Source organism: Strigops habroptila, chromosome 1, assembly GCF_004027225.2.
Source record: "Strigops habroptila isolate Jane chromosome 1, bStrHab1.2.pri, whole genome shotgun sequence".
NCBI classification, from domain to species: Eukaryota; Metazoa; Chordata; class Aves; order Psittaciformes; family Psittacidae; genus Strigops; species Strigops habroptila.
In genome coordinates, this window is record NC_044277.2 from 58645987 (window position 1) to 58790165 (window position 144179).

Consider the following 144179-nt stretch of genomic DNA (forward strand, 5'->3'; position numbering starts at 1 on the left):
AAGCATATTCCTTCTCTACACACCATGCTTTTTTTTTCCTTTCAGAAGTATAACCTTTCCTGATATTTATAGTAGTACACTGTTTAAGACATTAAAGACATTTCAGGCATGAAAGACATTATAGCTTACCTGTATTAGCTTTAATTAATAGCTGGAAAATGTATTAAAATAATCAGTTCTTGTGATTCAGTATTGAAACACATCTGTACCCTTTAGTCTGGATACTCAGAAATCAGCAGTTCTTCCTTCCCAATGACAAGTAAATTAAATCAAACAAAATCTGTGCAAAGGGATAAAAGGAAAGTATCAAGTTAAGCTGAAAAAAAATTAGTAGGTAAGAGAACCATCCCCCAGCAACCCTGACCTCCAGTCTCCTGCTGTACATGAGTGGAGAAGTAGATAGCTAGGGTTCCCTCCCACTGCAAAGTTTTTACCCACCTCAAAAGTTATTGTCCATACTCTGAGAGACCAGTTGCGGGGAACTTACTATAATTGGCTTCTCCTTGAAGGCATTATAGTTTCAAAGAATTTTGCTGCCAACCTGAATAGGTTAAAAGAAAGCTCTACACAGGAGATTTTAACCTGGATGGCCATTCAGGATGGTTCACATATGCACAGATTGGCAGATTGTCATTCCTCTCTCTGCCATGGATTATGACTTCATGTTGGCCACCCTTTTGGCTTTCTGGCTATTTGCTGTGGGTTTTACTCTATAGCAGAAAAAAAAAAACCAGACCCCAAAACCATCACCACCACCAAAAAGCCGTCCCCAAACAAAATCCAAACAAATAAACAAAAAACACCACCTATTTTAGAATTGGTTGGGGAAGGGAGGGCGGGGGGGAACAACAGAATCGTAGTGCGTATTTTCTTGTTGACTTTGGTCCCCAGGAGTATTTTCTGTTTCTGAAAGAGTCCATCTCTTTCTAGGGGTGGGAAACCTTTGTATATCTTTCCATTGAAGATTTTTTCATTTATTTTTGTTTTTTCAGTAAGTAATGAGAAATCTCCTCTTTCCAAAAGGGGAAATCTTCTTTTACAGAAGAAAAGTCAAACATCTAGGCATTTAACTTTCTCTGCTTTGGAGCTATTTTCTCTGTGGGAGGATCTGGTACTCCATCTCTATACAATAGATGAGATTTGCAAAACGTGTCCCTTTAATATCTTGGATGGCCCTGAGACTGTTATACAGACAATTAAACAGCAGATCATACTCACCAAACACAGAACCACTGCATCAATTAAGCTAATTAAAGCGGTGCATTTTCTAGAATTTATTTTCATTATTATCACTTCTATTTGGAGAGTAGTTTGAGAAGGCTACTTTAATTTACTAAAGGCATCTTTTTGTTTTCTTTTTTTTTTTCCCTGAAAATGCTAAGTACAGGGTAAACCAAAGGGAAAGATAGAATACCTGTTCTAAGTGGGGACTTACCATCATAGCGACAGACTGTCAAATGGAAAGAAATCTAGGAACAGCTATTTACTCAGGAAGATCTTTTTCTATTCCTTTTTGTTTTTTCCTTCTGAAAAAGTTGGGTTTTTCCCCACAATGAAATATGATAGAGAGTAAAACCAAAAAACCAAAACCCACCTACAAGCTAAAGCTATATTGCCTATTAATTTAATTCAAACTTCAGAATCTTGTAGCCTACAATAAAGTGATACAGTTTAAACAAAATTAGATTGGTGTCTAAACACTGAATCATTTATGAGCACATTACATAAATATATTTACATTTTGTGCTACATTTTCTGCATTTGGCCTAAAATGCAGCTCTGGATTTTTACACTAAATTATCCTGTCTTAAATTCAAGTCCTTTGGATAATTGAAGCTACTTTAACATAAAATGAAAGAACTCTGCAACATTTCTAATCTCGAGGTGTAATTTTGTGGGGTTTATTGCTTTATTTTGAAATAAATACTAAAAATATTTGTTAAACAATAACATTTAATCTTTATACCTGTTTTTTTCCATGAAAACTTTTGATTAAGTATCTTACGATAGATTTAATTCTGTAAATTAGAATGAATGTTTTATTCAGAACTACCTAAATACCTGGAGAAGGATATGAATAAAATATGATAGTAGCTATCCACTTGTCACTTGTGTCTGAGATCATATGGATTTGAGAATAGAGTTGAAATATCTTATCATTCAGGTTCCTGGAAAATGATTTCTGGATTGCACAGTAGGATCACTGTGGCTTCCCAAACTTTCCATTTAATGTAGAATTTTTTACAAAGGAGTATCTTAAGTACAAAGAAGTAAATGTAACTGTGTACAGAACATTGTCTTCTTGAGTTTTCAGACAAGTCAGCAGATAATTCAGAAACACAAATAAGATTCCACTAGAATATTTTGCAACTTGCCATAAATTGAAGTTACTAAGTTTCAAGTACTGATGAACATATAAAAAAAAAAAGAAAACATCTCACTGTAGCCCACTGGTATCAACTGGATGTATGCTGACAATGTAATTGATGGTTGTGCTGTAACATCAGCACAATTTTATGGCTATTGTAATGAAAAGAAGGAAGCTGGATTGAAAGCCACATAGACAAAACATAGGCAGAGGTAAATACACAGAGAGAAAGATCATAAACAGCAATTGTCCTAAGCACCTGTGATGGATTCCTGAACTGGTGAGAGCTCTGCGATGTTCATGTGTTCAGACCTATTTCTATATAGGACTTCCTGTAAGGACCAAGACTTTCAAGTTCTGAAAGCACAATTTTATTTGACTATAAACCAAGACAGAGAACATCAACAGAGAAAATTCAAAGTGATTTGGGCAAGCATAATAGGGATAACAGGGTTCATACCCAACTCACCTCTCGCCTCATATTTCTTTGTCTCTTGCTTCCAGGCTTAGTCTGAGTTACTCAGTAACTTTCTGAGCTACAGCAAACTCTGCACAGTTTAGAAAAGGAGTTTAGAGAAGCCCTTTTTTCTCTACTAAAACTGGCCTCCCTCTGCTCCTTTCAGAAGCCTCACAGTCTTGCTGTTTGAACTGCTGACAGCCTTTCCTCTAGTTCTTCCCAACACCCCTTGCAGTTTCTTATTTCTCCTGTATTTGACCAGGATCAGTAGTCACGCAAGGCAAGGGACAATCACTTTTTTAAGTGGCTCTACCTGACCCAGTGTTTAAGGAATTAACATAATCTAATTATGTATAAAGAAGGAAAAGTCCAAGTATCATCTCTCCTAACACCCATCTTCCTACTAAATTGTTGTATTTATAGCAAAAGGCATCAGAAATAACAAATGAGATAACAAATTACGGTCAGATACTACCAATATCCACATTTTCCATGAACACCAAAGGAATTTCATTAACACTGGAGGGTGGCATGCTTTTCCATGTGTAATCCCACCCACGACCAAACTGACAATCACTTGAAATCAATCTGCAACTCCTCCATATGACATTTCACTCTTGTCAGGTCAGAAATCATGGGTGATCTACTTAAAGTCATTTTCCATCCCCCAAAATATCTTCACGAACTCTGTTAAGACCCACTATCATCAAGAACCATTTTGGCGTTTCCCTTAAGTCCCTCAGATAGCCTTCTTGCCTCCAAGACTCTGAAAACAAAGACATAGCTTTGTGTGATGTGAATGAACCTGCAGTCAGTGCCTCTGGAATGCCATGCAAATCCACACAAGCAATTTCCTGCCAAAATCTGTCTAATTCATGATGTCACATTCTTACTAGTCTAAACAATTGTACATCATACTAAAGACAACAACAACAAAAAAAAAGTAGAAAATTAGTAATTTTCATATGCAAAAGATATAGCCTGAAACTGATGAAAAATAGCCACCTTTTTAGTCACCAAATATGCAGATTTTCTGGAGGTAATCCTGTGCCTACTTAACATGGAGATCAAGGACAAACAAGTGTGTCATTTGCAGATCTGGTCCCCTATGTTTTTCCTGATGACATTCTTGATCACACAAGCACCAGATCTGACAAGGGTTGGTAAGGGAATGGGTCACATTACAAAGTCAGTGCCTGCAATACAAGCACTTCAGTGAATGCTGATATATCCCTCCTGAGAACAACTGACTCCTTGACTTCCTCACTAATGGGCACTTACAATGCTTTAAAGAGGTATAAGAGTTAACATTTCCTCACATACAGACAATTCTTTTCTAATGTATTTCCTCTGTCTGCTTGGTCAGCTCTGTGGAAACTCCCTAACATCTTTTGTGAAGCTGGAGGCAGAGGAGAATGTGGTACAAACACGTTAGTTATGCAAGCTGCTTCCTATCATCATTTTGACCTAGATTCAGCAGAGGACTGTGGCTTAACTTTAAGACTGTAAGAAGTCCTACCACATTCAAAATAGGACAAATTTCACAGTTAAAATAGTCATATCTTAGATACTTTACTGCAGCAGACAACTGTGAATATCCTTCCCTGCTGTGTTTTGGTTATGGTCAAACTATTTACTGACAGTCCTTGCAGCCAAGAATGAGATTTCCTACTTATCACAGACACATTTGGTTATCAGAAGTTCTTAACATTTCTAAACTAAATCACCAGACAATTAATTGATTTACCATTATTGTCTGGGAAGAAACTTATTTGCTGGAAAGTGAAGACGATGTCAACAACATTACCTTGGGTCGGACAGTGGCTTGGCATGGATGTGAGTGGACACATAAATTAATTCATGAGCATCCAGGTAAAACACAAAAGTATCCCATGGTGAAACTGTAAAGCTAAAAACCAAATTTCTGCAAGGGTGGTATGCCACAGGGCATGGAGATGTCTTGAGTTTAATTCATGGAGAAGTCTTGAGTTTAATTTACATCCACTTCCTTCTTGCTCCATCTTCCTCTTAAACTGATACTGTTAGTTCTTTGGGGAAAATAATCCCTCAGAGAAAATTGAATAATCAGGTTATTATTTGTTATTCTGCTTATAAAGTGCTTTCTTTTGTTGGTCATCTCTCTCTCCATTAGAAAACTCTTCCAGAGCTCTGGCTACAGCAAAACCTGTTTGGTGTCCTGTAGGACCCAAGTGCCCTGCTGTACAGCCTGCAGTTCCCTCTTTCAACCAGGAAACTTCAGCCTCTTATTGAACTCAACACATGTCCCTTCCTCCTTCAGTCTTTTCTCCATTTCTCCTTGAGCCTTGGTATTTAAATGCTGTAGTTTTTCCCAGCCTCTGTGAGGAGAGGCTAGGGTCCCCCAAACTGAACACAGCCAGGGCGCAGTTGAGCCCCTCAGTCATGGGTGGAGTGCCTCTGAGAATGTGTTTAAGAAAGGTAAATTTTGCTGCACAGGAGTTGAGAGGAGTGATAAAAATGTGTGAGAAACAGCCCTGAGAACACCAAAGTGAGAGAAGGAGGGGAGAAGGTGCTCCAGGCATCTGAGCAGAGAACCCCCTGCAATCCCCAGAGAGGACTATAGTGAAGCAGATAGCCACACTGAGGAGGACCCCATACTGGATCAGTTGGACATGACCTGAACAAAGCTACAGCCTGTGGGAAGGACTCATACTGGAGCAGGGGAACAGCATGGGGAGGAAGAAGCAGCAAAGATGACCTGTTATGGACTGACCACGACCCCCTTTCTCTATTGCCCTTTACCACTGTGGGGGAGGAGGTTCAGGAGGCAGGAGTGAACAAGTGAGGTTGAGGCTGGGAGGAGGGAGGGGTGGGGGAAGGTGTTTTATTGTTTTATTTTGTTTCTCATTGTTCTATGCTATTCTTCATTGGCAACAAAGTAAATTAATCTTCCACAAGGTGAGTCTGTTTTACCCATCACAGTAATCGGTAAGCAGTGTCCCTGTTTTTATGTCAGCCCATGAGCTTTTCCATCCTATTTTCTACCTATCTTGTTGAGTAGGTGGAGCGAGATTGAAGCTAGGTGAGCATCTGGCAGTCAGCCACGGTCAACTCACAGCCTAAAAAAATAGAAAACAACTAAAATAGGACTACCACTGTATTTTTCACTCTGCTTGAGTATTACAGATTTTTTTTAGCCAAAGTGGATCTTTTCTCTATGTTACCTATTAATGGCTTCTTTGGACATTCAGGGAATCGCTAAGGCTGTATATAATGGAAGCATTTGCAGAAGGGAACAGCTGCAATAGAAGACAGGAAAGACCAAGGGAAGATCCTTATCAAGTGCATTGCTCTGTAACAAGAAACCTCCTTGCCATCTCACTATTTTAAATTTCACCCATGCAGAGAGCAGCATATGCAAAGACGGCCAAATTCTCTGCACATATCACAGTTATAATGCTACACTTGGAGTTTGCTGCCTGCTCAGCAAGGAAGGCATTCCTAACACATCTCTGTGCTCTCACACCTTGTTAGTCACCTGTTTTCCTGCAGATTTCTCAGCTGTGGAATATCATATGCTTTAAAGTAGCTCTTGCAGGCACTTATTCAATTCATACACCTGATTCTGTCTCTGCAACCGAGCTCAGAGGCCTTTGTCACATAGCCCTTGATCACAGGGCTGTGTGCTCATGTTTTGGCTCACATGACTTTATGCTCACGAGAGATGCCATGCAGAGGCCTTTGGTGGTCAGTATAATGCCCAGCACAACCTTCTGAACATGTCTACTTAGTAAATAATGTAGCATTTATCCGACAAGATTATTTCAGAGATTATAAAAGTAATTGGCACCCTCTGGTGGTGTGTGGCTCCTCCTGCTTGAGAGCTCTGTCCCTACATGTCGTGCAGTGCCAAAAGTACAGTACCAGTTTCTGACTTGATGACAAAATTACCTACAAGCCCTGGGAAAAATGCCAGAGCTGCTCAAATCTGAAATCAGGCTCTATTACATTAAACTGCTTAGATTTCAATCCACCATGCTCTCCAGAATCAGCAACAATTAAGAAAAAGCCCTTCCTCTTCTCAGTTCTTAGACATTTAAAAAAACAAAACAATGCAAAATAAAAAACCAACCAAACAAACAAAACTGAAAAAAGTCAACAGCCTAAATTTTTACCTTTTCTTTGGGTTTAAGGTGCTGAAAGTTTATGAAAACACCATAGGCAATTAAAATGAAGTCAAGAAGGAAGATAACAGAACTATGAAATTTGCAGTTGCTTTCCTACCCGTGTGTCTCTTCCTACAAGAAATGTTATGGTAGAATTAAGATCTGGTTTTAACTTTTTTTTTTTTTTAAGGTTTTACAATAGCAAATCATAATTTAAATGCCAGACTTAATCTAATTCAAATTTCAGATTGGTTTGATTGACATGTAGGAACAATTAAGGTGGCTCTACTGGTGCCTACTCAGTCATGCAGAAGATTATGTAAGCTCCCCCAGAGCATTTCTTCATAGAAAGGGCAACACACAGAACCATACACATCACATGTCATGTTATGAAGAGCAAAAGGGCAAATATTATCAGACCTGGGGCTGCAGATGCCCTCATTCTTTTCTTTTTGTCAATGGAGCATTATTGCTGACAATACTGAGAATGTCATGGCCATTACTCTGACAGCACATGAACTAGTGGAGTAGAGATGTCTGATTTTGCAAAATCATGTCATTTGCAGACAGCACATGACATCTATAAAGTACAGGTGGGAGCTGCAGTTTACTCGGTGCTGCCCCAACAGCCATTTCAGCTGCCTAGTAATAATTGTGGCGATGTACTGAGCAGTTTGATAAAAAAAACAAACAAACAAAAACTAAAAAAAAATTGCCTGTGTACTAGATAGCTTTTGTCTTAATTACCTGTTCCTCCTGAAAGAAGTATTTCCCCTAGTATCAACCCAGTCTTGACACTGTTTTCATGGAAATGCATTAGATCATGCTTTGCCTTTCCTCTAAAGAAAGGGAACAATTGGAGAGATCCAGTATCAGGGAGATCCACCATATTTTGGCCCCAGCTTGCTTATTTCCAAGTAGGCTGGTATTTACTACTCTCTTGAGTACTTCCATCATCACTGTCATTGTTTAAGCCCAGCAGGCAACTAAGTACCATGCAGCTTCTTGCTCACTCTCCCTCATTTTGGGATGGGGAGGAGAATAGGAAAACAGGAAAAAAACCATGGGTTGAGATTGAAACAGTTTAATAATTGAAATAAAAGTAATAAGAGTAGTAATAATAATAATAGTAGGAAATAAAGAGAGAGAGAAAGGAATAAATCCCACCCCACCAGAAAAAAACCAACAGAAGATGCACCATACAATTGCTCACCACCCGCTGACTGATGTCCAGCTCATCACCAAGCAGTGATCAGTCCCTTCCGGATAACAACTCCCAGTTTATATACCGGGCATGACACGCTGTGGTATGGAATACCCCTTTGGCTAGTTTGGGTCAGCTGGCCTGGGTGTGCTCTCACCCGGCTTCTTGTGCCCCTCCTCATTGGCAGAGCATGAGAGACTGAGAAGTCCTTGATCAGTGTAGTGCGACTGAGCAGCAACTAAAATATCATTGCATTGTCAGCATTATTCCCAGACTAAAGCCACAACACAGCACTGTATTAGCTACTAGGGAGAAAATTAACTCTGTCTCAGCTGAAACCAGGACAACCATGCTGGATGATCACCATTATGAAGAGGAGATGACTGCTGTGTCTACCTCACAGACAGCAAAACTGAAATGAAAATTTACAAGACGACTTATGCAATGTCACACAGGTGGTCTACATCAAGTTCCTACAGCAAATTTATTGCCCTACCAACACAAGCATCTTCCACTAAGTTCTGGAGTCTATTGTGGTAACTAAAAGACTTAGACAGAAACACTAAAAGTAATGTTTGCCACTTGGTTTTCCTAAACCCACTATCACAGAACAAATAGAAAGTATCTTTGAAAGTCACATAATCAAATTTCCTGTTCAAAGCAGCGCTAACTTCAAAGGTATTTGAGGCCTCTGGTTGATCAAGATTCATCTAATTCAGCAATAAATTGCAATATATTTGTAAAAGAAATTCAGTGATTCGTAGAAAAGTATTCTTTCCTCATCATCAAAGCTCTTCCCTTCAGACAGTTTTTTGTGAGACTCATCTCTGAAAATAAGCTATATTCAAGCATCATTTAACACCTTTTGGGGCTGGGGAGAATTCCTCAGTTTCCCCTTCTTCCTTTTTTCCAGTGGTGACACCCAATCAGACACAAAATAGGCTGAAACTGGAAGTTCCAACAAAGCAGCAGCTACAGGGTGAACAGAAATACAAGTCCTGGTGAAGTCTAATGAGATGCCAGCACTACTTCCATACGGATCTGATACATTTGATAAACACTTCATGAAGAATATTTAGTGGTGGGGAAGAAAGAATACTCTCTTTTTTACTTTATGGGAGGGTGTGAATATCCTTATTTTCACTAAACCCTCTCTGTCATCAGCTAAGCTCTCCACATTTCATTTTCAAAGATTATGTGAGCCCCCCTGGTGGTTAGAAGTACAGAATTTAAAGCTGAGAGAGGTTTAATCTTGTTGCCTTCCATGTTGGGACAAGGAGGAAATGGAAAATAGCCTATTTATTTAACAAGGTAATAATTCGGTTATTGATTGCAACAGTTTAAGGAAGGTCATACTTCCACCACAATTCTAAAAAACCCTAATTCTAATTAAAACTAATTCTAAAAACCAAATCAGTCTTCATTTAAATATCTATGATATAATTTAATCTCTGGTAGCATAAAATACTGTTGCAATATTAGTTTTATATTTACACCACCGTTCTTTAGTCTGGAAAGCTTTCGTCTGTTCTGCACTGCTGCTTACTATGTCAGTGGTCTGAAATTGCCTCAGAAAATTAGTTTTCAGGTCTCTTCATTAAGTATGTGGTCTTTACAGTCAATTAAGTTGAGGACGACAATTCTGGAAATGTCAACTAAGACTTTCAGTTTAGATGTAGGTAATATTGTTTGCCAATGTCTGTCACCTGTCCTCAAGTCTTCCCCCGTCCATGAATATGGATGTTTATTTTGCTTCAACTGGTAAGGAAAAATGTAATATAACAGTCATCATGTTTTCTTTTCTATTTCACATTTTCTGTTTGTGCTGAATGCAGATCTCGGCTGCAGTTGCCACAGTCATTTAGAAATGAAACTCTGGTCTCTTATGTCATAATTTAGCTACCAAATTTAGTTTTGAGCATACAAAATATAAGGACTGAAAATATAACAGCCCATACATACAAGACATACAAGAGACAACACTTGCTTTTCTCTTGTATAAATAATATGTAACAAAGAAGGTTAAACTTGTCATTTATTTTTGCAGACCTCTGAATAAAGTGACCTTTTATCAAGCTGACAGATCTAGAAAAAAACCAATGCTAATGCAAATATTTGAACATAGGACATAAATGTCATGTATGACACTTGTTCAGTCTCTTTCCCCTGCAGATCTCTAGATGTGGGAATCATTTGCCATGTTTGAGGTTTTGTCTGCATCTGCTTCTAAAGAATAGATACGCAAAAGCCAGGAAGTACCTTCTTCCAGGAAGATCCTCCAGAATTCACAATCAGTCCACCTATTTTACCTTGCCCTCAAAACCTATCAAAAGCACTCATTTTAGTTCCACGGCAAGACACAAAAAGCCCAGTCTGGATCAAGTTTTCCCCAAATGTTACATGTGGAGAAGAAGTTCCGGAGATTGTCAAGGCTAGATTTTAGATGTGTGTTAAGTCTGTGGTTAGGGATGAATGTTGAAACAAATAAACTATGTTATGGCTGGGTCATGTCCAGTTGGGATAACAAAAAACAAATAAACCAGGCTATGGCTGAGCCAGAAAGGGCTGTTTGGCTTTGTTCGTTGTGAGACTGGTGCTTACCAGGAAAAGCCTAAAATTAAGTCTGAGTTCAACAAAAACTACCAGAGCAGATTCTGCTTCAGATTACAGAAGGGTATGCTTGCATGTTTTAAAGGTCACCATTGTAGTACTAATGAATATGTCAGCAGAGATCTACTTACTTTGTGTTGCTCTGGAACTGCTAATGACTCCTGGGGGTATTTAAAGCTAAGATTAGGGTTGAGAGCATTGTTCAGGCTAGCAAAGAACTGTAAACTAAGTTAAGGGTTGTGTCTAGAGAGATTGACCAGTTCAGAATTAGTGCTGCAACCATCAAGGGTTGGAAAGCCTGGTCCAGTGGTGGTGTCTGGGGCTACCAAGGGTGGCCAGCTTTGAATACACTCCCACAGCTGACACTTCTCCTAATTTGTTCTGATTCTGACAAGGATGGCTCGTTTGTTCAGACTGTCAGAGCCTGGTGAGCCACAGCTTTGGCTGCTGCCTCCAAGAGAAATAAAACAGGCTATTGTTTAATTTTGTTTTGCTTTCTGGAATTGGCATTGGGTATATAGGAAGACTGTTCCAGCCATCTGAAAATATAGAGCTGTAGATGTTTATAGGGTGGGCACTCATATAAATTTGATGCAAGTATCTGTAGGGCCAGCTAGCTTTGTGTTGGCCTGGCAGGGGCTGCATGTCTGTGATTAAAGCTAGAGATGAGGTTAGGATTAAGTCAATAGACTTATAACAAACCCACCTCTGGGCTCAGGTGGGTTTACTGAATACGGATTACTGAGTCTGAAACCTAGTAATTTCTAGGATTTGTGCAGGCAAGGTTCTCTGTTTAATTTTTTATTCGAAACACTTGTTGCATCTTGGCACAAGTGTTTCCACATGATGACACCATAGGACTTGATAACTTTGTATGACTGACTTAGAATTAAAATTTATCTTGGCAAACCAGAGATTTGAAGCTTGTTGTAAGGAGGAAGCATTTTAAGACTGGGGAAAGCTCCTGGTCAGACCAAGCACAGAGCTTTAGACAGGGGTAGATTTGTCTATTGATATATATTTTCTAAGGAGAGAGGTATAAAAAGCACATCAACACATGAGTTGCCTCACTATGAATGTATTTTTCACTAGTAAATTTCATGATAAAGAAAATTATCTTTAAAAGACTATGGCATTTAAAAATTGAAACATATTTTCTATGTTAAGCCCCTCTGCTTTTATAAATATGTGTTGGGCGAAGAGCTCACTTTTATCTATGTCAGTCAAAACAGGTTTGTATCTGCTGATACTAAAATTAAAAAGGAAGTAAAAAGGCATTTGCATGACATTTACAGAGTGTTTATGTAAAAACATAATACAGGGATTAGTATGGATGAGAAAACCCATGAAAAGGTTAGAAATACCATTTTTGAACAAAAGTTGTTGAAAGAGGAAGAAAATTGATTTTTAATTTCCATATATCATTTTGACGTGTGTGGGAGCAAGGCCTTTTTGACTTTTACTATCAAGAGAGCAGAAAAGGGAAGTGTGATCCTTTATTTTTCCTTAGACTTTCTCCTCTCTCTTTTTATGTGGCTAGGATAGAGCAGAAAAACATGGCCAGTTAACACTGAATATTTTTAAGTAGAAGATTGTCTATAGAAAAGTGACTAAAAAAAAAGAGAAAGATTCTGAAGCCTTTTGAAATGAACAATCTTTTAAACACTTCCTTAAATGAATCACAAAACCTGACCATTGTTCAAACCAGTCTAATAGGCGTGGTCAGTAGTGTACTACAGCAATTAGTCTAGCAAAGAAATCTAGCAAAGAATTATAGCAAAACTACACAGTTTTATGGATGTTTTAGAAGACTTTTTAACTGGGGCTGGCATTTTCACGTCAGGCTTTATCATAACCCTACAATCCAGCCTAATTAAGGAATGTCCAGACATTCCCAGGGGCAAAGAGGTGACCAGAAAAGAGTCCCACTTTTCTCTCATTGCTGGTATGAGTACTTTGCAATAATCTGTTAATTTCTGATGCTTTGCTCTCGCTGATGCTTGAGCACAGAGGATGAGACCTCACACTCACCCTTGTTCCTTTCTTGATCAATAGGAGAAACAGCAGCAGCCAATCGTGTTTTTCTTCTCTTGTGCAACCTAGCATCTTAAGCACATTGAAGACTGTCCATGAACTTCTTTCTCTTATAGAGTTCAGCATGTTTTATGCAAGTCTGTAACTCCGTGGGATTTTTATAAAGGTTGTAGGCTAGTCTTTGGCCTTTTCCATTCTCCCTGTTGTACCCAGGAACCATATTATTTCAACATTTCACCTCCATGTATCACTGCGATTTTGGTGAGCTCTCTGTTGATTGAGCAGAGTAACATTTGCTTAGAGAGGCAGCTATTCCAAATGCACTGAGTTTCACGTACTGTCTATGTCTGGTTTATATGTGAATTTGATGTGCTTTTTTGAAGTTGGTCTTTGCTTGCTAATGAACAAGTGGAACCTGGTTGTCAGTTGTCATGTGATTTGCACTTCCATCACAGTTTTAGGAAGAAGAAAGAGGAGCCAGGCGGTGCCTTTTCAAATGTTTATTTTTCTTTTTAAGAAAATCCTCTGAACAAGTCCTTTCATATCTTCCTAACTATTTGAGCTTGTATCAAGAATCTGATTCAATGCAGTTGTAGCTTTGACAAAGCACTATATTTTGATTGAACAGCATTTTTAAATAAATTAAAAATATTTTCCTTTCACCAGTAACTGAGCATTTTTGCAATAATATTTGTATAGAAGACAAGAAAATAATTTTAAATAAGAATTAATTATTTGGAGGTTAGAACATTGAACCAAAGAAACAACCAGTTAAAAGCCATCACCGTTTTCAAATACATAAATTCATATCCTTTCTGTATCCATCTATATTACAACCAGACTAGAATATCAAAAGGAAAATTTCCTTTGCCACATATCTCACGTTACCAAGAATTTCCCTGAAAGGAATGTTTTGTTCTCTTTCTCTGCCATTAGGTGTCTCTGTTATCCTTTGTAAATACCAAATGCTGCATGACTTTTTCAGGTTCCTGAACCATGCTCAGAGAAATCTCTTTATTCCTCTCTCTTACGCTGTTATTTGGAAAGGAGAACATGTGTACTGGTTGTTTTAAAGATGATAGACTGCATCTCTCCCTATGTCTTTAAAGTTTACACAGGACAACTAACTAGGAAAATTTTTGCAGTGTTGCATCCCAACAGAGAAAAAAGAATTTCTTAATACTGGTTTGTCAGAGTACAAATAAAATTATAAGCATCAATTAAAAAAGCATATGAACAAGTATTTTTTTCAGCAATTTTCTACATATCTTTGCTCAGTGTACCTCTTTCACAAGTGGAGCAAACCAGGGAAATGGATAGGTTCTTACAACAGTAAGGTATCCATTGCCTCTTGAATCTCTGTGCCTTCACTGCTTCTATACTGTCATTTAAGTGAAGCAACTCCTATTACTTTACATGAAAAGATTAACCAAAGCTGCACAATCAAAACAAAAACCTTAGAAAATAGCCCTGACACAGGTGGCAATGAGAGACCAGAGTTTTTCATAATAATCTGTACTGTCTGGGCAGCAAGGAAACGTCATCTGTCAGACCAGCCAAAGACACATGATCTGCTTAAGTATTAGATGCTTCCTAAGCAAACGCTAGCTGCGGGCTGGTGTGAATTCCATTAAGCTCACAGAAATAATTCAAGAGTTTATCTGGCTGGTCTAAGAGAAGGTTTAGTCATATTCTGGTTTACATATTTTTATTTTGGTCCCCCTTTTTGGTAAGGCTAGTAGATCTGGGGACTGAGCTAGAATTTGTACCTGACTGTATTACATGAATAAAACTGGTACCTAAATCAAAGACTCATAGAAACAACTAGGTTGGAAAAGATCTTTAAGATCAAATCATCATTTCAAAGCCTTTTTCCCTTGTGGATTATAGTAGCATTAAAATCAGCTTTATTTTCACAAACCACCCAAACTTGTAAGCAGTTGGAAAACCCAATTTCTAACTTCTAAAGAACAGATTATTTCATCCAAGAATCATTGAGAAACAATAAATGTGGAAACCACAAAGTGTGTTTCACAGAAATCGCTTTTCAGAGCAGAAACAAATTTGAATGACAACTGAGTGCGTGCTTTATGTTGAAGAAGAAACAACTTAGTGTACCATCTGTTGCTTTTAATAGCAAATGAATAACATAAGTTGTAGTTAATACTGTTGATGTAAAATATAAGAGGGATGTTATAAAACAGCTCACTATCAGATATAAATATGTTCTGAAATATGAGTGAGCTCAAGCAATTCAATATGCAACATTTACAAGCCAGCTGTTCTCCAAAGATAAGGCAACACCTGAGTTTTAACAAACCTATTGCCAGGCAAATGCAAGCGCACTTCACTGGCCCACAGGAGGATGGGAGAAGGCATTTCATATCTAAAGCACACACAGAGTGACAGATTCGTTCCATTAAACCGCTCCAATCTTAGGGGAAATAATTATGTCTTGTACAGAAGTGTCACACTTCTCACAAACTGAGAGGTGGTATGAAAATGTCATCATGAGTATACATACATACCTTTAGAAGAGACTCTTGTTACAAATTAAAGATTTTTTTGCAGAGGTGTCCAGAAAAGTCCAAATAGCAGTTCTTCATTTTTTGCTTGACATATGATGCTGCAATGAGATTAGCTATGTAGATCTTGGTCCTGTATGTGCTCATGTACTAGGACATGCCACATAACTAACAGCCTAGCCAATCTACATTACAGCTCCCTTTGACAAACAGTATTAAATTACAAAGGAGTGGATCTGTATTACTTCTCACATTTTAAAATTTTACATTATACTCCTATATAATAAGCATTTTAGAATATTTGGATGATTAACACTATGATTTAAGAAGTTTGTTTAGCATATTTTCATTAATAATTGTTGGTTTCCTTCTTCTAGATCTTATATCATTGCTTTTATTTTCTGTGAAATGTTCTTTTTAAGAAAACAAAAAGAAATGTTTCTTGACAGAGAACAAGTTGCTGAAACCTTTTTAATATTGTCTATTAATGTCTGACCTTTTGGGGGAGGAACATTTGATGGTTTTGTTGGTCCACCTAGGACACAAGCTAGATGTTTTTTGTCTTCATTGATTTTAAATAATAAAACAGTAAAAACGCTAAGGTGAGTTATTTTTCAAAGACTCTTCAGATTTCATTGAAAACATGCAAGTTATGAATCATCACAGGCTTTAATTCAGTGTCCTGTTGTACTTCTCACCAATGATGAATTATATTCTAGTTAACTAGAACTACAATAACTTCTGGCCCAGGTACTGGCCTGTACATTCTATGATTCTATGATACTTCTCAATACCTACACTGAACATTGGTCAATAATAGGTGTAAACTGCCTGTTTGAGTCAATTTAGATCAAAATTACTATCAAAATTGTCAGAAAAAAATGGTGAGATCCTCACAGAATTTTAGTCATCCAGAATGTGTGTTGTCTAAGCTGGTCCCTTTGATTCCTCATATAATATTTGCCTTGGGTTTGGTTTTTTGTTTTGGTTTTGTTTTGTTTTTCTTTTTGTTTGTTTGTTTGTTTGGGTTTTTTTGGTTTTTGTGGGGTTTTTTTGTTGTTTTTTTTTAAACTTGATTCAGTGTGTGAGTGTAAATTAATAAATTGGGTCAATGATGGTAGTAGTAGATTTGGTGCTTGAATTTATTCATCTTGGATAAGGTGTTAGGAGGTTTATGAGAGTCTAAGTGGACGTAAATTTATCTAATTTATTCTATCTATCATCTCACACATTTTCTGCATTTAACTTGTAAAGTTACACATATGAAGATCTACGTCTCTAGAGACCTGTTCTTGAAACTTCAGCTTTTTCTGTTTCATGTCATGTGTGCTTTGTCCTGCTTTGCCTTACTTTCGTAGAGCTCTGAACTCCCTCAGTATTGATCAAATTGACATTTCCTTGAAAGCATTCCAGGGAGGCCTGTAATGTCCTTGGCAGTTCTGCCACTAAAAAATTGTTTCTTTTCAGATGGCAAGGGTTATCTTAAAATCCTTGGTGGGAGGCATAACAAGACAAATATTAAAATGTGTTTTAATAACGTAGCTCAGTATTGCATGTTACAGTCATGGGGACGATAGCTTCAAATTATTAACAACAGGTAGGCTTATTGATGCATAGATGTCTCAGAAAATCTTTCCATCAAAATGATAATAAACACACTGTATTAACTCCTTGCAGTTTTTGATTACTTTAGCATGACCACATGATATAGAAAGGAAAACAAACAAACAAAACCAAGCTGCCCAGGATTCTATTACCTGGGTTCCATGTTTGTTTAAATTCAAGTATGTGGATTCCTTTCAGGAATTGTTGCTTTAGATTACAAAAAGTCTACTCATGATGTTTCAGATCTCAAGCCATTTCTTTCATCTCAAGCTGATAATTGTGGATGATTTTTTAAATTCCAGTTTTACACAGATACAATTTGTTACATGTAAGTGAATTCAGAATAGTACTTCTGGTGTGTTCACTGTGTTCAATAAGCTTTTTAAAATTATACTGAAAGGACTTTCCATAAATTCACAGTTACCAGATATGCACAGGGTGTTCTTGGTCTTCTCTCTAGACCACAGTGCTGTACCTAGACATGTAGCTTACTGAAGCAGTAACTATGACAATGACAACAAAGAAATTCTGTAACTATGCACATACATACATATTAAATTCTACTGGGAAGTGACTCCTTAAAACAAGTGAAATCATTCTTCAGCTTTGAAAGAGGTTTTGGATTTAGTGAATAATGTTATAAAGCAAAAAGATTTATTCTTTTAATTATGTAAGACAGTAGCAATTGCTTTTGATGCAAAACAAGTCCAGAAGAAAATGGTACTTGAATGAATAAATGGATTAGCCTGTGGTCTGCTGTTGGTTAATTTACACACCAGCCATACACTTTTATACTTCATATAGTGACACAGTTCTTTCTTCGTTATAGAAAAACATGTGATATTGTTCCACTGGTTAGCAGAAATTGCCAAAACTTAGAAAAGATTGGCTGATGGGGAGAAAAAACCAGTAATGAAAAAAACCAGGTTTGAGTAGGCTGACATAATAAAAATTTAATTAATAGATCCAGCTGATAACACTGTTCTACTAGCTTCATTCAAAACAGAAAAATATATCTAGTAGACATACTTTTTCTTTTTTTTTTGAATATGGTTGAGATTAAAGGATTAAAGAATGACAGACATTTTATTAGCAAAGAAATGTACAAGAATGGCATATCAGGCTAATACATTAAAAAAAAAAAACCAACAACCTGATTTATAGAGAGCAGACATAGCAGGAAGCTTGCTAATTAGTAAATTTTTACAAATGCTCCATGGATTTAGCTATCCCAAAATACCTTTGTTGCTCTCGCAATTTGCGCCTGTCTCTCTCTAGGAAAGAAAGTGGCAATGAAGATTATAAAAGCAGAACTGAATTTTCCTGCCTTGAAAGTGAGAGGCTGAGCATGAAAGGGGCTGAAGAGTAGTAAAGGCCCTGTAGATCCAAGTTTGCTGCTCAGAATGGGTATGGGACAAGAGCCAAGATGTACTGCTGCTGCTCTCAACCCCAGCAGTAATTCCCCAACTCCTGATATTTCTCTCATCTTCAACAAAGTAGTTGCTTTGCTATACAGTACTGTGACCCAGGTGACAGGGTCACAGCCCCAGAAATCACTTACTTCACTCATGGTGCACACTTGGTACAGTCTTGTACCAAGGACATATTTTTTCCTTCCTTGATTGTAATTCATGTCATTCATAGGTCTTCCCTAACCGGGAAATAGCTTTCTCTGCTTATCCCGCTTTGCCCAGAGTATCGTTAAATTTGGTATATTTCGTTCTTCAAGTATATTACTCTTGCCCTGCTGATATACAAACTCTTGACTCTTTGTTATTTCTGTGTACATCAACTAAAACATAAACCTGGCCAAAAACTTTTTCAAACACCTCAAATTTAGTCCAGTTTGAGAATTTTCATAGTGAATGTGCCACTTCTTCAACAGTCATATTCAGAAGTACTGACTGTAATGCATTTCCTTGGTTTAATTTAATATCAATGCCAAGTAGTGCCAAGGATGCCTTTTTTTACTGTTTTTTAAAATGCGAATCAGCTGTTTACCCCGTTACTTTATCAGGATTTTCAGTTCCTTACGTTTTCTGCTATGGATCAGAAGCAAAATATCCCACAAAACTGTCTTAGTGATCTATAAATCTGTGCCTGCTCCAGTCACATTATTTCAAAAACATTCGACATCTCAAAAATGTTTGGTACGTATTGGTTCTTTTCATCTCAATCTGTGCTACTATTTTGTAATATTTTTTCTGTGGAAAGATAAATTTATATAAAATTATCAAAAGCATGCTTTTGTAGACCATAATGAGGAAGATATGAGCTTTAGCTTTCATTTTGTCAGTCATTAATAAAAGTTGAAATTAAAGCTGAGATAACAACCATTCTCTTCCATTAATTTGATATTTCTTTTAACCTTTAAAGGTAAAATTGTTTTTTATATTCCTTGGCTTAAGGAGGGTTGGAAATAGATGATCTTTAAGGTCACTTCCAACTCTAACCATTCTATGATTCTATGATAATTAAGCTAACCATGGAGGTTCTGTTAACATTTAGTGTGTTGCTGTTCTTATCAGGTAGCTTTCAAAACTCTCCAAAATTTATAAATATTAAATTAATGGCTCAGGTAGTGCGGAATGGACTAATTGTCTGGGAAAAAACCAAACAAACCAGCCCCACAAAAACAGTAAACAAAATCAACCAATCAACCAACTAACCCTCCTCAAATGGTAGATTTCTGTTCTTATATAGGCAATTCCAGGTGAAGAAGGTCAAGGCTTACTTTTGGTAAAGATTTCTCAGGAGAAGTTTGGGGGTTTTCCCAAGTATGCTTTACAGCCTTCAAAATACAGAACCAAACATTCCTCTACAAATTTTCAGATAATATCTCCATTGCCTTCAGCAGGAAGTGAGTCTAATGTGTGGAAAGGATTGTTTCATTCCAGTTCTTTTTCAGCAGAACAACTCCAGTGAATACTTTTCTTTGTTTGAATTTCCCAAGAGATGAGCTGCTTTGCTGCCCTGAATGCCCCCTAAGTACTCAGACCTGCCAAAGGTGCATGCAGATGAAAGGCAGACACTAAACTTGCGTTGCTGGACAGAAATATTTTCCTGAGGTGAAACCTGGATCTGGGGTCTGACAGTTTTCTTCCTTTTCTCTATTTACTCACTATATATTTTTCGTACCTACTAGATCGTCTTCTCCTTTCCCTGGGCAGGGCACTTTGCAATAGCAATAGCACTTGAAATTAGATGTGGCATTTACAGATTCTGACATTATTTATTCAAGTCAGGATCAATTTAAATGTTTTCTACTGCAGCGTTGCTGCAAAAGTATATATCCCTAAAGGCAGCCATCACAATACTGATTTCAAAATTAGTTTTTTATTAGAACCAAGCGAGTCATACCAATATGTTGGGTAAGCAATGTCTTTATGTAGGTTCTTAGATCTGTTCGCTTCCCAGACAGCAGGGAGAGATCATGCCTGCTTTTATATCCCTCCAGCAACATAGAGCATATGCCTGCCCAGTTTGGCTGTCAGACATCAATGGAGTTCTGCCCTTAATATTTCCTGTTTATACAGATGGTTTTAAAAATGCTACTGGAAAAGCAAACAACTTGCACTGTAGGAATCACTTCATATAGGATTCAAGAATTAACAAGGAAAACTGTTTTCATCCTTCTCTCCTGCTCAGTTAGAAAACTTGAGCATAATTTGGCTGTGGGTCTTGAAACTAAATTTAAACTTATTTTTGCCTGTTATATTTAGTCATGTCAAGATTTTCAACTTGGTATTTTGAAGATCCCATTTAAAAGATTCATTACAGATTTGGATATTTGACTTCCCTGTGTTAGTCATGTTTTTCATTCCCCTCCAAGTGGATGGAAGGAAATAATTCAGGTGAATCACCCATCACATATTTCTTCACACTTGACTTTACATGGAATGAATCACTCTCTAGAGAGGCCTATGCCTTCCTGCTGACTGCAAGGGAAACCGAGCAAAAGAAGATGTAGATAAACTATAGATAGAGCCAGCGTTTCATTCCAGAATCATACTGAAGTCAGAGAAAAAATTCCCATCACTCTCAGCTGTCATCAGGCCTCCATCCTTTTTCGTGTGAACTGCCATCTGTAGGACTACTGCTACCAGTTATACAATAATAATGTGCCTCAGCAAAGTTATGTATTTCTTTTAAAGGTGTGGGTGGTAGAAGTTCTAGCAGCTGGTTTTCCTAATCCAGAATATGATTAATGCTCATTTAGTCATAAAACCAGTCTCATCCTAACTGCCTGCAGTCATGTCTGGCATATTTTGCCCCCCTCACTTTCAAACAAACAGAGCAATGCAGGAGAGCTGTCACTAACTTTTAGTTTAGTCGCTAACTTGGTTTACAATGAGTGTAAATATCAGAGGTAAAATGTGGCCTGTTCTGCTCAGTAAGCCTTTTAACATTGACTTCAGTGGGACTAAGGTTTTATCACAGAAAAGCTCCTCTTTTTGAGGGCTAAAGCCCTGACCTACAAAAAAGTACAAAAAGTAACACAATACATTATGTGCAAAAAATTAACAGCCCATCTTACATTTCTTTTAACATCAGTACATGCTCACCTCATCTGACAGTTCACAAAATCCATCTATAATACCTGTGTCTGCATTAGATTTGAGACGATGACAGTATGACACTGCTGTTTGCTGACATTACAATTGTTCTACAGCAACAATATGTAAGCTTGCTGTAACAATATAGATAGATACTTTGGTCTATTACAGAAACAGAAATTAAAAAGAAAGAGCTTGCAGAAATTGATAATGCATGCCATTAGTTGGGATAATGGAACTATAAGGAGTTAGTGATTTTCTTATTTTTATGAATTCTAAGGATAAAATTAAATACTTAAAAAAAACCTTCTGGTAAATTTGTAAACAAATGAAATTGCAGTATATGGAAAAATTCTAAGGATTGTCTTTGAATGAATATGATGGAGATAGAGTCACATGATAGCTTAATAGACACTGTATCACCTTCATTAAATTAGAGAAATCAGAGAAAATTCTCTTTGGTCATTTGATCTTAGAATAGTCAAATCCAGAAGCATATTCTTTAAAAAATATTCAAAGAAAAGTTTCTGTATGTCAGTGATCAGCAGTGTACAAGTTTGGGAATTACACAGTTGTTGCCTAAACTTTCAAATATCTGTATTTTTATGTAACACACATTCTCCAAACAAATTTTTACCAACACAGGATTCACAAGCAACACAGCAAAGCTGTTGCCTTTGAAGCAAAGTTCAGTTTTGTGCAATCTATTCTATGAATTTAGTCTGCACTAAATAAAATTTATTTTTGAACCAAAGTTCAGTCAATTTTAGATGAAATGCAAAAATGACTCTGCATTGGCAGTGCCATGATGAAAGCTTTACATAAATAAATGGATTTTTTTTCCTTTGTTCTAAGTAGAATGAGGTTTTTTGTCACAGTACCTGTAGTACTTGGAAGCAATTCATTTTAATTCATTACATTCAATACTGTATTAGCCCTGGGAAAATTATAATGAAAGAGCTGAAAGAGGCTGTCATGTTAAAGATAGAGGGGTTTTTATAGTGTGTATTGTGTGTGTGTGAGGAACCTGTTCTGAAGAATGAAGTAAAAGGTAGCTAGTCATTACACAACAGCCACATACACTTACCCCAATCCTAAATGTTCATTTTCTAGACTGGCAGCAGGCTAGTGGCGGCTTCAGTGAAGCTACTGTTTAGAATTGGAGTGTACAATTGTGTCCTTATTAACAGCAGATTGTGAAGTTATTAGGTACATCTGAGAGCCATTTAAATGCAAATAAGATGTGAGTTTGTCAGTGACTAAAACAGTCTTCCAGGCAACGGCTTTAGTAATTAGAAACCATCTGGTAACATGAAAGCATACAATATTTTCAATATTTCCACAAGCCAAAAGGATGCATTTTTATCTCCTAAAACAATAAAAACACCTATGCTTTATTGTTAGCGATCTGACAATTAATATGCAAAATCAGATCCATCTTGCTATTTTTTCTCTGGGTCACTCCTGGAAAATAAATAAATCAGAAACCTGGAAGAGATAGTGCCATAAAGTACAAAAAGGAAATTTAAGAAAAACACACACACAAACAGATGAGTACCTGACAAAATAAAGGAACCTTGGTGAAACCTTTATGTCCTTTTTACCTGATAAGATTATGAAAGACATAAAGCAAAAGATAAGTTTGATAGTTCACCTGTCAGATCTCCTTACAAAATTATGTTATGTTCCGTATTTTCAGTGTGGTATGTAGAAGTGGATTCAAAATAAAACAATTTATCTAAAACCTATCTCTTCTCTAGACATTAGAAGCTCAGGGTTTAGGATTTTAATGCTGCACAGACTGAAATGAAAATATTCTAGTCTGTCAGTCTAAAGCTAAACTACTCTACATAATTTTTGTTTCCAAGCCAATATACTCTAAAGAATATAAGGACAGGTTATTCTCTATCAAAAAAACCCAATCAAAAACAAAACCAAAAAAATGTCACCACATGGTCTGGGAGATGAAGTGATAGCCAAATACTGACAACAGATACTTTGAAATTTAAATTAATCGTTGCAATAATTGTCTTCAACATCATATTTATATGACATTTACAATTTTCAACTTCATTTGGCAGTTTGTAGCAGTTGACAACAATCCAGAATTCAGGTCCAGAATTTATAAGTGATAACAATTTATAAAAGATATGGAAGAAAGTAATTTTAAAATATTTCATTTGTAGACTTTCAATAGTTAGAGGAGTAATAGGAGAGGCTCACCACAGTCATGCAAAGGATGCGGGTTTTACGCACAGTGAAACCGTTGAAACATACAGGTCTGAGTGCCTATCAAAATAGAGGTAGTGGTTGATCCACTGTAGTTCTTATCAGCTTGCATGGGTAAGATTCAACAGAGCCAACAGTGCATGTTGCCAGGCTGAATAAACATCTTCCACAGATCATCTTAGAGCCTGTGTCATCACAGAGGTGTTTTTGGGACTACATGCTATAGAACTGAAGCTATTTCTACACCTCATTTTTACACGTGCCAAAATCAGATCGCTATTTGTTATTCATATAATTTATGGAACATCTTCTAAAAACTTTTCTCAAAAATAAAACACACCAGAAGTGCTGAAACTGAGTCGTCAAAACAGTGAATAACAAATATTTCAAATGCATGTGAAAGAAGATGTCTGAGTGTGTGTCTGTGTGTAGCACATTTCCACAGCTCAGCTAAGAAACAGTACTTTTTTTCCTTGCATAGGTGAGTATGGCAACTAAGACTTTCTTTCAAGCTCTCAAGTCTCAAGATTCCCTACATGCTAGTACTCTGGGATACACCAACTCTCAGCAATGAAACTAATTTCCAGTGACATAAATCTATTATTTGAGACTATCAGCTGTGAATCAAAATGTTATTTTGCTTTCTGTGTGTAAAATCTTAGGTTAAGAGGCCTTGATATGGTTTCTCTCTTGACATGCATTGTTTCTGTACAAAATCAACATTGTTACTCTCCAGTACTCATAAACGATGTCTCTCCGCAGTAATGGATAGTTTTATAGCCTTATTTCAATCATTACATGCAGTATAAAGAAATCAATACTGTTTGCCAACAATGTTTAATTCAATATTCCTGTGTGTAATACCTATTTAAGTAATTAATTTTCATATCAGCACCCACTTGTTCTCTTTTTGTATATGAGAGGATGAATTATTTTTCTGTATGCTTTTGAGTTATTATCATAAATAAACCTTAATCAATGAGAAAACAAACCCTTATAGACAGTCAATTCCCCATAATTTTTGGTTAATTTTCTTAATTGACTAGCAATAAGAAACTAGCAATAAAATCCTCCTGATGTATTTGAGACAGTGATAATTTCATAGATATCTACACAGCTAACATAACATAAAAGATTTTAAAGATAAGACTGCAGCAACTCTTGGTTGGTCTGTAGAAAACATGAAGTTCTAGAGGTAACATATAAAGTTTCTGCAGAACACTCTGTCTGAGCTGGGACAACATGCAATTTATCACACCACAGTGGCATACTTGATTGAATTCTTGCATTTAATATTTCTGTGTTATTTCAAAGAAGAAGAAAAGGAAAGAAAAAATTAGGTAGACAAAAGGAAGTTTATTGACATCCCTGTAATTTGGTCAATTTGAATTATCACACTCTGAAAAGCATACTCAGATTCTTTTTCAAGCTGAAGATGTAAATCATCGTCTTAATACGAAATACAGTCCTTCTTTTGTAACATCAGTCATTCACACTGCTGATCCTCCAAATCCCATTCATCCTTGCACACATATTTTCCTTGAATGACTTTTCTTGCCAAAGCTGTTGAAAGGTTTACAGTGTGTGCCTTTCACAGTTTGTTAGCTCATCTTTACTGAATTAAAATTTAATAACACAGATGACAGAAGTAATTTACACAATATGAAGGAAAAAATTCCAAAAGTTTTCAGCAGTGTTATCGTAGTATTTTTTCAAGAATACAAAGAGGCATACCACCAACATTCTCTTGCAAGTGAGGAAAAAAGATTCATTAGAGCAGGCAATCTATGAACAATTTTAATTAGTGTTCTTGCATGAAGTCTAAGAACTAGTAATAAGAAAATAATAAACTGAAGAAACTCTATAAAATAAAAGAACAAGTGAGTGTAACAATTGTTGGGAAACTATACAATATAAGTGCAACCTTCAGAAACTGGTAGCCCAAAGTCAACCTCAAGACCATATTTCCAATTTACATATACAGATTTACAGTTTGGTTGCATTACAAACTATAGTCATACCAATCTGTCTCACAGAATATAACTTTTCAAAACTTAATAGTGCACCTTTCCAGTGTTGAAAGAGAATTTTTGAGCTATACAACACTGTAAACTGCACAAATGGTGTCAAAAAAGGTCACACCAATCAAGCAAGATATGAACTATGACAAGAGTCATCTAGAAAGAAATGTAGCATTTTCCTAAGAAAACAAATCATCAGGTGAAACAATGATCCAAATTGCAATATATTAACTATAAATTTTCCTGTAAAATTTGTCTTAACTAAGAAGATTAATGCATTCAATTTGTAATGGGAAAAGAAATTTGGATTAGATGTAAAAGCAAGAACTCTTGAGAAGTTCCACTATATCATTCTATTTCCAGAACAGTTTTTTTCAAGCAGCTCCATTTCCGTTTAAGCTCAGTTGCTGTCAGACAGAGGACTCTACCTTTATGGAATTATTGTAGAGGATGGAACAGCCTCAGAAGCACCAACAATCTGCCCCATACTATTTTTTCATTAGAAATTATTAATTTTGTCAAATATTATGCACATACTACAGGTAAGTCTCTGCACAGGTTCCAAGTAAAACAAAATTTTCAGAGACATTTCATTTCTCTCTATGCATCTCATTATGCCTAGGAAAGGAGAACAGAACTATCTGTTAAAAATATGACAATTTTTGACTGAAGCTTTAGGCTGCCAGCCAGAAATGGAAGATATGAACACCCTCACATGGAAAGAGGAAAAATAGAAGGTATCAGGAGTGTCTGGACTTGAGATATCTCTGAACATCTGGTAGAAATTTTTCAGGCTCCCTCTTCTTTCCTTTGCAAATCATTTGTTTTAGAGCTGTGGAATTTGCAATTGGCTGTGTCCAGGTCATCTCAATGTTACAATAAGGATTTCTTGAAGTCAGAAGGCTTTCTCAGCCACTTCACTCTTGAACTTCTAGCCTTGACTACAGGCTTTTTGTTAGTCCTGATCACAAGGTTTTAAGGTTCTCAGTTTGCATCTGGAGGGAGGCAGAAGCAAATCATACACGCGAATGTATGCTTGTGTCTGGAGTTGTCATATTCTTTTCATAATAACTGGAGAGATAGAGGTAGTTTTGAGGCATAGTTCATCAGATAGATAGACTTTAAACAACTGCATGAGCATGATAAGATTTCTGCTACAAAATTGCTATCTGTAACAGAAATCTTGAGCAAGCAGCTCAGACACAGAGACAGTCCTGCAGATGTCTATGCACATACATCAAGTAACTAAACAAGCCTATGAAGCCAAAAGCCTTGAAACCATTGCTCAGACTATGCTCTCAGGCCTTCAGGATTTCAGACATTTACATGACTTGAAACACAACTTTTCCTTGGAAAGTACATGGGTTCAAGAGGTAGGGGAGGATTTAAATTTCTTCTACTTGCTCTTTAATTTAGAAAAAAATATTGAAACTTTTTCAGGAAAAACAATAACAACAACAAAAAAACAGGAACTTTGTAATCCCTTACTATTTCTTCTTTTTAAAGAAATCCTTTACTTTCTTTCCATTTTGTAGCATACTTAGATCCCTTTTATAGAAATAGAAATTTTGAAAATGGTCACTCCTAATAGAAAAAGCAATGACTTCGTGTTGGTACTATTAGTTTTCATTACAGTCATTGTCACATAAAATGAAGTCTTTAGTGATATTGTTTTTTATTTCTGAATTTTAAAGATTCACGTACTAGACTTCTGGGAGTTTTAAACTTAAATTCTCCCTTTCCCTTTGGGAACTAAGAAATACTAAGAAATTTATCTGCGTTGTTTCTCTTAATTTATCAGTTTATGATATGAATGTGAATCCCTGCTTTCTAGACAAAGTCTTTTGAATGTGACTGGCAATGCTTAAACTTTCAGGGTTTTCTTTAAAGATACACTGGGGATTCCCCGTGAGAAGTGAGCCATACACATAGCCATACTCATGAGCAAAGTATGAGTATGCTATTGTCTTCAGCATCTTCTAAGATCTCAGGAAAGAATAACACTTGCTTATAGCAGACTTCCGCTGGGACTCAATTCATTTTAGGAAGTAAAGGCCTGATCCAAACCCCGGTGAAGTCAATGGAAAAAGACTCCCATTGACTACAATGGGCTCTGGATCATGCCCTAAGTCCAATTTCTTCATTAATGCAGGATTAATAATAAGATGTCCTTCCAGTAGCCTGGAGTACCTAAGGTCCCGTCAATTTCAGCAGAACAATTTCACTTTAGATTGCTGTCCACTGGGTTTTGAAAGGTGAAGCCAAGGTCTTTTTCAGTGACAAGAAAACCTTGAATAGGGACATTTCCAGTTCCGAGTTATATTCAACCCCACCAGTTCAGTCAAAAATCCTTAGACATCCTAACAAGAAAACAGCAAGAACAAAAGAAACCAAAGAAATACATGTTGTTCAGTGCACGCTTCAGAAACACAGTGTAGGCTCTGATTTGATCAACCGGAAGATTACAGTGCAGTTAACTATATATTTTTTTGGCTGTATTTTTAAACTAACAGACAAAATGAGATACAAGGTTTCTCATAGTGTTTTTTCAGTTTGCACAACAAAGCACATTCAGTTCATAAACAATGAAAAGTGGCAGATAGATATTAACATTACAAATAATAACAGCCTTAAGTTCTCAGAACTTGCAGATGTGAAGTATGAATGTTATATTAGTACAAGATTTGACAGAGAGATAGAAAATGGATAGAATTACTGCAGTGTTATTAAAATCAGATAAAAAATATATCTTTATTGTGATCAGATTTATATATAATAAAAATCTGAAACAAATATAGTTTGTGGTTTTACTGTTTAAAATTTGTATTTCTGGTAAACCACTGGACAGAGCAGCCATTCCAAAAGAGCTCTAGTGTTATTCTTTTTTCACCTTTCATTAAATTGCTATTAGTAGTACTTACTATTTTAGCTTTGTTATTCTTACTGACAAGAATGGCTCAAAAGTAGAAACAATTTCTTTTTGTAATTGATTCCTATTTGTTCCACTAAAAAATAGTAGGTTGGCATGCACTTTATTATAAATATCTTTGTAAAGTATACTCTGGAGTTTAATAAATAATCAGTCTAAGTTTACCGTAATTTCAATAGGATTTACTAGTAACAGATCAACACATTCACTGATCTGTAAATGCTTGCAGACATGTCACTACCTTACCACTAAGCCAGTGAAATATACCCATTTAAGCTAAGTTTTGAGCTGAAGAAGAACTGAGTTCGCCTTCACTTTTACTTCAGATATTATATCAGAGCCATTCCTGCAACACTGATCACTGACATTTAGCTTCATGCAACTCCAAAACCTGCTGCTAACGTTGAGAATAATTAATTTAGAGATAAAGGAAGCAAATCTTAAATCTCTACAGAAAAATGTGCCAGTTTTCCAAAGGAATGGATTTATTTTGAGTATGCATAAGTATAAAGTTGGTCATCCAAAGACTCTCCCAAAATACAGAAAAACCAGTTTGGATACATAGTGTGAATCACCTTAGGCTCATGTGCTTCTCTCCAAAATATCTGAATATTATAATAAAATGGGGGGTTTTGGATCTCTTTCTTTCTTTATTGAATTAAAAAAACCAAAACCAACCAACCAAAAAAAAAAAAAACCAAAACCAAAAAACCCAAAAAACATCCGCATGATTATTTTTGCTATAAAATAAACATATAATTTTACAAATTTTTCCTGTTTCTGGCAAAGGAAAATTTGCCTTGATCTACAGCATCTTTAATAACATGTAAAACTCACATAGTCATGAGTGACATCAAGGAACATCTGATTTGAGATAAATGTCTGTGACATCTATTTCTTTTTCTTCTTCATCTAACAAGTTCTATGATTCTAAGTTCTGGCCAGATACGCTACTTCAGCTTACAATTTAGTATTTAGTTACACAAAAGCTAATCCAATTGCAAGCCTGTTGAACAGATGAAGTACAAGGCCTGTTTTCAGTTTAACTCAGTATCTTTTCCCATCCCTTCATTTTTTATTAAATTGAAATCCAATCAGTATTTTTTCATTCAAATCACAGTCTTTTAAATTTGAAGGAAAAAATTAAAGCCGCCCATCACCTGGATCGTTTGAGAAAAGAAGAAAATTCATGCAGGTTGTATGCTGTTTGCTGAAGCCAACATAGACAAAAAAAAAGTTTCACATCTATTTTTTTAAATAAAAATCACTAATTTGCTTTGATGTGGTTTTCAATTTATCCAAGGATGTTCATTTGCCACTTTCTAGATGAAAGGCATAGTTATGATCAGCAAGATCGATAAGCGAGGTTCAGCAACTTCTTGCTCTAGTCATATATTGTTGGGCTACTAAAATTATCCAGGGTCACTGGATTGTAAATAATATCTTGATCTATGATTCCCATTTCATTTAACTAAACAAATGTTACATTCTTGCACTTAGAGTGACACTGGCCAAGATGCAAACCCTGAAACTTGTCCAAGAGGTACAGTGCATAGAAAATGTTTCCTGATGATTTTCAGACAGAAGAGGAAAAGTATTAGTTATGATAAAATGCTTTGCTGGAGAGGATTTCACAGAACAATGCTGTATTGAGAAATATTCTTTTTTGCCCTTCATCTACAGCAAGGAAAAAGGAAGATGCTCAAACACCTCTATCAGAGGGAAAAGTTAATGCTATGATGGCATCCAATATATTGTTTAAGCTAGTTTTTAAGTCAACAATTAGACAAAGGTATTTGTACATTAAATAGATTGGTTTTGCCAGTTCTAAACCTTTCCATATTCATTTCAGACAGAAATTTCAGATCAGTCTGTAATATTGCGTAGAGACCTAGAGAAATCGATAAACAAGACCATAATGAATTCACGGGACAGATTTGTCATTGGAAAAACTTGCAAGCAGACAACAGTTTAATTCTTACAAGGAGCAGGAATCACTGTCATGCATCTAACACCCTAGACAGTGTAATTTAGGTTTTTACAATAAAAAAAAGTTAGTAGGCTTAATTACATTACACATCATTAGAAGTTACTCATTGACTTAGCAAGTCAGTAGATTGAGTGGGATTTTTTTTTCTCCCTTCTATCCCCCACAGTTATTAACTCCAAGAAAAATCTTATTTTTATTTATTTTCAGATGCCTAACAAAGATCTCCAACTATCATCTTGCTGCGTGTACCTGCACAGAAGAGAGATAACTAGTACCTTTTCAGCCTTGAACTTATAGCTTAAGTCAGTAATTGTAGTGCAAAATCTTTGCTTAGACCAAAGTTACGATTTTCATATATCTGCCTGAAAAGAAAAAAATACACATTTGTTCAAGTAGCAGCCAGACTGTACTACTGGTACATACAATGCAACCCAACAAGTACATGGTCTAGTGAGCAAATCTGAATGAAAATCAAGCCAAATCATTCCCTTTCTCTTTCCTATCTTCTCTCCATCACTCAAGTAAATATCCTCTTTCTATATATAAGAACATACTAGCATCCTATTCTGTTTCTAGAGGTGTTGCTTTGCCCACATCTCTTCCTTCACACTCTTATGTGAATCTATAGGCCCTGGTATCACTTTCTTTTCACCTGCATTGTCAAGCACACAACCAATGCCACAAACTGGATCAAAAGGCATTACTTTTAGTTGTCACTGATATAAAATAATTAGCACTGGCCTGACAGCTTTAAAAAGAATGAATGGATATGAACTCAATGAGGCTTCGGAAATGAAACTAACTATCAGTAGTATTACTCTTGTTTTCACAATGGACGTTCTGTGAAATAGAAAGGAGGTTCATTTTCTCTGAAGAGCCTTGATGAGAACCAAATTCTTATTAATCAAATGATTTTTTTTATTTTTTTTTTATTAAAAGAGGAGAGTGCATGCTTGCTGTCATATCCCTTATTTGTCATTTCATTTCCCAATTCATCCTCAGGCAAGCACATTTGGTAGATTAAGCCTCCGCTAGAAAAACAAAGATGTTCATATTGTTTCTCTTTTCAGAAACCATCAAAAACTGAATCTTTTCTGAAAAGTTTTAAAATAAAACAGCCCCCATTTACCTACACACAAAAGAACTCTTAATTAAAACTTAATGAAAGGCAGAAGAAAAAGTGATAACACAATATCAAGGGACAGGTAGATGAGATGGAAGCATTCACCCTGAGATATTTAATATTTTAATTGGTTATCTGGAAGAAATAAGAAACTGTGGGTTATAATTCTGATTCTAACCTTATTAAAGTCCGTGGCAAAAAGCCCAGTAAGTTCATTTGGGCCTAGATGAATCTCTAATTGAATTAAGAACTGACTTCAGATAAAATATCTTACATTCTTCACTTCATCTTCCCATTTTAGAAGAAAGAAATAAGAAAGATTTATTGATATCTGTCACAGACTGAGGTAGTTGAGCTTGTTTTGACCTGGATCAAAAAGAAGTAAGTACTCATGAGGAAAGCAACTTTGACTATGAATTCATTGAAATAACAGTGCTGGACACTGAGACTTCTCATAGAAACAGACTGTCCTACTGAAGCATCTAAACCCTGTCCTACACAAGACCTGAGGTACCAAAACACCTTGCTGATAAGGTGGCTCTATTTAATAAATATTGAACCATAATAATACTGAACCTTTCTGGGGGGAAAAAAAAAAAAAAAGCAGAATTAGTTGAGGAAAAAAGATACATGCCCTTGTGCTTGCAGTCCCCTCTGCCAGTCAGTGCCTGCTGTAAGTTCACAGAAGGTGCAAGTTCATATGAGGAGGAGCTACTCAAAGAAACCTTCACTCCCTTTCACTGGATGCAAGATGACTTATCAGTTGTTAAGATAATAGATGAGGAAAAGACCTCCATTTACCCTTGCCAACAATGGGACCTCAGGGGGTCTCCTTCCTCCAGCTGCTACTGGTTGCTGCCACTTCATTGACTTTGGTCATCTGTGACAGTGACTGAGCTGGGACCAAGGAGATCGGTTTCAGAAGTACAGATCAATCCTATTTCAATAAACCCAATGCAGATGAACAGTCACCTAGTAATAAGTTAGAAGACTATCAGACAGCTCGAATCTTCCTCTCATATTCTTTTTGATGGCAGCAAAAGAAGTACTTACACAGAAGAGGGACTTTATTTACAGTGTTTTGGTTTCTGATATACAATAGGGTTAAGGAAAACAACAAATCTCTAGAAGTTTTTCAGACTTCTATTTCCTTCCCATCTCTTTCTGCAGTGGCACATGCTTGGGGAAATATCAAGTACGCATGGTTCCCTTTGGCTCCTTCTGTATTTATCCCAGTAAGGGTCAAACCCACCTAAGATATTCTGAAAGAAAATTTGGTTTTGAGACACTAAGTTCCTCTGACTAACACGTTTTAACATTCATTAAGAGTGATGGGAAGACATAAAAACCAATTACAAAACAAAAATAAAGTGTGGAGTTTCTTTAGTCATAATCTGTTAGAACAGATGTTTTCTAAACATCATGACATTTTAGCTGCATGTTTTTTTTCCCCCGAATAAAACACTACCAACAAACTGATAAATCTTTATAATTTATGTTCATCATCATAACAATTTAAATACATTTTGTAATGCCAAGCATGAAATAATTTGGAAATGAATGAAAGCCTTCCTGTGTATTTCTCTGTCCAACTTCTTTATGCAATATCAGTCCAAATACTTGCAGCATTATCTTGGGCACATTTGCAGTTTTTAGCAATCTGATGACTGGTTATTGCTGTCTGGGGACATATAAGCTCTTGTGTTCATACTGGAGTATCCACGTACCTGGTAGATATGCATATTAAGTGATGGAAAGCATGCCATGTTAGAAAATTGTATGCATATGTCAGCATTTTTACAAATTAGTCTGCGTTAAACTCCACTATATTCATGATTGGGGGGAGAGGAGAGATTCATGGCTGCTGTTCAAACTTGAGCTTCCTGTAAATTTTTAATCTAGAATATATTTCCTGTTGAAACCAGCAAAGGCAGAATGCTGTAATATTCTCATATCATGTTTATTGGATTTATGAATTTTATGAAACTTCAATAACAAGCTTGGGGAAGGCTTGCATAAGCATCAGCGTTTCATATTATGACTGAAATCCTGTATCAGCACAGAATTGTCCCCGAACAATACATACCCAAGCAGTAGATGTAGAGATAAGCATTACTATTAACATGAAAGAAAAAAATCTAGATTATGCTTTTGTTCTCCCTTTCTCCTTCACAATGCTTATCATTTTAGACATCAGCATATGAAAAAAGGCAAACTCAAGCTCCTCAGAAATAACTCTGCACTGCCTTTTCTCTAGAAGGTCCTTTTTCAGGGTTTTGTGGATTTGGAACTTGAATGTAACCTCATATTACACCATTGCATTTTTTTTTTTCCATATTTTTCAAACAATGCTAGGTTCAACAGGACTTCCGTAGCACAGTTCCTGTTTTTAAATAATCTATAAAATATGTAGAGCGCAGGAAGGTGTTGGAACTGTCTGGCTAACAGCTTTCTAAAGTATTTAGGCATGTAGAGAGTTCATAATTCATAGAACTAGATGAAGCAACCATAAATAACATTTTAGCAGACAATACATGATCCATGTCTAAAACCTCCCAAAACTTAAACTTATTAGAGGATTTAAAAATTGTCCAAAAAGAACAGAAGTGGCTGCACTCCATTGTATGCTGTACATTAAATTTATGCACAAGTGTACAGTGATTTATTTACTTACCACTGTTTGGGTTTTGGATGTTTTTTTTCTCAGCAGCCTCCTTTGTATTCCACTTTCTCTTGTATGCACTTTGAAGCTGAGGATAATAAGGACTGTTTTCACATGCTGAAAATAAATACAACTATGGCATAAACTTAGCTAGTTGAAACTTTAGGGTTTTTTTTCTACCCTAGCAGTAGAAGGATCCATGTGGCTACAGTACTCAGATTGTTCTTCACATTGACAAAATATATTAGCAATCTTCAGATGCAAAGATTTTCTGCTTCCTTCTGAACCAGCTGGTACTCATCACTGACAAAAGTCAGCTCCCAACTGAATAACAGTTCCTGAAGGGTTTGGAGGGCTTTAAAATGTTAAATAAATGTTGGGGGGTGGTGAGATACAAAAATTTAGATCTTCAGAGCTTCATGCTCAACCTAAATGTCGTTTGAGCCATGTTCAACAAGAAATACTCAGATAGATTTTTATCAGTGAAGAATGCTAAAGAAAATCCAGAGTGATTTAAAATTACATTAGCTATCCTGTTATTTCTACTTTGACTGCTAAAGTGTAGAGACAGATACAGATAATACAGACATATAGTTAAAACTTAACTAGACCGAGTTCTCCATCACCCACTAACCTGTTACTACTGTCATAGCCAGAGGTGGGATTTGCAGTGCTAGCAAAACTTACAACAGGTCTGTCACAAAGAGCATTGCCTCTGAAGAATCAGCCCATTTAGTGTTATCAGCAACAAGGGATGGTGAACTCACCCTCACAGATTGGATGACAAGATCCCAATTCAGGAACTAGACTGGAGCCTCAGTAAGAAAAGAAGTTTCCTTGTGACTTCATTGGATATTACCCTTTTGTATGTATCAGCTTGAGACCTTACAATATGGAAACCAGAGGGAGATGCTAAGTTTTTCAGAATTTCAGGCTGCTATTTACTAGGTTCAGAATCACACACCATACTTATAAGCTTTTTCACTACCATGATCTACTTCTGTTGCTTCTCAAAGATTGTATTTTTTTACCTCATGTTTAAATGCCTGCTTCATCATGATTAAGATTCTACAGAAAGGAGCCTGTGCCAAAAGAATTTAATTCTGAGATAAAGAACCACTCATTTTCTCAAACCATTAAAAAGTTTCTAAATGTTCCCTTTCTATTCTCTGTATACTCCAAAGAGATGTGTGTTTAAACCTTTATACTGTATAAACATTATGTTCTTGTTGAGATTTCCATAAAAGTTCATGCTTGTTGAGATTTCTGTCTTTTGATCAAAGCCAGTTGAATAATAAAATCTTAGAGAACTAAAATCATGCAGAGCTTCCAGAGTACTTTCCTCATTTTATTTTTACTCATCTTGGATCTAATAATTTTCCAGCAGCACATTAAGTGATTCAGCTAAACTCTAATGACATCTGATAGCCTTTTGTAAAAAAAGCTGTATATTATATCTTCTCACAGCAAATATTTTTTTCTTTTTGAGTCCCCATCAAGATAAGCTACTGAATTGCAAAAGATATGTTAATCCAATAGATGTATAAAGAGTACAAAATTTGCATTACAAAAGGAGGAGAAGTAAAACTAAGAATTCTAGATGATTTTAAGGAGAAGAATCACAGATCTGAAAATTTTAGCATACTTAATAGTAATGTCACATTATCTCTGCTCCCTTCTGCTATGAACTGAAAGTTTTCAATATTAATATCACGCTTTTTCAATTACCAATATGATGGCAATAATAAAAAATGGAGATGACATTCATATTATTTCTAATAATTTAAGTTATTACTAGCTGACTAATGCTCAATGCCTAAATTGGTGTAGACTTTCCACCAACACACTGAAAGTTAACAAGCTTCTTTATGTCACTAAAGTGACTCTCAAATGACAGCACAAGTCTCTGGGCCTGAATCTTTGCCATGCAACTTAGATAACAGTTGAAGAAATTCCTCCTGCTGGCAGAGCTGTAATGTACTGTTTCATTGCTAGAGCTGCCAGACTCAGAATATCAAACAAAATCACCCCATGGGTGTTTTCTACACAAAACAGTCAGTAGAATGTGTGAATGAAAAAGTTGGAAAGGAATTAAAAATTTCTTCTATTTGGGAAGGAAAACTCAAAATACAGAGACTCAACTCCAAAAAAAAAAAGGGTAATTATTTTGGGCCAGCAAAATCATTTATACTTAAAATGTCTGTCCCAAAATAAAGGGTATCGGCTCTTTGTTACAGATTTTTAAATGTTAGATTTATAATTGTAAACTGGTATACAAATACAAAATAATTTGTATTCCTCAGCTGAACTCAATTTTATGATAATACAAAATTAGTTACAAAAATGGGGTTAGGATTTGGTTTGCATAGTAACCAAATATTCAGCTGATGGTCTTGTAACTAAAAAATATTATTGATGCATTGATCACTGGGAAAATATGATTACTTTAGATTTCTGTCATTCTCTTTTATTGTTTTACTTCATTTTCTCACTTACATGGGTCAGTTAAGTATAGAGCATTGAATCAGTGATTTATCAAAGGGAAAGAACAGCTCACCTGTATTTTCATTGATGCTGAAAGGTCCTCTAGCACTAAGCAAGAAATGAGGACTGAAGTTTTCCTTCCCCAAAGTAAATTGTGTTCTCTACTTCACTAATGATGGTGAAAGCCATTTGCTTTCAACAAACTGATTTTTCCTAATTAAAATTTTTGTTCAACCCAAAAAAAAAACCAGGATCTAGAAGGATAATGTAAGCAGAGCATGAATCATGCCCTGCTGTTTAATTAGAGAAATCTCAGATGGAAGCTGTCTTCATTTACAGGTGAAGTTGATGAAGCTGAATGGTTCATTCAACCAGATACATGTATCTAGGACCTGTGCAAAAACGCTCATTATTATTATTATTTTTACAGTACTTGCAGCAAGTACCATGGATGCCTTTCACATCACTTGTCATAAATTATATGACAAGTAATCACTTTCCAATGAAACCACCATTTTAGAAAGAGTAGAGTGCTTTTACTATGTCCTTCAGTGGAGCTGAAAAGGACAGACTGAAGAATGGCAAACTTAAAAGGTCTGAGTAACTAGATAGTGCAGACCTGTCCACTGCATGTGGCAGCACAGGCCTGCTACTGTAGGCCCTGTAAGCCCTTGTGTGCCTACATTTATGCAAACAGCTGTAAGTTCTTCCAGAGCCCTGAATAGAATCAGTACTCACAGTTGTGGTATCCTGCTTCCTGGGATAAAGGAGTATTGCACTTCAGTCTTCACTTATCTGAGAATTAAGAGGTGCAATGCCGCTGCAGGATGTTGGTCAGGCCTGTTACTTTGGTAATGAAATCTGAGCAATTTTGTTCTTTCAGTTTTTCATCATGGGCTGCTTAGATTGTCTTTTTACTTCTAGTTACAGTTTGTTGCTTGAAGGTGATGGCAGCTTCCCTTTTTTCCCATAGTGACTTTGTTGGGAGATTGCAGATCAACACGACTCCTTTTTCTGGGGAAAAAATTGGAGGGAAGCAGCAACTCCTGCTTCTCCTGTTAGCTGATGTTCTTACCTTGCTGATGATAGCTCTGCCACACTACTGGCAGATGTTGCCCAGGCTGTGCAGCTTAAATGTGTTTTATTAGGCATGTGAAGAAGGCTAGGAGAGTGATTTATATTGTGTGGAGGGATGTACTAATATAAATAAAGCATAGGAGGGAAAATAAAAGTGCTTGAAAAAACTTGGTTTGACAAGTTTTGGTTTGACAAATCTATCACTGGTAGAAAAAAAGGAGTGAAGGTGAGTTTCTCTTTGTGGCACATTGAGGTACAATTATAGCAGGAGCAGGCATGCCATCCCAGAGACAGATGGCCCAGACAACAATGAGGTACAGTCATTAAAATACAAATCCAGTGTCCCTAATAAGCCCATATTCCAGTCTGTTTCCATACATCTTCATAGCTTTTATTGTCCTGCATAAATTAAAGGTAATTAAGATATGCTGCAATCACATGTTTTCATTTTGCTGTTTATAGGTAAAGTAAGGTTAAGATGGCTCTGAAGTGATGGCTGGGAATGAACCAGGTGGATGTGAAGATAACACAGGGTCAATGAGCTAGTAAAATTTCAGCATTTTCAGTGAATTTGGAGGGAACAGAGCTAAATTCACTGTGGACAGAAATGAAATTCAGCAGTGACAAGGATGTAAAGTGATCATCAAAGAGAAAAGAGAGATGATGCTAAGGTAATGATGAGGAAGAGCAATGGGGCCATGAGTCCAGGACTTCACATCAAATGTTGAGTCAGGAAAGAGGAGAAAAGAGACTTCTAGATCAGATATGGACTTCTGTGCTAAAGAATTTTGAATGGTTCAGTTTTCATCCTTTGTATCACTTGGTTCTTCAGCTGTGCTCCCTCCGCTGGCTCAGCTGGAATATCTTTGTGGTAGCAGGGAGATTGCACATAAAGTGGAAGACAAAAAAACACAAAAGGCCAACTTCTTGTTTGCAGGACAGTGTTCTGTAAAGTACAGGTATTACAACTATCTTTTGGAGTTAGGCATGGACAGTTGGACATTTTTATTTTGAGGCTAAGGAATCTGTCCTAAATGAATCTGCCAATTTATGAGTGAGTAGGAGCAACAATTTTTCCTTCTTCTAATTACCAGACCTTTCTCTGTTTCTCTGTTTCTCTGTTTCTTTTCTTTGTCTGCCCATTTTTTATTTTTTTTTTTTTTTTTAGCAGGAAACATTTCTACTTTCTCTTATTCTTTCCCATTGGTTACATCAGTGCTAGGTTCAGGAGAATAATTCCATCATAAAAATGGAGAAAAATAGAAGGATAAGGTACTAACATTACTCAGAGCTTTTTTTTTTTTTTTCAAAGCAGTTTTTTAGGATTAGGAAAATAATAAAGGTTTACACTGGAATACTTTACAAAATGGACTTCCTGAGATTTCTAAATGATTGTGCAGAAAATACATCACAAACTGAAAAATCCTTATTTCCTAGAGCAGAGAAAAATGGTTGAGGGTGGTTGTTCACACTATCATCTAAAAAGAAAAATACATACATAACCCTACACCCAAGGGCAAAAGAAAAAGAAACAAACCAACCCAACAAACAAACCAAACAAGCAAACCAAAACAAACAAACAAACCAACCCCAAAACAAAACACAAAACCCCCTAAAAACTATGAAAATATGGTAATGCACTGTGATAACAAAAACCTCATCTTTAACAAAATATATAAGAAGTAAGCATGCTGTCAACATAGCTATACATCACACACATCGCACCAGTCAAAACAAAATAATCTAGTAACTATCATTCTTAGTTTTAGCTTAAGGCAAATAGGAGGTAAAATGCATGAACACTACCAGCTCAGCTAATCCACAGTCATTTACTAAATCGTTATACAGACTACATGTAGCTGTGTTAAGCAGCCAAACTTTCTTCCCATAAAATAAAAAAGGTGTAATAGAAAAGGTTAAACCTCTTTTACAATATGTGGTCAAATACCAGGTTTTAGTATTCTCTTTATAGCCAATTGAACTTGCATAAACTTGAAGTTGCTTAAACTAGCTTGTCTGTTTGAACTAGCTTGCTTGAACTGCTTTCTGCTTTTAAGAGAGGCTTTAAAGTAATAAAAAATACTCATAGGAAAGGCAAAATATTTACTTTAAGAAACAACCCCTTTTATTTTAATATTTTGAATTTTATAGCTCACATCGAGATAGTCTACTATTGTGTGATACCCAATAAAAGTTATCTTTACTGTTTGCAGTGTAGTGGACTTGGCTAATATTTACTACATACAGAATAAAATTACTTAAAATGAAATATTTCAATTATAATGTTTTAATTGGGTTTGAAGTCATTATTTATTTTTTAATAGAAAACTTTATAATTTGACCCTGTTCCCCTAGTGTATGCATCTTTTGTCACTTACTTAGAATAATGTTTTTGTTTAAGGTTATACCTAGCTATTAGACAACTTGTTTATAAAGGAGTTTCCAAAATCAAGTAAGCATTACCATTCTCACTCTGTTTGACCTGCTCTGTTTATACAGGTCAACACTCCACTGGAAAAATCATTGTATTTCATTGTGTGCTTCTCTAGGAGGAACTAGACCAACTCTCTGTTTCAGTGGGATTTAGGCACTTACATATAGCAACTTTAAAATCCAAGGCTTCAGTATTTCCCTAGGTGACTAATATAATTAATTTAAATCTGAATTCACATATTCAGATTTCTCCTTATATATTTATTTATACACCATCTCTATTAGCAAATATTTATAAATATACATAAATGTGTGTGCATGTTTAGGTATTTCTTTCAGGAAGTCTTTCATTCTTCCTTGGTTTTATAATGGATGCATGGATGTGGCAAGTAATATACTTAAGAAAGGATCGTAAGATAGGTCTTGGAAAGATTAAAGAAAAAAACCCAGTTATAAAGTATATGAACTTGGTAAGGGATACTGATCTGCAAATAAACTACTAATACATGTTAAAAATCCATATAACTGAGAGGTGACTCGATGACTCTCAATGACTGCAGTGGAGGGAGGACTGCTTTTTGCAGCTAATGTGATAACAAACAAACTCATCAGGCTAAAATCAAATTACATAAAATACATTATAAATATAGTATACAAAAAGAAGGTAAATACCTGAAACCCTTCTTCTTCTCAAGTCATTTCTCAGTCACATTTGTAGAAAATATTTTGTATAAATCAGATTTCCTGTATTTTTAATTACGTAAATTATGTGTCATATGTTTAAATAGGTGTTATAGATCACCTTATTTTTTTGTGTCAATCTTTCGATCTCTTCCCATCTACTTCTGCTTTGGAAAATCCATGGAATTCTTCCTACTTTTTCAATAAAACTGACAAAATTTTTATGTAGGAAGACCCAGCAACCATGAATGACACAATATGTTTAAGAAGGAACTTGACTTTGCTTTGAAACAGAATTTGGAAGATAACACTTTAAATAGATACTAAAACTATGATATTATGCATGGCTATTGAGCTCTTAAATGTGGGGGTTTTCAACTTTACATAATTGTGGCTTTTCAATTTACAACATTCCATTAATAATGTAACCTCTTAAGTTTGATTTTGGTGTTGGTTACTAATGTTTATAGGATGAATTATGAATTTGAGTTTATCTTGCATAAGGAAATGTTTTCTATCTGTAGCACTAAAATTGTAGCCCAGCCATAACATTTGTATGAATGACTGAAAAAATCTTTTACTCTGCTACACTGAAGCAAACCTCCTAATAATTGCCATGGAAAAACATTGGTTAAGAGTACAGAATTGAACACAAAGGTTATCAAAAACCTTTTAGCTGAAATTAGGCAATCAATCAACTTTACGTATTATGAATTCATTTAAATAATTAAAAAAATAATGTATTTTGCTTTTCGGTAAATGAGGGATGAGAGACAGCTGATTCTCTGATGTACTGTGTTTCAAGTTCCTAGAAGCTACATTTTGAACTTAATCTTCTGAATTGTACAAGATTTATATATTTGATAAAAGAAAACATTGCCATTAAACTCAAGGTAAGAAATTATTATACATTGTTTTATGTATTTTTATATAAAAAGTTACAAGTAGCAAGCATATGACAGAAATGGAACAGTAACAGCAATAATTGTGAATGCATGCTTTTTACAATGTATCTAATAAAGGGTTTTTTGCCAACTCAAATATTCAGTAACATACATGCAGATTGTTTTCTCAATGTCAAATTCAGTCATATTGCTAGATGCTTATCCAACAAACATTTCTATTGAAGAGATTACGAATGGCTAAATACCTGATTTCAATAAATTGTTCCTGAAATTGGGAATTTAACTTGCAATAAAAAGAAGAGTGAAAAAGAAAAAGAGAAATGACCGATAAGCATAATAACCAAAGTCTTATTGCCTTCTAGTAATTTTACTCAACACTGTTTGCTGAATTTTGTCATGATATGAGAATAGCTGGTCAGAGAGTCCATAAAACCTCTAGCTGGTGTTTCCAAGGATGATAGTTTCACATTTCATTGTAGCATGTTCAAAATCACCCAGGAGCGCACTATTCTCAAGCAGTCTATATAATGAAAACAACGTACATATAACAGAAGTTCAATGTAAATCTTCTTCTATGTATCACGCAACATACAAGTAAACAACAGACATAAAACATATCAAATAAAACCAAAAAAAAAAAAAAAAAGGACAGAGCTCAGGGGCTAATTTCTTCTTCAGGTTTGCAGCAGATCTCTGAATGTATTTAAAAACTAAGGAGCACTTGGTGGCCATCAGCCCAATTACAAAATAAATACATTATTGTGCAATGGGAAAATCTTGCTAAGGACGTGGGATATGTCTGTACTTCTTGGTTTTGGACAAAGGCAATGAAATTAAATTAGAAACATGTCCATTCTCTCTTTCAGACAGCTGAAATAATTCACTATAGATTTTTCCATTCAGAGTTTGAAAGACTACATGAATAGTTGTCTGAAAGCAAAAAAAAGTTAAAATATGTTCTCCCTGTGAGGAAAAATACAGAAAAAAATATTTACCTAAACTATTTGGAAGCAATAAAAGCATTAACAGAATCTTTTCCAGTAAAGCTGCTGTATACATATATATAAAAACATGTATACACAGATGTCTAAGTTTATATACAGGTATACATATACACATATCTAAATTGTCAAACTAGCAACTATCTACAACTTCATTATAAATATTATGTTTATTATGGGTTGATAACAACTTATACAAAAGTAGGAAAAACCTAGGAAAAGACTCAAAAAAAGGAAGTTTAGTTTACAAACATTAACATTAATGCCACAGAATCTCTAAATTTGTCAGTACTACCACATATCCTTCCCCTGACACTTCACCAGGTTGGATTAATAACAAGAACTGAAAACAGTTCCACATCTTCCTGTCTTGGGTTAGATTACCAGGTTTTACATGCTATTTCACATGATGGATCTCTAAATTTTATTTTCATAAAATAAAAAAAAAACTAAAACAGCAGAACCATGCAAAGCATCTGTCTGTATCATGTGTTTGAAATGAAGATTATATTTAGATAGGGGATGACTATAGTGCTTTCAGGAATAAGGAATAAATAGATTTTGCTTTGTTTACGATGTTAAAGTGGTCATCTGTCTTTCAGTTTTCTCAGTATTAAAACATGGCTCTAAACAAGGTGACACGTAATTTGAGAAATAACATGCATTTTAGAAATATAACAAATAAAATGGAAAGCAACAAATTGTTCAGTTGTTGTAAAGGTATGTTTACTTACCTCAAGATTGTCTCTTAGACCCTAGTTGTGTTGTACTCAGACTCATGTTTGCTTAGAGACCCAATGAGGCAGAACCTGGAATGTTATGTCTATTTCATTCAAAATAATAATGTTTGCATAGAAAAAACATATATACATATAGATACTTAACAGTACAACTTGATAATCTGATCAATATTAATGAAGCAATTTACATTGGCATGCAATTAGATTAAAATAATCAAATAACCTTTTTTTTAAGAGACAGAAATACCTTAATGTGCAAAGAAAATATGGAGGGCATGTAAACAGTAACAAGAAGTGCATAAATAAAGCTTACGTGAAAAATACAAATATATATAAAAAGTTTATGTGGGTTGGTTTGTTTTTTTTTTCAAATAAATTGTTCATAAATGTTTTTTCATCTGCTTTTTTTACTTGTAAACTTTTAATTATTCATATTTACAGTCTTTCAAAGTGCAATATACAGTAGAAATAGTTCTTTTATTAAAAATATCATGCTTGACTTTTATTTGTCAAATATTTGAATTTTTTAATTGATTAGAAAGATTCCTTTTAACTACATTCTTATGTGTAAATGCATGAGTTTTCTTTATGCACTACATTGTCTCATGTTCTAATCTATATATATATGTTAATATGACAAACCAAGATACTGTGATTAATAATGGAACAGATGCAGTAAAGTTTTGTAAATATTGTTATTCGTTATATGGAAAATAATGTTTCATGAGAAAAGGGGTCTCCTTACCCCAGAATTGTGTTTCTCATTACTGGCCATGCGTCAAAATGGATATATGGGGTTTTTTAGTTATTCGTGTATTGATTTAGAGACATTAGACCAACAGTGGATGATACTCAAGGCCACCTCAGTTACAAGAAAACCACATGTATGTGGCTCTTTTAAAAATGAGATTCACACAAAATCTTCTTTGGTTTTTAAAAATTATACCTGTTCTCTGTTGACCTCTGTGTGTATGCATGTGGGTATGTGTAAAATGGTGAAAGAAAAAGAAAGATATAAAGTAGAAAGGTAAAACTGAGATACAGGATTCTTCAGGAAACAGGAGCAGAGATAGAAAGAGAGACAGGAAGAGAGAGATAATATAATGGTATGTGCTATCAAAACCCAGAAATTTAAACAATAAATAAAAAAGAAATAGGTCTTTACTGAATGAAGAGTGAATATGTTTGGGCAATCAAGTCCTTACACAATAGTCTTCATCAAAAATCTATTGATACTGACCGCTGAACAGCTTTATCATGTCTGGACAGCCTGTGACTTGTGGTTGGTACCTCTTCAATTTCGTCTATCTCGCACGCATCTGCAACATCTTGTGAGTAGCTATGCTTCATGACAAGGATATTTCTTCTGTTCATGGGCTGGATGAGTGGTTTTACAGGCTGGGGTTGTATTTCTGTCAAGACAGAAGCATCTCTTGTGCTGAGGTTACTACGGCTGCCCTTAATGCTAGACACTTGTGATCCACAGTGATGGTCATGAATGCATTTTGAAGAGGATCTCCGCAGTTTATGATAATTTTCAAAGTCATCTGCAACATCAGCAAGGTCAGCTGTAGGCCCTGTCCCTCTGAGGGTGCATAACTCATAATGAGGAGGCTCAAATACCTCTTGGAACACTGTTTGATCAAAGTCTGTTTTCCTTTGGACAAATTTTTTACGAGGCTGTTTGATCTGTACTATAACAGAGATAACAATGAGGATGATCACAATGCAAGAAGTCACCCCAATTATAGTCCCACTGGTATTGGTAAGTTGGTCCAACAGATTAGCTTTTCTTTTTTCTGTGTGACAGGAGAAAAAAAAAAAGCACAGCATTAACTGCAGTTCAAGAATAAAAACAACCATGATGGGTTCACAGATTACTGCAAAGCTGAGCTTAGTCTAGGTCTGAGTTCACTTGACCAATCTCACTGACAAAAACAAAAAAAGGGAAAATCATAAAAACCAAGGAAACAGCACACAGGTCCTCTGTGTGCCTATTCACTCAGAAAGTGATTTATTCAGGGTATGTTACAAGCTTAATTAAATGAAAGAATTATTTAATGTTTTTATAAAAAGCAATCCTCATAACAAACAGATGGCTTTAGAGTCACCTCTGAACTCCATTTGCCTTCTAAAGCCCCCAAGACTGTTACAGATGTTCTCTTCATTATTTTCTGTCTCTTCCAGTAAATACATGCAACTAGGACATTAGGACCAATGGAAGAGCAAGACTTTACAGGAATTAAAAAAGAAATTCTCGTTTGCATTGGAATCATTGGTGAAGTCATAGTATTTCTGAACTGACTGGAACTGTTGACAATATTGAAAGAAAAAGCTAAATCAGAAGAAAAAAAGTTATTCAAATTGAGGTCTCAGAAAGGGGAAAAAAAAAAAAAGGTTGCAAGTTACTTCTTTCGTTCCTGACCCATTAATTACCACAACTTTTTTAACACCCATAAAAATCCAAAAGCTGATCCTACTTACTATCTTTTACCAGTAAATTCAGCATAGTGAATGAAAACAGAAAATATGCAGTAAAACAATAAAAAGAAAATAAGTTTCACCCTCCCGTTGTGTATATTTCTCTGTGATTTGCTTTCAAATGGCTGCAGACACATGAGACAGTAACTGAGCCTTGTAGAACTGCGGCATGTCAAAAAGCAATCACATCAGTCTTTTACAGGCATAGCAAGACTGAACAACTGTGATTAAGTTGCAACACCCAGTTTAGTGTAATTTTTCCTGGCAACTTAAAATGTATCAAAGGACTTAATAAAAAGCCTTTGAAATGAAAATTATTGGCACCAAAGCAATAACATCCATCTCTTCATAATCTCCTAGATACCAAAAATTAACTTTTCAGTACTCCTCATTGCCTGCTCTTGTAGAGTCACCTGGGGTTTCTCTAAGTGACTGACACAGGCTCTGGGGAAGCAGCAGAATTAGAAAAAGCAACAGAGCAATGAGCAACTTTTTTTGCTAGAATCCGTCAGAAAATGAGAGGATAAACTCACAAGGCCCAATAGAAAGATACTTGGAAAATGAAAGGTGATAATCTGTAAATTAAAGAGTGGGGAAGGTTTTCTGTTTTCTTCTGTGCTGAAGAAATAGAGAACAGAGAATTATTTCTCATTCGTATGTTTAGTTTCTTTGAAGAATATTATGCCATGCCACAGTTTTACTGTGTTCTTTTGAGCATGTTTTCATTTGTGTTTTACCCTCTTGCGCTGCTTGTCAGGATTTTACAGGCTTATGGGCTGACTGCTAATCCACCTTATTCTGAATTTTTTTCTTGATTGGTTCCTAAATTTGGCATATCCCATATTTCCAGGAACAAATCTGCAGCAGAGGGAGGGGAGAGTGGGAGGGAAGTGAGCTATCTCCCTATCCTTCAATGTAAGTTAGTTAAGCTCTTTTCCCTGAAGACAACACGGATGTTGATTTTTTCCCCCAGAAACACAGAACAATATTTAGAAATCGTTCTCAGCACCTGGTTAGGAACATCAGTTCCTACTTATGAAAGAGATATTATGCCTGATTTCCTGTGTTTGTTGCTTGCTCTTCAGTTTCACTTGATTATAGATAGATTTGGTTGCTTTCTTACCTTGGCTTTTTAGCCCACCTAGGCTGTTATTGGCATGGCATGCAGCTAAAAGACACTTGCTACACATATTTTACTCCACTACAAAGGTAACTGTGACAAAGAATCCAAATTATGACTTCTAATTACATTTTAAAGTGTATAGGAAACAGAGAGCAAGTGATCGGAAAGCCTTCCAGAAGGACATAACCAGCCAGGAGGATATAACCAAAACAAAACACCAAGCAAAACAAATGCAAACACTAAAAGTAAAATCCATCCATAATTTTACCTCTTCATTTTCTCTATTGCTTGACGTATGCTCTCTCTAAATTGTTCTTCCTGAGCTTTGACCCATCTGGCACATACTTAACAAAAAGCTAAGGATAATATGCTGTATCCCGTGCAGGCTAAATGACTTGACATTTCCCATTCTGCACATTACCTTTGCAGTGGTTTTCATCCCAGGGATAAACACAATTCTGGAGTCCGTTGCAGACCAATGTATTATTAATACACATATTACTGTGGCAAAAGAATGTGTTGGCTTCACAAGGAGCTAAAAACAGAAAGAAAAAGCTGATATTAAGCAGTAAATCATTCAGATCTCTGTGACAAACATCTAGGAGTGATCATGTAATCTGTGATAGAAAAAAGCTATACAACACAGGTTTCTTGAGCTTATTCAATACTTGACATGGAGCATTGAGAGCACTCAAATCATACACTGTTTACTGTTCCGTGGCAAAAGATTTTCAGTTCTGAAACAGATGGACTTTCCCATATTCTGACTGTCATGGCTGTAGCAGGTTGGTCCCCTATATGTTGGTGTGGGGAGTCATTGATGTGTTACCAACAACTTTAGCCACAGATCCAAAACAAAATTAACTCTATCCCAACCATATCTAGTGTATGAGAAATAATCTGTATTCAAGTTTGTTGCTGAAACTCCAGTTTTATAAGAAAACTTGTGACTCAAAGAAGATATACACTTTATTCCTCATGCCAACTGTGCCTGGACATTTATACACAGAGAAAATAAAATTATTTTTAAAACATTTTGGTCATAGAAAGGCTACAGTTTAAAAAGTACCTTTTTGAGCACAAGTGCAAAGATTGAAAAGGCAACAGTCCTCAGCATCCCTGAAGCCTAGTAGAATATAAATCTAGGAGAATCACACAGATTAAAGCTACAGGATGATGGCTTTACTGATGGCCATTTACTGTTACTGCGAAGAAGCAGTTTGGAAGCCATCAGGAGGAATTGTACACATCAGAAGGAATTGTGCTACTTACTCAAGTTTTGGGAGATCGTTATGTGTTAGCGTTGTAAAGATGTACTCTGAAATTATGTAACAGAGTAAAGTTAAATTACTCCTCATATTTTATTAAAACCAAACCAGAAGGTATTCTTCCATTTAGAAAAAGAACTACAAATTTTATCAGTATTAAACCTGTAAAAATGAACTGTTTATGTATTTTTTTAAGTCAAACAAACCACTAGCATTATTATAATTATTTTTAAAAGTTAAAAAATACCATAAAACCCATAAGTAATCAGAAAGGATTTATGATGCTCATATTATTGATACATAGAATTTAATGCTTCATGGCAATTTTTCTCCTCTGCAACTTTAAAAGCAGTTCCTATGACAACATATATGCATACTGCAGAGGCTGGCTCAGAGCAGATGACTGCTTCAGTGGTTTGCCAACTAAGGGCTGTACAGAGGATTTATACTGTAAAACTTAATGACTCCATATATCATGTCAAGAAATCCACTTTTCAGTAAGTGCTTAAGTTCAGATATCCATAACTGACTATAATGTCTTCTTTAGAGCAGTTATGGTCTGTTAAACAAGTAGTAAATGACACCAAAACTTGTACACACTCCCAAACACTCAACTATCTGTTCAGATATAACTGTATACACATACTTTGTCTCTTAGTCAATGCAGAAAAATTATGAGCCAGACTGGTTCTGCCCACAGTTCAATATTTGAAAAAATCTAGTATACCATCTCCTATGGTTAAATGACCCTGGTTGGGCGTAAAGTTTGTTACAGGAAGGATTTTTCTTTAAACTGAACAGAAAGTACAGAAGAGCACGGATTTGTGGATTCCCCAGCACTGGACACTTTTATGATTCAGCTGGACAGTGTGCTGGGACATCTACTCCTGGTCGTACTTTGCCTAGAAAGGTTGCACCAGCTGATTCTTGAGGTCCCTTCCAACCGGTATTCTATGATTCTATGATACAGGTGTATTAGCAAGAACTGTTCTTTGGGAAAGTGTTTATGTTTCTGTTGTTCTCATTTGGGGATGGTGAGAGCTGAGCCTGGAAGATACTTTGTCACATCATGATGTGACACGTCATAAAAGGAACCCACCAGAGGCACTATCATCCTTTCACACTATAGCTGCAGTCCCTGCTTCCAGGCAAGGCAAGAATCTTTTAGGACTAGTTCTTTCCAACACACAGATAGGATCACACTGCCTGTTCTAAGCAAAAAAAGTGAAACAGACAGGGAGAGAATTCATGAAGGGGAAACCAAAGAAGACCTACGTAGCCACTCATTCAAATTACATGGCAATAAATAAGAAGTACACAAGAAAGGAAGACCCACATGGAAAATGGAGAAAGCACAAGGAGTGTCAAGGGAACAAGAAAATAGAAACAGGATTAGGAAATTTTATGTTAATAAAGCTAAAAAGAAGAAGAAGTAAAAAAAACAAACAAACACCAAAGCACCAAAAAACATGCAGAGTTGCAAGAAAGGCCTTAGAAGTGAAGTATTGAAGACAGAGTATTGTATCTGAGCAGGTAGAACCTCCTAGATGTCTGTGACATGCTCTTGCTACTTTAAAATCTGATTTAATTCTGAATGAAACAACAAAAACAACAACAACAAAAGAATTAATAGTGGAAAAACAACCCCCAAGAGAATAGAGAGCAATTTAAGGAAAAGAAGGACAGTTGTGCAAGGAGAAATACGGGAATTTACAAGCATGGTGGTGGTAAATAGGAAAGGAAAACCAGAGGAATGTAGTAAAGGAATTGAAAGGAAGAGAAAGAAAGAAAACTGCACAGGAGACAGAAATGACACTTAAGGCATTCTGCACTAAAAAGAATGATGAGATTTTTATATAGCATGAAAAATATTAGGAAATGTTTCAGAAATTAGAGGGAAAAATAAGAGCAGATTTAAGAAGGGATAATTATGCAAACTGATGGCAGGGAGATCGGGAAACGAAAGGCAAGAGAAAAGAAGAAAAAAGAAAGAAAATTTCAGTTCCTCTAAATTGTGTTGTTTAACTCTGGAGGAAAAAGATGGTATGTGAATAAATGTCAAAACTAGATGAATAGTGAAGCAGAGCAATTTCAGAGGAAGTGCAGCAAACTTAGCATGAGAGAAACGCAAATCTAAGATTCCTAAACTTAATGACAAACGACCCCCTCTTGTTCATGATTACAAAATTAGTATAGTCAGGTCCTCTCTATGGTGTCTTGAACTTGGAGTGATTAAGCTGGACAAGGAATCAATATATTCTCCACACTCTAATGAAGGCTTTCTGTTAGAATGAATGAAGGCATCAAGGGAAGCTGAAAACTTGTCAGTCCCATTGTACACTGGAGGAATTAGAAGGGTTGCCCTTGAAAAGGCAGAACAGAGGGGTCTTGGGATGCTGCACCAAGGACATTCTAGTAATAGCAAAAAGATACATGAACTTAGTAAACAGGATTCTTTTACAACAAGATCGATCTGGTCCTGATGCTTTCCTGAATGTGATACAGAACACAGGATGGGAATGGGATCAAGCAGACAAATCATGTGGCAGCAACACTCAGTGGCTTAACCTAAGTCTTGAACATCATTTGTGGCAATGCCTCAGTATGTAAACACTTAAATCTAAAGAAAGGTTGTGGATGTTTTCACAAAAGGAAGCTACTGTTATCGTTAGCTTCAACTAAATAAAGCAACATAAACCTCTCCACCCAGCAAAACCCCTACTTTATCAGTCAGTGGTCTTCCCCACAACTCTATAATGCCCTTTATATGAGATAGCAGCAGGAATTCACAGGGCAATGCCTTGAGTTGAGCAAGGAGCCAAGTGAGTTTTTGGTTCAGGATTAGTAGGCAGCTCAGTGTTGGCCCACAGCTAGCAATACTGTAGTTGGTGTCTGTCTGCTGTGGGCTACCTGATCAGGGACAAGAAGTAGATGAAACCTTCTTCAGAGATCTAGAAGAAGCCTTATATTTGCAGGACCTGGTCTTTATGGGGAATTTTAACCCCTTGATATATGTGGAAGACAATACAGGAGGGCACAATCAGTCCAGGAGGTTTTCAGAGCACATTGATGATAACTTCCTGATACAGGTAATCGGTTCTGCTAGGGGAGTTCTGCTAGGTATCATACTTTTACAAACAAGGAAGAACCAGTCAGAGATGTAGGGTGCAGGTGCAGCCCTGCTGCAGTGATCATGAGATGGTGGAGTGCAGGATGCTGCAAAGAGGGAATAAGGCAAAAAGCAGGATCACGACTTTGATCCTTGGGAAGGAAAAAATTCACTGTTGAGGGGTCTGCTTGGAAGAATGCCATGGGAGGTGGTCCTGGAAAGATAGGGGTTCCAGGAGAGTTTGTTGACTCTGTAAGACCACCTCCTCCAAGCTCAATAGTTGTCTAACTGGAGAAGCAGAAAACGAAGTGAAGGTGGCAGTTAGCCTGCAGATGAACAATGAGTTCCTGACTAAACTCAAACATAAAAAGGACACATACAAGAGGTAGTAGCACGGCTGTAAAGGGCAACAAAAAGGACTTCTACAGGTATGTCAGCTGCTAAAGCAAGGTGGGGTAAATGTGAGTGCGATGATGAATATGGCAGGGGACCTGGTGACAAATGACATGGAAAAGACTGAGGTACTGAATGCCTTCTAGAGATGAAGAAGAAAGCCTGGAGCAAGTAAGAGGACCAGGCTAGGGAATATTTAAACAGGCATGAGCCCATGGGCTCTAATGCAATGCCCCCAGTAGCTGGCTAATGTAATTGTGAAATCACTCTTGATTATCTCTGAAAGATCATGGTGATTGGGGGAGATCTCTGAGGACTAGAAAAAAGAAAATATCGCCCCATCTTTGAGGAAAACAAGAAGGAGAATGCTGAGAGCATTCAGTCAGTCAGCCTCAGATCAATCCCTGGGAAGGTAAGAGGGCAAATAATCCCGAAAACCATTTCCCAATACATGGAGGACAAGAATTTTGTCTGCATGATCTTATGCAAGGGAAATCATGCTCAACATGACTGCTGCGATTGGCTTGGAGAGTGAGGGGAGAGCAGTGAATGTTGTGTTTCTCTATTTAAAAGCTTTTAACCTGCAAGTTCCAGGAAGTGCAAAACTGGGAGGACTGGTTGATAAATGAAGTGGTTGGGTAGCTGTAGAGATGGGCAAAGAAGGCCTCCAGTATCCTGGGCTACATTAGAAAGAGCATGGGCAGCAGGTTGAGAAATGTGAGCCTTCCCCTCTTCTCTGCACTGGCAAGGCCGCATCTGCAGTGGTGTGTATGCAGTTCTGGGCTCTTGGGCACAAGAGAGAGATGGATGTAGTGGAGTTGCGTCCAGCTGAGGACATAAAGACCATTAAAGGCTTGGTTCATCTGACGTACAAGTTGAGGCTAAGAGAGCTGTGACTTTTCAGCCTGGAGAAGATTCAGTGAGGTCTGATCAATGCGTACAAATACCTGATGGGAGGGAGTAAAGACAGAGCCAGGCTCTTCTCAGCAATGCCCAGTGACATGTAAGAAGCGATGAGCACTGAATGAAATACAGGAAGTTCCCCCTGAATGCAAGAACAAACTTCTGGAGCCTGGTCAAACACCGTGCTGGAGCTGATTTCCCAGAGAGGCTGTGGAGACTCCATCACTGAAGATATTCAAAACCCAACTGTATACAGCCAGCCCTAAGCAAACTTGCTGTAGCTAATTCTGCTTTAAGCAGGAGGATTGAACTAGACCATATCTTGTAGTCTATTCCAATCTCAACCCTTCTATGACTTTCTGAAAAGATGGCTTCATAATTAGATTAAAAGTAACAGCAGGGAACACACAGTTACGTTACTACTCCTGTGTCCTAAAGCTGCCTTGAGTCAAGCTCTGCCAAGATACTGGCCTAGAAATAGTGAGATTGCATATTCAGCACAATGAACAATTCCTAATAACACCAGTGAGCAAATTAGAACTATACGTATAATTCAACCTGATGTATTTTAATAACTTTAAGTCTTTTGATTTTTTATTTTTTTATTACTGCATGAAAACACTGTAGTTTAAATTAAACTAGTTATTAAAATAAGTTTGGATTTGAACCGATAATTATTTTTATGTAAAATTACAGTTTATATAAATAATATAAACAAAGGAAAAAAACTTCAAGCACTCTCATTCTACATTATTTTTAATGTTAATATTTTGTTTTTAAGAATTTTTGTGGTATGTGTAGGGATAGCTTGTATCTTAACTTATAAAAAGATTTTATAGTTATTGAAATAATTATAATGTAACATCTTCTGCTTTTCAACAACTATTTATACTGAACACAAGATGGTGCACTTATCCTAGAAGATATACAAGCAATGTATTTTGTGAGTTAACGGGATTAGACATACTATCCCATAATCTTTTTCAGGTTTAGGAAACCTATACTTTAAAAATCCTGCAATAATAACAACCCTATTTCTGTTATCTCACATGTAAATATATTTTGTTTCCAGTACAAGTTAGGATATTGTTATAATGATTATATTTCGAGAAGGTTACCATCACAGTATTCAAAAAAGCCTGAGTTCAGTATTTGAAAGTTACTGCTTTCAAAGTTCATAAAAATTGAGGCAATGGAGTTGTCTGTAATTTCTTGCTATTGGAAGGTTTTGGGAATGCACATGGAGCCAATAATCTATACTTTTTAATTTATTAATGCAAAATGATCATAAATTCTTTTAATCCTGAGTAGCCCTAATGCAGAGAAACATAAAGAGCATTAATAGTTCTTCCATATGTAATATTTTCAAAGTAATGTGAAATAAAAGCAGTCAAATTTACATATTTTAGAAAATGACTACTTTCAATGAGACAATAAAATAAATATTCACAAGTAATGCATGCACAATTATACTATAAAATACCAATTTATATAAAGAACTATAGCAATTAAATATTCTGAGTGTTGTTAATAATTTTTATACTATTGTAATGTTATGACAGTAATAAGAAAACACATTATCTGTGTGTATTGAGCATCATTTCTGGGGGCAAATTTTATACTTTTATAAAATGCAAACATGGCCAGGTCAACATATTTTTACAACACGAAGTTAAATGCTGACTTGATATGGACCTGGTGTGAAGCCTGGCAGTTCCACTTGAGTGCAGTGCTTTTCCCAGTGTATTTACACTGTTTCTCAGCACTGTGCAGAGTTAGCACAACTACTTTCCTTTCCTGAGCAAGCTAGCTTGGGTGTCCATGTCATACTTCATTGAACAGTATGCATTTACCCTTTAAGTCTGTTTCAAGACAAGGATTTCAGTCAGGACTCCCTAATCTTAAATGAATGCACTACCTTACTTGTTATTTTTAGGCTTCTGTCTTCCCCCCTACCCCCTGCTTCCCTTCTTGTCATAACATTTTTAAGAGGTCTTGCTTTCTCCTGAGGGTGAATGGGAAGTTTCTGAAATCTGAACAATGGTTAGATGTGAGAAATATTTTATACTGAACTCAGACATTTCACACCTACTCCTCACGTACTCAGGATTGCTCATTGCATTATGCTCTGCACATGAATTCTTTATGTATAGATCATTTTGATTTTCCCACTGTTCATTGCTGAAGTATAGAGCTTGCTTTCTTTAACAAGAGAAAGACAGATGAAATTCTTCAAGCATTTCTTGAATCATCCTTGAAACAGAAGTTCTTTCCAAGGAACAGTCCATCAGTCATGCTGAGAGACTGTTTCACTTGCTTTATTAAAATTATTAAAATGGTTTTAGTACTGTACACCACAAGTGTATTACCTAAAGTAAAATTACTTCTATTTTCATTTGCCACTAACGAAGAAAAAAAGCCCCAATGTATTAAAATACAGCCATTAGAAACTTGAAAATGAAATGTGCTTAATATTGAATTTTTCTTCTCAGTCACCTTCAGACAGCTCTGTCCAAGATAAATGTAACTTTTATGGGTAGTTAATGCCAGATACACATTGATAATTTCGTCTTTAAAAAACACTTACATGTGGTTTCATGGTTGCTTTGACACACAAACTCAACAAAGAATGGCAGCTCAGGAGCATATGCTCAGAGCTCCAGTCTGTGTTCATTTATACAAACAGTTTTTTTGTTCACGGCCAGAGAGCCATTGAGATGCTTAGCCAGTGAAGAGGTAGATATTCACTAGAGATAACTGCAAACAGCACAGAGGAGAAGAAAACCACAGACGAGTGCTCACCAGTAAGGTGGCAATCCCAGTATTTTCTTTTTTATATATTAGTGTGGAAGCAGGGAGCAAAACCACCAAAATTGCAATCTATTTACGCTCCTAAAGGGAGTGCAAAGGGAAATCATCTCTTCACTTGTGTTGCACTTATCACTTTGTTGTTCCCTACTTCAGTAGTTTCTTTTGCATTACCACAATAACCACAGTCATTAATACTGCATACCTACAGTGCCTTTTCCCCATCAGAGAATTGCCCATGCTGGGGTGATCATCTTCAGGGATTATGGCTGTAAACAAGGACTTGAGTACTGTTTCTCAGTAAAACTGTGCACTACTCTTCTAAAATGGCCCTAGATTTCTATCCAAATATGGGTTTTGTTAAAAGAAAGAAAACCATAATGATAGAACTTGTGCTTTGTTAGGAAAGCCACATGAACAGGTCTTTAAAAACAGGCTTAGAGCTCAAAGGGGAAACAAAATAAAAGAAGGAACGATATTTTTCTAGTCTGGGATTTGTGATACACGGTTATGTATGGAGGACGAAACAGTGCAACCAAATAGCAGTGAGAAGCAAGAGAACTAACATCTTGCCTGCTGTGCATACAGGGGGATTTTCTCTTATCTCATATGCCCTGGTTCTACAAATCTTTTAGGTTAAAGCGTAGGTGTGTCTGCTCAGCAGCAGCTCCTTGAAGAAGCTCTAGGTGTAGAATGTCTGTCATTAATCAGGCTGGCGATTACTCTCACAGTCATGGAAAATGAAAAGAACAGTTAGTCAGTGGATGAAAAAACAAAGCCACACTCTGCAAGTCTTCTTACCAGATGAAGACACACCTTTTGATGATACCAGATTTCTTGGTTTCCTTTTTCTGATTCTTAAATTAATTTCTTGGATATTTAAAATCTATTGTAGACAGTAACTACCATACACGAAATTATTATTAGATATGTATGCTTTAGAAGATATATTAAACACTAAAAAGGTAAAGACACAAGCAGACAAAACCCAAAATGATAGTTGGAATATCTCATAATGCTGATCGCAAATTATCAGATCATTACTCTAAATTATCAGCTATTAAGAATTAATTGGTTATTAAGCATTACTTAGAGATCTACTTCTATTTTGATCATTTGAGAATCATTACTGATTTTCTGGCATAGAAAATTTAACTTCCTGCATTGTATGCCTTTCCTTCAGACATTTATTGCATTGCTGCTCTGCAGAACATTACTGCTAAAGATTTGGAAACTTGTAAGGCCACGTTTTAGATGCCTTTCCAAAACCCCATATATATATCTCAAATGTAATTGGAATATACAAATCAAACTATGAAAATAATCATATAAAAACCTCTTGTCTACATAGATGTCAAGTCCCCAAGAAAATGGCTCTATAACAAGAATTAATACTCTACAGACTTGCACAGAAAGAAAGCATTGCTCAGGCTAAATAGCCTGTTTCCACAAAAAAACCCACTGCCAGTGCACAGTGCCTTGTGTAAGGAAGCTCAGAGTCTTGACAACTCCACAATAAGGAGAGGAACTTGGGGAGCTACAGATCACAACACCTCCTGGTCAGTCCCACAGTAACAGTAAATACAGGAACTTACTTTGTCACTTTTTCCCATGCACACGACCACAACATAAATGTCATCTTCTATTTTTTTTATTTCTCATCTCTAGATGAACAAAATAGCTTTTTTCGTTTTTATTTGTCCCTGAGTAGAGATACAGGTGTCTGTTCCCTGATGCACATATCCCTGAATGAGGTCTGACATTCCTTCTCTTCCAAGCAGATGATCTAATTATTCCCACATGCTGCTGAAAGACATTGCAGTTTACATGCTATGAGCTGTGTTTTGCAGTGCACACACCAGCATCTGCTCTAGCTGACTCCTGACAGCCAGCACCAGTCTGCAGCATAGGGCAGCACTTACAGACAACTGACATGGCATAGAAAGTACAATCTGCATCACCTTTAAATCATTAAAGTCAGCTTCCAGCATTAAAACCACAGATGCAGTTTCTTCTACTATTTATGAGCAGGCTATGTATATGTATCTTAAAGCACATTTTAACCCTTAATAAATTTTCAGCTTTTAGTGTGCAATGACTGATCAGAATGAATTTACAGAAAAAACATCATGTTCATATTTTCAACTTCCCAGTAAGAATACCATGAAGTTATTTTATACTAACTGTTCTCTGTTTACAAGAATGGAATAGCTCATAAGATGTAGGATGTCAGGTAAACATATTAGGAATATTAGAAAAAAAAAACAAACAACATTTTCCTTACTTTCATTTAAAATGTGAAAGCCTTGCAAACACACACTTATTCAAACCTTCATTTCAAGTTAGTCATCACAGTGTTTCACTCCCCAGTTCTTTAAATGTTGTGAACCTCCAGTGTCTATGCAGTTGTTTCTAAGGTAACAGATCAGGATGCCTTGTGAAAAAAAATGAATCAGATCTTGAATATTCAAGACCATCTCCAGTTGCAGAAATGAGAAAAGGGCAGTGTTATCTCAGTTGAGGGTTCTCAATATCTTTTAGACCCTGGCCTGATTTACAGACAAGAAAAATGTAATCCACCCTAAAGCTGCAGTGTGAAAGTACAGCTGCGTATGCAATTTCAGGCATGTAGACTGTCAGAAATTTTTAATCAGAGCCATAATTAAGGAATTACAGAGGCTGTTCTCAACAGTCTCATTGCCTTATTGCAGGGTATACACACACAGAATGCAGATGAAGAATGTGTTTGATAGGATTGCTCCTTCATTCCAACCATTGACAGCCGCACAGAAATCTTTGTGTCAGACACATGATGCACAAGCCAAAAAATGCATTAAAAATGAACATGAATCAGCGTGTGAAAATCAATGCGTATAGTTCTTCCTCAAGGGACCAGATACGCATTATTTTCATCAAACAAAACAAATCGACATCTTTCTCAGGTGATAACCTGTGTCAATCTTTTTCAGTGAATAGGATTATTGGGTTTTGTTGAGGGTTTTCTGTGATTTGTTTGTAAGTTTTGAACTGGCTAGAACTACCTTTTGTTTCTTTCAAAGGCTGTTTGCTTGTTATCTGAATGCAGAAATCATAAACATATGAATGCAAGCAAGGCACATAGAGTATTAACCAAAATATCATGTAAGACTTTAGAAAACTTCTATTACTACAAAAAAAATTAATTAAATTCTTTGCTTAATGATATCATACACATATGTTTATTGTTATATATACATTTTGGAACATGTACAAATACAGCTACCATCTGTGATAAAGTAATCATAAAGTACTTTTCAAATGCCCCTCATAATGAGATCTAAAAATCAAACTCATAGAAAAGGTTCAGGCTTGATAAAAACCTTCAGAACTGTGTTATTTTCCATGTTGTGTAAAGGAAAACTGAGACATATCAACCTGGTGGCTTAGAGATCAGATAAAAGTTGTGGTCATACAACTGGACAGGTCATGACTACTTGTATCTGTTTTTCTGTCTCTAAATCCTATGCTTTATCTGTCTACTGTGTTACAAATTATTACATGCTATAAATGCTTGAAATAAAACCTGTTCTCAATATTTGCATAGCTTGTTTGGGAACAGTCTCCAGTGACTACTCTGCATGAAGAAAACTTTAACAGTTTTGGGGACTTCTATCATTTATCAAACTGAGAGATGGATGCATTGATTAGGATCTTACGTTCTTGGAAGGATGTGAAGAGCATCTGGAATCGGCTGCTTCGACTGCCTTCATCTGCCCACATGCGGATTACACCGAGACCTGTCCGCAGCATTACATCATTAGCAACAGTGCTGCAAAACTTTGCTTTCAAATCCTCCACGGAGCTACTTCCATCATAGACAGCTACAAAATTCCTTTTACATTCATTGGAATTCTGCATTTCGTAGTCCAAGAATCGCAAATAGATCTATGAAATAAACAAACAATAAAAGTAACATGTACAGACACTTGACTGAATAAAAAAATTAAAACACCTTTGCTTTACCTTGTGGGAGAAAGACTGCACAACAGTACCATCATAATAATTTTTCTGGAGCTGGTGAATCATAGCCACTTCCTTGCAAGGGCATTAATATGGAAACTGAGCACTGTTTATGCTTCCTGGTATTTTGTCTTGCTTCAAAGTAAAATCTACAGGGACATCTCGATATTTTTGTTGTTCTTCGCACTAAGGTCCTAGTTTCCAAATATATACCCATCTCTGAGAGGTATGCACAATGGTCCTTCAAGCTGAAGGACACGCAAGCTAGAAATTTCTTCTTTCGCTGGCTGGCACAGTATTGCTCTATTACATGCCTGACATGGAATATAATAAGGCAAATAACTGTTGCTCCCTCCCCAGAGTCAATTTGTGTCATCCTTATGATATGTCTCAGCTACACTGATTCAGGAAGTGAGAATGTGGGAGCCAGGGAGAACTCAATCATTAATATTATTATGTTTCTTCCAGCAATCTGGCTAACATCTCAGCTTTTCTAAACAAAGCCTTATGGTACATATTTTCATAATTTAGCAAGGTTGAAATCAGACATATTTTGTGGAAACTGCTAGAAACCTAGAAGTTTTGTTTGGGTTTTTGGTTTTTTTTTTTTAAGGAAATTTCTCTTGCATACAAGCTAAGTTCTCTCATAAAAGTAATAGATGTATTGCTCTTTGCGAAAAACTCTTTAAATCTACCCTGAAAGAAGCAGGGTTGAGGAGAAAATGCTATTATTTGATATTCAACTCTATATGGACTTTAATAGGGAAAACCACTCATTTTAAAAGCAATAGTACAAGAAACATCAAACATTCCAGTAACAGAGAGGGCAGGTAATATTTTCAATAGACACATGATACATAACCAAACTGCCAAGCCTACTCAGGAGATTTCAGGAGAATGATACAGAGAGGAGAAAGGCGAAGTAGGGCACAAATAACATGAAAGCCAGTAAGCACATTCGGCATCCAGCTATACACATCTTCACTTGAAAAAACAACCAAAAAGAAACTCCACTGTATTAGACACCAGATACACTTCTTTACAAACAATCGTATTAACTTCAGGCAGTTGTTTTACATGCACAGAACAATTGCTTAAAGAGCTTCTCTGGATTTGCATAAAGTACATAAACATAGTATAACCTAGTAGCAACAGGACTCACCCCTTCGCCTCGATAATGTATTAAAACTGTTATGGTTTGAGAATTGTGTACTATTAAGCAGTCTGCCACTGTTTAGTAATAGCCCAGATATTTAAATGATCCTTTTCATGTAGTGTATTATGTTACATTATCATTCCTTGTTATGCTTTGCAACTGGTCTTACTCAAAAGAATAGTTGTAAAACAAGTTTTATTAGCATATGAAATTTGGCATACTAAGTTTCATTTTGCTTGTCTCACCTTTTTCTAGTATGTTATTCCTTACGGTAATCCTTACTTATGTTCCAGCGTTCCCATCCTCCAGAAGAACTCAGAAGAATCTATTTCAATTAAATTGCAGTTAAGCGAATTCTACTTTTACTGTGCATCCTGGTTCTTAAATACTATAAATTAAGGAAGATGCCTGTATTAATCTCTACAAAATGAAACTGTTAACAGCAAAACACAATTCGGATGGCAATATCTTATATCAGTGAATACTTTTCATAGTGTTTTTCATTTCGCTTACTGGTTGCTCCACCCCTGCAAGTGGAAAGAAAAATTACTAGAATTTGGTCACTTAGCATTGCTGAAATTTTCTCACATTATCCACTGCTTTTTATAAGTGTGTTGCATTGAAATGTTTTGCCATTTCTTCTCCTACTGGGGAACATGCAGTTTCCATTCCTGTTAAAACAGATCAGTTACTTCCTTGGAGAAGTCATACTTAAATATTTGTTTTGAATTCTGAAGATTTATTCAGAGCGGAAGATGAATTTCTGAAGTTCCTCTGCACTGGTTACATCCCTTTAAAAGTCTTTCATTCTTTAGTCTCTTCCTCCCTTCCCCAGGTGCTTAGGCACCTGACCCTTCACTCCTCGTGGTCCAAATCCTTGTTCTTGGTGTTCTCCAGCTATTTAGAGCATTTCTGTCTTACTGATATCTGACTACTTTAGCCCTTCAGGTAAACCTCATCTTCAGTGTGTTTGCTGCTCTTTTCTGTTTATATAGCATCAGCCACTTCCATGGCCACCAGGCAGATGGCTGACCTTTGCTGCCAGCTGCTTCCTAAAAACCGCTACACCTCTGATAGGAAGTGTATGAAAATGTGCAGAATTTAACTGGAACTAAGCAAAAATGAACAACAAAAGTCCTGTAAGAGAATTGCAGACAAGAATTTTGGACCAGTCAGTGGCTCAAACACAACCATGAAAAATTGGGCTCTTACTCTTCATTCTCATGGTTTGATAAGACCCTCTTATATTAGTGGCCCCTGGGGTTCACCTGGCACAGGCACTCTGTTGTCCTGCCAGAGCAAGATTATATGTGATGGTGGGAGGTATGGGAAAAGACAGAGCCGTGACACCCACACCAAAGAATTGGCCGTAGCTGGGATACACCAGAGAGTTGCTTCTGTGTTCTAGAAACCATTTGCTCCAGCTCAAACAAGACCGTAACAGGAGCTGTGAAACCCTGGCACCCAGCTTCTCCTGTGAAGCTGCTGAGACAGTCCATAGTCCATCTCTGCATAAAGTTTCGCTTAGAATGAGAAGTTAAATATGCATCTTACTTTTCTTTCCTCTCCTAACAGAAGCAGCCTGCATCTGACGGGTGCTTGAGTGCTGGCCAGCTTTGTCACAGGTAGTGCAATAAAACCCTTCTGCAGTAAAATTGTATACAAATATGCAAAATGATTGCTTTCCAGGAAGCAAAGTATGTCAGATAAATGTCTCATAGAGAAGCACAGATGGCTTCCAGCATGTTATTTTCAGGAACCATTATTTTTATGCTATATATGCCTATTATGTGTGTACCATCTATATGTTACAATACACCATATAATGGTAAGATAGACTGTAGAGATGTAATGTAATGTACATATGTCACATTTTTACCTTATTCCACTTTTAAGGAAAGCTCTTACCTACTCCAACTGCAGTTAGTCCAGCTACAGAACAATAGTAAAATTAAACTTTACCTAATGGGGAAAAACCTCTTACACTCGCTCACTTGTTCTCCATTTCTACCCTGCTGCTTCATATATATACATATATATGTACATATATATGTGTGTATACATATAAATAAGCAAACATATATCTTGCATGGGTTATTCCATTTCATTATTGAGATGTAATTTATATCTGTTTTTATTCTTACAGGAAATGTGTGTTAATCCTTGCAGCAGTTATAAAATACCAGCTCTCACAGCAATTTCCAGCATTCATTAATTATTTCTGATCTCTTCAAATGGGTTGTTCATATAACAGTACAGCCAAAGTCTTAAATCTGTGGGCTTATCATTTGACATTCTCTACTTTCTGGTGGCAGACTAGCTTTATAAAATAGTAAAATATTTCTCAGAGTAGCAGTTATAAGTGCTGAAAAGAAATCAGGAGAACAATAACTTAGCATTTCTCTTTAAGTCTTTCAGTGAAGAAGCCATCACTTTCAGTTCTTCCCAAGCCTTAATTCTGCGGTCAGTCATGCAAGTTCATTCCTGTATGTGATAAATTCAGCTAAGATCATAACATATACAGACCTGGTAGGTACTGGAACCACTGGAAATAAAAATTTGATTTAGAAATTTATGTCTATCCTTTAGAAGAAAGATGGCACCTTCTCCAATGGTATGAAGCTTCATAAAATAGAGAAAATAATAAATTCCTGATATTCTGAAGTGAGTTGGAGTTTCATTCTCAACATCTCCTTTGGAGATGACTATTCCCAGAACTTTATATAAAGTAATGAGGACTTGATACAAAGCACACTAAAATCTGTGGCTATCTTTCCATTTACTTATTTGGATCAGACCTATGGATTAAGACTGCAGGCATTTAAAAAAAAACCTGGAAACTGATTACACAAACTGACAACCTGACATTGGATCAGATTCTATTTTAAAGAGCTTGAATAATTTAATTGCATCTGCACACCTCTTCCAATTTTTATGGATTTATTACTATATTTTTGCCATTGTTCCTGTCACTGGCTGTAAGACTCACACTGGCAGAAGAAAATGACTAATAAATTGAGTTCCCCAGGCAAAGAATAAACCTAATGATATGATATACTGTTGTTTAATGCAAAATGTTCCTGAACATAGTTTTTTGAAATCAGTAGCAATAGTCTCATTACTTTCACTGGTATGTGGATCTCACTAAAAGAAATTAAGCAGAAAGTGAGAGAAAAATTATCAATATTCCAGGTTATTTAATTTACTGAGGTCTTAGTTATTACTTCTACCAGCAGGAAAATGGATAAGAATTTTTTCTTCCCCAAAAGAAAACAAATTAACAAAACAAAGAGGTCACAAACTCAAATGCCACCATGTGCCTTCATTAAGCATTTTTTTCAGTGATGCCAATAGGAACTTTTGGAACGAACGTTTCTATAGATACTGACACACCATATTAGCACAATTGGGACATTCTTGATGAAGACATCTTATTTGAAAGAAGCAGCATAACTCTCATATCTTCTTTCACATTTCTGTTGTAGTTTTAATAAGACACTTACCTGAAATCATCAGTTCCACATTACTTAGAAGAACAGGCTGCTAGTGCACAAGTATTAGCTTTTACTGAGTTTTGAGAATGTCGCTGCAAATGCCAGTGCCATTAACAACAAAACTGATAACGCCATGCTGCAATTGTAGCATAGATAGTTTACACTCTGTCACACATTTCAAATAATTGTCTTGTCACCTTTAAGGTTTGTATCGTCAACATAATACTAAAAAAGGAAATGATGGATAAGTCTTACTATTTTTTTGATTAAATTTGGAAACAACAGAAATCTCTGACTGCATATATGAAAAAAAAGAATTATTTTAAACCATAAATAATATATCATCTCAGTAATATGGTCAGATTATAATTTCTTCATAGTGACTCACTTTTGATGAGTTCTGCTTTTTAATCAATCATTTAAGCTTAGGACCGACAACATGATTGACCAGGCCAGTCAGGAAAAAGCTTCAAACCATATCCCAGCATATCAAACTTCATATATGTGCACAGACATTCAGTCCCTTAAAACCAAAACAAACAAACAAGAAGCCATCATTCAACTGCCAAAAGTAACTTAGGTGTAAGACAAAGACCTCCTCTTCATCCCGGCCTAACATCCAGATTTTGCATTTTCAGCTTCTAGTTTCAGTCAATTCTTTTGTACGCACAGGACTGGGTTAAATGGTCCATCTTTCTGCATTGCACAGTGATCAGTTACAGTGCCTGTTTATTCTGCATCTTATTCAGGTCTATGTGACTAGACACATGCCTGGGTTGGAGTTAATTTTCTTCATAGTAGCTAGTATGGGGCTACGTTTTGGATTTGTGCTGGGAACGGTGTTGATAATTCAGGGATGTTTTCATTATTGCTGAGCAGTGATTACACAGAGCCAAGGCCTTTTCTGCTCCTCACACAACCTTACCAGCAAGTAGGCTGGGTGTGCACAAGAGGTTGGGAGGGGACACAGCTGAAACAGCTGACCCTAAGTAACCAAAGGGATATCCCATACCATATGACATCATGCTCAACATATAAAGGTGGGGTAAGGGGGAGGAAAGGGAGGACATTCAGAGTGGTGTTGTCTTCCCAAGTAGCCATTACACTTGAGGGATCCCTGCTTTCCTGGAGATGGCTGAACATCTGCCTGTTGATGGGAAGTGGCGAAAGAATTCTTGCTTTGCTTGCGTGCATGGCTTTTGTTTTGCCTATTAAACTGTCTTTATCTCAACCCACCAGTTTTCTCACCTTTACTCGTCTAGTTCTCTGCCCTATCTCACTGGGGGCAGGAGTGAGAGAGCCACTGTGTGGTGCTTAGTTGTCAGCTGGGGTTAAACCACAACAGTCCTTTTTCATGCCCAGCGTGGGGGGTCAAAGGGTTCAAGATAATGACAGATTTGATTGGAATGTGTTAGATCAAATTTATAGCTGTTATTGCTATTCATCTATTAATTGGCAGGCTCCTGTGCTTGCCATGGAGCTTGCTTGCCCTACTGTATATTAGAGCCTAGTGTTTGTTAGGGGCTGCTGTTCACTTTGCTGCTTGCTGTACCGCTGCGCTGCTGATCACCTTACTGCTACGCCTGAGAGCTTTCTGATAACAGCAATGGCCGTGTGCCTGGGATGGCAGATGGCCAGGGCATCGCTGCTGTCTCTGTGCTGCTGTGCTGGACAGGCCTGAAACTCGAGCCAAAGGGACTGTGACCTGTGGATAAGTTCATGCAGGAGCACCTTGAGGTGCTCAAGCGCAGGACACTTTGAGGTGCCTGTGGCTGTGGATAAGCCCATGCCAAAGCAGGTACATCTCAAAGTGTCTATGGCTGTGGTTATGTCTGTGCCAAAGAAGGTATATCTCTGAAGAAATTGTGGCCCAAGGATAAATCCACAGTGGAGAAGTTACACCTCAAAGCATCTGTGGCTATGAAGTCCATGCAGGAACTGGTACACCTTGAAGCACTGGTGGCTGTGCATGAGGTCACGCTGGAGCACCTCAAAAGCATGTGACAGTGGATGAGCCCACAGGAAAGCAGGTACACCCCCAGAGGGACTGCAGCCATAGGTAAGGCCATGTTGGAGCAGGTTTACTTCTGAAGGTTCTGTGGCTGTGGGTAAGGCCACGCTGGAGCAGGTGTATCTCTGAAGGCATTGTGGCTGATGAAGAAGGCTGTACCGGAACAAGTGCACCTCAAAGTGACTGTGGCTGTGGCTAAGTCTAAGCCACAATAGGTATACCCCTGAAAAGGCTGTGGCCACTTGCACTAGGTACACCCCAAAGGATTTCAGTCTGTGGACAAGTGCATGCCGAAGCAGGGGCAAGGCGAGGAGCTCATTGCAATATTAAACCTTGTAACCTGGCCCAAATGGACTAGGGTGGAGATTGTAATGGAAATACTTTTAAATTGCTATGACCCATGATTTGAATTGCATGCTATAGGAATAACTATATGAAACAATGGAGGATAAGCCTTACGAGAAACAGTCTAAGCGCAGCAGTGACCCAACCTGAGCTGTTTTCTGTCCCCCTTCCCTGGAGGGAAGTGAGCAAGGGGGAGAGTGAGCAAGCAGCTGTGTGGTGCTAAGTTACCAGCTGGGTTTAAACCACAAAACAAGGCAAGACAACTACAAATATACCAAACTAAAATACATATTACTTAAAATGTTTGGATTTGTCTTCTAAAATAGCCTGTCCTATTGTTTGGATCCTGAACTGTTGTTTCGGGGTTTGTTTTTTTTTCTTAAACCACTTTACTTCAGCCTGAAAGTGTTAACAGGACATGTTCTGTTTGGTTTTCTGTTTGTTCGGGTTTGGGGTTTTTTTGACATTTTGGGACCTGCTGTTACTAGTCTGGAACCATACTGTGCAAACAGATAACTCCATACTTCATATTTTCCTCTAGGCTGGGGCTTGGAGAATACTGTCTGTCAAAGGTGACAACCTTAGATGGTACTTCTAACACCCTGTGATTCACAGCTAGGATCAGACGTCAAAATACCATTTTCCTGGACAAATGAAGCTCTTTGGATTTCTTTGCTGTGTCCTATTTGTTTCTTCAGATTTTTGTGAGCCCCCAGTAACTGACATTTATTGTAACTGTCATTTTTCTCTCATACAGTGGCAGAATGCTTGCAAGTGACAACCTTTACAGCTCCTTGGTGCTGTTCTGCTGAAAACTGTAATGCACATCCTGATTCTGCTTTTCTTTGGCAAATATTTTATTACTTTAATCAATAGATTTTTTTATCACATTTCCTAACAATTATTTGGTTTGAGGTTGCTTAGGTTGGTTATCTTTCTCTACCTGAATGGAATAGATTCATGCTAACTCAAAGTGGATTTTGTCAGTGCTACTCTGGCATGTGTATTACCATGCCTGCTAAAAGACATTCTACATACATGATTCTACACACACACTTGTCTTGCATCTTCATCTAACAAAACTGTTTCAAAGAAGTATTTTTAATAGTTTAACACAAGTAAACAGTATTTTCTACTTCTTTAAACATCATTTGTTCACCTTGTTCCCCAGATGCAATATAAATGTATCAGGTTTTTTTTCATTCATAATGTCATTTGCTTATCCGTATGTTAGCAAGCTTCAGAGCTTCTTCAGAGATAGAGCTCATTTGAAGCCTGTAAAAGTGTCTATGGATATTAGGGTTTGCATTTTTTATATTCCATTTTTCTGCAATATTTCAGGAATCACCAGTCAAACGACTTCTATTAAATTTTAGTGTACTACTTAAAGCTTTTCTTCTACACCTGATTAAGAAGCCTCCAAAAATCAGGGATATGTTACCCTTATAGACACCACTTTTAGACAGCTCAGGTTTAAGGAGACTGAAATAATTTGTCAAAACTAGATACTCATTAATTAATCCTTTCAGTTTCTTGAGCTTTTTGTTAAGTCTTGCATCCTATAATTCGTAAAGATATCTTCTTTGCCCAGTAACACGCTTAGGTGGGGCAGGAGAATTAGGCATCACCTTTTCTAACTAGCTTCCAACTTCATTTAATTTCTCATGGTGTACATACAGAGGTCATTATTTGCTCATACTTTCTGAATAGATGATTTCAACTGGACCAGATTCAGACTAAGGCTTGTCTATCTGTAGTTAGGATGCCCTTTCCCAAACTGCCCAGAGGTTCTGATTATAAGCACTGCTTATTGTTTCTTCCCAGCATCAGAACTTCATCTTTGTGAATGGTTTATTAGTATTACTGTCAAATTGTGCTGACTTTTTATTTCCTACAGAATCTCTCAAGGAACAAGCATGACACAATGGTACCCTGCTGGGAAAGTTACCCACCAAAGGGAGTGCTACCTGAGAACAAACATGAGTTCTGTCTTCTGGGGGGATGCTTGTCAAGCTGCTGATGCATCCCATATAGAAAAACAGTTGTCATTGATATTATGCTCCAACATTTCACCCTTAACAGAAAATGAGAAATATACTATCATTCTTTTCATTTTCTTATTTTCTATTCATAAATAGAGATTCTTTGCTTAACCACTGCTGCAGCCAACGATATCTCTGAAGTTTTTCAAAACCCAGTACAATAAGCTTATCCACTTCCTCCTTTGGGCTTTGTTCTGCAGAGAAGAATTTTGGGATGAGGCAGTTCCTCCAGCTCTTGACTGTTCTGGGTGGGTTGGCACAATTGGTCAGCAGCTCTCTCCTTCATTTTCCATTTTTGCTCTGACTACTAATAGAAGTCAGGTTCTACACAAAGTGCAGAACCCCCAGTTCTGCACTCCATAAGTCCGGATTTCTGAGTTTCTGAAACTCCAGATTCACAGCTATCTTACTCAGCATGAACTGACTTCAAATTATTACAAGAAACACACTCTTTGCAACCAGTCACTGTCAAATATAAGGCTCCACGTCTGTGTACAGATTGAAGTCATGTCTAAAATGCCTTCTGCTGTCTTCTGCACTTCCAGAAAGTTTCAGTTCTGCATGCACTTTCAGCTTTTTATTTTTTGTGCTATAAGGTAATCAGTGGTGGCTCTATTTTAAGTGCGTGCAAGAAATTTGCTGTTCTCTGTCCCATTCCAGCTTGCTGAGGATAGCAACAATGTTACACTCAGACTGTCAGTTTGAAGCTCAGGCTGAGAGATCTCAAGTTCATACTCCCTGACTGATCTCATTGCTCATACATTTTGCTCAGACTTGGCTTGAATCTGGAATTGGAAACCAAGGAAAGAACTTACTTCTGCAGACAGTTTAGATTGGATGAGCTTAAGCCAAATGAAATTGCAAGCAGCCCACATTCTGGCACAGTTTAATTAAGAAACTAAAGATGCAAAGATCCAACCCAAACTATATCTGAGAAACTGGCCTTTTAGGCATAATTCCCAGTAACAGACTGTACAGCCCAGAGTACAGGAACATGTGGATTTAAAGACCTTTCCTGAGTTCTTACTGTTCTTAGCAGGAAAGCCCGTTTTCATAGGCGCAAGCTACCATAAATTAGAATGATGTCACAAAATTACTGTACTGAATATGTCATTAGCTCAAGGTCAGATAAGCACAAAGGAAGCTGATTGTAAAATATGGACAATACAATCCAGTTCAATTGAATAATCTTACTAATAAATCTTACTGCATACAAGTTTGGGGGGTTTTAATTTTATCCACTATTTTATTCCTTAATGTTTAAAAATTATTCAACCTGCCCCAGTATGGTGATACCATAACCATATGTGTGTGTGCATGTGTGTATAGATATCTGTGTATACATATATATATATGTATGTGAAAATCACACCAAGAAAGTTCAAGTGCTAAATCGGACTTACCCGTGTGATAGGAATCTAGGCAATCTAGGCTTGAAAACTGCTGGGGTTTTTTTCCTAGCTTGCTGAAAAAGCTTTCAACTCCAAATGCTTGGAAACACTGATTTATGTGCTTTTATACAGCCCTATCTCTCTACCCAGAGAATTCTGTAAGATGGAAGCAGCAAGATTCATCAAGAGATGACCCAGCCCAAACCTCTCCGTAAAGGCAGGATTAGTAATGTTTCTCTCATTTTTCATAGACTGTCACCTAATCTGCACTTTAAGACCACTAGCAATGCTGGCTGAACAAAATTCCTTAACCAGTCATTCACAATCCTCCCTCTGCTGTTTGAAATTTTCTTCCCTAGCATCTAACCTGAATCTTTCACAGTGCAGGACCATGACTTATCGTATAGACATGGACATCAGAGCACTCCTTCCTTGTCGTTAAAGCTTTTTATTCACAAAATCTTCTAGATGACCTTAAATAACTTTCAGTGTTTTCTCAGGTTTTCTAGAATGCTCTCATCTCTCTCCCTTCCAGTTGCTCTTCTACTGATATATACTTTTTGAAGTGCAACTCAACTAAATACAGGTATGTAAGTTAATGAAACACTAAACAATCTTTAATCCTCTATTAACAGTGGTAGGATGTCATTCTTCTGTCACAAACTGTTTATGGTTATGTAGCTACACAATTTGTATTTTTACATCAGGACTGAAGTGTTGATAAATCTTACAGATACGTAAATATGGGATTTCTAGAAGGGCTCTGAATCATACAGAACTTTAGTGTTAGATCAAATAAGAATATCACAATGACATTATCTGAGCAACCAAACATAAACTGGAATTAGGACTGTAGGAAAATTTCATTAGCTTATTTCATTGTGCTGATTCTAATGAAGACAATTCTAATTTTTGTGTTTACCTGTTTTCTTTCTACTAATACCTAAATACATAACATATGCAATAATAATTAATCAGGCCAGTCATTAGACTGTAGCTACTTACTGTAGTAAAGTGGGAACCTCATCTACTTAATTAAAAACCTCTATGAATATTGAAATTATTCAAAAGTAATAAAAAAATAAAAAATATATGTTTAAGTATATTTTGGAAACCCTTCCTCCTGCTTATTCAATACCAAATGCTGAAACAGATATATTCAGTACAATCCACTGTGAGATTATACTAAAAATAACCTTATCTGTTTAAAGATAGCAGAGATTAGTAGGTATGTAAATTCTACCTTGTAAAACCTTTCCTGTCCAATAACACACAGCTAGAAAAAAATACAATGTGGAGTTGTCTTTAACATTGTGAATGAAAGTAGGTGAGAGGCACAAAGCTGTTCCAATTGCAAAGAGAACAGAAATGGTAGCGTAGGCAGCAACAATTAATCCATATAACAACTGATAAACCATGGATGAGAGATGAATTCAGAATCCAAGAAAATAATTGCTAAATTCATTGCAGTCCTCTCTCGTTTGTTACAAAGGCACAGCCTGATGACTGTGGTGGAAGAGAAATGAGGATACTATCTGCTTTTGTCTGTGGCTCTAAATCAGAAGAACTAAAGTTTTCATACAGAGGAACGTGAATTTACTTTGGCTCCATTTTCACAGTTCCCAGATGAGAAACAATAATGATCTTAGGTAGCCAGCAGTGTTCACTTAGTAGTTTCTATATTAGCTATTTGAGATATTTTGAAAATTAAAGTGGTAAGATTACCTCCCACTTAAGAAAGCACATTGATTCTTTTAAAATACGAGAAAATGTAAAGATTAATTGAAGAAAATTACTTATGGAACAAAAAGTCCATTAACATTGCCCACGTCATTATTTATAGAGAAAGGTTATTTTGGCAGAAGTGACAAATTACCCTTGAACCGCAAAAGGAAAAAAATAGTTTATAAGTTCAAGCAGTAAAGTTATTAAACAAGATCTGACTGTACTAAGAAATGCACAACAGATTAGAAAAGTCAATTTCTTAAATTAAACGGCAACTCAGCAAGTGGGAAAAGGACTGACCTTGGATCGAGGTGGTGCTCGTATGAACCATTTACAGTCTACTGCTTCAGTTTCAGAAGCTTTTCCTTCTTTGACAATTTGTACAGATTCCACAATTCCTTCAGGTCCTCCCATCTCAAACTCACAAACTGAATAACAAAATACCAGAAAAAATGAAACCTGAACAGCAAACAAAAATATTTTCTACAGCAGAGTGCAAAGGCTTCCAAGTTAAAAAAAGAACACAAAACAACATACCAACCTGGCAATGGTTTCAAAACACCAAGGTCCTTAAAATCTGGATCTTAAAAATTAAGAAAGAGAAGATTAATTTTGTTCAATATCTTGGTTATAATGTCTATGTGGTAAAATTCGACAATGCACTTCATAATATAATTATGCATATATTTCTTAGAAATAAGAAATGTTTCAAAACTATGGCAACACATTAATTATTAATGCAGAAATTAATGATACTATCAGACTACGATTATTGTGGGATGTTTTCTGTTATGAAATCCTGGTTTTGTCTGTCTCTCTCTCTCTTTCTCTCTCTCTGAAGTGTTCAAAAATATTTCTGTAAGCACGTCAAGCAAGAACATCACACAGCTAACCACACGATATTTTAATACATCAGACTAATGAAAGAAGATATATTTACAGACCCATTCAGAATCCTTTTGCTTATTTTGCATTTTGTAGTATGACACTCAGCTTAGCTAGAGAAATCTAAACTCCATTCTGTGTTTATGAATACTCTGCCATCCCTACTGTCAAAGAGGAGACTCTTTGTCAGAAGCATCCATTTGGTCATCCTGGAATAGATACCATAAGGGTTTGCCATGGAATTCATTGTGCTAACAAAGTAATGAGTCTAATACACATGATATTTTCAATCAGATAAATATGATTATATTTACTGTCTAAGATGCTTTGTATCATGCTTTTATAGCCAGCTATAACACATGCTTTTATAGCCAGCTATAACACATAGATGAAATGAGTTTTGTCTTAGACCTATGTTTCAATAGACAACTATCTATTGAAAAATCATCATTTCACAAAATTTGTCCCAGTTTGAAGATACTGTCCGAAACCAGAAATGTAAAAGAGGCTAAAGTATTTCAAGAGAAAATGACTTCTTCAGAGTAGACTGGTCTTGTCTGGGAGATTTTAACCATTTACACTTCTTTTGTACCTAAAATGAATATTCTGCATAGTGGAAAATAAACCAACCAACCAAAAATGAAAAATAATGAAAAAAAAAACCCAAACCAAATAAACAAAAAACCAAACAAACAATCCATTGGCCTTTACTTTTTTTTTTTTCTCCTGGAAAGTTGAGAGGATCTGGCCATCTGAAATTGGTGATTGATAAACACTTTCATACAAACACTCTGCATTAACCTTCTCCTGAGCCACATACATAGTGCCTAGGCCTCAAAAGAATTGCACATGATGAAAGCCAGGGTACAGTTTACAGTTTGAGCCATGATTCTACTCATGGAACTGATCTTATTGTTTCAGAATTGGGTCAGTGTAGAAAAAGCTATAAATAAAACAATGAAGAGAAAGTTTGGAAGTAGGAAATATATAAAGTTTAAAAAACACCCTCAACCATCCCACCACCAAAGCTGCTGTTCCTCTAGCCGTAGTCAAGTCAGGACAGTAAGAATCCTAATCAAATAATGTCCCCAAAAACAGTCCAGTGCTCTATAAGCAAGATCAGTCATTTTAACCTGAAGAGTCAGAAGGTCTTGACTTCAAAAACTGGAGTTGTAAGATCAGTTTTTTAAACTGTTCTTCTATAACCAGACTGCTGGTTTTTTTCCCAGTTATCTTTTTCAGTTGCACAATATATATCATGAGTAAATGCTCATGAACTTAAGGGGCTGAAAATACAACTGAGTAGGTAATTAACATTAATTGCTAAACAGTTTTATGGATCAGTAGATAGATATGCTAACCAACAACACTACATGTACTGAAATATTTGAGTTAATGTCCTCGGATTTTGATACCTAGTGCTGAAAGCAAAATACCAAAAGGAAGCCTACTTTGGCTATTGGTTCAAATTACCATACAAACCCTTACACTTCATTTTGCTAAGTTTGCAAGCATCACTCTGATTTACTGAAAACACTCCACCATTAGCAAAGTACAGAGGAGGAAAGAAGAAAAAGGTCCTGACAGGATTTCTCCCATATGAAGAAGTTTTTATATAAAGGAGTGCAAGCAACAAGAATCCAGGCTGAAATGTAATCTAGACCATGAAATTGGACCCATGAAATAATTCTGAAAGTAACTTCTCATTTGTTAACAATACAGTAACATTGGTAACAATGAACATTAAAGTGTACAGTCTGTTAGAATTCTAGAAATATGGTAGATCTTGCTCAGATTTAAAAAAATAATCTTTTTGCAACCTTTCAACAACTTAAGAGTGATAGTGAAATAAAATCTATGACACCTGAGGTGATACACTTCATTAAACATTAATAGTATACCAATATTATTATAATAAAACTAGAATCTGTAAATACTGTATTATCAGAGATGCTGAAAATTCAACCATGTTTAAGCATATTTAACCAGCAAACATTGTTTTTTTTAAATGGTCTACCGTTAAACAGGTTATATTTTAACAGCTCTTCTGTATGTAATTCAATCAAATTGTTATTATTAGTCTGCCTGAGTCAGGACCCTTTTAATGATATCTAAACAGCGATTAGCTAGATCTTCCAACAGACAAATAGTCCTAATCAAAATCATGTTTCCATTAGGAAAACCTCCCAAGACAGGAAAACTTTTCTGTTAAAAATAAGATTAATCACCCGTAATGAGACAGATAAATGGGATGCAAGAGACCTTGAGGGAAATGCAGTACATGGAAATCTTTATGGGATTTCCTTAATGGAGCATGTAAAAAAAGAAAAACAGGAATTTTCATCAGAAATGCAAAAATAAAGGTTATATAAATTGAAGATCTTGCATCCAAAAGAATTCCTGTGGCTCCTTCCTGAAGAATTGGATGTCTAGTTTTAAAACTAACCAAAGCCAAAAAAATAAAGGTTATCCAGAAATCTTTTTTGTTGATATATTGCAATTGATTCCACAAATAATAGATTCCTGCAATGTCTAGTTACTGTAATCTTTTCTGTAAATCTTCTGTGAAGCACAGAATCACATTTGAAACTTCTTACAAAGTGCAAAAAAAAATCCATGCCAGGTTATTTAGATTTACTGGCAAATGAGCAGAATGAAAAACTTTAAAGTAGGTCAAGAAGAAAATGTTACTAATATGTAATTTCCTTAATCAGTTAAAAAAATGCTGTGGATGAGCAGACTGTGGGGTGCACTGGAAAATAGCTGAACAACCAGGCCCAAGATGGTGGGGATCATCAGCAAGTCTAGTTGGAGGCCAGTAATCAGTAGTGTACCCAAGGGGTCAGTACTGGGTCCAATCCTGCTTAACATCTTCATTAATGATCTACGTGATAAGGCAGACCGTACCGTCTAGCAAGTTTGCTGATAACAAAACTGGGAGAAGTCCAGGGTCTTGCTGCCATCCAAAGGGGCCTTGACAGGTTGGAGTAATGGGATGACAGAAACCTTATGAAGTTCAACAAGCAGAAGTGCAAATACCTTCATCTGGGGAGGAACAACCCCATATACCAACATATGCTGGGTCCACCCTGCTAGAAATCAGCTTTGCAAGAAAGGCCTTGGGAATTCTGATGAACACCAAGTTGAACTTGAGCCGATAATGTATCCCTGGGGCAAATAAGGCCACCAGTATCCTGGGCTGCGTTAGCAGAGCTGCCAAAATGTTGAGGGAGGTGATCCTTCCCCTCTGCTCAGCGCTGGTAGTGCTGTGTCTAGTTCTGAGCTCCCAATACAAAAGTGATACAGAGCTACTGGAGACAGTCCAGCAAAGGATCATAAAGCTGATTAAGGGACAGAGGCATCTCTCATATGATGAAAGGCTGAGAGAGCTGGGACTGTTCGGCCTGGAGAAGAGTCAGAGGTGACCCTATCAAAGTGTGTAAATACTGGAATGGAGGGTGCAAAGAAGATGGAGCCAGGCTCTTTTCATTGTTATTCAGTGACAGAAAAAGAGGCAATGGGCATACACTGAAATACAGGAGGTTCTGTCTGAACATCAGGAAACGCTTTTCCACTGTTAGGGTTTCTGAGCACTGACACAGCTTGCCCAGAGAGATTGTGGAGTCTCCACCATTGGAGATATTCAAAAGCTGCCTAGACATGGTCCCGGGCAAGGAGCTCTGTAAGACCCCGGTTGAAAGGGTCTACAGGATGGGGTTTACAGAATGACATCCAGGAGTGTCTTCTAACTCCAGCCATTTTGTGATCCCGTGATTCTATGACAAATAAACACTGGAATGGATAATATTAAAAAAAAAAACAGCCAAAAGACAAATCTAAGATATTAGCAGAGTTTAGACAAATCATAGAACCATAGAATGGCTAGGGTTGGAAAGGATCCTAAGATCATCTACTTCCAGCCTCTCTTCCATGGGTAGGGACACCTTCCATTAGACCAGGTTGCTCAAGGCCCTGTCCAAACTGGCCTTGAACACTTCCAGGGGTGGCAAATCCAAAGCTCTGGACAACCTCTTCCAATGTCTGTATTTAAAAAGATCAAATTTGAATAAAAAATCCATTATCAAAACTGTTCAACTTGTCTTCAAAGACAGATTTTGCAAGGCTTTTAAAAGTAATTTTATGTAATACAAAAAAAATTACAGTATTTTCTTTCTTACAGAAGCTCAAATCTGTGAGTAAACCTCTCACATTTTATTCATCAGTTTCTTTATCTTTTCATATAAATCCATTTGGACACTTATAGTGTCAACGTCAAACCTGTTGCTTGTACTGATAGAAATAACAGATATCTGACTCTTGCAAGTCAAATTATTGAGGTCAACAGAATTTTCAATATTTCTTCTTTAAAAAGGGAATATTGAGCTGGTATGTTCCGTAGCATATCTTGACTAGAATATAGTTAATTACAGACAGTTATACACACAATTACTGAAGTACAGTATATATAGTAAAGAATACAAGCAATTACTGTATAGTCAAAAGTCAAGATGCAGGAAATGTGTGCCACAGATCCTGGTGCAGGTATGAAACCTGATTGTGATTAACTTTTGCAGTGCTTTTCTTTCTTTTCTTCTATAAATTAAAAATGAAGGAATTATTTCATCAAACTCTACACTACAAAGGGTTGATGTCTGAAACATAAAAGGAATTTTGCTCTTTGTGAATACAAAAACTTCCTTTTTTTAATACAAAATAGTATTTACTATTTTAATTATTTATTATTTAATAAGTATTTACTAATTTAATAGTATTAATATTTTAATACAAAATAGTCACAATATGTAGCAAACATTTCCTAATGATAAATAGGGAAACTGACTATTTTTGCTTATTGAAGAGACAGATGTAGATATGTCATTTCATTTTCCTGTCTTTGACTGACTAGAAATAGGCAATCAACTTCTATCATCTACCAATATTTAAGAGATTTTTAAAAATGCATATGGTTCTTTGTCATAGAAGTTATTAGAGACCTGATTTTACATGTAAATGCTCATGGAAAAGAGAATTGCACTATTCAGCAAGCCATCAGTTATTTATTTTCAAGTTTATGATGTCAGGTTCTTTTGCAATGATTTCTGGGAGCCTAAACCAGTTTTGCCATCTTGAGGGGTGAAATATAATTGGCTGTCAAAGCAGAGCTTGCAGAACTCAATACAGGACAGCAAGATTATTCTAAGGTATTTTGTGTGGTTGCCTCCTAGTATTTGATGATACAGCAAAAATACTGGAAGATGATGACCAAAAGATTTTAAAAGCATAAAAGTCTGCTCAAAGAATTACTAAAGCAATTTTCAAATAGAAAAACATTTCTATGAGTAAACATCTTCTGTGAGATGGACAAAGGGGGTTTAGCTATTCTGCTGGGGAGAGTAATAGAAAAGTAATTAGCAGAAATAATACTAAGTGAAATAGATGTGCAAAAATATACAAATTATTGTCTTGTTAGTTGAAAATGAAATTTGTCCTGATGAATCTTTTCAGCTCTGTAGTCTTTCTGAAACTTACTCTTCTGGGCTTTAGGTACACATATCAGATAGTCCAAATACCCTCTGAGACCTATGCTCTCATGAGTTCTCTTACATGGTTCCCACCCATACAAAATTTAAACTGGAGAAAGACCCTATTCTAGACAATTTACAGAGTAGACAAGGGAGGCAAGCAGGCTAAAATGTCAAAGCCTCCCTTTGTGTGAATGAAAAGAGAAATCTAGATGCAACCTCTTCAATCATGTGTCCATTCCGGTAGAGTTCACTCAGACACTTTTTGTCTGCTCAGTTCAACCAGTCTTAGCAAGAAGTTATGCAAAGACATGGATTTCTATATTCCGATGACACTGCGTTTTCATTTCCAAATATATGTTAAAAAAACAAGAATTAACTTCTGGTATACAAATGTCCAGCTACTGCTAACAGTTGCAGTATATCTCATCTTAATGAGGTCACCATAGCTGTGCAGTTTGTAAATCAATGTAATATATTAATTACACTGTAAAGATACTTTGTGATTATGAACCAAGATTACTAAATGTGCCAAAAGAAAAAATAAAACAAAACAAAAGAATTTGGAAATCCAGTTTGTGTTATTTCAATATAAGGAGTCTGGCTAAAATAACTGGAGCAGGTTGACTATTTTTCAAAATATGATTATACTTCAGCTACTGCTTGCAGCATTCATTTATAAAAGTTCTTCCTAAGACAAATAGTAGCTTTAGCATGCTTTATTGGAAGCCAGATCAGCAAAGGCAAGACAAAATCTTATGGAGCTACTTCCTCAAAAACAAGATTTCTCAAAATTCTCCAGAGTACGAAACTTTTTGGTTTATTTATCTTCTTATGACTTCTTGCTCATCTAATAGCAGGTAGAACTTCAAGGTGAAATAGCAAAAGTCATATTCACTCCTGCATTTGCACTTACCACCTTTGAGTTCTTCCATGTGAAAATGAAATTGTTGCAGTTCTTGGAACTGCATCTAGTGGGAAAGGAGAGTAAGAATGGGCAACAGTGTCATATTCAGGCTTGATGATATGTGTGGGATTATTTGGTGGATCATTTCTATTATGTTAAATATTTCTAGTGGCTGAGTGCTCCAATTAGGAGTCATATTACCCTTATGCAGTACACTATGTGTGGAAAGAACGGGAAAAATGATCTTATGACAAATATTTCAGGGGCTACATATACCTTTACCTGCCAGTTGCCTGGGAATGTGTGAAACACTGAATAAGCTCGAAAGCCCTCTTCCTCTGAGCCTTGCTGCAACATTGCAGCATATGATGCCAAGACTGACCATTGGTCAATTCATTTCCCTAAGATAATATCCCAGTGGCTTTCTGTGATGGACTAATGATCTCTAAATTTGACTAGTAAGAATGATGTTCAACAGAAAAGTGCTATAGAGCTTTTCCTGAATGATGTTGAACACAAAGCATGGCCTAATCGTGCAATTTTAGTATAATACTACGAAGGCATGGGATTTGTCTCATTGGTTTGTTATAAATGACTCCTAGACCAGCCCAAGAAATAACACTTGAAGTTCATGGCAGAAGAATAGGGAAAAATGATCCAGAGGGCTTAGGCACAACTGGTTGCTAGGAATTACTTCTTCAGATTTAATCAATTTATACATGGTTATTGTTTGCTATCACTGAGTGCTAAATCTGCATACTCTTTTCAGAGAGGCTACCAGTTCACGGAGTGGATTTCTCAGGACAGAGGGGACTTGTGGGAATAACTTTGTGTTGTGGTTTAAGCCCAGCTGGTAACCCAGAACCACACAGCTCTTTGCTCACTTCCCCTTTTCCCCCCACTCCCCTCCAGGTGGGATAGGGAGTAGAATTGAAAGAATGTAAATCTCATGGGTTGAGATAAGAACAGTCCACTAACTAAGGTATAATACAAAACTACTACTGCTACCACCAATAACAATAATGATAAGGGAGATAACAAGGGGACAGAATATAAAACTAAAAAGGGAAAGGGAAAAAAACAATAAACATAAGTGATGCACAATGCAATTGCTCACCACCTGAGCAGCGAGCTAGAACTTCCAGGCAACTCCTCCCAGTTTATATACTGGGCATGATGTGCTGTGGTATGGAATACAATTTTGGCTAGTTTGAGTCATGTGTCCTGTCTCTGTTCCCCTCCGGTTTCGCGTGCCCCTCCTCACTGGCAGAGCATGCGACGGAAAAGTCCTTGATCAGAGTAAACATTACTTAGCAACAACTTAAAACAACGGTGTGTTATCACCATTGTTCTCAGACTAAAGCCAAAACACAGCACTGTTATTAGGAAGGAAAAAAATTGTTACAGCTGAACCCTGGACACTTGGTGATACAAAGTAACCTTTGTTATTTTATTATAGCAAAAATGTTTTCTCCTACTTTTACCTCACAGCATTCAATAGAATGAAGACATTCATTGCAATGTTCCCAATTCTTTTGGAGAAATGTCTTTTTCAGCTATTATAGTCAACAGAATATATTACTTATGCTACTTCAAATAGTACTGAATAACCTGTAGTTGACCACAGATTAAGACACATTTCCAATACAAACAGAAATATCAGCATAGTGTTTACACCTACTAACATTCTCCTGCTGTAACTGGCCGCACCAGCTATGGCATGTATGCTATAGGTGTCTTTTTGAAGACAAGTGCATCACACATGAGAAACACAAATACCTCCTCTAGTTTTCATGTGTGAATAGTTTACCATTCACCAAGAGATTTCTTGCACTGTCTCCAGTATTTTTCTATTACAGCCTAGCAAAGCACGAGGTGGGCTTTCGCTAAAGTGAATAACTGTGTCAGAGAGTACAGGAAGGAAACTAAGTTATGTTTGTCAAAACAACAGATTGCTTAATCATCTGACTATGTAAGATACCAAAAAGAGATGAACCAGGCACAATACTCCACAAAATATGATCTTCAAATGGAAACAAGGGAAATAGCCACAGACAAAAAGCTATTCATTAGTCTACTGTACAACTGCTAGATTTTTGAAAGTTATTGGCTGAATTATGCTGTAGTGCTCTCCTACAACAAAAGTCCTTGTATGACTCCAAAAGCCAATGTCACAACATGTTTTTAAAATATATTGAATATCCAGACTAGAAATCTGATGGTGTTTAAGATCAAAGGGAGAATTCTAGGTTTTCATCCCCACTGGAGCCTGAATGCTCTCTTTCTAAAGGAAGAACAAAAAAAAAACCCCTAGAACATACCAAAGGAAGAGTGAAATCCATTCATCAAACAAAACTGTCAGCTCTAATTGTAGTTATATGTGCCCACCACAGACATTTTCAGTGATCAAGAAGAGGAATTCTAAAAGCCACATAGCTCAGTGAATTGCTGGGAAAGGCATATTGACACCATGTCCTAGAAACAACTGTGGGAAAAATGAGTCTTCTGTTCTGTCCTTTTAGCATCCATAGCAGTATAGCTGTCAGTGACATCAGAGCTTTACTTTTTGTTCTGCTACTTTTAGGAGATTTTATGTCTAGAAACTGTGCTTTCAGGGAGCTGTTGACACCAGCACTTTTCCCAAATGTACAAAGCCCTCTCCACAGAGGGAGAAGATGGGTTTTCATCAACTTAACTACAGACAATACTGTGGAGCTTCCTAGGAGATAATCTTGCACTTTCTTTCCTTCAACTTTTTAACAGCGTAGGATATCAGCTTTTCCTGAGGAAGATAACTCCGTGTATTAAACTGTGAATTCCTATTTAATTTACCCACAAACTTACGAATTCTATGTTTTATTATACAAGATAACATTCAGACATTAAAAGGATATAAATAATATATGGAAAGGGAGCAATAATCCCTCCCGTCTTTCCAGTATTATGAAATTCAACCTCTCCTGAGATTATGGGAGGAAAACATTTTAATAAATTAAATGGTTAAGAAAGGCTTTACAACTAGGTTTTTGGCCTTACAGTTCATTTGCCTCCTGTTGGTTACAACTTCATGAGAGTGACATTCCCTTTTGTTCAAATAGATCATTTTTCTTCAATTTCATGCAATTTAAAGTGCCAGAGAACACTCCAAACCACTATTACTTGCTAATAGTGACCTAGCATAGACATAATCTGTTAGAAAAAAGACACCAGGTCAGCTGAGACTTTAACTATTTTGATGAGGAAAGCCCTACTGTATGCTCTACTATGCATTTAACTAAAACAAATATAATTCCTGCTAACCCTAGCCCAAAATGGTTTCCGCTTAGTGAATAAAGATTGTTGCTCATCAGTAAGATGGTTTGCTATATGCCTGCATGAAAAAGATTAACAGGATGGTAAATTCTAAATCAAAGGGTAATACGTCTTCAACCTTTTAAACTTTTTCTTTAAACAAGAAGATCCTTCTAGCAGATCTTCAGTCCTCTTTCAGTATTTTTTGTGCCACATGCTCTGTGTTCACTAAACAATTCTCAAACTGGTTTGTCATGAACATAAGCAAACAAATGGGTCTGGGATAACAAGAGATCTGTAATCTAGAGTTTGAATAGTTAGATTTGTGTCTATAAAATCTCAGTTACTGCTGACTTTTCCTCACTCCAGAAACTAGAGAGCCAGCTAACTATAAACAGTGATTATAACCACAATAGATTTGTAAATTTTTAATTCTAGTATCCTAATTTGGAAATTTATATTAAAAAATTGTAGTTTCCATGGAATTAAACAGGTTTTCAGTTTTTCCTCTCTATTCAAAATCTGCCAGTCTGAATCAACAATCTGATTTCTACTGGATTTACTCACAATTTTAATATCGATTCTAACAGAAGCAGGTTTAGGCCCACCATCTGAGCTGAATTTAGAAATTGATTTATTGAGTGCCACACTGATTGACTGCTCAGCCTCATACAGAGAATGAAAATTGGTCTTCTGCATCACAATCACCATGAAAAAGACATTGTGATTCATTGAATCACGCTTTGAAAAGGCAGTGCTCATAAGTCCTTATGTCTACTTCATGCAATATCCAATATTGCCATTAACTCGCCGAAGAGACTGGGAAAAGAACAGCAAAGTGGGTACTGATTAGAGATTGTCCAGTTCTTCTTCTGATGTGGTAATATTCAGAAGAAATGAGTTATCAGGACAGTTTTCACTTTCAGCAGCAGGAGGTCAAACATGATGGTCAGTCACAGCACTCAGGATTGTTAAGTACGGGTCATCTGCTTATCCAACAAGCAGGCAATAATTAAATTTCATTTGACCAGATAAAGTTTTTGACTGCCAAACAGCAGGATTATTCCTAGCTTGATTTGAAAGAGTCATTTAAAGCTCTAGCAATAAAAAGAAAAAAAAAACTAAACAAAAAAATGCCCCCCCCCAAAAAAAAACCCAAACCTCTTTAATTTAAAAGTACTATTAGATCATTACCTAAATGTATATATGAAATACTCTGGAATACAAACAACTATATTAATACTACAAATGATTCCTCGGGGTAGAGCACATGCAACTACAGAGATTCAAATTACCCAAATCTGATTTTCGAAATAATAGGACAGCACGTATTTCATTAAAAACCCCCATAACCTATAAACTTATTTTATATGATTTCAGTATGGACTTTGTAGTTGGCAGCAGTTCATAACCACCTGTCTAATCAGCATACTGAAATCAGCGTTAAAGAAAACAATATTTTTAATCATATTTTTCTGCATTCTCTTTTAATATTAATTTTCACATAGAGTTGAGAAATGAGATAGAGGAATAAAAAGAAAGGAAAAAAAATCAAGAGAAAACAAGAAATGGTATCATACAATCTTTTATTAACCCACATACTGCAACCAGCAGATTTGATAACATTGTCTCTTGAGCTTCAACTATCAGATAACATCTGGCAAATGATGTTTGTAAGTCCTGTTACACAACATCTTCTGCCTTCTCAGTGTCATTTAGGGGACTGATATGTGACTAGAATAACACATTTCACGCTGCCTGCTTCTGTCATGCTAGTGCAAATTTTTAATAGTGGATGTGCTACAGACACCAGTTTATTTAAATCTGGATTCTCAGAAAATACTCTGCAATTCTGTTCTCAACATCTTACTAAGGATGAAAGCAATCTTTCTTAACACAAATTGCTGGGTATTAGATATAGTCTTTTTACATCAAAGTATCCAAATAAACTTTCTGCAGCTCTAATGTGTGTTGATCTCTGAAACAATATTTTTTAAATGTAGATCAAAAGCACTTGCTTAATCATTTGCACAATTTTGCAATGAATTTATTCTCTTTGGTGGCATTTAATTGCTTGGTAAGTATCATTACCCTAAACTTCACAAAAAAATTTTAAAGTCCATTTTAGATTGTGTAGCACAGACCAAAACTTTTTGTCTCACTGAAGTTGAATTCTCCTCTAGAAATCTATTTGAGGAAACACTAATGTCAGACAGTCATTTACCTAGGCAATTGCAGACTATGCTATGATCAAGTAAACAATGTGCATTGGGCATAATAGAGAAGATTCTTCAGAACAAGAATAATTTGAGGGCACTAGATGTCTTGATTTCAAAAGATATTTGTATACTTGAATATTTGTGCTATTTATTACATCATTCATTTTTTATAAGAAAAAAAGTATCTGTCTTGAAAATTGCTAAGGGCAGAAATAATTTTGCTCACAGGAATGTGACCTGATTTGATTATGAACAACTAACATCTTTTTAATGAAGGGTTTTCAATTAGACTGTATGTCCACATGATTGCAAAGCTCTCTCAGATTGGATATATTATGGCAGACCAGAATACAAGCCTAGACCCAACCTGCCTGACTATGAGTCCAAGTACATTGATGTGAATAGAAGTCTCAGTCTTAAACCAGAGAAGAATTTGGTCTTTTTAGCTGATTTTTTTTTTTTTTTAATGATGTTGTAGATAATGCTTTTAGGCATCAGATTATACTAGTTAAGTCAACACTGCACTGTAGTGAAAATTTTAGGAAGACAAAAAAGGTTAAGCAATCTTGTAGTTTTCATTCAATAATTATAAATGCAGGTTTTGAAAGTAGTTTTAAATGCTTTCTTATAATAATAAAAATTTTAAAAAATCACATTAGCATGTAATTTCTAGCAACAATTAAGTTTTTTGTTTGGGTTTTTTTCCTTTTTTTTGGTTAAAAGGAAAAGAAAAGGCAGAGAATACAAATATAAAAAAAAGTAATTGAAAGATAACAAAGTGACAGGTTCACAATGAAAATAAACTTTGAGTATTCCTAAATACAGTTCGTTTGCTTAAATGATTGCTTATTTCAATAGACGTTTCACCACCTAAATACCTTCATGCTTGGTTCTAAATGAATTAAGAAAATAAATGAACAGAGAATATAGGTGCTTTAAATGTCTTCAGATTGTTGAATAAATGAGTGAGTAAACAGTAAATAAACTACTGACAAATAGTCATAGCTGTCAACAACATGCAGCATGGAAAACAGACACCATTCTTTGAAAGACCTGCAGCTGAACTAGCTCAGGCTTAAGAGATCTGAGTTTCCTCATTATTGGAAAGGTGTGCAATAAAGGCAGCTACTCCTCAGACCTGACTTCTACTAAGTTCCTGAATCAGCAAGTGAGGAGATGAGATTTTTTCAGAAAAAGTCAAGATACTAAAGATCATCTTGGCTTTCCGTAGGTATCTCTTGTTTGTGGAGATTTTATGTGGGAGCTTAGCTTCCAATTTTAGAGAAAGGAATACATAACACAAAAAAAAAAAAAAAAAAGAATCACAGGCCTCTTTTCCTATCAAAATATAATTGTTCCTTTCAAAAAATTGTCCTTAAGTACTGATCCATCTTTATTTTAAAAAGCCAATTTGGCAATGATGCAAGATCAAAAGTTTAAGTAGTGGGAATGTAGTAAAAAATCTACTGAAAACTTTATGTTTAAATTTAAAATCTAAGGAGTGGAACCAGTATTCAATGTAGAAGTTTACAGAACTAGTATCACTTCAGTTTACAGTTTGTAAACCTGATTGACATACTGAGTTGAACCAAAAAAACTTATCTGACTGAATTCTATTCTGAGCATGGTTGAAGAAAATTAAACATTTTTACATAGAGAAAAAAATTTTCTTTCAGAAAATTCTAACATGATTTTTTAGGGACAAGGCTATCTAGAGGAAGAATAGCAGGAAGACAGACAAATTACTATTCATGATGTTCTAACTTCAGCAAAAACACAGCTTACTGTGTACTATGTGACAGAATACGAAAATAAGTGAAAATTGGGAGTTAGTGAGCCTACTTAAGCCTATATTGGTGTGATATTGATCAAAACTACAGACACTGAATTGATATATATATGTACTACATAACATATAAAGATAGAAAGCTAGTTTTTAACTCATTAGAAGATTTTAAGAAACAGTAATTCAGCCATTCAAAATAAACAAATATTTCATTTTGACTTAGTTCAATAGATAAAAATGTAGAAGACAGTATTTAAATGTACTTACCTTTATGCAAGTACCCATGCCTAGAGATTGCCTAGATTTTGGCACATGTTTAAATATAGGTTTCCTGAAATTCTTTGCTAAATTGGGACTAGATTTAGTGGCTCGTCAGTGCAGCATTTGAGTATAGTAAGCTTAAGCAACTGTTGTTTGGAATTATCCTTGGGCATATCAGGAAGTAATTTCAGAGATTTTTGATGGATTACGGTGTTAAATTATAGTAGCTGTTGTTCTTATTTGGCCTGAAGGCCTTGGTGAAATGAACAGGTTTTGAAGAGAAAAAAAAAAAAATACCTAATGTTTGGACTTGCCAAAAAAAAAAAAAAAAAAAAAAAAAAAGTGAAAAAGTGTAACTTGAAAATATCTAGACATGGAACATAAATTGAACAAAAATAGTTTACTAACTTTGGCTTTCCCAAAGAAAAACAGTTCAAAGGCGTAGATACTCTAATGGGCCAGCTAAAAGTTTTTTTACAAAATAGTTAGGGCAAAATTTCTATCAAAGTTGAAGGAAGTACAATCTTACTTTTGGACTTGAGCAGCAAAGAAGCTCAAATGTGATATCTGGTGAAAGAATTACATAATCTGCATTTCTCAACAGACAGTAAACAAATCAACATAGGTCATATCCATCAATAGCACAAAAGATATGTTAACATATACCTACTAGAACTGCAAATATGCAAAACAATATTCAATAACATTCACTACAGTACTGGTAAACAAAAGAAACTCTCTGGGTTGACATTTACAAAAACTATGAATACTATCCTCAAAAATGAACCAATACTAAACAGTTGAGTATATACAACAAAGGCTGAGAGAAAACATATTTTAATTTACTAACCATTGCATAACGCAAAACTATTCAGTTTTAGAAATAGAAACATGACTGACTTTTCCAAGGACTAAAGTGTGCACAACCAGAGCTACTAATTATTGGGCAAGAACTCCTTCTATTCGTTGCAGAGGACTGCGACCTTTCTAACAAGTGGTTGTCTGCATTTCTTTAAGGAGAATTAGCTAGAAGTACTAGTAAAAAATCTTTTAAGGAAAGCTAAATATGCCGATAAGGATTCTTATTATTGCTGTTAGAATTGAAAAATATGAACAGACAATAACAACAACAACAACCACCAAAAAAATCCAAACAAAAAATCAGCAATCACAGGTACTTAAGTCTATCCAAATATCAAAATAAAAAATATAGGTGAGTGAAAATAAATGATGGAAACATGGATTTGTATCTAACACAAAAATGTAGTTCTTCAGACAGCTGAAGAATCAGACCACTTGCAACTCTGTGGCTAAAATAAAAAATAGTTTCTCTGCCTAACAGAAGGGCCACAGACATACTGATTAGACAAAAGTACTTAGGTGATTGTCAAGTGTTATTTGCTATACCTGTAACACCTTAGAAACCTATAGATACAATACATAAAGATAAAAATTCAATGGCTTAATATAAGTAAAGAAAAAGAATTGCTTCAGTGTCAGCAAAATCTCTGCAGACATCCACATCTCCAAAGTCACAAAGATAAGCTGTTACAGACAACGTTTCCAGGATGAGGCCTGAACACAATCAGTCAGAAGCGCATCCCAGTAACAGCTATGAGAAAATATGTCACATAAGGAAGTCAGAAGATCTGGAACAACTTTGAAGAGCGTTCAAAAACTCATTACATATGAGGCATGAAGTTTCTCATTTTTTTTCCCTGAAGAAACAGGTGTTAAAATGTTTGAATGAGCACTACCAACTAAGATACTGAAAAACAGGTTTTGGAGGTGCTACTCTGAATATGCATGTTAGTAGTGAAAATTCTCATTGTAAACAGGTTGTTTCCAAGCACTTGTGGAAGATGACTACCCAGGTTTACTGTTCAGTACCATTTCCATACTATATCTTCCCTGCTCTGCCATTTCGAGGTGCTTCACAAATGTTACAGAAAATCAAGAATTAATAGGGAAAACAAATTCCCAGAGACACTGGTTATTTCCACATTTTGCAAGAGTTTAAAACAAAGGATAAACTCTATATTAGACACAAGGTTAAGCTAAGTATAGTATTTGCATAAAGCCAAATGTATTCTTAGGGGAAAGAGCATAAGAAAAGGATACATTTAAGGAAAATCCTCTCCTGCCTCTAAGATTAAGTTTTAATTGTTCTGTAACAAGTAAAAATATAAACTATTTTGAGAATTATGGCAATGGTGGTGTAAAAATGCAGCTTAATCTAAAAATGTTGGTTTCCTAATATTATTTTTGAATGCACATCTAAGCTTGTTAAAGGTTCCTTCCAGATGCTTCTGAAAAGACAGACTTTTTGTCAGAGAAATGTGATTTCTCTGTAAGTAATATTTAGCAATGCAACAACATAGTCATCTTTATTAGTGAGATCACCCATATAGCAAGAAAGATATTTCCTGTGGAGATAGAAAAGAATTATTTGAAACTGTACTTCGGTACAGTATCCTAGTAAACCTCCTCTAGAAGTCTGTGTTCAACTTGTGGAACAGATACAGGATGAGATTCTTGGTGAGATAAGGGGTGGTACTGAGCAAAAAGCCTATGGTAGAAAAAGACTATACAAAGATTTGGCTTGTGTAGGCAAGGAAACTGATATCTTAAAAAAGATGACTGTCACCCCTAAGCTCATGACACAGTGGCATATAGTCCTGGTGAGAAAAGAGGTTTCAAAGCTAACAACTAACATTGGTATAAGTCAAAGACATAAGCTGGCTATGAATAATTTTAGGTAAGAAATCAGAAGAACATTCCCAATAATTTGGATCCTGGAATAGGTCTTCCATAACAGTAGTTGAAACCGAAAATACCCAAATAAAATGAACTCTGAAAGTCTTTTAAGATCTGTTAATAGAGGGATATGAATTTAAACATTTGACATGAGTTGGAAACTTGCTGCTTGCAGTCCCAGTGTCAAAGACAACACTAGATGACTTGGAAAGGCCTTCACTCTGATATTCCTACACAGTCAATACAAATGCAGTTCTAATGTCCCTAGTTAATGAAGATTTTACTTTTTTTTTCTTTTTCCCATAAGAATATTTAAAACTATATTTTATATTTTTATTGCTCTTATTTTTAATCAAAGCTCAACAGGGTAGGAACTTCAGTGTTCAGCTTCTTTCTGACAGACGCAGCACGCAGGTATTTCCGAACCAGGAAGTTCTATAGTTGTCTTTTGAGTATTTTAGAAAGAAAAATAGAAGTCTCTGATGACAAGAGGTAATATGGGACCTGAGAATCCCATGAGATCGTTTAGGTACTCATTTGCTCCACATGAAGAATTATTTTTCACTTGAAATTTAAAATAACATACTATTCCACTACATTTTCACATTTATGGTACTGAAATACTCCAGGCCTAATCCTACAGTTCCTGTAAGTTAATAGAATCTACAGAGCAGCACAACACAAATCAAATTCCCTTGAAAATACAGTATTTCTGTAGCTGATCATGATTTTTAATATAACATGCAAATGCATCATGCTAGATGCTACAGTGAAATTCCTTCTCATTCACAAGATTAGATGCCCTAATACATTGCAAATAGGAATGAAGTGCCTGACTGTTGAGTGCTAGTATGAACTAGAAGTTCCTAACTCAAGGAAGCTGCTTATAACAATTGAAAGTGCTATAAATCTCAATTAAAAAAACACATTCACACCTTTTTTTTTTTTTTTTTTACATCAGAAGGTTCTGGTTCAAAAGTTTAAATGAAGAGTTATAATGAGTAATTTCTCATAATAACCAACTCTTATTCCAAAGGAAAAAGATTGACTCACTTAAAGTCACATGACTCTCATATTGTTTACTGTTTCTCCAAAAACATAACTGGATTAAAAGTTGGTTAGAAGTTGTTACCACTGCTGATGTTAATTTAGAAGCAATCAGATCAAGGTCAGAAGAGAATATGAAAATAAACAAATAAATAAATAAAAGCAAGTGAGCAATGTCCCACAAGTATTCAGCTGTCCCAGATGCCTGGGAAATACCCCTTCCTTACACAGAAGACAGGACATGGACATTAGATGGCAAAATATTTCCACAATATCTTATCTACGTTTTTTAGAACTGTGATTGAATTTAATAAAGTCACACTAAATATTTTATGAGTCCTAAAACATGGAAATTCCCAATTAAGAAGAATTTGGGTTATTTGGGGTTTTTGTTTTTTGTTTTCTTTTTTGTTGTTTTGGTTTTTTTACTTCAAGATAGGTGATATTATTATTCTATTACTCTGACGTTCTACAGCCACTTGTACCACTTCAATGGGGATGTAGAAGTCCTGTTATTCTGATTAGACAGTGTTTTACACTCTACTTTTCGGGACAGAAGAGTATAAAGCATTTTTTCTTTTTCCATTACCAGGCAGTCAAACGGAAAACATTACTGATTGACCTTTATATTAATGAGGCTAAATAAAAACCCAGATGGCTTCTATTAAGTGAAGGAACTGAAAGTAATGATGTGCTATCTTAAGCTACTGTCCTGCAAAATCAGAGACCAGGATAAACTGAAATCTGATTATTCTAGCTGAGTAAGAAAGCTCAAATAAATATCTCTGTCTGAATTTTTCTCTACACTAAAAAATTACTCATTTTAAAGAATGGTTGTCAAGAGTAAGTCCCCTTGAAGTAATACGTGAATTTTTCTAAATAGAACAGTGATTTAACACCATTTTGGAAAATGCTCTTGAGACATGACTTTTCAGGAAAAATAAGAGTGACAGATAAATTGAATCTAAGGACCCAGAGATGTGCAATGAAATTTCAGGTGTAGACCTTTCAATGGCTCAAAGAAAGACAAACCAAAAGCAAGAAAGAATTATCATGTGACTTGCTGAGTGGACTTTTGCATTGGTGGATGGAGTTCCAATCATTTCAATATCAAGGAGTCAAAGAAATTATTAAGCAGAAAAGGGTTAGTAATTGCAAAATATTAGCCTATTCCTTAGGATTGCTCAGTATAATTTCTTTTTTTTTTCTTCCAGACTTAGTCCAAACTAGTTTTAAAATGGCTCAGGTGACAAGGCTCTTTCCATTTGCACAGATTAATAGATCTTCATTGGAACATTTTTCCTAATATCTTAATTGAACTTTTTTTTCAACTTCATCCAGTTAGCTGGTTTTGTACACCCTGGAGACCTAGTAAATAATTTCTTTTCCTGCTTCTCCAGGTACTATTCAAATAATAATAAATGGTTGCAGCTTCAACTAAGTCAAATTTAATTAATTATTTTAAGTCTTGCCACACATCCTCATATTTGACATCACATTTCTTGTCTTTATCAACAAACCAGAAACTCCACCAAGATATTGAATACTCAGCAAGAGTAGTAGCTGAGGAATGTGTCAGGGGTGGGTGGGGACCACACAGATGAGGAACATCAAAGACTGCTGGTACTAAAGAAATAGCTCTATTGCACTTGTCACTGGGATGAAGAAAGTCTTCTATGCAGGCTGCAAATAGGCAGTGTGCTGCTTGCTCTCAGTGAGATTGGTACAACAAACTGTATCTCCCCATAGTGTTCAGCTGCTTTAGACACCAGCAATTTCCAAGTGCGTCTTTGCTCTAGATAATTTTTTTAATGTTCCTTAAGGAGAGGTTAGCTGAAAATTTTCTTCTGATCTCTCCTTTGTTCAAAATTAAATTTCATAAATTGTCACTACCCAAGATCTAAACTGTTAAGGTGATAATTTCTGGAAGCAATTCCTCTCTGTGCTACTCTTTTATACACTCTTGAAAGACATAGGTCTTTTTTATGAGATGATAATGCCCCCTCCCAGTACACACATTTGGACAACAGATCTCAAAATGTCAAGCCTTATTCATGCCTACTTAGTAAAGGACTGGTCAAGTAATCATGCAGAATGAGAACTGCTTCTCATGACTGATGATCAAGGAGGCAGCAGTGCTGTTTTGCACTTGTCAGATTAATCACATTCTCACTTGGCCAATATTCCTAGAAACCCTCTATCATTTGCAGAGCTTCCTACTGAAATCTATGGAGATTAAAAAAAGCAAAAAAAGGAAAAAAAAAAAAAGAAAAAAGAAGACATTGGTATTCATCTGAAGTCTGGAATAATTCATGCTGCTATCACAATTTACCAGCATTGATCTCTGTGTAGAAATTCAACTTTCATAGTAGAAAAGGAATAAGGATAAAACATGGTCCATGAAATTGTTTTTCACTTGAGAGTTTTCAGGCAGAATAAGCTGCAGATTGCGCTATGAACATCTTTTCAACCTTAATACATAACCCTTTGAAACAAGAAGGACATGAAATTCAAAGCGAAGAACTTTTGGCAGGTGTGGGGAGGAAAATTGCAAACGCCTACAGAGCCATGGTAAATGAAAGATATACAAATTTAAGTCACTTTTCAGAAACAAATACATGTGGATATAGTAATATTTCATCCATGGTCTTTTCATTTACAATAGATACATATATCTGACTATCAGGTTATTTGCTACAGAAATTCTTTGTTCTGTTGCTATTTGAACTTTCTAAATATATTTATGGAAGACGGTATCTTTGACTTAAAAGAAAATTGAACTATGCTGGGTAGAACTATTTTAGAACTATTTTCCTTGCATTAGGGAAAGAAAACTACAAAGAGGAAAATTCAAGTAGTCCTGCTATCTTCTATGATGGTACCGGAATAATTAAGCAAACAGAATTTGGGCCTGTTAATTTTAACAGATATGCTAAAGAATATTGTTCCACCTAATACAATAATTTAGCTGAAACAATAGTGACATAACAGACAAAATTACATAATAATTACAGTGCTTTAGAGAAAGCTATATTAAGGTATGACTCATCACTCAATACATAAGAAGGTACAGAAATACATCAAATCCAGCAGTGCAGTATAGTGTGGCTCCAGCCAAGAAAGAATTTTAAAATCAGCAATCTTTTGTTAATAAGTGGGGGGAGGAGGGAAATTAATGGAAAATATGATTATGAATTTTGTTTTACTTTAATTCAATTTTTAAAGTAACAAGTAATAATTGTACAATTACAATTAAGATTTACATCTTCTTAGAAAAATACTCAATACATTTTACTATTTGAACCTCACACTTCCTCTGGCAATACTTGTAATAGGTTGCTTTATTGAGAAGGGAGAACTATTTCACTCTTCAGGTGGGTAAATGATTGGTGAAGTGGAAAGAGAGTGATGGAATTTTCTAAGATAATCACAATTTTTATTAGAATACTTTATCAATAATTATTTTAAAAGAATAGCTGCACATTGTAACAATCAAGCATAAAATATATATCTTCCCATGAAACATTTTGAATGATTTTCTATAATAGAAATCAATTGAAAACAATTCTTTTAAACACTCCAGAAGCTGAATATATGCATCTTGGATAAAACTGTATTGAAAATGTCTTCTTTGGATAAGCTTTACTTGAATAAGAAAAAGATATATATACCTTCTATCCTTTTCCTACCTGTTAATACCTTCCTTGATAACAAACAATGTCCCAGTTAAAGATATCATTCAACAGCACAATTATGCATTAGCAAAGTTACTATGCTAAGCTTTTTCTATCAGAACCTAGGATGATTTGTACTCACCAGGTGTAAAATTATACCGAGCAGAAAACCCGATAGATTCCAGCTCACCATCAGCAAAAAATTTAATCCATAGGAATCTGCCACTGGATTTTATCATAGGTGGGTTTTGCTGTCCACAGAAACGTCCAATGATTGGGGAAAAGCCAAAAGGTCCATCTCTTACTTCAATATGGTCAAATTTGCACTCCCAAGAAGGCTCTATGGAATATTTTTCATCAAAGTGTAGTTCGATGCATTGTCTTGGGGCAGCTAGACACGAAAAGAAAATTATTTTTTTATTTTCTAAACCAAGAATTTTCAAACCTAAAACAGAATTAAAGAAAATCAAATACATCAGTTTTGTATGCATTTTAATATTTTGCTTAAAAACTTGTTTGAAAATTTGTACCTCTATATTTTTATAGATATTTACACCATCAGTTTAGTTCTGTATTGTCTTCCTTTTAAAAAATGCTCATGACAGCAGTTCTTGGAAAAACTAAGATACAAGATACAGTTTGGAAACTATTGGCTTCTAAGAAACTTATGTATCTGGAAAAACAGTGTTTTCTTATATTTAGGGGTGTGGGGAAGGTTAATTGGAATACTTTTTTTACCTAAAACACTTGCAAAGATGAAGAAAAGTATTATCAGAACTGTTCTATAGTAAGAAAATCGTAAATACTAACTATTCAAATATTATGCTATTAACCTACCTAAAGCTTTACTGTAATTTTTAATGTTGTGAAGTAAATATGAAGATGAATTCTGCTACTGATGTTAGTATCAGACAGTATCACACCACGGTATATGGCTGCTCTGCTTTCCACAGAAACAAAGAGATACCTGCTTCAGAAATGTCTTACCCCCTTAACATAACATATTTGTCCTTTATAAACTTCCTGAGTTAGGCCTTCACTACTCTGTTTCATACCAACAGGAGGCTTTTAAGTGCTGGCCAGCTGTTAAACTCTTAATGGGCCTTCTCTGAATCTAAGACTCATGTAACATGCGATAACAATGGGCATGAGGCCCCCTCTGAGCTACAGCTCAGTAATTTAATATGACTTTTGATGTTGAAAAGGAGTCCTAAAGCCAATTACGGCCTCAGTATAATATAAAATGAGGTTTTGTGGGTAAAAGAGAATCAGACCTGGAGAGTTATGCATAAGAGCTATTGATTTGGTGAAAGAGAAAAAAAAATATGCACAGTTTCAACAACCTCCATGTAGCTTTCTGAATCTTACATAAAAAACTAGTTTTACAATCAGAATATTAGTCTAGCTTTCTTTTCTCTGCTTTTATTTTTCAACAAAATCAAGATGAGGCTTTTCCTAGTGAACCTCAGTTCTTGCTAGAGGATCAGGAAGAATCATGTTAGCTCAGGAAGCACTCAAGAAAGAGTTTTTACATTCCCCCAAAGCTTCCACGTGTAAAGGCTCCTCCACTTTCAGAATGGAGCACTGATTACTCATTAGCACTGTTTCTCCACCTCTAAATAAAATAAGGCTGAGGAACGAATGTGGGGGCTGGACTACTGACCATTCACACTCCTTAAAGGTTAAAATCATCTCCTGGCATCATTTGGGCCATGCCAATCAGAATAGCCTAAACCCTTTCTTAGGCATGACGTGGTGGTTCGCATCAGTCAAGGACCATTTACTGCAAGTAGTTTGTATCCGTACTCTTGACTGGGAAGGTGATAGGAGTTAATCTGTACATGTGTGATTGCATCTATCAATCAGCCTTAAGGCCAATGAACATTTCCTGACCTGTTTTGGGTATTAGTACTGCCTGTGTCCCAGCATGCTCTACAAGGCAGTCCAAACAGGATGAGGTCCTGTCTTCTAACACTTTGTGTTTCTGTAACTAACGACTGTGGTGATGACAAAAGACTGGTCAAAGGGAAGAAGGGGTGTTATACACGCATCCATGCACCTTATCATCATGTGTTTCTAAATGCATCTCTGTGCTTCATCTTGTACAATATATAGCATTAAAGGTTAAAGGGTTGGGGTTTTTTTTGCAATAAACTGCCTAAGAAACAAAATTATTCAAATCTTCCTAGAAACAACCATAAGGAATGAAAACACACAATTCAAACTCCCAACTTGAATTTGCTCTTAGCAAAAAATAAATTTCTTTAGCAAAGGGTATCATCACTTGTACTCTGGCTTTAGAAAGGGTTTCTTTGCCAAACACAGGCTAAAGTGATCAGGTACTGTATAAATGTACATCTTCTGCCACACCTTTTGCATTAAAGTGTGTGCAAAAGTGGTCATGGTAAAACTTACAGAAACACAGTGAGAATAAGTCCAGAATAATGACTAATAATACTGAATGTATACAGAAAAACAAAACAAAACCACCAAACAAAAAGCCCAGAATATGCAATTATTCCAGACTGGATTGGAATATGGTCATCTAATCAGAAAAGGAGGGATGGAGTGGTCATTTCCGGCATCCTTATTCACAGGTAAAGCCCACTCACATCTTCAGAACTTTTTCTGTGGCTACAATGTTCAGGAAAAGTTGTTGTCAAGTCCAAACGAAATATATTGAAGCTGGCTCATAAAATGATTTTACTTCAAATCTTAAAAACCTTCCATATTTAACTTTTAATTATCTTTCTTCAAAAATGTTTAATACCATGGAAAGACTACTTAATGCTTGCATGTCTTATCATATTTTTCATCTAATTATCTTACACAAGTGTCGTCTTGAGATTTTACACTCGAAGAAAAAGACATTGGGTTCCAACTTGTGGTAGAAGAACAGTGCAGCAAAAACACACAATTAGGATTTTAACTCTGATCAGCCTCTCAGTCTGTGTAACTGACAGCTGAAGTTGAGCAAAAAATCTTTTTCAGTCTACTGCATGGAAATGAGAAATTGAACTCTACACCTATCCCATCTATTTGAACTGCTACAGTACTAACAGTTTTCAATAATCTTTGGTCTTTCTGGTTGACCAGTTGTTATTGATAAGAAAGACACTTACATCCGCCTTTTAAAAGAGGATTCTTGTTTCAATGAAAACTTTTTGAACACAAAAATGTGTGAAATTCAAAATTACTTCAAGCAGAGATTCTTCATACAGTGATACATGACCACTTTCCAACACCTGTGAAAGATCTAGGATTAAAGAGTTTAATGATCTTCAGAGAAAACATGGAAGACCTTCCAGAGAGCTCTCTCTAAATGTCCACAAATATATAGAGTGGATAATTCACATCTCCATAAAGCAATTCTAGTCCATACCTATATTTTTAAAATCAGCATTTAATTATTAAAAGCTAAAGAATGGATAAAATCTTACAAGTATTTCACCAGCAGGCTTTCCAAACCAATTCTGAAGATACATTGCGTAAAGTATGAATATCCCACTCCCCAGATATTTTGAACACAAACAAAAGCCTTTGCTCCTTTCCCTTTGGAGCACACATGCCAAATTTTCTGCAGTCTGGCAAAGGTTAATGCTGCCACTGGTGCGGTCATTTCAGGCAGTTGTGAATTTTGCCAGGTTGGAGTCATGAATGTATGAATGAAATAAGAGTGAAACTGGGCCCAACAGGGAACTTAATGCGTACACTCAGCTATTTCCTATTTTCTATATGCCAAAATGAGACAGGGAAAAAAAAAAAAGAAAAAATTCTCAATGAATTTTGAAAGGCAGAAAGGCAGGTGGGACTCACCAGAAGCTCCTTTACAGCATAATAATTTTTGTACTGAGTCTTTGACTTCTGGATGACCTAAAGGATTTGTTTAGAAAGGCATCCAATCTGGACTTTAAAATTCCTAGTTGTTCCAGCAGTTAATTATCATTACTACTAAAATAGAATAAAAGACAAAAAAGAAAGAAAAAAAAAAAAACGGGAAAAGAAAGAGAAAAATGAAAAGGAAAAGGAAAAGGAAAAGGAAAAGGAAAAGGAAAAGAAAAAGAAAAAGAAAAAGATAAAGAAAAAAAAAGGAAAAGGAAAAGAAAAAGAAAAAGAAACTTCTACCTGTTTGAGTTTGGTCTGCTTATGCCTATGACTGCCAGGTTAGAAGCCTCTACAGTCAGAAACCCTCTTCTCTTTTATAAACTCACAGTCTATGATCATTGCAATTTTTGCCTGCTCCTTTACATCACCAAAGTAATTTTGAGGTTATGAAAGGCTTGCATACATTTAAGATGAGCTACAATATGGGGGAAAAAATTGTATTATGAGATGAAATTCTATACTATTACAATACACTACATGTAAGAGTCTCCAATCAGGTTCACTAAAGTCAGTAGGAATTGTGCTTGAAAGAAGCCATAAGCATTTGCCCCAGATTGTGTTTGATTGCAAAAAATGAAAGAACAAAAACAAGCAGGCAGGAAGGAATCTGGTGATTCACATATGTATTAAAACTCATGTCATATAAATGTCAGTATGGTATACACAGTCCTGGAATGCTGAAGTCTAAGACGTACAAAGGAGAGATAGCAGTGCAGGAATGTTATTACAGATCATATTGACAGTCCTCCTCGTTTGTTTTTTGGTATTCAACAGCAGCTAGAAGCTATTTGAAGTATACTGAATCTCAGTAACAAATACAGGAATAAGATGCATATGGAGATGTTTCTGTCTTACACTAAAATTCATATTTAGGTCCTGGATTAGCAAGGATTATCCACACCGTAGATTGTTATCTGACCTCAAAGATATTGCTATTAGTAAAATAATTCATCTTTTGGGTTTTTTTTGCAGTCCTTTGACTTCAATATTTTATGCCAATGAGTTCCATAGAATATAAAAGATATGGGAAAAAATTTTCATTTGCTAGCCTTCTTTATAATTTTCTGTTGTTTGTATATGTTGCAAAAAGAATAAATATGGACAACTTCTTGACAGAAATTAACAAATAGTGTTTCTTGTCTTTCAATATTTCTCCTTTTGCCTTTTTTTAAAACTGCCGCATTTTAAAGTATCATTTCTCAGACATCTTACTACATCTCTGTTTATTTTTGTATTGCTTTTCAGACATGACTATTCCTGATCTTTTTAGAAGACAGAAATAGATACAGAGAGATGAGAGTTGAATATGTTGAGCATTATGCATGGTTTTCATCAGATTATATACTAATAGAGCTGCTATCATCATGGGTTTTAAAATACCCAGTTGCAATCCAAACTGTTATGACTGGACAGGAAGCAGAAAATATCAGCGTCATGAGAAATTATGTGCAACTGGATTTTGCCAGATTGATTTTGCCCATAAAGTATAACAAGATGTCTGTTAAATTTGGATTACTCTTTTTACTATACATTGCTCCAAACTCATCAACATGGAATTTCATCTTCACCATAGAAGCTGATTGATTAAATCTTTCCTTCCTATATTGTTCTTGGACATTTCCAATTTAAGCTCTTCTAAATTAGGTTATTTCAATAGTGTATTTTGCCACCTTTCATCTTATTAACCATATTTTCATGAGTACTTAATTACTGTAATAAATTCTTTACAATAAAGGGCTTTCTGGCACTTTCTTGCTAAGAGGAGGAACACCTTTTGGCCTGAAATACTGGACTAGTGTTTAAAAGAAGTCTTTTTTTTTTTTCCCCACACCTTTTCTTTTTAATGATAAAACACATCTCTGTGTTTCAAATCCTTGAAGGTAAAATAGGCTTGCTTCTTCCTAGCCTCACAGGAATGTTAGAAAGATAATTTTATCGATATATGTAAAAGAGACCTGGATCAACATAAGTTGAACAAAAGATACAGCACTAAGTAGTGTGTACTGAACCTATACATTTATGGGGTTTTTTTAAATTTTATTTTTATTGTAGCTCAATTACTAAACTATGAAATAACTTAAATGTTTACCATACATCTGCTTAAATTTCAGACTCAAATGGGAAGAGTGGACAGCCATAAATTTTCTTTAAAGGGTTTGTCTGAGTCCATGATTTATAATCACCTCTTTACTTCTGGCTTCAGTCAGGATACCTAACTTTAGAGTGGGATTCAGAGCCCTTGGTCATTTGGCTGTGATTTTTTTTCCTAAACAAAACATTTACTATCCATGAGTCTCCTGAAGTTTTTTATGAAATATATTTTAATAACTCAGTACTAGACTTGGAAAGACAAACTGGTTTCTAAAAGGGTCTAGTCTAGAACCAGCTAATTCAATTTGAATTAGCTATACACCTTTGGAAATCTCTTTTGGTACTACCTGCATCTTTAGTGAAATAAATATTTCTATAATTACTGGGTCCATCATTTGTAGTTGATAATTCTGTGCAACCAAGCATGGATAGAACAAGAAGCAGTGTTGTATTCTGCATGTATTCACAACTCATGAATGAAGCTTCTTGGTGCTGGTGACTTAACATTCTGTACCTGATTCATCTTTTCTGCTACTAAGCTCTGACAGTATCTAATCTCTATTACTTTCCACTGATTCATTTTTACAATAATCCCTTCAACATCCATTGTGCTAAGACTGATGAAAAGAAACCGCATTAACTTGCTTGTAATACACCTCTAACTTCTCTTTATAACACCTCCACGCCTGCAACTGTCTGCTCTTTAAAAGCTGTGTTTTACAGCTGTTTAGTGTTAATGTTTATTTTTTCTGGTTTTGGTTTGGTTTGGGTTTTTTGGTTGTTTTTTTTTTTTAATCCATTTATTTTTATTTCTTATGAATAATCGGATGGAAAATAATTTTTATACTCACTATATGGATATTTTGTGTATGACTTCCCTTACTGCACTTTGCCTACCTGCGGGTCTCATCCCTGATTAACTTATGACAAATGTAAAAAATTTATATGAAATTCAAAAGCGTTTTTGTTTCCTGTGTTCACATTTTACTCATTTTAAAATATTTTTCTTCTGTCATGTTACAGCATTTTAAGTTCTATTTGTTCTCTGAATATCATGGAATAAATTATATAGTGTTTATTACTAAGTGAATCATGCATACTTACCACCTGAACTAATATATGAATTATTTCAGTAAAAAAAAAAAAAATCAAGTATTTTCCAGTATTTTTTGGTATGCGCTACAAAATTTTAAAATTAAAAACCAAATCAAAACAAAAATGAAAAAGTGCAGAGAGAGAGCTTCTTTAAATCTCATCTCTTAAAAAGATTTATCATGGTCACATAGGCTTTACCTTCTCTTCACATATAATAAAATAAAACACTTGGGGTTTTTATACAGTGGTGGTCAAATATAAACATTCTTTAGCTGGTCACCTTCTATAATGTAGACGCACTCCCTGTCAGGAGGATACTTGTTGGGGTAATTGGGAGAAGTGAAGATGCCTCCTTCTGCATATTTTGTCCACGTTCCACACTGCACTGGTTTCTGTCCTTCGGACGTAGTTTGCTTGTCTGTGAAATGATCACATTAAGCATCATACAATTAGCTCACAAATTACTATGTCCCTATGACACTTAGAAATCTCTTAGACAATAAAACAGTTCCTCCTGTCAGTGGCCTCACCTTTTTTCTCTTGAGATTATGATCATTCATGGGGCAAAATTAGGCTGTACTTTAGGGGTACGAACACATTATTCTTACTCAAAACATCTTTTTCAAAGCAGACAACAGGTTTTAATGTCTAGGCAAAGACATATTTAGATAGCTTTTTAAATTATAATCTTGTAGGGAAAGCACATGCTCAAGAAACGGGAGACGTGAGTTTCCCACTCATACATCTCAAAAGGATCAACCACATGCTCTATCAGCAAGCTACATGCCTTAATGTAGGAATACATCAGAGTCACAAAATCAAGAAAATTGAGAGAATTATGATAGAATATATAAATTCTTTTAAATTTGTAGCATCTTGACTCTATATTCACCAGACAGAGATAGATGGGAGAATTCCTGGATTCTAGTTGACAGATTATTTTTTTCTTGCTATTTGCTGTCAAATTAATAAATAGCTCTGAGGCCAGGAATCACAGCCCCAACTTTCCTCCTCCTAGATGAATCATCAGAAAGCAGAGTCAGACCTTCTTGTTTGATTCCTGCCTAGCCCTGAAACTCTTGCACTCCTTTCTGCACGTTGGCAGAGAGCCTGGAGACAAAGGTTTGGGTCTGTTCAGGCTGAAGAAGATGAAACATCACTTTCCGGGCATCATGTTTTAAAAAGTAGGCTAAAATAAGATGGTTTCTTCAGGGGGGAGAATACCTACGCTGTTATTAAAAGGAAGGATTGTAGGTTCTAGACCTTGTACAGGTGTCCGAAGAGGACTCCTGTGTTTTGCTGTGAATGAAGTATCTATATTCAAGGAGTGTCCCATTTAACTTAGGCCTCTGATGCGCAGAGATGCGTTGTTTCAGGCTCCCACTTGACAGGCACCTCCCAAGGATGATTTTAATCACCTGAGATCTGCCTTATGCTCTGCAAGCATTCCTCTTTCTTCCTGGTCTCTATTCAAGCTGAGTATGACACAGATCTTAATTTCCTGAAATGAGTTCAGGCCTGCAAGGACCTACCATTCAGACACAAGTTCATACACACGCTGTTCTTAGCAGCTTTCCCTGCTTGGCTCTCACCACGCTTAGCATCCTTGGCTTTAAGAACATCTTTCTATCCCCACCCTGCATAATTGCACCCATGATTCCTAGCTTCAGATTTTGAATCCTACTTCAACAAGCTATCTTAAGTGTAGATAGCTCAGTGTCCGAACTGGCCTCCCCAGTATGAAAGTGGGGGTACTTTACAGTCTTTAGATAGAATCAGGTTGAGTATTTAGTTAGGTCTAGCTGTAGAACAGGTCACCAACTTGTTAAAAAAAAGGTACCACTGGATTTTTCCACTTGTACAGGCACTAATACTCAAAACAAATGAACGAAGGACAGACACTGGCAGTAAGTGAGCTACTAAAAAATTCAAGAGCTAAATTAACAATTCAAATTAATACCTTGGAACCTAATACAATGTCTGAAAAAAATGTCTGAAGTTTACATACCTGTTCCTTTTTTGGTTGCTCCAGACAAATGTAAGATGATTAGACTTGCTACAACTGAAAAAGAAATATGCATTAGATATCACAGTGTGATAGTGCCTGCAATCAAAACAATTGTAAACATATATCTTAGAAGAATACAAATTAAAGAGAATTGTTGTAAAAAAAGTTTCATTTTTATTTGCATCTTAAAATTGCATATTTTGTATAAACAAGTTTCTTTGTGATCTTTCCTTGTAGGTATTTATCTTTGTAAATGTATCCACATAAAGAGGAGCTCTTTTGGGCACTGATGTTTCTCTCCCCCCCCCCTTTTTTTTTTTTAGTATTAGAGAAAAACACTTTATCAATATTTATTTATATAATCATAGCTTGGGAATAATACAAAAGTACCTGCTTTTAACAGACAGAGGCCTGCTAAGTTTCAGTGCCACTGGACTCACTAACGTCTCTCACTATGGCATAATAAAATTTGAAAATAAGCGCTGGGAGTATGAAAAAAGTTAGGGGTTGGGTTCTTCACATCTATCAACGCATTTGCAAATCCTGAGTGAAGTAAATCATTGTGTGTGCTTAACAGTCTCATTAATCTAGTTTGTTTGATGTGTCGAGAGGGTGTTGCTTTCTGCTGCAGGGAAGCCGCAGCCCATTTTGCAAAGAGAAATCACTTATCTCTAACCATGATAGGGTAGCTATGCCTCTTGGGAACAAATGTGACCTTTCTGAGATGGACTTCAACCTGGACATAATTCCTTAGTTTCTGGGAGTTTCTAAATAAAACATTTTAACTAGAAAAGGCTAAGAGACAAACACTTAGGCCAGTCATAACAAGACTGCTTTGGAAAATCGAAGTGACTAGCTAGCTATCTGATGAAGAAATCATGCACTGATTATAGCATTTTCTTGTCATCACCCATATCTTCTTTGGCTTTTGTGGAGAAAGTGGGATAGCAAAAGTATAAAAGAACAGATACGTTAGTTCTTGGAGTGCTTGGGGTTTTGACCCTAGCTAGTTTGGCATTAAGGCCAGGCATACTGAAATTAAAGTGGAGATGAAGTTGTGTGTTTATTCCAAGCATTTTGGATCGATCAGCTGCCATTTGTATTGTTGACTATGATGAGGAATTGATGGACCTGTGGTCTTTAACAAATGTAACCAAATGGCATGCTTTCCTCTTCTTACCCCCCAGACACACCAAAAGTCACCGTGGGCTAGCAACTAGCTATGTGAATGACCCTTTCAAAGATGGTGGTTTCATGATTTCAGCTTTTACATTGCAAATTGTATGCAATTATTACCCTGAAGGAAGCCAGTCTCTGTATTTCCAGTATTCCAATAGCACTGGAATCTCTATTTCTATGCCTTTGACCCATCCCGTGTGACAGGGTTTGAGGCATGGATGATGGCTATCTTATTAAGCAGGGAAAGGCTTTAGTTCTGGGAAAATGAAGACTTGGCAGCATATTCACTATTTCTTGGTCAGGCTCACAGCCCCTGTGTCTTTTTGAATCCCTCAGCTAACAGAGACGGATGTTGGCAGAGATGGTAGTCAAAAACTTCTGTATTGGGGACATTCAGCAAGAACACTACATCTTCTACTCGGATCTGAATGCTGCCCAGCCATTCATGCCCTTACTCTCCTCAGGGATGGATTCTGGAAATATGTGCTGGCTGGGACTCTGCTCACCAGCTGTGTCAGAATATGAAGGCAATGCAGGATTCGCCCATTTGAGAAGTTGCTCATTTACTTTAGCTGTGTTTCATGCAGTGAACATACTGTATCTATGCCTGTAAACCTCACTAGTCAGAACCTAATTTCTCAATGGTATAAGGTGGATTGGTGTTAAAATATGGATCCAGCTGATGCTGTTCTTCCTGCCAACAAATTTATGGGAGCTAGAATAGGACGCACAGCAGCCAAACAAAACCCATGTGAGAAATATTTCTTCTTAGGCAATGAATAACAATTCACATCTGATTCTTACAGGTTCATTTCAAACATCTTTATCTATTAGCTCTCACCTCCTTTTCTATATGGAAAAAAAAAAAAATCATAGAAGAGAGTTGGTCCAACTCACAGATATATTATTACCAAGATGACAGAAAAAACACAGGTCTTTTCAATTCCAGCTGTAACCACTAGAAAAGATGCTTCCAAGACACAGAGTGATGCTATTCCAAAACAGGGAGCTATGCTTACATATCATCATGTCACTACTGATTATTAATAAGGAGTCAAAATAATCTTGATAACAAAATCTATTAGATGAGACTAAGAAATTAGTTTTTTTCTGGACATATAATACCTAACATTTGGATAGATGAAATGAAATACTTCTCCCATACTTCGATAAGAGAGAAAGCCTTCTGATTCAGTGGCATTAAAACCAGCATCACCAAAATCTGTATAGCGCCAGAAAGTAATTAAAATTCCTGGCCTTATGGGAAACAGATAGTGCAGTATTTTTTACTTAAGGCAAGGCAGGCAATTTTATTCTATGACCTCTTGTCTTTTTCTTTCTCAAGACACAGGAAAAGAACAGTGCTTCTCACAGAGAAGGGAAAAAAAAAAAAAAAAAGACCCCAAAGAGACCAACCATGCAATCTTCACTCATTAAAAACTGTCACTTGGGAAGCTTTGGCAGTAGGGAAACAATATTGTGATTGTTTGGGTTAGGGAATTATTTTAAAGAAGTTACCACTAAATTTCCTATTGCATTCTCTCTTGTCTTCCTCCTCCCCCTTTCCCTCCTAATCACGGGTTTAATTATAATCATGCTTTCTAGTGCCACTCTGATTATGCACCTTTGCATCTTTTTGGATCTATGTGTTTTTCCATTACACATTAAGAGATTTACCTTTTGGCCAGGAAGCTTTTTGAAGGCTGCGACTTGGCATAGACACAGCTTAGCGTAGGGCAGAGTTGTTGGACAAGCACTACCTGGCCATGGCGCTGCTGTTGTACAGGTGTGGGCACAGAGAGGTGCTGGAAGGAACCGTGGCCAGCCAACCCCCTTCAGCAGAGCTGACACTCTGCAAAACTGAGGAGGGAAAGGGGGTCCCAACCACGTAGCGTGGGGCCCCCGGGGGTCTTCGACGAATGACTGTTATATTTCGGTGTCTCCCCGCTGCTCCTGGAGGATTTCTCCCCGGGCGGCCGCATCCGGCCCGCCGGGATCCGGGATGCGGGATCCGTGGCCGCTGTGGCCGCCCCTGCCGCGGCACTCGGCGCTGCCCCGCGCCCACTCTCCCCATGGCAGCCGGCCCCGGCTACGGCTGCACCGCACCCCCGCGGACGGCAGGGGCCGTTGCCCCTCGCTCCCCTGTCACGCTGAAAGCCATCAGGCGCGTCGCGCCCCGGTGGAACCCCCATCCCGCGGGAGCGTGCCACCCGTCCCGCAGCGCTGACAGACACCGGCTCCCTCCTGCTGCACCGCAGGGCGTTGGGGAAGGGGTGCTGCGTGTGCGGGGGGGAATCTACCCCGACGCCGCGGCGGTCTGGGCGTCCCGTTACGCTAGTTGGGGAGGCAGCGCAGGGCAGGAGCCCGAGCGCGGCGGCGGCGGAGCTCGGCCGGGGGAGGACGGGAAGTGTGGCATACTCACTGTGAAAGAAGCTGCGCCCATGGGTCATGTCTGTTCCTTACACAAGGGGCTTCGGTCTCCACTAATTCCATTTAGATACGGGAGGACTTCCAGTGGCGGGGAGAGGATGGAAGTAGGAAAAGAAGAAGAAATAATAAAAAAAATAAAAAAACCCTAAGCCCACACACAGCAGAGCGGAGCAGCTCTTCCTCTCCTTCGCTCTCTCTCACCGCCTTCAAATAATTACCGCCGGCTCAATCCCATCGCACCCGAGCTCTCATCAGCACCACCATGAGCGTTGCATCGCGGCGGCGGGCACGGCTGCGGCGGCAGCCCGCGCATCCAGGTGCCGGCGGGCGGCGGCGGCGGCAGCAGCGGGGCGAGCAGAGCCCCTAGTCTCCAGTTTCATACAAAACCAAAAGCAGATCGAAGCATTTCCTGCAGGACTCCGAGCCCAGCGACTTCCAGCCCTTCGGCTTCTTTTGATGCATTGAAGAAGGGATTAATGGGTCCGTCATCAGCTCCTGTGCTTGCTTCTCTGAAGCGGTGGGGGCGGGCGGGAGGGAACCCAAAGAGGAGGGGTGGGGGGAAGAAAGATTTATCAAATAGGGGATTTAGTCATATTTGTGTGCAATGCGATCCTTATTAGAGAAGAAATCCTTTAAAATCTAACAAATCCATTTTTGCAAACCTTCTTCCTGCGCGTAGCATAGTATCAAGAGGTAGCAGTGGCAAGAGGCTGAAAACACATTGCACCGTCTGAAATCCTCTCGGGAATGGATGAAGCGAGATAGAGATGGATGAGGATAGCGAGATGTCCCCACACTTCTCCAGTCCAGGGTGAGAAGCAGAAGAAAACCCTGGAGACTCTTCAGTTCATTCAGTTCAGGGGCAGGGGAAGAGGAGGGAAAGGGCGGGAGGGTGGCGGTGGTGGGGAAAGAATGATTTCAAAACTGCGAAAGGATGAGTAAGAGGAGAGGGATCGTTTCCCCTCCCCTAATCAGTTCGTGGATCAGACAAAACGCTCATGAGTTCCTCCTTGAACTGCACCTGCCAAAAGGAAATTGAAAAGATTTTCCCTCTTGAGAGGCAACTTCTCAATTTACACACACACGCACAGACACGCACACTCACACGCACACACACACACGCACGCAAAAAAGGAAACAATAAAAGTTTAGCTGCTAATCCTAATGATTGTCTCTTCCAATCAGCCCAGACACGGCAGCAAAATCTCTCCTTTCTCTCACCCCTCCCTTTCTCAGGCTTATCTTCCTCTCCGGCTTCCCGGCACCCCACCTCAAACACCCATCCCTTTGGCGAGGTTGCAGAGGGATGTGGGCCAGGGCGGAAAGGGGAGAGTAGAGTATGGAAAACATATAGATCAGAGTACTGGTAGAAACTGAAATTATCTCAGTGGAAAAAACAAGAGAGGTGGGGGAGTGGACGGACGGAAAGGGCAGTGTCCCCTCTTGGCCCCGGGAGCTGGCCCTGCAGAGCCGCGGTAGCCGGCAGCTGCCTCCCGCGGCAGGGGGAGGGCGGCGGGGATGGGCAGGGGGAAGGGAAGATTCGTGCCACACAAGTGTGAGGGGAGTAGGGTGGGATCCCCCCGGTCCTCTGCACCGCTGCTGCAGCTCCGAGGCCGGGGAAGAGCCGGAGCAGGAGATCCGCCCCCCGCGGGGACTGGGAGCACAGCCGGGGGCCCCGGGGCTCAGCCAGACCCTTCCCGGCTCCCCACGCCTTAGCCGGCATCCCGGGGCGGGGGAGCCTCCGCTCCTCCTCACACGCACCTGATGCACATGCAGTTTGCTACGAGCAAAGTGCGCTTGGAAGCGCGCAGCCTGGGCGGGGGGGTTAGGAAGGTGTGTGTGTGTGGAGGCTGTAAATCAATTACGAATAAAATACATCCCGGAATCCACTTCTGCGAGGAAGAGGAGAGGCAAAGGGGGGGCGAGCGCAGGTCAGACAGCGCCCATCGCTGTTCGCTCCACGGCCGGGCGCAGAGGGGCGGTGCGCGCCCGCGGAGTAGGGGCCGCGTCCCCAGACGGGATCTGACGGCTACCTGGTGGGCAGTAATAACGCTGTCGGGCGACCTGTTGTCTTTAGGGCAGCTTTTTCAGGAGGTGGGTGCCTTCACTCCCTTTGGGGCGCCCCTGAACAGCACAACTACTATTCCAGGAGGTGAACAAAGAGGAAGCCTAGATTTTTCTTTTCTTTTTTTCTTTTTTTTGGTAAATAACCGTGTTTAATAAAGAACCTCAGAGGGTTTTTTCATGCTGTGAATTGTTTGCTCTATACTATAGCAAGAATGCATCTGCCATAGATGATTACAAATGCAGCCAGTCAGCAATAGCAGCATGCCTATTAGGGTAAGTCTGAGGTGATCTTGGCTAGCAGAATTCATCCATTCAAGCGGCCAGGCAGCCATCACCCCAGCCAGTCAGGCTTTGAGCATCTAAAAATCCTGATGAGTGAGAAGGGCACAGGATTCAGCTACAGGGCTCTGCAGTGAGCTCCTTATAATAAGGAATATAGAAGATATAAGACTTCATAAAAGGATTCACCTATGTTTTGTGTAATCTGTCTTGCCATTAGCAACATCAAGTCTGCAGCTGTTAATCTTAATACACTGTCCTATGCTGCTTTCTAGCCCTCTCAGCACTTTCTTTGACCTTCCCTACTCTCTCCCGCCTCAAGTTAAAGAACTTTATTTGTGCAGTAATTGAAAGTCGCCTGACTTATCCATACTATAAACTTCTATAATACAGATGTGCAGTCTGCCTTAGTCAAGCAACAGTAGACTAACTGAAAGAGGATAGTGTAGAAAATAGTTATAGGAGTGTTTAGAGACAGTCAGATGTTTCTTCTGCAGGATGATGCAGACATACATGTGGGTAAGCTTCAAGTTATAGTTATTTAAAAAAAAAAGGGTTATAGAACAAGTAGGCACAAACCAGCTGATTTTGCTGTTCTGGGAGAATGTGCATCATACAGCATCAAGCTTCAAGATTTTTTCTTTTATGAAATAGGGTGGTTTTGTCTTTAAAGATCTTAGATCTCTTACGATTTGCACTCTTAATTTTGAGGACACCATTGTAATAGTATTGACAAATAAACATGCGGTACATAGCAGATACCCTTAAAATATGCCAAAATATAATCAGTCACCATCATTATAGAGTGAGACATCCGCAAAATAGCTGAGGAATGGCCACAGTGGCCGTTGCATGTTCTGCTAATGAGACACTAGGGGAATATCTTGGGATCTACGTAGATGGATACTAAAAGCTCGTTTGAATGTGTTTCTAAGCAAGTGCGTAAGTTTGTAAGTTAAGATACTAGTCAAAACCACATTTTGCTTCAATAGATTTCTCTCCTGTAGAGAGTTTGAAATTTTGAACTTCATGCAACTATTGAAGTCTTCACCATCACTTTTTTTTCATTATGTCTCATTTTGTTGCAAAATCTGCTTTTGTGAGTTATACTAAAAGCTGTTTCTGAAAAGGTAGTAGCTTGCCAGCCAGCAGGTGCCTTTCACTACCCTTGTTTTGTATAGGTAAATATTTATACACTTAGTTTGCATTTCTTTTGTCCTTAACTAACCAATAACCATATCCCTAGATTTCTACTAGGCAGTAAAATAAAAGCGGGGAGAAAGAGATTAACATCTAATAAAATGTGAAATGTAAAAAACAAAAAAAACAACCAACCAACCAACCAAACAAACAAAAAAAACCCAGAAAAGAATAGTGACCAGAAACAATTGTCTCAAATGACAGCTTAGTGTTTTTCAAAATCCTTTAGATTTTACTTTGTAAGAGTCCTGTTGATTTTTAAATGGGTATAAGTTTCTTTGTTTTAAGTTTTGCATTTTCCTTAGACTAAGAACATTGCCTTACTTTATGATGTGGAATGGCAGTTATGCTTTCATATTAGAAATGTACTTTTATTAGTTCTTCGTTGGATGTCAGATGAAATCTTATTTTTAAAAATAAGCAAGACAACCAAACACAATTATGTTCCTTGATTCAGTACATACAATGTTATTCTTTGTATTTTTAAACCATCCATTACATGGAAATCTTTTCATATAGTCCACTTTTGTCAGCCTCTCTCTTTCACTTTCACAGCTGAATTTTTCTATTGATTTTTATGGGAGTTTATTTGAACCCAGAATGTTTTATTCAGCAAGATGTGAAGCACTTCCTTCCTGTGGCCTAGCATCTTTAGGCTAACCTAAGACACTGATCAGCCTGAGGATGGTTAGCATGGAAGAAAGGAGACCAACCACTTGGAGAGCAATTTAAGCACTATGGAATGTTTTCTAAAGAAGATTTCAAAATAAAAAGAAGACAAATATGAAAATATTTCTAACAGTTTTGTCAGAGACAGTAATGTACAGTCTCCTGTTGAGAGCTAAGTGAAGGACTGGACACTAACAAACAGAAGAAAAGCTTTGCCTCTGAACTGTCTTATGCTGCTGTTTAAATCACGAGAAAAGAAGATTAAGTCTGCCTTGGTTTCCCCCTTTCTGTGGTTAATCTATGAGAAATAGCAGAAGTAAGTTCTGGGCTACTAGCTGGTGGCTCTGCCTGAGAAGGGACGTTGGACCAGATCACCTCTGGAGGTCCCTTCCCACCTCAACCATTCCATGATTCTGTGATTCTGTAAGCAATGGGGGACAATAGAGCAGAAAGGAGGGGAACAGTTTTGTTTTTATGGTTAGTGAGAAAAATAAGCTCCTTAACATTCAGGATTTAATTAGCTTGTTTTCATTTGTTACATACAATAGAATTAGACAACGTATCTGAATTATTTTCTCCTTAAAACAGAGGAAGTTACTTGGTCTCAGTTAAAATGGTAAAATATTTAGTCACAGTTACAAATTCCCCAACATGGAGGCATATTAGGTAAATTTCCCCTGAACCTTTCTCCATTGAAATCTTGTGAAAACAGAGTCTGTCAAGTATTTACCTTTTCTTGGCCACTCTGGATAGTCTTGTCCTCTCACTGCTCTTCCATTGACTACTGTTCCGACTATGCCCTTAATAGCTAAGTGAATTAAGTCCTCTTTGTGTAGATAAAGGCTCAAAGCATTCTAAGTAACCACAAGTTACTCGTACATTCCTACCGAAGGACTCTTTGAACTGGAAGAACCAGCAACGTTATGAAATGGAGGAGACATTGGCTTCCTGATTTATGGAGAGCAATCTACAATATCGGAGGGTGGGAAAGAAGAAATGAGAAAGTGACATTTCACTTCACTTTCTTGAAAAACAGCGTGGATTCTGTGCTGATGTATGTAACTGCAGATGCACTTTTTGTCACAATCTGAGAATGGTTTTTGTTGCTAGAATGTAGCAAATCCAAATTACAGGCTCAGAAAAATACAGCTATACACAGTATGACATTTGGAAGCACTAAAATGAATCACCAAGCCAATCAGAACATCTATGTTCGTGTTTTAGTTCAGTTAAGAGTGTGGCTTTGAAGTGAATATGCCAATTGCCCCCACTTACCACATTTTGGATTGCAAACTGGAGCAGTCTTTGAGTGTGAGCTCTTTTACTTATGGATGAAACTAAGCTGAGAGATGTGTTCCAGGAGCAGCCTGTTTTCCAGCTTCTAAAGGGCATGCAGTCCACATGAACAAGGTAAAACCAATGCTAAATCAACAGCCCCTAAAACAGATACAAAGAAGGCATGGAGATTTCAGTACCAACCCTTTCACCTTTCAGTTAAGCTCCTTTTTCAGAGTTACTTTTTAATGTCGATTTATCCAATATTTCTTTCAACTGGGATAGAAGTTGAAACAAGAAGAACTGAAATATTCTCTATTCTTTTTGTGATGAAACACCTACTGAGAAGCATAATGTATATATCCCTGTTTGATATCAGGATAATGGCAACTTCTGGTCCCTTAAAATAAAACCTGTTCTATCATTATCCATTTTCTGGTCATTCGCAGACCTCTCTCCTGTAAGTGCAGAAGGACCCTGGATCTGCACTCTTCTGACAAAGGCTTTCCTGAACACAACAGGGTTAGAACGCCTGTTCTCACAAACTTTTCTTGGAAATTGATGTGTATTTCCCTTCTACAAGCCAGTCTGGGTGATCATACTTAAATATGAGAACAAAACATTTTAAACAAGAAAAGAAGAAAAATCTGAATTTTTTTATCTGCAGTTACTCATAATCAGGCTGGGATTTACTAATTGCAGTTTGGATTTACCCAACACCACATTATTTCAATGAGATAAGAGACTTCTTTCTTTTCTACAGGCTGCTTACTTTTGGGGGTTGGGATTTTTTTTTGTTGTGTTGTTTTGGGGCTTTTTTTGGTGTTGTTTTGGGGTTTTTTTTGTTTTTGTTTTTGGTTGGTTTTTTTTTGTCCACCCCATTTGATTGGTCTCACTCTATAATGGAATGAATTAAAAAGTATTTGTAGCTTGATACAGCAATTGGCAACGTTGCCTATTGTACACAATTTTCTTTGCTCTATCCAGAACAGTGTTTTCCAAAATGGGGAGAGATTGTACATTGATGGGGTGCACAATACAATGCATTGGGATGAAGGAAGAAAATATTTTTTGCACCATAAATAAACAAATTAAAATTTTTTTTTTAATAGTGTTTATTTATCTTTATCTCAATTAAATTAAGGGTTTCAAGAACCTTTGATTTTACCATTTCAAGAATAAGGGTCATTCCTAACAGAATTTCTTAGTACAGAATATGGGAGCTTTTTTGGTAATTCACATGTTGGTGAGTTGGTTTATGAATTAAACATGGACATATTGCTATCTGAGAAAGCTCAAGAAATTCCATGTTTATTATTGCCAAAATCTGAAAGAAAGCTGTTAAACAGGAATATTTGAAATTGTTTTCTCCTTTCCAATGCATCCAGCAGGAATTTTGTGATTACTACTCTCCGGCCAAAATAAGTAATCCTGGAAAAAAAAAAAAAAAAAGAGAGAGAAATGATAAATGATCAGTTTTTAAGGAAACAACTGTAAGAGTACATGAATCTCATGGTAAACCATTCCCAAGATTATATTCTGAATCATCAATCACAGGCTAAGAATATGAAGACAACTGTGAAAGGTAAACCATGGAAATATGCTTAATCGAAAATTGAAAACTGAAATGGCAGAAGTTCAGATTAATTTTAAAATAGATATCTTATTCCTTACAAAGCTTCTATAATTTACCACACAATGAAAACTTATTTAAAAATTGCTGCTTGCATTTTTTCTAAAGAATAACTTCCAGCTAGTTTCCACACAACGGGCATGTTGTGTGAAAGTCAAAATCTCTTTTACATAGATCAATCTAATCCAAATCACTAATATTAGAGTATGAAAATGCTACTAAATTTGTGTACCACATAATATTGATTGGGCAAAAGAACAATATGATATTAAAGGATTCAAAGAATTATTGAGAATAGTTCAACATGTTAATATACCTAACTATTTTTAAATCCTGAAAATAATCCCATAGGTGGGAAAATATGCTCCACTGTGATTCATATTTAAATAAACAAAATATTGTGATTTTTCCAAAGGTGTAAAATATCTAGGCTATCTTTCACTTTTATATCCTAAACTATATTTCACATTTTTAAATCTTCAGAAAATCAAATGCTACATATACGCATAAATTCGCATACACATAATTAGTTATTCATAATTGCACTGCTTTATCTTGCGTCATGAAGACTAGAAATAAGCCAGCTTTGAGGTTTCATCTTTTTGAACTATGCCAATTCAAGTATGAATACTCGTACAACTCAGAGCATTTATTTCCATAATTACTGGAATTAAAAGAAGTCCTTGCAGAGATTTTACTCAATCCTAAAAAAAGGCAGAGAGGAGAGAAGAATCCTCGCCACGATGCCAGCTGAAAAAAAAGTTAATCCAAAACCCAAAGAATCTGATAAAACTGTAATGTTCCAAAGGGGAGGAGTAAAATTTAAGTTGTAGGATGGATTTCTCATTAAGATTGAGTGACTGCATACTCCATAGAAGGTCTCCAGTGCCCATAGATAGCCAATAGAAGCTGCTGATGAACTGCAGGAACTTTCTGCTCATGCACGTGAGACAATTCTGGGCCTGCTCATGTTGCTTTGAATTTTTGTTCTGGTAGTCTTTGAGGTCTGAGCAGTAGATAAGTGCTTAAGCCAGTTTAATTAGTTCGGTAACACTGCTGACATAAGCGAGTGAATTCTTCTCATCCTTCTACTTACCAGTTAACTTAGCTACAGCACATCCTGAACATCTGCTAGTTTCAGACACTCTTTACAGCCTTTATTTTGCTTACAATGAATATTATACAAAGGTCATAAGGTTCTAAAACTATGTCAGCTACAACAATTTATCTTATACAAGGATCCTTATTATGTTCTTTTGGTTGGGCTTTTCAGGTTTGGAAAGTTTTGTTGTTACGTACAAAGCCAGCAAGCTGAATGTTACTTAAAACTGAATTTTTTTATTTACCATTTTGGACTTCCTCATCTCAATTTGAAAACTGCCAAACATTATTAGTAAAGCAGAGAAGCAGTTCAAAAAAGTAATTAATTCCAGGGCTTAGAGTAAACTGCTATTTTAATTAAAAGAACACTAAATACCAATGTCCTGCTTCTTTGTACTCAGAACATCAAATAAAAAAGTCTAAATCAGTTACATTTAATATGCTTTAAATGTAAGTTGAAATATATTAAAGACATATGTTCTGTTCCTGCCATTTATAAACTGACTCAAAATTAAAAAAAACCACAACAAACCCCCCTCCCCCAAAAGTTAGAGAGGTCATATACCATATTTCTTGGTTATGCTGTGCCATATTTCTTATTGATTCTCTTCCAACTTGAGCTGAGTAGGAAAATCAACGGGTACATAATAAGTCATTTCACCATATTCATACTGCATATGATGCTACACCTCAGTTGTGCAGTTATGATGATGCCACCTATAGGTCCACAGAAGGTGTCCAAACCACTTCTTGTTTGAAGATGCGAAGAGGTGTTTTCCATGCTTTGCAAATTTACCACTTCTCTAGGTTGTCCAAAATTTAGGTCATACACAAGGAAGAAACCCTACATGTGAAGAAACATGAGGTTTAGGCAGTTTGATTTCTACCAGAATTTTACAGTCTCCTGTTTGGTGATTCTGTCTCCTCATGGAGCTGTGAAAGTCTCAGCAGGTATATCAACAGCGTACCATGGAGCATAGCATGGCTGCTCCCAAACTAGCACTGATCCCACTCACTGCCAAACAGGAATCTCCAACAGGATATTCTATGGTTCTGTGATAATCACCATGGCCTGAAGAAGCTTGAGCTACAAGGCACCCATGGGAAACACAGTTTGTTTTCTAAAACAGAACACTGTGTGTGCCACATGATCATACCAGCACTGCCTGGGGCTAGCTCAGGTATCTGTGTATAAAGGTCCTTTGCACTGCATAGATCTGCCTTATTACTTATACCTGTCATGCTTATCTGAACGTGCAGCTGAACTGCAGTAATGCAATAAGCATCACCATGGAACTTCCCATGTGGAGAAAATTTCAGCTTGTGCAAGAAGGCGGCGGCACACATTTTTGACAGGAAGAGAAGACTAGGCTTGTCCTTCCCTCTCCATGATACTTGACTTTCCTTATTATTTCTAATTCAATTGCTATTTTATGGCCAGGGACCAGAAAACTAAAAGATCAATTAAAATTTTGGGGAGGAAGACACGGACAACAGGATTACTTTTCTGGTAAAAAGAAAATATGAAAATTTCATTGTAGATAATAGGTCTGGCCTGTAAGTGCATCAGATAAAGTTTAAGAAACTGATGTAAGGCTTTATCACCACTGTGAAGCAAAGGACAGAAAAATACTCCCCTTTCTTCCTAGCTATGAAGTTCATCTCTTTGACCTTGTCTTCTTTAACACACTTTTAAAGAGTTGAACAGGAAACCTGCATCTGGAATCTGTGAAATCTTGGTTCAAATATTTTTTTTTTCCCTGGTTCAGACTACAGATTTAATTTAGGGATGCTGAATGTTAAGTAATTATCAAGATGTTGACCATGGCCTTTTTTTTTTTACTTATTTACTTTTCCTGGAAAATCAATGTTAGATATAAGAAACTTTTCCCAAAAGATATTTTCTTTAAACTACCTCATCATCACAGTATGTTTCACTTCAACAAATTATGTTTTAACGAAAAAAACAAACAACCCTCTTCTGTCAAAGAGCAGCACTGAAAAAATCCTAGCCCTCCCAAAATATAAAATAATCTGTTTGCAAGCTAGAAAAAAGAAAAGCATTCCACTGCATACTCAAGACAATGAGATATCAAAGACTGAAAATACATTAGTCACACTGATTTGTGCAACACAAAAACTAAAAACTGTGTTGGACAGTCCATGAGTCTTTTTCATCTCAGGTGCCAGGTCGGACCAACTGCAGAATCAGAGACTGAAACTCCAAATATAAAGCATAAACATCCACACTAAAAACGTTACTGGTTTTGGCTCCTGAATTTACATTAGCAGCAGAGATACCCAGAAAGGGTTGTTCAATCATTCATTCTCCGCTCAGAGAATGAGTTTAACCATTCAATGAGCTAGCTGTTCACTGATCCAGGATCAGTGAAACTTGCTTTTAATGCACTGCACATGTAACTGTTCTTTGTTTACGGATAAAATTTTATGCCATCATCTTTCGTATTAGAGTAAATTTTATCAGGATTATCATGGTATTATATGAGACTTTTTTTTTTTGCAAGCTACACTATTGTCATGTGACATGTTAATATTGGCCCAGTGTTACTGATATGAGCACAAATCCTGGATGGTGTATCAAAGCTTATCCCAAGTTCTTCAGATTTTCAATTTTAAGGTCTATTCTCAGTTTCTTATGCTTTTCTAAGCTTCATCCTTTTGTGTAGACTTTTTCTGCCAAGTATCTGATTCTATCTTTATACTTTGGAAAAATGTCAAGAATGGTTCAGTCTGATGTAGAGGAAAAAAATCCTCTTAATTAATTTTCTATTTTTATGACAATTATTTCACTGAAATGTTTCATGAAGACCTTATTTTAAATAGAAGGATATGTCTCTAAATTGGAGAGACATCAATTTGATAGATGGACCACTCGGCGGATAAAGAACTGGCTCGATGGCCGCACGCAAAGATTTGTGGTAAATGGCCCGATGTCCAGTTGGAAACCTGTAACGAGTCGTGTCCCTCAGGGATCAGTGTTGGGATCGGTCCTGTTCAACATCTTTGTCGGTGACATGGACAGTGGGATTGAGTGCGCCCTCAGCAAGTTTGCCGGCGACACCAAGCTGTGTGGTTCAGTTGATATGCTGGAGGGAAGGGATGCCATCCAGAGGGACCTGGACACGCTTGTGAGGTGGGCCGATGCCAACCTTATGAAGTTTAATCAAGCCGAGTGCAAGGTCCTACACCTGGGTCGGGGCAATCCCAGGCACTGCTAAAGGTTGGGCAGAGAACAGATTCAGAGCAGCCCTGCAGAGAAGGACTTGGGGGTGTTGGTTGAGGAGAAACTGAACATGAGCCAGCAGTGTGCGCTTGCAGCCCAGAAAGCCAATGGCATGCTGGGCTGCATCAAAAGAAGCGTGACCAGCAGGTCGAAGGAGGTGATCCTGCCCCTCTACTCTGCTCGTGAGACCTCACTTGGAGCACTGCGTACAGTTCTGGTGTCCTCAATACAAAAAGGACATGGAGCTGTTGGAGTGAGTCCAGAGGAGGGCCACGAGGATGATAAGAGGGCTGGAGCACCTCCCGTATGAAGACAGGCTGAGAGAGTTGGGGCTGTTCAGCCTGGAGAAGAGAAGGCTGCGTGGAGACCTCAGAGCAGCCTTCCAGTACCTGAAGGGGGTCTATAAGTATGCTGGGGAAGGACTCTTCCTAAGGGACTGTAGTGGTAGGACAAGGGGTAATGGCTTCAAACTTCAACAGGGGAAGTTTAGATTAGATATAAGGAAGAATTTCTTTACAGTGAGGGTGGTGAAGCACTGGAATGGGTTGCCCAGGGAGGTTGTGGATGCTCCATCCCTGGCGGTGTGCAAGGCCGGGTTGGACAGAGCCTTGGGCAACATGGTTTAGTGCAAGGTGTCCCTGCGCTTGGCAGGGGGTTGGAACTAGTTGATCTTAAGGTCCTTTCCAACCCTTACTATTCTATGATTCTATGATTCTATGAATTTAATTTAGATTTTTATATTACACAAATACTAAAAGTAATAAAAGTCTACCCAAATTTGACCAAGTTAGGAGACTGAGAAGTACATTAGGGCTATCTTTTACCCAATAGGAAGGAAAGAGGAAATGGATAGATATGAAAAGAGTAACACATACCTGAAAATATGCTTATTCTAGATGGTGCTATTGCTTCACTCTTGTGGAAAAAAAACCCAACCCTTTTTAGAATAAAAACGATTTGTCATAAATTAATTAATGACTATATTGTTGTTATACAAACAAGGGATATTATTAGGATATCAAATAATTTCACATATAGCATACCTAATTTCTGAATGTATATTATATTTATGTTTTTGGGTACTTTTTAAGGTAATTTTCAATTTTATGCATACTGCTATAACTAAATTACATTGCAGTAATCAATCAGATGGCCTGCACGGCCATCAGAATTGAAAGAGGTCTCCAAAGGTTAAAAAGGAAATGGGCTAAATCTGAGAAATATTTGTTATAGACATATTTACATTTATAACAATCATAGTGTGTTCCCTTCTGTTCAGATGCGTAATTTGTTTATATGGATTTAAGAATAAAGTCTTCACTGGAAAGAAATTGAGGGATTCAGTCATATAAGTGTTCAGAAAAGCTCTAGTTCAAAATCACTTACCTGGCAAAAGTCCCAGCAAGACAGCATTGGTGTCATTTATTCGAAACGTTATATAGCTCCTTTACTGCAGCCTGTGAGCAACCCAAAGCTTTTATTGTATTTATTTTCAAATCTTCATAGAATCATGGGAAAATAAAGCTGAGGAACTTAAGAGGTCACGGAGTTCTTTGGCACAAAGCAAGATGAACTATATCTTTGTCATTCCTTAGACGTTTGTGTAGCCAGTCCTGAAATTCCCTAGTGAAGTAGATATCAGAGTCTCAATGGGTGATTTCTTTTCATGCTTTAGTAACCCCATTATTACAAACAGTTATGCCAATATCCAACCTGAATCTTTCTGCATGCAAATCCACCACATATTGACAAAATTCCACAGGCCAGCTGGGTGTGTTTAAGCATCATGAGACTCTGGGCTTACACTGCTCTGGGTGCAGCGGTGCTGCTCAGTTGAAGCTTACTCCCCCATTAAGGGGACTAGATTTTGCACTTGAACATAATGATCAGTCTAGACTTTGGCTCAAACAGAGATCACAAAAGCAGAGTACAAAAAAAAAAAAAGATATCCCAAAACAAACAGTGGACTTCACACTCATGTTTCCTCCCTCTAAACTAGCTGCAGTATAACTCTTTGCTAAGCTACTGCCCCTGCAAACTTATATATGGGAAACTTTAAGTGATTTCTCAGTGGTTTACGGAAAACATTGTAGTTTTAGTTCAGCTACACTATTCGTGCTGTTTGTGGTATAGGATATAATATGACACCACATACCTGAGATATTTGGTGTGCCAAGTATTCCTTCATTTCCCTCCTGGCTGCCTTTATCCACAGCATATAATATTAAAGCACAGTCTAGCACAAGGCTCTGTGATCACAACATTCTTGCTGGAATCTAAATAATTCCCAGAGAGTCCCTAAACTTTCTAATAAATCTCAGAAATAGCCAGATGATGCCATTTGTAAAAATAATAAAGCAATAATCCTCATAAATCATAGCAGTTCACTATCAAAATATTCAGAAACTCACCTGCCATGCCAAAAAGGAAAAATTACAGGTGATAGCATTTCTGAGGTGGTGCAAAAGTCAATTCAAGAATGCTCTGAGAGTTATAGTCTGCTCATCCTTTTGTATAATTGTGTTATTAAACTTATACTGTCCTTAACTTTTCTTTGAAATGAACTTTAAAAAATGGACCCAAATTTATCACTAAGTTGTCTTTACCGTTGCAAAATAAATGGTTTCAATTAAAAAAAATCCTGTGGATCAGGTTGAATTTCCACAGGAGGTATGATCCAAATCAAGATATCACTTGTTTCATTTAATGAAATGCTGTATTTGAAGAAAAATATCACCACAAGCCACATTCACATTCTGAGTTATAAAATGAAAATTTTAATAGGATTTGCATTGGATTTCATACTACTGTCAGACATGAGATAGTGGAAAAGAGAATATGTTCATTTAGTTTCCATTTCTTCATAATTTAATGAAAATCTGACAGAGCAGGTGTAAAAGACATGTATATATAAGGCAGATACAGACAATACATAGAGATTATGTAAGAAAACTAAAGTTTTATCAGAAAAAGAAGTAGATAAATTCTGTGATGTATCAGTTTTCATCACAGAGGAGGTGAGGACATTCACTCTCTGGAACTACTCTTTACGGGTGAGCTTAAAGTACTGTTTAAATGAATTGGTGCTAGAGGAATGAAAGGTGACAGTAGCAATGCCAGCTTGTGAAAGAAAGTCACATAGTGATATCGATAACTGTAGATCAGCCTGAGCTGGGCAAAATGGTAGAAAAAAAGACGGAAAGGTGACCTGAGAATAAATACTGCATGCTTCAAAGAATCAACACAGCTTTTGCAGAAGAAAGCCATGACTGATACATCCACCAGAGTTCTCCAAGACAGCAGTTCTCCAAGACTTTCAAGAAAATGAAAAGCAGTTTAGTTAATAGACTATTCTTGGCTTTTCAGTATATTCTATATTAAAGTTTCTAAATAAACAAAGACATCAGAGATGCCAGGTAAGACTTCCCCATGGTAAAAAAACCAAAAAACAGGGATAAATGGTCAGTTTCACAGTTACAGGGACTTTTCAGTGGAACCTTTTAATGTCCCTGTTGTTGAATAGCTTCACAAATAAATCTGAAAATTTTAGGAGCAATGGTGTGAGAATACAAAACCGTGCAGAAGAGTCAAAGCTGAATGTGAACTATTGCAAAAGGACCTTGTAATACTTGAAGGAAGCCTCAAGAAACTGGAAGATAAAGCGGCAGATTAACTTAAATGAAATAATACAAGGTAATTAATTAAAAAAAAAAATCACCCGGTGACATACAATAACAGACTCAATTACAATGAATGAAAGACCTCTTGAAGTTTTTGTGGGTAGCTCTTTGATAATATCAGACAGAATTTTCAAGAGGCAAAAAGGCAAAATGAGTGTTAGCCATGGTCAGGAATAGAAAAATCACAAAATAGACAACTTTGTTTGAATGCACATTCTTAAATGTTACCTACAGTCCTGTTCATCTCACCTCAAAAAAACTTACATTAAAATGAAAAAATATGGATCAAAAGATAGGAAGTTTGTTGAGAGAAATGGAGTAGCTTTTACAGGTTTGGAACAAAGCGACTTACAAAAGATGTGGTAGGGTGCCCACAGAATTATTAGTGACATGAAATGGAGAAGTTGGGAAAGCTGGAGGATAAATACCATATTTCTTTTTTACCTTTAAGGATCTGCTCTTGTTGATTGTGAGGGGCAGAACTTGGAACACGATTTTGGTTTGATGCAATGCTTTTTTATTTTTTTTTTAATATTCTTATTAGCATGATTTTTAGGCTCTGTTTAAAAAAAAAAGAAAAAAAAGAAAAAGAATGAATGTCAAATTATTCTTTGCATGAAATCTCTGTAAGTATAAAAAGAAGGAAATTTTTACCTGGACTTGGTCAGATCACATTAATTTCTGGCCAAGTGCTAGTATGTCCTGGTACAGACTTTCATTGGGTGATGCTGGTTGTTTCAAAGCTAGCTGATTCCCAATCAGGCACCTAGTTCAACCAACTGCTACAAAAACCCTGAAAGATTCATACTTTTTCCCCTGTGTATTCTCAACCAGATCACAAGGATGCTTGAAGATATTCAGATTCTCAAGCTCCGAGCGAGTCCTGCCAAGCAATCTTCCTCTGCCATAGTGACCACGGAGGTCTTACAATATTCAAGGCTCCCTGAGGTACTTGAAAGTCTCAATGGCTCAAAGTTGTTCCTTCTATGTGTCCTTAAAAGAGATTGAGACTGAAGTTTTCAGGTTCTTCCCACTCCAGCGGTGAACAGGAAGGTCTTCTCTTGGCCAACCAACATTCCTGGGGTTTCTGGAGTCTCAGGTTTAACACTGAGCAGCTACAGAGTTTAGAAATCCTGGCTTCCAGACTCATTGTCAGTAATGTCTCACAGCCAGTGCTTATTCTGCAATTTAGGTAAAAACCTGCAGCTCGTTACACAGCTTTAGGGTTAGAAATGTATACTCAATTATTTGATCTGATTCATTTACATTCCCAGAGGCAAAATCTCAGCTTAAATTTAATCAATACAGGCATTGAACTGTTAATTCTACAAGTCAGGTCTGCTACAAACTGCTGTGAAGAGTGCAGAAAAACCTTATCCAAACAAACAAAACCCAAATACACCAACACTCATTTTACAGAACAGTTAGAAGTTTGGCTATAATAAAAGCTGTGTCTCAATTCAAATCTTTTCTCTTTTTCACGGCCCCAAGTATAATGGAGCAGGAAAACTTAGGTGTGCAGCTGTTCTATGACCTTCATACTTGGCCATGCCAGGGTGCCTGGCCAACGCTCTCCGCATGGACAACGAGATCATGAGAAACTGCACAGTCCCATGAGTAAACAGTTCCAGATTTGGCATAAAGCCAGTTGTTTTTCTAAGGGTATAAATGCAGGACCCTCTTGTAGCCATGAAAGAAGCCTCACCTATGGGTGGACGAACTGCAGGGGGATTTTCCCAATTACCTGAGACTTCTGACATTGGCTGCAATCTGTGATCTCAAGCACTTCCCAGCTTGAAGTGTGGGCCTGGATGATGATTCGATGGTTACCAGTGATGTATTTCTTCTCAATCTCTGTTTTCTCTATGCAGTAATGATTTGATGCATTGCTAATTTTCCTCTATACTTTACTTACATATATATATCTGATTTGCTTTATTGTACTTATGTAATACATATAGAGAAATACAGACCTGATTTGCGTTAGTGTGCTTGTTTGCTTTAGTGTGCTTGTTCAGTAAACTGTGCATGTTATACAGCTATTGTGCAGTAGTTTTGTTGCATTCTGTCAGCAGAACAACAATGTACTCTACATTTATATGTTTCGAAAGCACTGAATGAATGATAATCCCAAAATTTTGTATACCACAGTGTACAATGCAATAGCTAAGAGTAAGTGTACATTAGAAAAAAAAAAGCTATTTAAATTCTTGGTTTCAAAGCAAGTCTCTCATCCTTAGTCACAGACTGAATTTCCTTTCTATTTTTGATTTAACACAGACCCATAACTGTTATTCATATTTTCCCCTGTGCTTAATTACAGACTTACTGGATTCTTCTTTTAAACTTCTTTAAGACTGGACACTGCAGTTTGGATGGGAGCAAATGTTCTATTTGTATGACTGTCTAGAGAGAACAGAATAGAAACATAAATAAAAGCATGATGAAGACACCAGCTAGTGGGTTTATTTTGTTATATGTGCCTCACAAATGTCACAGATGAAAGGGAGTGTTTGCTCCATGATGAATCTGACGTTTTTTAGAACTGCATTGATAAGGTTTGGCCATATTCCAGAATAAGCAGAACTCTTTCTGGAGCATCTGTCACAACTTTGCTTTCATTCTCATACAGCACAAGAGGAAGGCCCTTTTCTCTTGAAAATCTAAAATACCTATTCTGCTTACCCTTCTTAAAGTGTAATATGGTTGTGGGCCATCTGATTTCAATCGCATAGCCAATCTTGAAGAATTGTACTTCCACAGGGAAAATAAGCCCATTTAAAGAAGAACATGTGTCTGTGTTGCAGTTGTGTGTCATTAATTAAAGCTGTAGAGTGAGAGGGGTTTTAATTATTAAATTGTGAAATTTTTACTTGAACAATAGTTGTGGCAATGGTGCAAAATGTGACTGTTACAGGAGGCATCAAATAAAATAATTTTGACTGGAAAAAAGCTTACACTGGGTGAAATTTTAACCAGCTATGAATGAACAGAGATCACACAGTGTATTAGAAATGATGAAGCATTATTTCAAGTATTAATGTAGCATCAAGCTATTTCAAAGATGTCATGAAAAGAAAGCTTGAATGAGAATGGACAGTCATTTACGACACATGCATATTAAACACATAGAAGTACAAGAAGGCTTTAGTGTTCAAAGTTGCAGAATCCTGACTTGTATCAAAAAGATCCAGAACATATGACAATGCATGTGAAGATAAACAGACTTCATTAACAGACTATCCACTTACCAAAATACAGCCAAGATGACTGTGTAATCAACTGAATCTGTGAAGAAAATAAATTATTATACAAAGACTTGATGATGACCAAAGCACTTTGCAGAAGTGGGACTTCAGAATCACAGTCTTTTCTTCATGGCTGCCTATATTGGTGGTACAAGGCGAGAGGAAATAGAGAGGGACATAAGAAAGAGCAGATGATCACTTTATGCAAGCTACAAAAAACCTCTTCTGACCTTGAGGTAGTGAAAGGTGACTAATTAGTCTTCTCTGCTTTGACATCTACTGTTCACTGTCCCTGGGGCACGCAATGTGTGGCAATTGATCTCTGCAATCTTTAGTAGGTTGAAAAATGAGATGATAAGACGTATTTATGTGACTAATGTTCATGTGGTCACAAAAGCGTCGGACATTGTCAGATACACATATCTGTCAGATACAGATTAACATAATGTTACAGTTTCAAAATCATCAGGGTGTTCCATAATGTAAAAATACCCTGCAGAAAATGTCTTTCTGTTTGTAAAATACCCTTGAGCAGTATATTCTACTATTTCTGAAGGATAGCCATTGCAAAAAGAGAATGTAGCTTTTCCAGGAGGTAATGAAAAGTCAGACAAGATTTCATTTAGCAATTACACCTGCAGACGTTCATTTTGAAATCTTTCACATGGTGTCAAATGCTGGTGGTGTCAAGAATAATAAGACAGTTCTGAATATATTGGAAAAGGTTATGCAGGAAAACAGACATTATTAGTGGTATAGTCACATGTCTGGGGATGTGAAAATTTTGATAGTGACTTATTTTTGAGGGAGGCACATTCTGTACAAGCTGCCCAAGTACTAGTTTGTGGGTAAATACCACTTAGAATGTTGTTAGAGGCAGCCTAATAATGGTGACATGAATAATAAAGTGATATTTATAACATGTCCTTGGGTCTTTTTTTGTTACAAGTTGAAAATAAGTGACCACTTGAATTTCCAGTGTCTTATGAGCTACCAAGTGTAATCCTCTATAAAGCTGATAAAGATCATTGCCTTAAGCTGCAAGATCTGTGAATAGAACACAGAATATGATAATAATTGCATTCTTTTTATGATTTATTTTCATTTTTTGGTTCAAAATAAAATAGAAGCCTTTGAATTCTTTAAGTATATGCCTTTGAGTGTAAAAGGCTAACATATGCACTTGGATTATAAGATTCAAAATAGTTTTTGGTCTACACTGAAAAATTTCATTCAAAATACCTTATATCTGCAGGTCAGGACCTTGAGCAATCAGCCTGAGATAATATTTTCACCAACATAGGGAAACAATGCAATACAACAAAAAATGTTCTAACATAAGATGAAGTCACAGTTACTTCTTTCTGAGCACATTTTTGTCTCAGTCTCCATTCCAATCTATTTTTATCAAAACACTTTCAGAAGACCTCTAAAAGTTAAAGCCAATACATATTTCCTGGCAAGAACTGTTTTTCTTTTAAATGTAGTAAAGCATGAGTTCTTTATCATATGGTTTAATAGTACAGAGAGAAACAAGTCTGATCATACTTACTGTCAGTGGGGAGTTATACTTCCACTCATTTAACTTGTAGTTAATCAGGACACTGAATTGTAAAAGTACATAAATGAGATTTGTTAGAATCCAAAAAACAGCTATATAATCTGCTTATATTCATGTTCTCAAAATACTTTCTGAAACATTCATGATCATAAGTGCTTATGACTAAGAAAATATTCTTCATGTGCAGATGATGGCACAACAAATTTGATCTCAGGAGCTCAAGCTACCAGGCAATATCAACACATTCAGCTTACATCACTCCATGCACTGAAACTTGCATTTCACTCACACATGAATTAGTACCCATGCATGCAGTTCTATCCTGAAACACATTGATAAATGGCAGGCAGAAATATTAAGAATTATCTTTTCCCTGAATATTAAGAGCTATCTTTTCCCTGATCTTCCAAAATAACTTTGTGTTTCAGTTATTAGACACAGTTTGGATGCATCTCTATCAATTTAAGATGAGGAATAAGTAAGGAGACCATTCCATGTTTGCCAGCTGAATAATTACAATCTGAAGGGAAAATCAACATTAAACTAAGGCAGATGAAGATGTGTATCCTATTAAAGAAACATGTCCATAGAAATTTTTTAAATCCTTATAAATGTTTTTCTAGTTTCAGAAGGGTACAAGGATGTGCAGGTTCTTGTCTTAAGGCACTAATATAGATTATTAAGCCACCTTACTTTCTCTGTCCAATGACAGTCAGGAAGAATGAATGAGGATTATGGCCAAGACAATGCCCAGTAATTTTTCAATTACAATTAAAGCATGTTTCTGAACTTAACAACAGGTCTTAACAGCACAAGTAAAAAGATACGAATGAATGAAGTACTTACATGAACAATACAAAAATGCATTACCAAAAATGTCTTTTCTTCACCTCATTATCCTAACTTCCACAGCTTATGTATTGTAAACATCTTAACTTTTTCCTCAAAATTACAAATATTTTGCGAACTTGCTGTGTCCCAATTAGGGATGACCAGCTTATCCTTGAATGGTTTTAGGAAAGCAGAAGTAGTATTTTCCTGTTAAAAAGTCTCTGTAAATTGGTCACCTGAAAAATGATCTACTAACTATCAAACATTATAGAAAGAATCAGCCATACTTTAAGGCTTTCCAAAGAGCATGATTCAATAGGCAAATCAGACAAGTCAATTCCTTAAATTGTAGCAGACAGAAACTGGTTGACTGGAAAGAGGAATGAGAAAACTTGCCTTTGTGCTATGTGACACAGGTTTCTAATATCTAGAGAAACCATCTACCATGCACATTCAAAATTAAATTGTCCAGATATACATTGAATTTATTGCTTAGTCTTGCTGCATTTTCAATGCAGATTTTTAGTAAGTTAAAAATTCAGTACCCTATTTCCAGCTACATTGCGGTAATTGCAAAAATAATTTCATTATATTGTACAAGGTGAGGTGAAACATGCCAGAACTCCTTTAAATTGTGCTGTTCATGAACTACTATAGTAGTTTTGCCATCTAAATGTCCTCCTCTTTCCATGACTAATGTAGTGGCTTAGTTCATACTGACAGTACGTGCAGAGTCTGTCTCAAGTATTCTGTATCTTTTGGGTTTTAGATTATTAGGTTTATTTTGGTGCAAAGTGGTAGCCTTTTGCTGCAAAGATCTCACCACATCTTAGCGTAGTCTCATTTCAGGAAAGGGATTTATCAAATTATTCAAATATAAATTTAACAAATCTAACAAAGAGACATACTGGCAAAAAAAAGTTCAGCTGTCATTGATCATATTTCTCTTCAGGCCTTTGGCAGAGAATGTAAACTTACAGTGGCATTTCTGTGCCTTGATTATTACAGGCAAATCAAACTAAAATTTAAATATCTCTGGTTTGTATTTATATCTATGAAAAAATGCTTATACTTCTTTTTCCCAGCACTATTTTGATAATTATCTTGTCAGATTGTTACACATGCCAAAGAAAGATTTTTTTTGGTAGTTTAATCACATGATATGCACTATAAGTTCTCCACAATATCAGGCAGTAAAGCACTCTTTTTTCAATACATACTTTTTCCTCTTCCGTATGTTTCTGCTCTTAGAATGAGCTGCAATAGCACTTTGCTAGAGCTACAGTAGATATACGGCATGTGAGAGATTTGCCCTTTTTCAACCAGATACAAAAAAACCCCTGGAATCTCTGTAAAAAGGAAAAATAAATACAAAAAGTGAGTGAAAAAGTGTACTTTAAGATATAAGCATTTTCTTTCTGAAGATAGCTAAGAAATTGACAGTAATGGGTTCTTCTTGATTTAGTCCCTCAAGTTGTTATTACTACTTAGTACTTTTCTGGAATCCTAAAATTCTTCAGCCTTAGCAATCTTTCTCATCATCTTGATAATTTGATCAAGGGATTTCTTAATGGCAGACAATTATTATTAGCTTATACAGTAGATCCCTAGAAGCTCCTCTGTCTACAGTGAGGACTGCAGTACACATATACTGCAACAAGTGAAATAGTGAAAATGCATAGGTTGATAATACTGGAATAGTAGGAAAAACATGTTTTTACTGTTTACCTTTCTTCCCAATCAGCTATCATACAAAATATTTTAAAGGTACATTGCTTAACTTGTCATGAAAATCATGTTCTTTCATAGTTGATAAATTCATAATCATTCCTTCAATCTAAGATTTCTGTTTACTGTCCATTTATACAAATATATGTGTGTGTGTGTGTGTGTTCATAAATACACAGACTTTGCAATTGACATCAGAAAGTCTGGCTGCTTTCTGCACAGAGAAACTGCTTTTAGACACAGGTAGACACAGACCACTGCCAAGAGGAAAAATTAACTGCAAGAGATTTTCTTTGTCCAGTATTGCCTTTCCATATGCAAACTCTAAAGTTAACTTCTTCTGAGTTGCTGTACTTGCAACTGTAGGGTAGTAAGGAAAAAAAAGCATGTGGAATAAACAAAAGATGCTTTGAGATTACACAGGAACTCTTGCTTGAGGGAGAGTAGAAAAGAATATGACAAGATGGGTTTAAGGATACTCTTTGTTCCTGTTAACTAGACATGTTTCAGGTGAGACTGAAATTACAAAGGGGATGAAAAGAGATGTTAGTCAGTTACACTTTAAAAAATTTTCATGATAGCTAAATTGTCTTTTCTGACTGTTAGTGACACACATAAAGATTGTGCATGATTTAATGTGTATTTTGTGAAATACATATAAAAGCTGGTCCTTGCTTTTTACTCAGAGGCGCTCTGCTAGGATCTGGGGATTAGGAAGTGACAAGAAAGAAGAAAAATGGACTCCTTATTTGTTTGGCAAAATATATAGTGGTCTTAAGGCTTTAAGAAATGTAAGAGCTGCTATCCACATTGCAAAAGGCATCATTTCTGATTCAAACATTAAAAAAATAAAAAAAGGAATTTATGATTCATCAAGCGCAAGTAACAAAAATAGCTATCTGCAATAAATGTCCTTGCTTTATTATTCAAGAATAACAAGAGACTTCAGTGAAAATAGTGAGATTCACATTTTTTTTCATTATGCAAAAGGTTAATTAAATATGAGCAACCATCCCATTCCCTAAAATAGTTAATGGCCATTCAGACTCAATGAAAGTAAGAAGAGGGTTTTGAGAAATTATTTACTTTGTCATTAACTCTGTAAGAATTAATAGCCTAAATGCAACCTCTTATTACATGTATACTGGATTTCGTCAAAGCTATAAGCATTTTGCCTCACTCTCTGACCATCTATTTGAACGTTCAAAGCCCTTAATGGGATATAATAGATGTGAATTCACAGTAGTGAGGTAGGGTAAGTGCAAGCCTGAAACAGGACTGAGGTTTCTTGTTGGCTGATAACACCATGCAATGTTTAGAGAAATTACCTACTGCCTTAAATCAAACTTTAGCCTGGCTATACTTGGCAATAATAAATGCGGGTTTTAGTGTATCCTGTGACAAGATGATCCTATGGTAGTTGCATACAACTACCATAAGTGCTCTCAACAAGGGCGAGATCTTTCTTTGCTCCAAAATGGTAGAGTGCAACACTTAAAGTCTATCATCATAAGAAAATGCAGTTTTATGATTTCAGTCAGTCATAAATGGCCCACAACTGGTTTTAGAATCATATTTTAGAAAAAGGAAGGGCATAGAAGACGGTGATTGTGATGGAAAGGTAGGCAAGAGAAGGGAAGGGCAGGACAACTCCTGAGTCTCAAATGTTCCAGGTGAGCTCTTCAGGTGGATTATAGGTTGATTGTAGTTGGTAAGAAAAGCATGAATCCTCTCAAATTTTGGCTAGAGAGGTAAAGATGTAGTTCTGGTCATGCCTTTTGAACCAGGAAGCACATCTAAATCACCAATCTGTGAAGGTCACTGGACCCTCAGTATAAACTAAGCATCAGTGATCTGGTCAGATAGAAATATGCTCTGTTTAAAAATGTTTAATCTTTTAAGTATTAAAATTGGGCACTTGGGAAATTCTCGAACCTCTGCAGCTGTGAAGAGATTTTAAGGATATAAACTTTGGGTTTAAACTTTTAAAACTACAATTATCAGTGAAAAATATTTGTCTTGATAATCTTATCTCTGCCTTATTTTAAGATATTGAAAACTGTTCTAGATAAATAAATTGTAGCACTCTTTTAAGTTGCTCTGAGCTTTGAAAATATGTTTACATATTCATTTAAATTGATTTCACCATGTGTTCAGATATGAATGGCTGTTAAATGATGATCTACGTAATGATACTTAAAGTTTCCTTCACATATTGGAGGTTTTTGTTACAAAAGCATCCTTGGTTGCTGACCTACAAACTAGTAGAGTCACCTGGTGGGAAGGGCAGGAAAATTTTTAAAACTGGTTTTGTAAAGGTCTTTAAAAGCTATGAAAAACCTGAATATATAGTGCAATTAGTCTACCTCTTACATTGAATGTATTTGCATGCAGTGAAGTAAAGCACATACTGAAATTAAGAATACATGTTCCTTGATTTGAAATAGAATTTTCATAATTACACAGCTGTGTGAAGTGTTATGGAAAACATCAAAAGGTGTGTGTGTGTATATACATATATATATAAATAAATTATATAAGTGTAGAAAAGACATTTGGAGATCCTGGAATTGTTTCACTTGTTAAAAATAGTGACCTAGGATGTTCTTCATGGGTTTTATCAATCAATAGACACAGTAAGTTACTGACCTGTCATACCTTAGAAGATTTGTCAAGTAGTGACATGCAAAGATTGAGGCAGATATCTTGTAACTGGTGGGTCAAAATTTAGTTTTGCAGTCCTTCACCTTTTAATATTAAAATGCAAATTTAACTTAAGGATCAGATGCAAAAGTAAATTCTGGATCTGATTTCCATTTCTGAGATTTTAAACTATTCTGAAATCCTCCGAATTTCATTCTTCCCAATGTATCTTTTCTCTCCTTTTACTTTATCTATGACTTGCTTTAAATTCATGAACAGATTTTGTTAGCAGAGCTATTATTTCTGACTTCTTAACCCCTGAGAAAATATGTAGGAACTGATCTGGCTTTATTTTTTATTTTTCTTCTTGATTTAGTTTACCAGTCCACTATCAACTCACGGTGAAAGTCTAATGTGGACAATGCCCATTCTCTCAGGAAATGTTTGTTGGTTTTGTTTAGGGAGGGACTGACAAGGTCTAAGTGAAAGGCAAAAGTGAAAAAGAAGAATCTGAATTGATTTCTGTATTGAAATTGATAAATGTCTCACTCTTAACAGGTCAGGTTTTCCCAGCAGCTACCAGTTTTGCAAGTAAATGTCTCAAACATGGTGAGGCCTTTCTTACTTGCTCATATGGAGAAATTCCTGTGTCACTTTGGAAACATCAGCATGCTAGCACGCAAGAAAGTTTTGTCTGGGTGAAGACTATAAAAAATGGTCAGTGGGTTGTTAAACTGGTCACTGACAGAAGCTGAATATCCTCAGGCATACAAGGGTGCTGAATAGTAACAGGAAATCTGTTATTTACAGTGTACACCTTTTGGATCTCTAAAGGGCTTTCACAGGAAAAACCTTGACAAGTTTATTGTCTAACTAGACAAGAAATTTAGGAGCCCATTACTGTGCTGAATATAACTGTCAGGGTTTTGGTAATGAAAGGGGACAGAGGAAACCTGTGTAGAGAGGGCAGCTGCTGCCATGTGCCAGTCACAGGTGCTTCCAGCCATTGTCACAACAGAGATCATAGATACACTGCATGCCAAAACTGAAGCAACTTGATGAGTTTGTGGTGCCTCTGTGAAGACATTTAAGTAATGACGGTAAACACCAAGAAATCAATGCCGAAGGAGGGATGCTGGACAATGAAGAAAATGCAAGAGAGAATGCCAGAGCAGGGGAAAGAGACAAGCAAGAAATATGGTGGGGCAGGAGGGATGGTAAGGCAGGAAAAACATCAGAGCAAATCTAACTGCCTGAGGTACGCCAGGAAGAAAAATCAACACCTGAACAGGGACAAAAAGGAGACCCAGGAAGAGGCATGACCACAGCTGAAACTAGGACAGCACTGCAGCCAGTGGAGGAAGCCACACTGAAATAGCAGAGTAGGAACCACAACATGCTTACCCCCATGTCCTGCGCCACCTATCACCTTCTTGAAGGGACCGAATGTAATCTGCAGTGAGGGGACTAGAGTCTGGGAAGGAGGGGAGAAGATGTGTCCAGATGGAAGCTGAGATGTTTCCCCTAAGTGTTTATTTGTTTTTATTTTTCAACACAAGAATTAGTAGTGAAAAGTTTGCTAATTAACAATAAATTAAATTTATTTAATTTCCCTGACTCAAAACTGGTTTTGGCTAAAAGAGAATTACTAAGAGAGTATATTCTACACTTACTTAATTTTTCTGCAAAGAGAACAGAAACTATTAAGAAGGCTTGTCTTTATTTTTTTTTCCTTGAGTAGCAAATTCAGTGAATGCTACTTACTTAAGAATTATATTTCTTTACTTGAAGATCAAGCACCTAAGATATCATTACAGTAATCTTAATTTGTGAAATGTGTTCAATAACTCTTTGATCTGATTTAATCAATTAGAGGGAAAAAGTATTCTCAGAAAAAAAATAATTCTACATTCTCTCTAGTTATTCTAAAATATTGCTCTGAAAAAAGCAAAAGAATGAGGGCTAAATTTCCTTATGCCTATATAAATGCTGAAATTGACTGAGGCTACATGAGCATGGTCAAAAGCTTAATTAAGTTAACTAAAGGTGTTAGCTTAAAGTAGATTACTTAGCCCCTTCTACTACCCATATGGACATGTTCATTCAAAATTTAAATGGAATAATTGCTTTGGTGCAATGCACTTCAAATTATATTACACTAAACTGAAATGAACTGAAATCCTGTAATTCTGATTAAGCATCACCACACAGAGATTTAATGTAATTTAATTAGATAACTTGAAAGGCTAATCCACAGTAACTTTGGAATGTCTTTAGATACCCTTTGTGAAGAGCCTGGACGGCTCACAAAGTAACAACTGTTTATTATCTTTTTCAACAACCTGGGTCAAAGTTCATCCAGACTGATTATAAATAGAAGTCATTCAGTGAAAATGTGTTCAACATTATGAGTGTTTCACTAATCTACCTAGAGGGTAAATTAAGGCTGAAAAAATTATTACTGTAGTTGATATTAAGTAGCTTGTGAACCCACTTAACAAAGGTCAATAAGGTAGCTAACAGGAGAACAAATTGTTCTTTCATGTACTTCTAGGACAAAACTAAGGGAAGCTGACAAAGCAAGACTCAAAAGTGGTGTATTTCTGATTCATTACACTGAATACATTTGATCAGATGTGACACTTAAACATTTGTTAGGACTAAGTACAGAAGTTTAAGCAGAATAGCCCCAAAACATGTAAATTAGAGCACTTCTTGGAATTCAGGAGATCCAATTTGAAGTTCTATGTGCAGCTCAGGTAAAATGGAAATGTGAGCCTAGGAACACCACAGTGAATCTCTATGTCCTTCTTTGCAGAATAATTTTTTTTTTTTTTTTTTCTAAAAACTCCCTGAAATCTTGGATAAAATTGTGTCTCGCTTAGTCATCCTTGTGTGTGTGTATCTATTTTTCTATTGTAACTATAGTGACATTTCTTTCTTCATTAGATTCAATCAGGTCTCTTGACAAACAGTGGCTTGAACAATTTGACAAGTAGCTAAGACACTTTCTTGGGTGAGTGTACGTGTGTGTGTTGCGCTTTCAGAAATCTTGCAAAATCAGCGAAAGTGAAACCATGGTAGTGATTATTCAAATCAACCACTGTAACTCACCAAAGAACTGTGCTCCATGCTGCTTTGCTTTGTTTTTCTGTAATTGCAGGTTAGTTTGCTGAAAAGCACTCAAGTTAAACTCTGGAAATCAAGGTCATTATTAATCGTAGTTGTCATGCAGAACAAAAGCACCACCAATCTTCCCGTATGAACAGGCATTAACTGATATTTCTGCTTGTGTTCAAAGCACTAGTTAAACACTTTGTACTTCTCTGATAGAATCTCAAAGGTAATTTCTGTTAATGATCAAATTCAATTCTTTACAAAGATCTCAGTTGTGACAGTACAGCAGAACACATCAGCTTTTCTCTTGCTCCCTTAGCAACAAGCACTGAATATTATTCCTTTACTAAGGTACTGCTCTGTTAATACTGAGTCTAGTGAGGAAATAAAATACTTTTTTTTCCTACAGAACTCACTGGAGATTGGTCGCAAGTATCACATCATGAAGCAGACTACATGTTCATAAAAGTGTATATATTTTTACCACATTTTTTCTGGCTTGCAGTGTAATGTTTCAATGCAGTTTTATTTCATATAGATTTCTGTTTTGGATCCTGATCACTCCTCATCTAAAAGTTTAAACTGTGAAAAAAACCATCAAAACCAGGTACACTTACAAGTGTATTATCTTATTTTTCTACATTTTCTTTTTCTATTTGCACTGGGAGAGGTGAATGAAAAAGAGAGAAAGTGGGAGGAAAATGCAAGAGAAAAAGTACTTTTACTAGTTCAATGCCATAGAAATCAGCCCAAGCAGTTACATTCAAACCCAGAGCTGTAAGTATGCAAAAGATTGAAATTCAGAAAAGTCTGGATATAGACTTTTGGTCCATAAATATAAAGCTTTCTATATCTATATTCAGATAGATTTTAGGCCATAAAATCCCCAACCAAACAACAAAAACATTCCCCCCCCCAAAAAAAACCCCCACAAAACAACCACAAAAAAGCAAACAAAATAAAAGCACACATACAAAAAACCAACCAACCAACCAAAACAAAACAAAACACCAAACCCCCAAATTAAAGAAACAAAACCCACCACAAATCCAAACAAAACCCCAACTACTTTAAATTATAGACAGGATGTTATAGCAATGATTTCATTCAGATTCATTTCTAAAATGTAATATAATAATCAAGAAGCAAGATTTACACAGTGCTGTCAGTAAGCATGAATCTTTGAATTTTGTGTGCACTCAAGAACCAGAATCTTATTTTAAATTAGCATTAAAACATAGTTGGTTTTTTGTTTGTTTTGGGGTTTTTTGTTTGTTTGTTTGCTTTCTTTAACTCTACAGGACTCCCTCAGTGATTCTGTTGGTAACTAAACCAGAAGGCATGTGTGTGGCTTCAGAAGCTGGCAGGATACACCCTACAGATTTCCTATGTAAATATTTTACAGAAATAAGTTGTATGAACCAATAAGAAATGATGTAAGGTACAACTAGATTAATATTTTTGAATGTTAACATTCAAAGAACACCAAAGAAAATACAAGAATGAGGTTTATTTGTTGGGACTGGAGGAGAAGATACATCACTTAGTAGCCAGGTGGATGAGATCATGAATGAACTAAGAATTAGGAGCATAATGACTTCTGGAATTCTTAAAAAATCTAAAATAAATGTTTTTGCCAATTCTCTTTGTTCAGGTTGTGTGCCTGAAATTATTGGGACAGAAGCAAAATGAGGATTACACTTTAAATCCAAATTTGCGATTCCACACCTAATGAGGTTCAACCTCCCTCCAAGAAAGCCCTTCCAACATGGTTTTAAACTATATGAAGAGCACTCCCTCCTATTCCATAGCACTCCTCATTTATTCTCAGGAATCCCTTAATTTCTAGTGACCTGTTTCTGTTCTGCTTGCTCTCTCCAGCAGTCTTTCTAGCACTGGGAGTTATTTTCATATTTACAAAGAGTTTGGGGATATTAACCTTATCTCGTAATGTAGACAGATGGGAAAGAATGAGGTATATCAACTCAAGCCAAACAGGTCCTTCAGGTAATAATGCTGACAAACCAGTAAGGAAATTACTTCATAAAATCTCTTAAAATGTAATAAGCCACATCTAGCTCTAGGAAACAGAGCATTTCCTTTCAATACTCCCTTTAAAGCCTGTATAAAAATTCAGAAACATTGATCTACAGTTAAGGACTCTACAGAGACCATTTGAGAGAAAGAGCATCCTGGGTATCTCTTCAGGCTCAAAGCGATTCTGATTTTAACAACAAATGAAGCTCATGAAAGACAGCTGTGTTTAAAAGGTTTAAGGAAGGACAGCTGCTTTTTTTTTTTTTTTTTTTTTTTTTTAATGAGAGAATTTGGATTTTGCATTGAACAAAGTTTTTAGAGAAAAAAGGCTTGGCAATTTTTCACAGCAAGACACCAAGTCTCCGATTTTTATGACCCTTTAGGATACGCTCCTGTCTGAAGGATTCTCTCCAAGGTACTACTTTTCCCTCCTACAGGTAACCGAGCCTTTTGGTAACTGAAAAATGAAAAAGAACATTATTCAATTTCATGCCACATTGCCTAGAAAAAAGTGTTAACAATTGGTGTCCAAAACCTGAGTTCAATTTGGCAATCTTAAATTACAAGGGAAGCAAAAGAAATGAGAAACTTCAGTTTTGCCTGTCCCATACGCACAATGCTATATACATCTTGCAGTGCTTTCAATGAGGGTGTGGTCCTTAGAAGTTGAATATGGGGGGGATTTACACGATACAGATATGAACACTTTGTTCATTTCTCAGATTTCTTTTTTCCTGGCCTGAGAAGACTAGTAACTCAGAATCAGGAAAATATTTAGCAAGAGGACACAGGCTGTGGTGAAGCAAAAGAGTAAATCTACTGAGACAAATTCGCAAGGAATAAGAGGTGTTTTTGCCATCACTTATTTTGCTTTGTACTTTGAAAGTTTTAGGCACATGAGAAAATTTCTTTAGGAATAACAATGTACATCAGCTGATCGTTGCTAAAATCAGCATCCTTCACCCTATCATATCATTAAAATATATCTAAATGTTTCCACAATTCATGTGATTTTGATAAAGATGTTATTTAGGAAACAAACAAGTTATATACACATATTATACAAAATTCAGACTCAGTTATGAATAGCCACGCTAACCAGCGGAGGACTTCTTTTAGAGTGCCACAAATGAAAGCTGTTTCCATTTTGACAGCTGCTGTCTATTATCATACTTCTCCATAGAGATTATTGTAATATTATCATAGTTAAAAGCAGAACAGCTATGACAAGGTAAATACTAAGGAAAAAACCCTCCAAATCAGAGACTGACAAAAGAAATATAGTGCAAGAATACATGTGCTGCCCATTTTCCAAATACATAGTGATGCACTTTCACACTTGTGCTCATTCCTCTGACTGCAGCACACAAAATTTACTTATTCCAGACATGACAGGTGGGAAGGAGAACAGTCAATTATTTGTACAACTTCTTTAAAGCATGCAGTCCTACAAACTCATGTCTTTGGTTTACAAGTAGGTGAGTTCAGTGCCAACCTGCCCCTGGATGGAGCTCTAACCTAGAGGGGCTTCACTCCAAGGTGGAGGAGGAATAGCTGTGATCTTTGCCCACTTGCTGTGTTTCCCCTAATAAGGGCATTTTCAAAGGAGGACCAAACTACAGTGAGGGATCATACAGCCTAGATGGCAGGTCCTTGTCTTTATCTATCATTAACATTTGAGGAGAAATGTGGTAAATATAGCCTACATGGAAATAAAAGAAAGATCTGAGTTTTGGTTTGTCTCTGACCCAAAACTTTCCTGTATCCAAGACACTGGGTTGTGAGTTAAAGGTGTAAAAAACCTCTGAGGAGATGACAGGTTCCTCATTGACTCACGAGCCCCGGTAACAGAAATTGCTGAAGTATTGTTGCTCTGGACTTGCATTTTCAAGTCCTTTCCTAAATGAGCTGGCTAGCCAGGGCTGGCAAAGTACTACTTAGTGTGCCTGACAGCAGTTACTGTGTTTGGACTAGCAGTCTGGGCTCCTGAGGTCAGTCATGTTTCAGACCCTTAGAAAAGAGCTTCTCACTTTATAAGAAATGCAATCCAGTCGTATAGTGAAGGTTTGATGAGAGAAGCTGAGATTTATATGTCATCACTGCTACCTCTTCAATATAGCAAGGCATTTCATCCACTGCTTATAAAAAAATCACAAAACTGAAAGACAAGTACACACTATGCAGATAAGACCAGTGTAGACCCCTGCAATAGCTACTAGTGCAGTCTCCTTACCTTCTGCTATGGTCCTTGTGTGGCTGTGTTATTCACTCAGCAATGATTGCGATGACACATTAATTCAGTTTGCTAAAAAGCCTGTGAAAGAAAAATATTTAAAGAAAGCAAGACAAACGCTAAAATTCAACAAGAGTTGACAAGTCTGGCAGAAAATTATATTGGTCCAGTTGCACATTCAAAATACGCAAAGAATAAGATGCACAGGCCATTTTTCTGAAAGAACTGTTTAATTGAATATTTCTGCTGCATTTCTCTAATCAAAACCAGCCTGACAGGGCAAGAAAAACGGTTGGTTTTCCTATGCAGTATTCTCATTAGCAGCTGCTGCATCCCAGATTGCATCATATCTGTCATTATTTGAAGGTTGTGGTTTAGTACTGAAGGACCTGTAGCATACACTAAATGCATCCCAAGCAGTACCTGTGTCTTGCACAGTATAGTTGAATACCGTATAAGTAAATTGTGTCAAACAGTTAGAATTATCTAGTCTCCTGTCTGCATGTTGTCTTGTCTTACATAACCTGCATTAGGCTTGTGAGTTCAGAAAGTCATGTTGGCAGCTTGCCAACCCTCAAGAATTCATTGGGATTTTAAAGCTGCTAATGATCTTAGCAGATATCACTGCCAAACGTTTGTGTGAGTAACTTTGGTTTGTTGCTCTTCAAATGAAAAGATAATCAGATGAGAGATTCTCCTAGGCTTTTTCAAGTGCTTTTTCCTAAAATTATCTAGCAAGTACAACTACCTTTTAAACTATTATTTCTCAAGGACAATGTATTGAAGTCATAACAAAAATAAAATCTGATTCAATATCTGTAAATTTGAGGAAATAGAAGAAATGCTTATCCTTATTCAACCTTTATGTCCTCGCTACTACATCAGAGAACAGTAGTTCTCCAGACATCTATATGCAGTGCTAGAGGCAACAACTCTATGCTACTGTTTCATATTAGCATAAATGGCATTTCCTACTAAATAGTCTGGTTTACTCCCAGCGCTACAAGTGGTATGTAACAACAAAAATTCAAGTGGCAAATGTAAGACTTCAGTCTGCCATCATCTAACCTGAAGATTAGATTCCAAGATATTTACAAAATTTTTTACACTTTTAAACTAGAAATTAGATAAAAACAAGTGGGACTCTAATCAAATTATGGTTAAGTTTAGTAATTCTTGCTTATTGCATAATATATAAAGAATCTGGTACATGTAAAACAAGACTGGTATAGTATGGCTGAAATACTTCAAACCACTGCATATTTGTAGTCACTGGTTTATTTCACTTCAAGGACATGGCTCATCCTTAAAGAGGTTAAGCTACTCAGCAAGGATCCAAGACTTTGTAAAGGTTTTATCTAAGTTGACTCTTATGTTGTCGGTTAAACCACTACACTGTGTAAGTGTATTTTACACATTTAAACGGTCACATTTAAATATTTCTATGCCTTTTCAACTCAGTTTGAGCAACTACTTCTCAATGAGATATTTAAACCTTTTGTTCACTCTACTCAGAAATAATTCTTGCTCATCTGTTTGACATCTACCACAAAGGATATTTGTCTGTGCTGGTATTGCAGCATCAGGCTCTCAAAGAGCTGGAATGAGATAAGGTGCTAAGGACAGTATGATTTTACTTGTATTGTAGTTGTGTATTAGTTGTAGTTGTGTATTAGTTCCTTTCTACCCACAATAAATAAAAACTTGTGAAGCTTAGGAAACTAACTCAACTGTAGGGTACAAACACAGTTTTCTGATACAGCCTCACAGCTTTTTGTATTAATGTTCATTGTGGAGGCAATACTTGACTTTTCTTGTTCTCACTGGAGTCAGATTGTGATTTCTTGGAGTGAATTTTATGGAGTGTTCACACCCTGGAATTATACCTCTTCTTCCAGCATCATTTCGCATAAGTATTTGAAGGGGAATAATTTGGCTCCTAAGTAGCTCTTCTCACACTTACAGTACTCAGATGTATTTTGCCACGTATAGGTTAAATACTGAAGGGGCACCAACTATATGGAAAAATAAAGCAGTCACTGTGCTTTCAGCAAAGGTTGGACAACATCCAAAGACAGGCTTATTTTAGTGAAATGAGATGTTGGCTAGAATCCTGCAGTTACTTGGTGGCCTGATAAGGAAAAAGGACAAATCCAGAAATCAAATCAGGTTCTCTCAAGCAGACAGTGAAGGCTATTACTCATAGCACTTTATTGGCATTGACTTTCTATAATTTTGCAACCTGTTCCAGTGTTTCACCACCATTGCTCTACTGTTGTAGTGAAGCTTTCTTTCCTACAAAAATCTCCTCACTCAAAAGACAGACTCCAGAAAAGGAACCAAGAGGATACTCTCAAGACAGGACAGACAGCACAGCAGTGCAAAGAGGGTGGCACATTACTTTCCACAGTATTACTGAGAAGATGATTTTGACTCTTAGAATAACTTGAATATAAAAGATAATGGAATTAGATTACCAAAGCTTTTTTTCAGCAAGCATCAGCAAAGAGAAAATGAACCCAATTATACACTGATATCAGAAGAAGAAATGGATATTTATAACAACAAATAATGTGGAACAGATAAAATTAGAGAACCATGTCAAGTCAGTTACAAATGGGAAGATGGATTACATCTAGAGAGAAATGAAATGAGCTACAGTCATAAACTGAAGAGGATACAATAGCATATACAAATTCTATGATCAGAATTGTTTCACGTGGTGGATATTAGATCTGCCAGAAAATAAGTAAACTCCTGCCAAAATAATCTGGACAACTATTCAATAAAAGTGATGCTTTCCAGGCTGATAAATGAAAAATTTCCAAAACATAACATCAATATAAGAGATTAATAATTTATGAAAGGGAAAAATAATAATAAACTATGTTAGATTTTAGAAGACTTTAAAACAGAAGGGAGTCTAAAGACAGGAGAGGCCATAAAGAGGGAAAAATATTGTTCTTTACATTAAAATTAATTAATCAAAAATAAATTAATTTAGATCTTGGTTTTAGTATTATTCTGAGGCTCATGTCCCAGAAGCTTGAGTAAGACTGCTCCACTGTAATGTTACATGGAATTATGATTTACATCCAGTGTGACTGACTCATACCAATAATTCAGATTTTATTTTAAATGTTTTTAATTTTCTAGGTACATAAGAATGTTTTGAAAGCTCAGCATTCTAGAAAATTAAATTTCTACCAAGACAAAATTGCTGTACCTTGTAAAACACTGTTAGGAATTGAAGATTTAAATAACAGCAAATGTATGAAATGTATTTCAATCTATTATTGAGGCATCTTCTACTGAATTGTCTTTTTTATTGAGCACTTTTATTACACAGATTGTCAACAAATTACAATATTTGAACTCAGAAAAAAATCTCTGCAATCAGTGTTGTTATATCAAAATATCCCATTTTACTAGCTAATAGAAAGAAATATTACCGTAGGAAAAAGAAATGGCACAGAATGTTACAGAGTGGCACGTTTGAAATATATTGGCTAGATGAATATTGCATTAAAAGTCCAAAAAAAAATTATGCAGAAGATACAGGAAAATAAAAAGTAAACATTACATAACCTCTACGGTATAGTTCACAAGTACTAAAAAGTTAAAAGAGAGCATTAGCTGTAGTCATGGTCAGGTGTGCCTTTTCTGCCTTCTGATTGGGATCAAAACAAGTCATGAGACATTACAATAAGGGAAAAAGGTCTTGCGCTTTCACATTACATACTGTTACCTATCATTACCATGAAACATAAACATGCCACTATCTGGCCTTAAGCGAGACTTTTACTACAAAAGCAGCTTAACTGCCAGTGGAAGTCGAGGTGTAATATCAATCCTGTGTGGCAAATGTCCCTTGTGCACTGGTCAAAATGCCATCTGTGCCACCAAACACCAAAAAATATTTCTCATTATCTACTTTAGAGTTCCCGCAAACTAAGTCTCTTGCTGAAGTATTTCCTAAATGCTTCCAAAACATGATGGTCACAAGTGCTCTGAGTAAATTCTTGCAAAGATGCAAAGTACTGCAGGGACTGACAGAGTAAAAAGCACCCAAACAGTAACTACAGAGTTTCTAAAGATCCTTTGCTCTAGACAAAAATTTGCTTCTGCTGTTTGCAACATGACTGCAAACCTGCAGAGCTTGATAATCAAAATGATAAGTCATTCTCTGGGTAATCTCAATTAAGTGGCTTCTAGTGTTCAGAAAATTCTGCTTAAATGCATTTTCCTTCACAGAAGTGGACAAACAGCAATGCAATATTGTTTTAACCTTGTAGGAGAATGTCAGGCTTCATTTGTAGTTTTCTGAAGATTTACGTCTTCAGTTAATGACATCATCTGCTTAAGTTTATTTTTCCTAAATCATCATTAAAAAAGGACTGGTTAAAAGGTTAGGTAGTTAAGGGTTGCTTACACTGTTTTCATTCTAACCAACTCATGTCTGTCTTTTATTATTTTTGCTTTTTTTATAAACGATTCCTGGGTTTCTCTATTTGACTCAAATATAACCTTCTAGAGGACTATCAGAAAACTTGTCAGATACATTTACAG

At 36.5% G+C, this 144179-nt stretch overlaps 1 protein-coding gene across 4 annotated transcripts; it reads right to left on the reverse strand.

Moving 5' to 3' along the window:
• Positions 1 to 42034: 42034 nt before the first annotated feature.
• NETO1 (neuropilin and tolloid like 1) lies at positions 42035 to 108113 on the reverse strand. Of its 4 annotated transcripts, XM_030506460.1 has the most exons (11): positions 107057 to 107601; positions 103456 to 103509; positions 101728 to 101865; positions 94519 to 94767; positions 72569 to 72610; positions 72328 to 72455; positions 59560 to 59788; positions 47805 to 47918; positions 45020 to 45578; positions 43774 to 43848; positions 42035 to 42558 (listed from the first exon to the last, which is right to left on the reverse strand). In XM_030506460.1, exons 1-10 carry the CDS (start codon positions 107082 to 107084, stop codon positions 43788 to 43790), a joined length of 1602 nt encoding a protein of 533 aa, XP_030362320.1. In that variant the 5' UTR covers positions 107085 to 107601; the 3' UTR covers positions 42035 to 42558; positions 43774 to 43787. The 4 variants fall into 4 exon arrangements, with proteins under 4 accessions (XP_030362320.1, XP_030362329.1, XP_030362338.1 ...); XM_030506469.1 differs by lacking the exons at positions 42035 to 42558; positions 43774 to 43848; positions 45020 to 45578; positions 47805 to 47918; positions 59560 to 59788 and adding an exon at positions 61083 to 61344 and having other exon boundaries at positions 107057 to 108113; XM_030506478.1 differs by lacking the exons at positions 42035 to 42558; positions 43774 to 43848; positions 45020 to 45578; positions 47805 to 47918; positions 59560 to 59788 and adding an exon at positions 64997 to 65036 and having other exon boundaries at positions 107057 to 108113.
• Between the last annotated feature and the right edge of the window lie 36066 nt (positions 108114 to 144179).

Bases quoted from the DNA above. Each gene is read 5' to 3' on its own strand.
- NETO1 (XM_030506460.1), bottom strand. From the start codon at position 107,084: ATGACCCATGGGCGCAGCTTCTTTCACA. The intron at 101,866-103,455 runs GTATGTAAACTT...ATCATTTCACAG, and splicing joins AGCAACCAAAAAAGGAACAG to ACAAGCAAACTACGTCCGAA. The intron at 94,768-101,727 runs GTGACCAGCTAA...TTTCGTGTCTAG, and splicing joins GTGCGTCTACATTATAGAAG to CTGCCCCAAGACAATGCATC.